The sequence below is a fragment of the Patella vulgata genome, chromosome 5, assembly GCF_932274485.2.
Source record: "Patella vulgata chromosome 5, xgPatVulg1.2, whole genome shotgun sequence".
Taxonomy (NCBI): Eukaryota; Metazoa; Mollusca; class Gastropoda; family Patellidae; genus Patella; species Patella vulgata.
The window spans coordinates 68,226,420-68,347,582 of NC_065883.2; the positions used below are offsets into that span (position 1 = coordinate 68,226,420).

The following is a 121,163-nucleotide window of genomic DNA, read 5'->3' on the forward strand; positions in this document are numbered from 1 at the left end:
TGTAAAATTATTCTGGAATGGACTGACACAGTATGGGATACAAGTTAAAAAGAGACGATTGGGAAACACAGAACGGGATACAAGTTAAAAAGAGACGATTGGTAAACACAGAACGGGCTATAAGTTAAAGGAGACCATTCGTAAAACCAGTACGGGATATAAATTAGATAGATACCATTCATAAAACCAGTACGGGATATAAGTTAGAAAGAGACAATTCGTAAAACCAGTACGGGATATAAGTTAGAAAGAGACAATTCGTAAAACCAGTACAGGATGCAAGTTAAAAAAGGAGACAATTCGTAAAACCAGTACGGGATATAAGTTAGAAAGAGACAATTCGTAAAACCAGTACGGGATATAAGTTAGAAAGCAACCATTTATAAAACCAGTACGGGATATAAGTTTAAAAGAGACAATTCGTAAAGCCAGTACGGGATATAAGTTAGAAAGATACCATTCGTAAAACCAGTACGGGATATAAGTTAGAAAGAGACCATTCGTAAAACCAGTACGGGATAGAAATTAGAAAGAAACAACCATTTATAAAACCAGTATGGGATATACGTTTAAAAGAGACGATTCGTAAAGCCAGTACGGGATATAAGTTAGAAAGATACCATTCGTAAAACCAGTACGGGATATAAGTTAGAAAGAGACCATTCGTAAAACCAGTACGGGATATAAGTTAGAAAGCAACCATTTATAAAACCAGTACGGGATATAAGTTTAAAAGAGACAATTCGTAAAGCTAGTACGGGATATAAGTTAGAAAGATACCATTCGTAAAACCAGTACGGGATATAAGTTAGAAAGAGACCATTCGTAAAACCAGTACGGGATAGAAATTAGAAAGAAACAACCATTTATAAAACAAGTATGGGATATAAGTTTAAAAGAGACAATTCGTAAAGCCAGTACGGGATATAAGTTAGAAAGATACCATTCGTAAAACCAGTACGGGATATAAGTTAGAAAGAGACCATTCGTAAAACCAGTACGGGATAGAAATTAGAAAGAAACAACCCGTAAAACCCGTACGGGATGCAAGTTAAAAAGAGACGGTTGGTAAACACAGAACGGGATATAAGTTAAAAAGAGACAATTCGTAAAACCAGTACGGGATATAAGTTATATAGAAAGGGACCATTGGTAAGTTAGAAAGAGACTATTCGTAAAACCAGTACGAGATATAAGTTACAAAGAGACAGTTCGTAAAACCAGTACGGGATATAATTACAAACAGACCATTCGTAAAACCAGTACGGAATATAAATTGAAAAAAAAGACCATTCGTAAAACCAGTAGGTAAAACCAGTACGGGATATAAGTTAGAAAGATACTATTCATAAAACGAGCAGACTTGGGGTTAGGGTAGGGTTTGGTTAAGAGGGTAGTCCTTATAAAACATTATACGCTTTATATGGACTGATTTATATGTTAGAAAGAATAACGATAGGGTTGGGTTAGTGTAATACCAATAAGGATTAGCTTAGGGTCCCGACACTTTGGATAGGGGGTAATCTTTTTTCGTAAACACTGGTTACGAGGTCATCGTTATTTGCAAATACTATAATTACGTATGACGCCGTCCTGTAATAACAAGTGACTGGGGGGGGGGGGCACACATAAACAATTACACAAGACAAACCTACGGATAGGACAAAATATGTACACCCCGTGACCTATGATGAAATCTGTAATGGCTCTTGACTTTTATCTTTTACCATGATACAGGCTTCGCTTAAAATGAAAAACAACGATCGATAAGGGAAGTAACCCAAGGAAAAAAGGGGGCATATTTTTCACTTCGCAACACAAAAAACAAACTGAAAGCTAATTGACGACACAGGCTTTGCTTAAAATGAAGAACAACGATCGATAAGGGAAGTAACCCAAAGAAAAAAAGCGGGGGGGGGGGATATTTCCCACTTCGCGCAACACAAATAACAAACTGAAAACAAATTGACGATGCAGCTGCGAGTTAGTTTTTCACTTGATAACGAGGTAATCTTGTTTCGTAACCCAAGGAAAAAAGGGGGAATATTTCCCACTTCGCAACACCAATAACAGACTGAAAGCAAATTGACGACACAGCTACGAGTTTGTTTTTCCCTTGATAACGAGGTAATCTTGTTTCGTAACCCAAGGAAAAAAGGGGGAATATTTCCCACTTCGCAACACCAATAACAGACTGAAAGCAAATTGACGACACAGCTACGAGTTAGTTTTTCCCTTGATAACCCATTAGACTTTACATGTTATAAAACAATAGCAAACATACAAAGCCTTTCCGTACACATTGTGTATCTTACTGACTAATTTATACTTTATTTATTTTACTGTTCAAAACTGATTATGCTGTTTTTGGTTCGATATCTGTGTTTAAATGATCACGTTGTTTCTAAGGGCGCCGATATGCGCTTTGTTATTATATAAATGTAATATTGTGTTGCTCTATAATATGCCTTTGTAAAGCGCATATAAGCACATTTATGTGGCGGTTGTGCACTACTAAAAAGGAAGAGAGAGAGAAATGGTGTTTAACGTCCATTCGACACAAACTAGGTCATTTCGGGAGTAACATGTGGTTTAATTTTATTTCAATAATTCGTTTGCGCGTATTGGTCTTTAGCAGTGGGAGGAAACAGGAGGACCCGGAGAAAACCCACGAGATTGGACAGGTGACCCTACTCTTTGCCACGTACAACCTCGGATTCGAAACCACGCCAGTTGACTCAATGACAGGCCTTATGATAAAGCGCGCACGTGCTAACCATTCGGCCATCCAACACCCCCCCCCACCGCCGCACTATTAAAATGTGTAATAATAATAATAATGTTGTGTTCTCTTCAACTTCTGACATACAAGTATTTTGTTCGATGTGTTTAGCTATATATAGTGTATGTATTAATATTGATTATATTGGTTAATTAAATTCTGACGTCATGAGGTCAAAAGCCGCTGGTATGATTCCTGACAAGACCTTCCACTACATCGGGAATACAATATTAAGCGGTACTCGTAATTCGTTAATGCCCCCGTCAGACCGGGTGGCGTCCTTACTGCGCTGCTGCGACCGTACAGCGACTAGAAAATGCACAAGGTCGCCGGCAAACGTAAACACAACGCGAGAAATTGTCCCAAAAAATTTACAAACTTGAACAAAGTCTCGTTCATTACCCTGTCAGACCGGGGTAGACCCTTTAATGTGCTGCTACGGCGACGGAAAATGACCCCAGAGCGCATCAAGATCGCCATAAGCGTGGTGGAAACGCCGGATATCGCGCTGGGGTCTTGATGGTCGCAAATGATCGCCGAGTCACGGCGTTTGTTTTGAGCACGTTCAAAACAAACGCCAAGGTTCTGCGATCTCTCCTGGAAAGATGTGAAAACGCATTTTTTTTTTTCAAGTTTGTAATATTTTGGGACATTATCGTACGCTGTGTTCACGTTTGCCGGCGACCTTGTGCATTTTCTGGTCGCCATACGGTCGCTGCAGCGCAGTAAGGACGTCACCCCGGTCTGACTGGGGCATTACAACTTTCCAGGTTAGATCGCAAAGCCTTGGCGTTTGTTTTGAACATGCTTAAAACAAACGCGGTGACTAGGCGATCATTCACGACCATGGAGACCACAGCACGATATCTGGCGTTTCCACCACGCGTTTACCGCGCTTATGGTGATCTTGCCGCGCTCTGCGACCATTTTCCGTCGACGTAGCGTCACAGTAAGGACGCCACCCCAGTCTGACGGGGGTATAACTAACCAACCTATTCATAAAACGATAACTAACCAAGAAGCAGTTTAGTTCGTTTGTTAAGCTTCAAAACGATCATACACAGGCGTTGGTACACCTAATATTATTACTAACTAGCAGTTGACCCGGCGTAGCACGTGTATAGCCATAAACCAAAAGTAGCATAACTCCGAAACCGGAAGGGGTAGTCCTTCTCCACCAGGCCTGTGTTACTCCCCGGCCCGAGCTACGCCTATACACCAAATGTCGTCAGCTTCGGGACAGCCCTAGCGTAGCCGCCAACCCTGAACAGGCACACAGACAAACTATAACTATTTAAGTGTATCGCATTGAACGACGTTGTTTCATCCAATATACTATTATAGATACATTATGTAAGAGCTAAATCTGCCTATAGCAGATCTTTTTTTAATGTTATATAAATTATTTATTTACATGACAAAGCTATAATCAAATCACTAGATCATCGGATGTCCGTAATTTAAATGGATTTGAACATTCGCAAGATTTAAAAATTTAGCGATAAAGTGGATAATCGAGACTTAAATATGCCGTATTGACTGATGCTGTTTCATCCAATAAAAGTAATAATAACTATGTTTAAATATGTGTTATTGACTGATATTGTAATAATGACTATGTTTACGTGTGTTATTAACATATTGGTTTACATAAAGGTCATGACTGTAGCAGCCTTTATAAAAACAGTTTAATCTATACTAATATTTGTGACTGTCGTTTGCCTGTCTGTTTGTCTGTCTGTTCGGAGTTGGCGGCTACACTAGGTCTGCCCCGAGTCTGAAATTTGGGATATAGGGGTAGCTCGGACCGGGGAGTAACATAGGCCAGGTGGGGTTAGTCTACCACTTCCGGTTTCTGGGTTATGACCCCCGAGCGAAGCCGGGCATTCTTCTAGTTATATATAACTATAATACACTGACTACCTACCACGTCAGCACCACCCATCGATTAACTGTCTGGCCATAGGAATTCTGCAAATGTTCACCCAAAGTCATAGAAATGACATTTAAAAAAATTTCTACCAGTGAACATGCTCCCTGACACCCTAGAAAGCTGGCACCCGCCTTGCTTGGTTCGTGGCTGCGTCCGCATCACTCGTTTTAGGGGTCTGTGCATCAGTCGGTCTTATTTTTACTAACCCCCCCACACACACTCACCCACCAACAAAACAAAATCGAAACGTACACCAGTTAAGACAGCATTTTTTCCCAATTGTCAAAAGATTCCCCCCAATTACCAGTCAGATCCCCCTTACCCGTTTGTCAATACAATAACTCACACATCAATCGGAACCACCCCTCCCCCAATTATTGTCAATACAATACCTCACACACCAGTCAGATCCCCCCTTACCCGATTGTCAATGCATTAACTCACACACCAATGAGAACCGCACCTCTCCCAATTATTGTCAATACAATACCTCACACACCAGTCAGACCCCCCCCCCCCACCGAATTGTCAATACAACACCTCACACACTAGTCAGAACCGCAAAAGGCCGGGGGCCACCTCCTTGCATTTGGTGAAATAAAACGAAATGGCGTTTAACTTTTCTACACCGACCGGGCTAATGGAGACGGCAGTACGCAATGAGTGAAATTTTACCTGGGTAGCTGGGCTACGGCCTATTCTTATTTAATGTCTTCTTTCCACCCGAACGACCAGGCCCATATTTTTGCCAGCCAATCCGACCTGTACCACCGTCACGGGGAATCCACGTTGAAAAACCCCGGGAACTTTCTCAGCCATATCAGGATGGAACCCGGGTTCCCCTGATAAGTGAGCCAGTTCCTTCCTCGCTGAACACACCTTTCTTCGAATCTTGTACAAGAGCTACCCTGGCTGAGTTAGACGCTGGTTTGGTTGTGGGTTCGATCCCGGTGTTGGCCGAGAAAGTTTATCGGGATTTTCCGGCGTGACAAGGAAAGCTGTCTAGTCGTGAGGATGGCATGAAAAACCGAGGTCCCGTGTACACATTGACGTGCACGTTAAAGACACCTTGGCAGTTGGAATTCGATATAAGAGTAGGCCATAGCGCCGCTGTCCGGATAAAATTTATCTCATGGCACTCTCACTGTATGGCGTAAGGTGTCTTCATTAGCACAGTCGGGCCAAAACACTAGGACGTTAACCCCTATTTCATTTCATTTCGAATCTAGTAAATCAAAAAATATAGCTGTTTGTTCCGGTTCTACTAATCGCTTCTAATAGCATGTCTTTGCCAATAGCGCCAAAAGTGTTCACAAGGTGACCGTCAAGGATAGAGATGTTATAGATATGCGTATTTTACGATTATTTTATTCGTAAGACAGAGAGTGTTGGATAGCCGAATGGTTAGCGCGTGCGCGTTGTATCATCGGGTCTGTCATTGAGTCAACTGGCGTGGTTTCGATCCCTCGGTTGTGCGTGACAAGGAGTAAGGTCGCCTGTCCAACCTTGTGGGTTTTTTCCGGGCCCATCGGTTTCCTCCCATTGCTAAAGACCCTTACGCGCAAGCGAATTATTGAAATAAAATTGAACCGTGTGTTAGTCCCGAAATGACCTAGTCGATTGGACGTTAAACTCTCTCTCTCTGTCTCTGTCTCTCTCTCTTCGTTAGAATTACTCAATTTAGTAATTCATCCTACCTATCTACTGATGACTCATTATTATGTAAGAAGGAAACTGACACTACTTTCACTAGTCATACCTGAATGAAATTGGTCGAAAGCAAAGTGAACAAAATTATGGCAAGAGCCGACAAGCAGTGTTACTTACCCGTTTAGAAAGATCGGCTACCACATGTAGAATGAGATTTCGTTGTATTTGGAAAGTCTACGTGTAGCTCATGAACCCGTATACAGTTCATTTAGAGGGCTGTGTTTCTTGAATATCCATTACGACCGACAGCGCTAGATTGATTTTGTCCATTCTTATATTTACGAATCGAACAGTGGAAATGCTTAACATGCCACGCCCAGTTCAATACAGATTCTTGGGCTCCCTGATCGGAACGACGAGCTGTCTTTCATCGCGCTCGAAAGCAATTAGAATACGACACTCCCATTTTTAAATTCATAATGATTCTGCTAAATTCCATATATTGTTTCAGGGTATACGTTGTTGTTCACTATTTATATTGGAACAGATAATTAATCCACGGGTTATCGTTTATTAGACCACGCCCGATTCCGTAACAAAAAAGTCTCGACCTGTACCCTGTGCCAGGGTTCATTAGCTTTATATACCAGAACCGAAAATTACTCTCTGGTTCTGATTGTACTGACAACTGCTCTCGATGCACGATTAGAGTTCAAAAGTTAACACTCAGAAATTTATGTTTTTATGTTCGATATACTAGTTCGTGTTTCTAAGTTAACCACACATAATGAAATTAACGAAAATTATACCCCAGGGCACGCCCAGTATCTAGAGTTACCTTCCTCAGGACATGTTCAATATTATTACGTCTGATACCACACCCAGTTCCTGAACAAATATGATTCTGTTGATACACAATTAAAGTTCAGAGGTCACCGTTCAGGAAAAATACATTTCTATGCCCTGTACCAGTTCGTGTTTAATATATATTAACTGACAGTTATACCCCAGGTGGCTTCTTGTATCTATTGGTAATTTCCCGGAACCTGTTGTGTGCTGTCGGACAAATATTAAACAATAGCCGTGGTTCTAATATTGCAGTTTTCCCAATCTAGATGACCACAAACATTAAACCATCGATAGTTGTATCTATGGGTACTTTCCACGTAACGTAAACTGCTATCGGACAAACATTAATCAATAGCCGTGGTTTTAATACTACAATTATTCCAACCTAGATGACCACACGTATTAAAATCACCGCAAGTTGTATCTTTCGGTACTTTACTCGAACCTGCCGTCGGAAAAACATTAAACAATAAGCGTGATTGTAATATAATATTTTTCTCACCCTGGTCGTAAACACGTTGGTTTTTTGCAATCAGTGCATCGTGTAATGTATGAAGGTATTGTGGCTGGCAATGTATTGGCGAACTGTCACATCGTGATTCAATCACACCTTTACACCTGTTGTATATGTTCAATAACTAATATATATTATATATATTATATATATTGTAACCTACAACAACAGTATATTGACGGTCTATATGGTTTATAACATACATCTACATGTATATGTTTCGCTCGACACCATGCTATTTGATACCATAACAAAAACCGAATGCAAGATGTTTAGGCTGCAGAGTTTGCGACGTTTTGTTAGTGCTAAATGTTAAGGCCAGCTCAATTTTTCGTCATAGATCACGAGATGTAAATAGAGCTAGCACTAACTCTAACCCTGGACCTAGCCCCAATGCTTACTCTAACCCTAGCCTACAACCTCGCCAACACTCGCGTGTTCTAACCTTATTTACATCTCAACGACTTTGACGAAAATTGAGCTGACCTTAACAAATAGATTTAGCCTTGCGACTACCGAGATCTTTAATCCTGAACCTGTACCCTAATCCGTTACCCTCGTAGTGCCAATTGGTACCTATTTAACCTCTGTGTCTGAAACATACCTTGCCGATACGTCCGCCCGGCCACAAGAGCACTAAATAAAATGTCATGATGTTTGAAAAATCTAACAGTGTCTAAATAGGGGCGAAATTGACCGAGGTCCCGTGAAATTTGAAATACGACTAAATCGTAGCTGTCCCAGATAGCAACCGACAGGCATGATTAATGCTCGTCTATATTAGCCACGTTGGTGCAGAATAGTAAGACATTAAGCCCCATTTTATTCTCATTTCCATTCCCAGTGAATCTTTAAAGAATTTGGTGCCCCCATATAAGCCATTATAAACAACAAAATCAATTTGTATATGTCAAAACGAAGTTTATATACGCCATTATTAATTGAGACAAAGCAGGCACCAGTAAAAAAACACAAAACAATGAAAAACTCATCAAACGTTCTTAATTGCATTTTAAACTAAATATTAAAATTTGTCTTCTGGCAACGACAAAGCAGAAGTTCTGTTGAGCCACCCCACCCCACCCCAACTAGGCATGTGCTTAGTTTGCTTAATGGTTAAACATACATTATGCAAGAGTTAAATCTGCCTATTGCAGGTCTTTCTTAAGGACTATTAATTAGACTTTTAATAACGTGACAAGACCATAATCAACCCTCGATGCCATCGGATATCTCCGATATTAAGTAGATTAGAAAGGTTCAGACATTATTTCGATTTAATCTAAAAATGGTGAAGTAAGGCTAAGTTTCGAACAACTAGTGCGGTGGTTGCAATTAATGCATTATCTTGCATTATCTATTTTCGAACAATTATAGTAACAGTGCCCAGATCTTAATCTAAATCTTACATTATGTATCTTTAATAGTTATTGAGTTGATTATGGTCTGGATAAGTTAATTAATGTCTGATTTATAATTTAGATAACATTTCAGACCTAAAGAAAGACCTGCAATAGGCAGATTTAGCTCTTGCATAATGTATGTTTAATGGTTAATCCACCTGTGGTTGCCATTAATTAGATCGTAATGAACTCATTATACTATTTTGATCTGAATGTGTAAATTGTCATTGTCTAAAGTATTCGGTAATAGTTAATGATAATTAAATATATTGACTTTACTTTTCCACTTTTAATTGATTATTAATAAGGTTCTTTGTTTGTGTGTATTTAATGTGTGTTGCAATACTGAAGACTGTCTTTAATTGGTATCGCGTTTAAATAATAAATAACGAATGGGGTTTCATGTCAAATGACCTGTATACTTCGGTAAGCTGGAAGATATCATTGTGCACATTGAACCAATGAATACGACCGAAGGTCTGGTGCCCGGCCACCCCCCCCCCCCCCCGCCATTAAACACTACCTACGTACGTCCTATAATCGCAGAGTTATGGTCCTTGTTGTCCTTATTCTTGCCGTACCGCAGACGTTTCCAAGACACGAAAATAAACCATTCACAATTTGAATACGAAATAAGAGAGGGAGGGATTTGGCGCAACGGTTAGAGAGTAGGATTTGTGACCTAACGGTTGCAGGTTCGAGATCCGAATTGTGCGTCGAATTCATATGTCCTTGAATAAGACACTTCATCCCTGTATTCCAGTCTACCCAGCTGTAAATGGGTACCGGTAGGATGGTGTATGTATTACACAAAAAATTGTTGCGCTCCTTGAAACAGCATATGTTGGGGCTCTTTCTAACATTTAAAAAGAGTTCAGGGGTAACGGGAGGTAATCAGGCTTTACCTGTATCCTAGTGACCGGGATAGTAATTGTGTCGCGCTTTGAGCATAAACTTAGTTTATGGCTATAGCGCATTATAAATATGCACATTATTAATGACTGCAGGTCCGATGCCCGGTTAAACTTGCCCCCCCCCCCCCCGCCCGCATAGAACACTACATGGCGTATGTACGTCCTATAATCGCAGAGCTATGGTCCTTATTGTCCTTATTCTTGCTATACCGCAGACGTTTGCAAGACATTTTACGAGTTACAACCATGTGAGACAGGGCCGTCGAAACGAAATTCATATTGCTGCGTCGTTGGGCGTGGCTGCAAGAGTAACAAGCCGAAATGGGGGTCCGAGAAACTTACCCCGGGAATATTTTAAACCAGGGAACAAATTATTTGGGAGAGGAGTGGTGCTCAAAGGGGTGTTATTGCCCCGATCCGAGCTTGACGACCCAATCAAACCATAGAGCCTTCAATAACGTTGATATTAATTAGATGGTAATGAACCAATTTCATTTGGTGGTAATTAATGATCATAAATTAATTAACCGCCGTTAATTGATTAGCAGGGATTTTGTTCTGTTATTCTTTGTGTGTTTATGTTTGTTGCAATATCGAAAGCTGTCTTTAATTGGAATCGCGCTTTAATAATAAATTTGAAACTAATGTTTAAAAACCTTCTCTAATTTGGAATTTAGCACTCTACACATTGGCCTGTTCGAAGATGAACCATTGACCGCTGCTTTCCGGTCGAAATATCCCCCATATTACTTTGCATGACGTATGCACTTCTCCTATTCGCAGATATTTCACAATTTTACAAGTTGCAGCCAATTTAGACATGGCTGTCGAAACGGAATTCATATAAGGGTGGGGGCGGGGGTATGTGTTCGGCGGGGCCACAGCGTAGCAAAACAAGTGTGGGTCTACGAAGCTTGCCCCGGGAAAAGTTTAAACTAAGGAAAAAGCATTTTCAAAATATTGGGGAAAAATGTGATGCTGATTGGTTTGTGCGATACTAACAATTGGGTTTATTTTGTACCCCCCCCCCCCCATACACCCGCGCTGAACAGACCAGTAGATATCTATGGTCATTATTATCGTTCTATTTTTGTTCTATACAATCAAACTGTTATTATAAAGGTTGTTACAGTCACGGCCTTATAAAGAGCAATATATTAATAACACATACTTAAACATATTTATTATTAAAAATATTGGGTGAAACACCATCAGTGAATACGACATATTTAAACACGGTTATTATTAAAATATCAGTCAGTACGACATATTTAAACATACTTATTATTATAAAAAAAAAACCTGATAAAACGATAAACTCCCCCCACCACACCCCCGCCACTGGACTGAACAGTTAATAACCACTGACTGTGGTCCATATTATCATTCTATATAATTATAAAGATAATATACATGTGTAACAACAGCCTGTTACAGCCTTGACCTTTACGTACACATATATATATATAAATAAAAAATACGTCCCGGTAAAAAAATCTCCACTTTACTTCATTCTGACATTAAATCATATAAGCTAGCTGTCTGCCTTCAGATATTAATAAATATATACACCTATAATTAATTTTAATGTGTCAATAGCAGTACGAGTATATAAGCTACAATCTGATTCAAGTTATATACAACTGGTGAAGTACAAGAATATAGAACTACTGTAGTTACAAACTAATTAAAATTATGTCTCAGGAAAGAGAAAGAGAGGGAAACAGAGAATCTACGAGATTTTAGTTATCACCCAAACTTTTCTTACGCGCACAAATAAAAAAATATAATTCTTTTGTATAAATTTAATTTTACTGAACCTGATTACATTGCGGCGTAGTGATACATCATTTTTTGTTATCACACAAGCGATATCTACTGTAGAATGTGTTATTGGGTGATAAATTGGGTTTAACGCCCACTCAACACAAACTAGGTCATTTCGGGACTAAGTTTCAGAAACAGTAAGGAAACGTGTCTAACCATTCGGATTTCATTTCATTCCATTTCACTTAAATATACATTATGCAAGGTCTTTCTTTAGGCCTGTAACGTTATCTAAATTATTAATTAGACATTAATTAACTTATCCAGACCATAATCAACTCTCGATGTCATCGCTAGACTGCGATATTTACTGAATTATGATCCCATTTGTTGATAATTGAGACTATGTTTTTTTACCGTACCGACTTTAGTAATGATGACCGAGGCTAGGCCGAAATTTCAATCGCTTAATTCTCGGTTCAGAGTGAATCAATTTGACTGAAATTGTCAGCAAATTGCATTTATATTATCTAGTTTTTAACTATTATGGTGAGAACTGCCAGCTCTTTACAGGGGTGGATTGGGGCCGGAGCGGCCCCTTTTACTGCCCACGGAGCCAAGAGGGGGGATTCCCCCGGGAAAATTTAGAAAAATGAAACCCAAATATGCGATTTAGTGGTATATCTGATTATAATGGGAGGTCATTTCCCTCAATTTGAGACCATTCCCGACATCCCAATTCTGTAATTTCATCTTTGAAAATAACGAGTTAATAAAATTGTCAAGGAATGTTTAACACCAGCCTCAGGAAATCGTCTCGCACTCTTATTCAGCCAGCAGACCAGCTATCATCAAATTTTGCTGAGGCCTTAAAGTTGAATTTACGAACCACCGACAGACGTTTCTGGCTTATCCCCACAAACAGGGTGCAGATGACTTAATAATTAGTAAATTTGCGGGCGACAGTGTCGGGTGAATCCTACCCGGTCCAGAAAGTCTATTATACCAGCCCATTCTAGACTACAGTGATGGCGTGGTGGCCCGTTAAAGCCACCGGCTACATACAACATGACCATCATCGCTCCATGGCCGGTCTAATACCCTCCTCCCCCCATATAATGTTCAGCAGAAAAAGGTTTTTTTAGACGAATTGGACAAAATTATTTTTTTCACTTTTTGTCCGACCGGCCCTTCGGGCGATGGCCCAATCATCCAATCCGCCCCTGGCTCTATCTTATCTGCCATCATGTATCTTTAACTTTTCAATTGTATTACCTTTACTACGTGTTTTGTTAACTATACTACGCGTTTTGATTAAATTGTATGGTGACATAAAATAATTTACTAATTGGCGCGAGATCAAGTTCCATTTTATTATTGATGTTCACATGTCTGAGTGTTTAATGGCCGTAACATCCGGTCGGTTTCATGCAACATTCACCTAGAAAACATTTGTCATATCTTCTATTCACATCGCTTTGTGTCAAAACACATTTGTTCATGCCACGTTTGTGAAAGATTGGACATACCCTGCTCCTTTCACAACACACCCACAGATAAAATCGAAGCGATTGTGTGGACTTTGATTTCAAAAGCCGTCGCTACTGTAACCTCGGTGCCCGGGACCAAGAACAGTTTTTTAGCGTGCTAATAGTAAGTGAAATGAAATGAAATGGGGTTTAACGTCCTATTGTTCTGCTCCCATGCTGGGCTAATGAAGACAGGCATACACCATACAGTGTGCTATGAGGGAAATTTTGCCCGGGCAGCGGCACTATGGCCTACTCTTATATCGAATTCCAACTGCCAAGGGATCTTTTACGTGCATTCCAATGTATACACGTGACCTCGGTTTTTCGTCTCATCCGAAGGACTAGACAGCTGTCCTTGTCAGGCCCTCCGTCCTGCATCACTGGATGAACTTTCTCTGCCAATGCAGGGGTCGAACACCGGACCTCCTAGCTAGCGAGCCAGCGTCTTACCCACTTAGCCACGTGATTCCCCCTTCCCAATATGATTAAAACACAGATCCTATTTCGTTTCGTTTTTTATAGTTCGAAATTTCGATTTACTTGTCTTCACAACACTAGGATCTGGAAGAGTTGTTATATTACGGGCGTTTTGGTTGAAATGAGGAATTAGCCAATGAAACGGTCTGTTACGGCGAGTTCTTGGCGTGATCTGCACGGAACTGTGGGTAAACCCCTAAAAACGTCAACGCTGATGGTTAATCAATGTCTCACGTCATAGGGTCAAAAACCGCCGTATGACCCCTGATGCGACCTCTCAGTACAACTGGTCAGATCTTCATGTAGTGTAGGCCATCGAAAGTATAAAACACGAAACGAAATAAAGATCTGTATTTTAATCAGATTGTCTAATTCCCTGAGAACAAACATATTGTGTTGGTGACCGAATCTGGTTGAACTCGCAGTGGCGTGATTTAATTCTTATCACTGAATACTAGACACACAGTTGTTCTAACCTTCCACAAGACTCTAGACCTGAGACGGGATAGGCAAGGTAACGCAAGTTTATTTAACCCTTCACAATACGCGATAGACGAAGTTAAATCAGTTTCTCTGTAATTAAGACGTGATAGACAAGGAAAGATTCTAGGCTCGCAATGAATAAACAAGGTACAAGTAGTCAGTACAAGTAGTCAGGTTTTCTAATCCTCCGCAAGACTCGGGACGGGATAGACAATGTGAAGCCAGTTTCTCTTATCCTCCACAAGTGTTGAGACGGGATAGACAAGGTAAAGTCATTTACTCTAAGCCTCCGCAAGACTCAAACGGATAGACAAGTTAAAGTCATTTTCTCTAATCGTCCACAAGTTTTGAGACGGGATAGTCAAGGTAAAGCCAGTTTCTCAAATCCTCCACAAGACTCGAGACGGGACAGAGAAGGTAAAGCCAGTTTCTTTAATCCTTGAGACGGGATAGACAAGCTAAGGCCATTTTCTCTAATCATCTACAAGACTCAAACGGATAGACAAGGTAAAGTCATTTTCTCTAATATATCCTGTGCAAAACTCTAACGGATAGACTATTTAAAATCTCTAGCCCAACATGATACCCTGGACTCGAGACAGGATATTTACGGTAAAGTCGGTTTTCTTTATACTATTAATGTATAATGATTGTTCTCCAGTGATCGATCCGGGTGTTGGCCGAGACGCTTATTAAGTGTGTCGAAATCAACATCGTCTAGTCTTTCGGGTGTGACAAGAACCCCAGACCGATCCGGGTACCTGTTGGTCTGAATGTCAACGAACCCCTGATATTTGTAATTCGATTCAGGGTAGGCCCGATAACACACTGCATTGCGCATGCCCATGCATAGAAATAAACTAGAAATGAATCTACGTCAATGCGTAATCTGTGATACGTGACCTCGAACGTCTTCCTTCCATTGTTCGAACCACACGAAAGATAACCTTGCTACATCTAGGTTTGGTATTTTATTTGATTTATCATAGATGCATGTTGGGATGGTTTGGTGGTTTTATTTGATTTTACTGGTCCAAATCAGGGCACAGAATCTGGTGAAGAACGCAGAGCTTGAGTCTACAAGTTCTTGGGACTGTTGGGGGATACATTGTGAGGTGACTAACGATCATGCCTCGGGTCAACATGCTGTCAAGGTAACAGGAAGGTAAGTTCTATATATCAGTGCGTGGACCTACCTGAACCCTTTGAACCCTTTGTTACTTCCGGTGCGACGAAGTTGCTAATCGCCAAGTAATATAATTACATCGGAAGCTGTATAATGATCAAATAGTCTTGTTGGCAATAAATGCGACGGGACGTGTTAGAACTAGTGAGTATTGTGAGATGATAGCAGACAAAATGGCGGGTGATACATTTTGTTAATACTGTAATATATAGCCAAGCATTAGTAAGAAGTTTTATTGTAATCCCTCCAAGTGCCTGTGTTCCAAGTGGGCGATGCCCCCCCCCCTCTCTCTGTGCCTAAACTCTGATCTCTACGTAATTTATATCTAGGCAACAAGAATATGAAGGACCGTCACAGTTTATCAACGTCCAGCCCAGCAGTCACTATAGTGTAACTGGTATTGTTAAGATTTTAAATGACTATCCTGGAGAACTCGGCCAGAAAATTGGAATCGGTGTGGAATTTACATACACAGGTAGTTAATCAGCACCCAAGTTAGATACCGCCTTGACCCAAATGTACATGGAAACACGTGTGTTAAAAAAAGCAGTGCTCGCGAAGGTCGATAAGAATTATGTTTTGTAAACTCAACATAGATAAGGCCTTTAGATGGTTATGTAGACAGGTTCAGTGGAAACCTAGTTGAAATATCGTTTTGACTTCGATGTTCATGACTATATTATAATCATTCAGTCATTGAAAGACAATAACGATTGCAGAGTAAAATCAGTAGACCATGCTGTATATAGTCTCAAAATCTTGTATAGTTTCAATCAGGGGAATTATTAACGAAATCTTATACTAAAATATTCTCAGAAATATATACTTTCCATTTTGACGCGATTTGACTGTTTACCGAGACAAATCTGCCACGTCATCGCCGGGATATTTCACATTTCAGCGGTAAATTTACGAATCCTACGAATTAAGCATTTTAACATATGAGTGACAAATACCCTTTATTGATATTGTGTTGGGGAGATTTTCAGCCATAAATTTACGAATTAAGTATTTTTACATAAAGTGACAAATACCCTTTATTGATATTGTGTTGGGGATTTTTTTCAGACGGAAGAAAAGACTATCTTGGTGCGGCATCACTTCCACTCATCAACTCTCACAGCGGCTTCGTCCATTTAAAAGGAGATTTTGTTTCGCCTTCTAAACGTAAGCAATAATATTGTATGTATAGTCGGTATGTGTGATGGTAGCTTTTGACATAATCTGTATAACTGTATGTATGAATGAATGTATGTATGTATGTTCGCCCATCACACGTTGTCGCCGCGATCCACTCCACATAATTATGTGGTATCAAATTAACCAGCATGACTCCGTCAATGGTTTAGGTAATGATTCGGTTCAGTTTGGACCCCGGACGAATTTGGGCCCTGGGAGAAGGCACACGCTTCGTCGCCGTGAACCACATACATGTATGTGGTATCAAATTAACCATCATGACCCCATGAATGTTTTAGGCCATGGTTCGGTTCAATTTGAGCCCCGGGCGAAGCCGGCTATCCCGCTTGTAGTTAATATAAGTGCTGATTATAATATATATAACAAAGTAATCGGTACTAAAGTACCTGCGTGTGGTGGGGTCGTAAGGACCGCCGATTTTGCATGAGGAACAAGATCCCACGGGGGCACAAAAACAATACTTAATATGGGTGGGGGGTGAAATGAAATGGGGTTTAATGCCCTACTGTTCTGCTTCGACTGGACTAATGAAGACGGGCTTACGCCATACAGTGTGATATGAGGGACATTTTGCCCAGACAGCGGCGCTACAAACTACTCACATGTGTGTGTTATTGCCGAATCCCGAATCCGTTATTGGATATTCTGTATTCGAGAGAAAAACAGACCGGCCTACCTTGCATTCGACCGTTTTCACGCTACCTCGACCGTAGGGGTAAATGAACGTTGGGTGGCCGACTATCAAGGAAAGACGACCATTTTTCAAGCGAATAGCAGTCATCTCGCCGAATCCCGAATAAAGTCAACAATCTAGTCAACATCCTACTCATTGCTAGTCGGCCACCCAACGTTCATTTACCCCTACGGTCGAGGTAGCGAGGAAATGGTCGGATGGAAGGTATCAGTTTGTTTTACTGCAGAATCTAGAATCACTTGCTGGTGGCTCGTTATTAGTTATTTGAATCCCGAATCCCAAATAACGTACTCACTTGACAAACGGCTGTCTCCTTGCTAGTCGGCCACCCAACGGTCGGGGGTAACGAGGAAATGGTCGGATCCAAGGTAGGGCGGTCTGTTTTAGTGCCAATAATTAATCCCGAATAACGGGCTAGCATGTTTTTCGTTATTCGCCATTTGCGAATCCCTAATAACGAACTGGCACGTTATTCATTATTTAAATCCTGAATAAGTGCCATGAAACCCATGGAAACAAAGAGGTTTCGGAGTATGTGCGTCGGTTTCGGCCGAGTGTCCAACTACCTCGTTGACGTATATGATGAATCCCCTCGTTATTTCTATTCTAGCTCTAAAAGCTACTAGGATTTATTACAATGGACCGAAGCCATCGGTTAACTTTATAGTAGATGCCACGACAGTCAATCTTATACCAACCAATAATAACTGGAGAACTCAATCAGACCACACCATTAACACACTCAGAAAATCAAATATTAACTTTCAGTAAGTTAAAAAAAATGAAATTTTAAAGTCTAATGGATATTTGATGGAATCTAAAAGAATGTTAAAATATTATTTATTTAATTAATTGTGTTGCAAAGACCCGATTATAATTATTACTAATGTAAATCTGTTTATAAAACGAAATGGGGTTTAACGTCCCACTGCTCGGTTCCAACTCTACTAATGAAGACGGGCATACGCCATACAGTGTGCTATGAGGGAAATTTTGCCCGGACAGCGGCACTACGGCCTACTGTTGTATCGAATTCAAACTGTCAAGGGACTTTTACGTGCACGCCAATGTGTACACGGGACTTCGGTTTTTTGTCCCAGCTGTCCTTGTCAGGCCCTCTATCCTGCATTACTGACGAGGGGGGAACCACGCCGGAAAATCTGAATGAACTTTCTCGGCCAATGCATGGATCGAACACCCGACCTCCAGGCTAGCGAGCCAGCAGCTTACCCACTTAGCCACCGTGACCCCCAAAATCTGTTTATAGGCCTGCCGCCAAAATTTCTAGCGTTAAATTCCGCTACAACATCCTCCCAGCTAAACAAACTATACATTTTTGGAAAGCTTTTAACACCAGGAAAACAAATCCACAGAGTTCCAAGCAAACTGTATGCACGAACTCGATTTAGGGCCAGATGAAAATTGTGATAATTGTCAAGTAAATGCTATATTTATATTAACAATTGTGAAGTTGACATAAAATTAAATATTGGCAGAAACACCCGATGCCTTCATCCTTGGCAAAAAATAATGGATAAAGGAACATACGGTATTTTGGAAATCTTTTACGGTACAAGGAGTTATATCTCCATTTACGAAAGTTGAACAATTATACATTGTATGGAATATTTACAGGACGATTCTCACAATGTACTACCTTTACATTCCTCACACCGCTTTGAAACGACTTAGGTGCTTTGTAGAGTCCTTATGGCAGTATAAGCGCAGAGCTTTGAAATATGTTTAATCAAAGACTTTGTCCCACCATTGTCGATCCCCAAAGCCTTTATATACGTGTATGTAGATTATTAGCCCACTTATATGGTATTTTGATATATTTTTACACTTTACAGAATTCATGTAGATGGCGGAATAGATCCCAGTCAAGTTCAAATACAGGTACACAATATTAAAACCTACAATTAGGTGCATCAATTCTATTTTTAAAACACATCTAAAGACTCCATTCCTTGCATCATTATTAGAATATAAATTGTAATAAACTATAATGCTATAATGTTAGGTAATTTTTAGGTAATCTAATTACTTCAGTGGAATGTGGATTAGGTTTAGAGTTGTTTACTACTTGTTCATACTTATTTTACTCGCTTCATATTGTAATACGGAAATATACTCAGCCAGATTAAAAACTTGACACTGATGAATTTCAACAATTTTTTTTTTCTGGTAAGTCAAATAAATTTTAAAGTGTTTCTAACGATAGTAAGTAGTAAGAAGCCTTTAATTTCATAAAATTGTAAGCATATAATTTGAGCATATAAAGATGAAAAACCTGAAAAACTGGAACTATTGCCGACCGCCCAAGGGCGGGAGCGCCACGTGTGACGTCACTCCAGGAAGATCAAGCAATACGATTACGTCATCTTAGAAACAGATTTGTCACTGCAACCTCCACAAGTAGAGAGATGTTTGGTGGAAGGGTAACTGCACAAACTGTTCGAAATCGCTTGCAGGCTGCTGGTCTTCGAGCTCGGAGGCCCTATAATGGACCAATATTGACACCTCTTCATCGCCGTAACCGACTTGTATGGGCCACAAGACACATAAGATTTACTCAAAGACAGTGGAATTCGGTTGTCTTTAGTGACGAATCTCGATTCACTTTGAGATTTGCCGATGGCAGGGCCCAAGTGTACCGCAGACGAGGTGAACGTTACCCCCAAGTATGCGTCAGAGAAGTTGACCGATTTGGTGGCGGCAGCGTCATGGTTTGGGGTTCTTTTTGTGCACATGGACGTTCTCCTCTTGTTGTTGTCCAAGGGAACTTAAATGCTGTCCAGTACAGGGATCAGATTTTGCAACCTGTTCTTCTTCCGTTTATGCAGAGACATGGGCCTGGACTAACGTTTCAACAAGACAATGCTCGACCCCATACAGCAATTGCTAACCAGAATTTTTTAAGAAATGTCGGTGTCCAAGTCCTGGATTGGCCGTCGCTTAGCCCCGACCTTAATCCTATTGAACACATCTGGGACGAACTGGGTCGACGTGATCGTCAGCAAGTGAATCCACCACTGACGTTGCAGGACCTTCAACATGCTCTTGCTGAGCAGTGGCGACGTCCTCCTCGGGTAGTGTTTACTAATGTTCTGAGATCCATGAGAAGACGTTGTGTGGCAGTACGAGACGCTAGAGGAGGCCACAACCGTTACTAACACTTTATTCCGATTGTTCTCCAAGTCTGTGAATTTCATTTTGGAGGGTACTGTGACATCACGAACGTTATCAATGTCAAGGACTTTCGGCGAGACGTATTCTTGCTTTCTGTTGATGTCAAGGTCGTCTGTGCACAACATAACACCAAAATAGTTGCCTTAAACCAAATATTAAAAATCTAGTCCCAAAAATCCCGAGTGTCAAATTTTTAATTTGGCTGAGTATATTATATTACTATTTAGTACTTGTAGTAGTAGTAGTGTAGTATAGTAGGTTAGTAGATTTGCGTTATAGGCGTCGTTGTCATCTGGATCTCTGTTTCGAGATGGCAATATTAATGCCACGAGACAGTGAGGTATCTCTTTAGATCTTAACAAAAGGTTTTACCCATGTTTCGAAAATAAACCAGTTCCGTAATCTGTCAGTAATTTCCAACAGATCACACAGACCAAAAAGAGTTTTGCCTTTGGAACCGCTGTTGCCTGTGACGAGTATATGTATGGTCATCAACAGTATAAAGATTTCCTTAATAAACATTTTAATTGGGTGACCACCGAAGGTGCTTTAAAATGGCCAAGCATGGAAAGCACAAAGGTAATTTTAATGTTATTCTCCTTTACCAATTGTGAGACACACTGGGCTCAGTGCGTATGGCGCGGGCTAAAACAAAACGGGGGAGGAGTCCTAATTTCGTTTGATGAAGGACGTGATTTTTCGATCGCAAGGATCCGAAGACAATTTAGCTGAATGTAGCGATGTCATATGTTGCATCGATCATACGTTTGTTCTGTCTCGCGGGATCAACTCGATCCAGTTATTCCATTCGACGTGTGCCCATGGGAAGCTAGTTTCACGTTTGGGCATTGTCTTCACATTCTATAACAATCTGTATAGGAAAGTTTTATTCGTATGAAGAGGCTGTTGCCTGGCGTTACATTCATGATGCATATCATCGGTCCATTAAACACATTAAATAATAAAATACCAATATTAAAATCTGTATAGTAAAAGTTATATTCGAGTAACGAGAGAGAGAGAAGGGGGGGGGGGGTATTCGTATGAAGAGGCTGTTGCTTGGCGTTACAATCAGGATGAATATCATCGGTACATTAAACACACTAAATAATGCAATACCAATATTAAAATCTGTATAGGAAATAATAATACTAAATTATACTGACATTATGAATGTCATTAATACTGACTCCTCCTATAATTTCATCAAAATATCAATGTAATTGGACAAAGAATGCTATCGAAGCTTTTGTCATACATACATGCAAATTAAAAATGTCTTGCGTTAAAGATGAATATACAGTGACAAATACATGTAATTGTTCGATGCCTTTAATGGGTGATAAGTATGCAGTATGTCTAACTCGACCCTGCCCGCGACGTCACCAATGCAATGTATGCAGGCAAATGAAACATCTTGGGGATTTGTGGGAACATATCAGCATTGAAAAATCTAGACAAATTAAACATCATTATAAAGATAAATCATTACACCACTAATTCGTGTTGAATCTGGGCTAAAGGGGATAAATTAATTTTCTTGTGGCCGGGGAGGGTAGGTTGGCGAATAGTTAACGCGTGTGCGTTGGATCAGAACGTCTCATTGAGTCAAGTGGCATGGTTTCGATTCTCCGCTTGTACGTGACAAGGAGTAGGGCCACATGTCCAATCTCCGGTTTCCTCTCACAGCTAAACACCGCTACAGGCAAGCGAATTTTGAAATAAAATTGAACCATATGTGCGTCCCGTAATGGTCTAGTTTTGTCGAGTGGACGTTAAACTCCTCTCTCTCTATTAATTTTCTTCCTATGTTTGTTTCTAGGGTAACATTAAATACGATTTACCGGTCAATACAATCAAAGAGCTCAGAAAACACGGGTATGATTTTGTAATTTCTGAATACTTTTTTGTTCTTCTCATCTGGCAAATATACTTTTAGGTGAATAATTTGTTAATTCGCTTCATTTTGTTTCATTACTAATTAGTTTCTAAACATTTTTGTTATAATGTTCTGGGGATATTCCCCCTACCCCCCACCACCAGATCAATACATTTATGAAGACGTTTATCATTTTCTTTTTTATTATGTTACTGGATTCATCTCTCTGACATCACATCACCCCAGAGCAATATATTTGTGAATAAGTCTATCATTTAAATTACTGTTCATTTATGACATAATGTTACTGGAATTATTTCCCTTACACGTTGGATCAATAACTTTGTGAATAGCATAACTTTATCATTTTATTTTTCACAACCGATCATCTATGTCATAATGCTACTGGAGTTATTTCCCTTTCATCGCACCATCCCAGACTACTGACTGTGAAAAGGTTTATTATCTTCTACAGAATCAAAGTTCGTGCACATAATATAATATGGTCGGTGCCTACATTTATCCAGTCTTGGGTGAAAGCTCTGTCAGGCTCCGCACTCAGACAAGCTGTCAGTCAGAGAATAACTGGTGTCATGAGTAAAGTCAAGGGGCTGTAAGTAGACGTTGGTTTGTAATCTAATTTTAAGTTGTGCTTTTAGATTTAAGAATTGGTATTTTAGAAACGGTTCCATATTCAAGATGATTCGGATTCGATATCATTATTCTTTTATTATCACAGAATAGCCACACACAATTGTTCATGTCGGCTTTACAAAGACAAATTATAGAACAAGAAAGTATTTCATTTACATAATGAAACGGGATATCAAAGAGAGCATACTTGATAGAAGATATACATAAAGGTTTGTTATTCCGAGAAAATTACATATATCGATAATTAAACATGGATTAAGCAAGAGCTAAATCTGCCTATTACAAGTCTTTCTTTAGACTTTAAATGGTATATAAACTATTAATTAGGCATCTATTAACATGCCAAGACCATAATCGATCCCAGATGGCGTATGCCCGTCTTCATTACACTATAAACCCCAGAATGCCTCGTTCGGCATTTGTGTCCAAACGAGGCAAAAACATGTCAAAATTTTTGCCACGTTGTAACGAGGTAAAAAAAATGCCTCGTTTGTCTTGAGTTCCAAAACGTGGTTTTTTTTTGTTAAAATTGCCCTGTTTTTGGAACGAGGTATTTTGTTCAGAACGAGGCTGGGTAAAATTGCCTCGTATTGGAACTCCAGACAAACAAGGCATTTTGTTTACCTCGTTACAACGTAGTAAAATCTGGGCAAAAATTTTGACACGTTTTTGCCTCGTTTGGACAGAAATACGAAGCATTCCGAGGTTTATAGTGATTCTAATACGATCCGCGGTCAATACGAAAAATTGAACAAACAATGGTATGTCCCGGGCCCCCCACAAGGTTAATCCGGCACTGGTAAGAGGATACCGATGAAACACCCTTCATAAAAGGCTTCTAGTTATAAAAAAAATTAAAATGATCCAAATGTATCAATAATGAATTACACCAACCATATTCAAATATGTATCTATTTTATATTTACACATGTGTCCGCGTTAAGGGACATAAAAGGTCTGACTAATCATTTTAATAGTGCAAAGCAGTGAAGTGATACGATAGAAACCTTAAACTTAGACCCTCTTTCCTGTTATTCTCATACTGTTTTATAAACAATTAATTTGCGTTGTAATAAACTCATACCATAGCTAATATACTGACAATAGGGAATAATTTGTAAAGATACAAATATTGTTTAAACCATCTTATATCTCTATTTCTTGTCTATAAATTTAAAAAACTATGTCGCAACGACAATATTGCTACACGTCGTAACCCTAGGTTCCCACTCACTCGGCAAACCTCAGCCGATTCCAGTACCCTATGTCTCGCCTCGGCTGTATGACGAAGTCCGCCATTGGAACTACTTTCGAGTTCCCGGATTACCAACGGCGTTGCCCATGACGACACCTTTGTAAAATGCTTTAACCTACAAATGTTTCAATGTCGGAACCTTTTTTTCTATCATGTTTTTCCGATTTTCTTCAACCAAGTACATCCGATTTTCTTCAAACAAGTACAACTTTGCGCCGAAAATTCTACACACGCTTCGAATTTTGATAATTCCATTTTAAAAGCGGCAAGTTTTCCTAATAAGTAAACCGGTGCCGCATCGCAAATGTATAGGCGTAGGTACATATCACTTACCGTCATACAGCCGAGGCTAGATGTAGAGTAACGGAATCACCCGAGGTTTGCCGAATGGTTTGGATTGTTCGTACTTGGTTTTATTTTATTCATACTATCACGATTCGCGCCAGGAAAACGCGTTTCCGGCAGTCAAGTTTTCTTTGAGTCGGGGCTTACTCCTTCGTCTCTCGCAAACGACCGGCACCGTTATCAGTAACTCGAAATTTTTTCGGGCATTTCAGATTCTAACCCCTAACATTCATCGAGACCGTACGCCTATGAGCCTTTCAAAATGAAAACAAAATGTAATTATATAATTTTGGGTTTTTATCAGGATTTCACTTTACACGTTGAAGTATTATATCAAATTATATTCTTGCGGGAGAGGGGGGGGGGTGTTTAAAGTCCACTCGACACAAATTAGGTCATTTCGGGAATTACACATGGTTCAATTTTATTTCAATAATTCGCTTGCGCGTAGGGGTCTTTAGCAGTTGAAGAAAACGTAGAAAACCAACGAGGTGGGATAGGCGACACTACTCCTTGTCACGTCACGTACAACCGGGGAATCGAAACCACGTCAGTTGACTCAATGTCAGACCTCATGATACAGCGCGCACGTACTAACCATAACCCCCGGTGTTATAATTGAATAAAAAAATACTTACCACAAAGTTCGTATTGTTAGCAATAAATTTATAGACTGAACTAATAAATTAAGCTGTTCTCTGTTCATCTATATCCTGGTCGAATGCGAGGACGCAGTCGTTTAATGGGATGTGAGTAATCACCGGAATCATTTACATTCTCTAGAATTCACTTACAAAACCCGGAATTAACTTACAATCCCCGGAATTAACTTCGAAAATCTCCAATCCCTCCCATAAAACTATTTATTTTAAATGTATAATACATTATAATATAACGAATAACTATTTTGATATCCCCACAGGTCAGTAACAATTTAGTTGCATTTAAGAAGCCTCACTGCTTTGTACCCAAATCGGAGGTTCACGACAGATAACTAATGTGATTTTTGTAAACAAGAAACTAATTATGTATACTTTCGTTGTAATGTATTGTAATTAGTGATTGATTAATTGTTTATTAAAACAGTAATTATATGCATGAAACATATTATGGTATATATAGTGCAATAAACAATTCAATATTATAGCTATATTTATAATTGCAAATTGTATAATTGCAAAACTGCCCCCACTAACTTTCGGGCAATCTGATTTTTCGGGCAGACAGGTAAAGTGGAAGAAAGATTTTAATTTATCTAGTTGGCAAAATAAAGTGTCCGAAACACTAATTTTACTTTTCTTTTAATTGACTACCACGAATTTGTACTGCATTGAATATGGGGTAAAACGTTTTGAGAGACATGTTTCGGGTTTGCGGCTGTCAAATTTTCCAAATTTTTCTCGGGGAGTCCCTACAAGGTAAGCTCCACTCCTCCGCTCTCACAGAAGACCGGCGTCGTCGTCTGTAACCCGAAAATTTTTCGGGCACTTCGGGTTCTGCCCCCCTAACTGTCAACTAGCCTGTACGAGGAGAATTTATTTGCCGTTTGGTATTTTATGTTCAATACATATTGGACACAAGGAACTGCCAATAATATCCTTTATATAATGGGGGGTTGGATGGCTGAATGGTTAGCTTGCGCGCGCTGTATCATAAAGTCTGTCATTAGTCAACTGGCATGGTTTCGAATCCCCGGTTGTACGTGACAAGGAGTAGGGTCGCCTGTCCAAACTCGTGGGTTTTCCGGTTTCCATCCCACTGCTAAAGACCCCTACGCGCAAGCGAATTATTGAAATAAAATTAAAACCATATGTTTGTCCCGAAATGACCTAGTTTGTGTCGAGTGAACGTTAAACCCCATTTCTCTCTCCCCCCCCCCCCTTTATATAACAATACATTCCTATAATATCCAGATACTATGTTATATTATTATATTAAATCTCTGTTCTAAACTTAAAATCGTAAAATCTGGTGTGAATCTGTAGATACAATCATACACTATTATAGTTTAACACACCATGACAGGATACTGATAATGTTGTAGGTTTCCGTTATTTACATCAGTTGTTGTATAGGTTCTCAAGTGTTGTATTGCTTATAATATGAACATTCCTTCAATTGAGCTAAGACCCTGAACAAAGAAGTTACAGTATGCAATGGTGGTGGTGGGGGGGGGGCGTCACTGAAACATTTGCTCTGTACCATAGTGCGTTTCAGCGTCATTTGTAACAAGTGACCAGAAAGAACGAGACTAGAAATTGGCATTCGGTTGAGACTCATGCCGTATTTCGCTGGGCATAACTGAATTGAAATTAGAGTCAAAGCGGAATCAATTGAATGTAAATCAGTTTATATACAATCAGATTACATTATTATTATATGCGTTGAGGTCCATTTGGGTCAAATTCTAGGTCCCAAATATACTATTCCAAAAAAGTAGGGGATATTTGATTTTTAAGTGTTATTAAAGTCACCTAATGAAACTGAGGGAGAGGTCGGGACTCAGTGCTGGCCAAGGTAATGTGGTGATGTTCTGTTGTTGGAGGTAACCTGTAACGATCCTGGCCCTGTGACATCTTGCGTTGTCATCCTGGAAGATGAAACGGCGGCCATGACGTCGTGCGAACGGCACAACATGGACTGCCAAGATGTTGTCCCGGTAGTACTGGCCTGTAACACGCCCTGCAACAACATGTAAAGTCGTTCTTCCAGCAACAGTGATGCCTCCCCACACCATAACAGAACCACCCCCAAATCGATCATGTCTGATGACGTTAACGTCTTGGAAGCGCTCGTTTCGACGAGGCCACACCCTCCTACGTCTGTCCAAAAAATCAACAGTGAACCTTGACTCATCTGAAAACATCACATTGCTCCAGCGTCGATTATCCCAGTGTTGACGATCCCTACACCAACGACGTCTTGCCTGAATGTGATGATCTCTCAAACAAGGGATCACGCGAGGACGTCGGGCGCGAAGGTGACCCCTATGCAGTCGATTCCGAATCGTCTGGCCACTCACTCTCACACCAGTGTCTGTTTGAAGACGAGCGCTGATCTGATTTGCTGTGATGACACGATTTCTCAAGGCCAAGGTACGGATAAATCGATCCTGGGCTTGAGTTGTCGCCCTTGGTCGACCTGAGCGTGGTCTGTCCTGTACAGATCGTGTATCACGGTATCTGGACCATAGCCTGCTTATGACAGACTGAGAAACATTCATCGTCCGCGCCACAACCGCCTGTGTTGTGCCGATCTGTAGCATGCCAAGGGCACGTAATCTTTTCCCCCCTGGGGTGTAGGGGGTGATAAGAATATACCCTTCGTATTTCCTGCGTGTCGTAAGAGGCGACTAAAAGGATCCCTGTAATGGGGCAACGTGTTTGCCGTGCGTTGCGACCCGTGTCGGTGGAGAGTGGAATCCTGGTAATTGAGTGGGGATTTGGCTTGCGAGCCCTTTCTCTGCAACACATTACTTTGGCCCATGGTTCACCTAGACGGGAGGTCAGAGTGGCCCACTCTGATCAATCGGCTCTGGTCGTTTTTAGCTTTGTAGAATGTACCCTTTCCAGTTTAATGCTCTGTTGTTTATTCACTCAGCATACTACTTACCTTTGTGTCCTTAGTACATTCTACAGAGCGGCGGCTTGGGTCAATCAGGTTGGAAAGTATTTTTTTTTTACTTCTGGCTTGAGTATACCCCTCTTCGAGCCCTGAGGCCATGCACTGGTGACCCGTGCTAGTCCTCCCCCTGGTAGGCAGGGCAGTAACCTGGGGGACGACGAGGGGTGAAACATAAAAAATAATACTCCATGGATTCCCCAATCCCAATAAATAAAAATCAAAACAAGAAACGTCCTAATTCAGAGGACGTTTCTAATATATTTAATATTTCAAGTAAGGTATTGAAATCTTGGCCGAGGTTTCTCTTGATTGAGAGTCCCTCTAAGGATTTATCGAAAGTTTCACCATTCTTGATAGCAAAGGGCATAGCTGGCTTAGCTGGTGAGCCTAAAGCTATTAAGAAATTAAAGAACGGAGCACTCTTGATAGAATGCGCTAAAGAGCAACATGCTACCATGTTGCTTAAATCATCAACATTAGCAGACATTCCTATCAAGGTGTCTCCCCATAGATCTTTAAATTCATGTAGAGGTGTAATTCGCTGTCGGGATCTTGAAGGCAGCAGTGAGGATGAGATGGTAGAATACCTTTCTCCTCAAGGTGTACAACACGTTAAACGAATAAGTATACGTCGAGGAGACAAGGTGATTCCAACAAGCACCTACATCCTCACTTTTAATCGTCCCGACATTCCGAAGACTCTCAAGGCAGGTTATCTCAATATACCTGTTGATTCTTACATAGCCAATCCTCTTCGCTGCTATAAGTGCCAGATATTTGGACACAGCAAAACCGTCTGTAGAGGCAAAGACACCTGCGCTCGCTGTGGCCTTGATGGTCATGAGAGCAATGCCTGTCAGGCTGAGTTTTGCTGTATAAATTGCAAGGGTAAGCATTTTGCTTATTCTCGCGAATGTCCAGTATGGCAGAAAGAGAAACGAATTCAACAGGTAATATCTGAACGGAAAATTCCATACTATGATGCTAAGAAGCAAGTAGAGCTTTCTTCACTCTTTCCCACTGCACCACAAGGGAAAACTTTTTCGAGTGTTGTTAAAGCATCTACTAGATCCATATCTGTTCAGACAGATATAACCTGGCAGCGTAAAGAGAAAAAACCTAAAAATATTACATCGGAGCATATTAAAGGGGCCTCGAGTTCCTCTAATATATCTGAGAGCTCAACTCAAAGCACTGCTTTGATACCCGATGAGGATGAATCCTCCTTGCCTCCTTCTGGAGTTATTGGGACTATTCCCAATACTCCTATTAAAAATGGCAAGGGGGCGCCGCCATTGTGTACTTCTCAAATTGATACTGTTGGTCCCAGGTCCACTGGGTCAGGGGTGCAGTTTAAGGGTACTTCATCCTCAGAGGAGAGAACAGTGCTTTCAAAGAAGCAACAAAAAAATTTAAAGTTGCGGGAGAGGGATAAAAAGGGTTCACAAAACCCTATCCTTCTCTTTAATAAATATGGGGATGCTTCGATGGGCGACATTGCCATAGCGGATGTCCATATGGACCCCGTTGGTAAGCCGCCAAAAATTAAATTTCCCTGACAATGGTAAATTCCATTATTCAATGGAATTGTCGTGGTTTAAAACCAAATTTTAATGAAGTTCAATTATTAATTCAAAAATACAATCCTTTAGCTATTTGTTTACAGGAAACTTTCTTAAAGAATTCTGACACTTTGTCTTTTAGACATTTTGTTGGTTACCATCATCACGCAGTTGGTGACGGTAGAGCTCATGGGGGTATTTCTATTTTTCTTAATGGAGAAATCCCTCAGAGTCAAGTCACCCTCAACTCGCCTTTACAGTCAGTTGCAGTTAGGGTGACTTTGCATATTCCTATAACACTCTGCTCTGTATATCTTCCACCAAGTTTACATCTTAATCCCAGAGATCTTGATGACCTTGTTGCAAAACTTCCTCTCCCGTTTATAATTACGGGAGATTTCAATGGTCATCATTCCCTCTGGGGTAGTCCAGATGATAACAACAGAGGTAAACAAATAGCGGACTTCATTAACATTAATAATTTGTGTTTATTAAATGATGACTCGCCTACTTATCTACATCCTGCCACAGCTTCTTTTTCTTCCCTGGATCTCACCATGTGCTCTCCGGTCCTGTTTCAGGATTTTACATGGAGGGTAAATGAAGATCTATGTGGTAGTGACCACTTTCCTATCTTGATTGATAATAATGGGCCTTCTCCGGTCGAAAGACCGCAGAGGTGGAAGTTGCATAAGGCTGATTGGGCTCTGTTTGAATCTTTGTGTCTCTTCTCGTTTGATGCAAAGGAGTTAGAAGATGCAGATGAGCCCATGACCTTATTCACTTCAATACTACAAGATGTAGCTGAGCAGGCGATTCCAAAAACCACGACTGAACCAAAGCGTTTCAATAAACCATGGTATAATGACGAGTGCAAATCCGCTCTCAAAGAGCGTGATCGTGTCTTGAGACGATTAAAGAACCATCCTTCCATGGAGAATATTGCGGCTTACCAAATGGTCCGGGCGAAGGCCCGTAGAACCATACGTCAAGCAAAGAAGTCTTCATGGCAAGGTTATGTCTCAAGGATCAATTCCCGTACCACATCCAAGTCGGTATGGGATCGGATTCGTAGGATTAAAGGTAAAAGTAGTGCATTATCAGTTAACCATCTGAATGTTGATAATACCACCTTAACAACATTTCCTGATATTGCCAATTCTCTGGCCAGTACATTTTCATTCAATTCATCATCCAATTTCTCCTCTGAAGCTTTTCGGGGCATTAAGAATCAAGAGGAGAAAAGGCGACTTAATTTCAAGTCCCGCAATGATGAATGCTATAATGATCGTTTTTCCATTGCAGAGCTCCGTGATTCATTAAAACGAGCTCGGGACACTGCAACTGGTCCAGATGAAATACACTATCAAATTTTAAAACATCTACCTTATCCAATACTTCTAATTTTACTGGATCTTTTTAACCGGATTTGGGTTGATGGGAATTTCCCTCCTTCGTGGCATGAAGCCACAATAATTCCTATCCCTAAACCGGGTAAAGATCATACGAATCCTACCAACTATCGTCCGATCGCTTTAACTAGCTGTATTTGCAAAACCATGGAGAGATTGATCAATCGAAGGCTTGTTTGGTACCTTGAGTCCAACAACCTGATTGCAGACCTCCAATGTGGATTTCGGTCCCAAAAGAGCACTCTTGATCATCTCGTTCGATTTGAAACGTTCGTCAGGGACGCTTTCATCCAGAAGCAACATTTAGTTGCAATATTTTTCGATCTGGAGAAAGCTTATGATACTACATGGAAACATGGTATCATGCGCGACCTCCATAACCTCGGCCTACGAGGTCGCTTACCTATCTTCATTAAAAATTTCCTGGAAGATAGGTCATTTAAGGTACGACTGGGATCAATCTTCTCTGACCCTTTTCCTCAGGAAATGGGGGTTCCCCAGGGAAGTATTTTATCTCCGACATTATTTGCAATAAAAATTAATACCATCCCAGCGTGCCTTAAACCAGGTACAAACGGGGCTCTCTATGTTGATGACTTTCAGATGTGCTATGGTTCTACAGACATGCGGATAATCGAACGTAAGTTGCAGCTTTGTTTGAATTCACTTCAACAATGGGCAACCGAAAATGGATTTCGTTTTTCGAAATCCAAGACTGTCTGCATGCATTTCTGTCAGAAAAGAGGTTTACATCCAGATCCAGAACTTTTCTTGGATGGCAAACGCCTTCCAGTTGTGGATGAAACCAAATTTCTGGGGCTGATATTTGATAAGAAATTGTCATTTATCCCCCATATTAAAAACCTTAAAAAGAAATGTCTGAAAGCCCTCAATATATTGAGAGTCCTATCAAATACTGACTGGGGAGCAGACCGCAAGGTCTTGCTCCGATTATATCGAGCACTTATAAGATCAAAACTCGATTATGGGTGTATTGTGTATGGGTCTGCCCGCGAGTCTTATCTCAAAGAGCTCGACACCATACACAACCAGGGACTTAGAATCAGTTTAGGAGCATTTCGTACATCTCCAGTGGACAGTTTATACGTCGAGGCGCATGAGCCCTCACTGCACAACAGACGGGATAAGCTGGCCCTGCAGTATGCTACGAAAATTGCATCACTTCCAAACCATATTTCATTTAACACCATATTTAGACCTCTTCATGAGCATTTGTATCTTGTTAAGACTAACGCCATTCCATCTTTCGGTATTCGTATTCAACCCCTTTTGTCTGAGGCTGGTATCAGTCTTGACAGTATCGCGAATACCCCTCTCTTGGAGACTCAACCATGGGCTGTATCTCCCCCAAAGATCGATTTCGATCTTTCGCAACATAAAAAGAGAGATACTAGCTCGACGGTGTTTCAGTCTCTCTTTCGAGAGCTAAGGTCTAAATATGGTGATTATGCTCCAATATATACAGATGGTTCGAAAGATGATGATCGGGTAGCTTCAGCTACTGTGACACCATCTGAGACAATTTCTGTCCGCCTTCCACCTGCTTCTTCCATCTTTACAGCTGAACTTCAGGCCATTCTACAGGCTTTGGAGTTCATTCAATCATCATCTATATTAAAATATATAATCTTTACTGATTCTTTGTCCTCACTACAAGCAATAAACAACAAACAGCTTGATCACCCATTAGTGGCAGACATTTATCGTCTGCTACTATCATACGAGTTAATCAGCAAAGACATTGTCCTTTGCTGGCTCCCCAGTCACATGGATATTAAAGGGAACGATCAAGCAGATTTGGCTGCCAAGTCTGCTCTAGATCTTCCCTTATCCTATTTTTTAATACCATTCACAGATTTTAAATCTGTTATTAACAAATTTATTTATGACCGCTGGCAACGGTCTTGGGATCTGGCAGGCACAAACAAACTTCATCACATCAAGCCTCTCTTAGGAGATTGGCCCAACTCCTACAGAACCAACAGGAGGGATGAAGTTGTTTTGTGTCGCTCTCGCATAGGTCATACTTTTTTAACACATTTTTTCATCTTAAAGCGAGAGCCTCAACCAGAATGTGAACATTGTCATGTTCCTTTGACAGTGAAGCACATTTTGATTGAGTGCAAGCATCTCAAAGATACAAGATTACGGCATTACCGTTGCCAGTCACTTCATCAGTTGTTTGCCCAACCGGGTATATACAGTAAAGCGCTAGATTTTTTTAAAAGAGACAAATTTTTATCGAAAATTTTAATTGTATATATTTGATTTTCACCTTCATGTTTTAAATATATATACATAAAGTTTATATTTAGTTTTATTTAATATTTACTGTGATATTTGTTTTTATTTATGTATATATAGATAATGTGATTATTTGTTTCTAGTTTGCCTCGTAACATCATCATATGTTTGGCGCAATATAGCCCGGTTGGAGCTGACGTGCCATTAAACAACATTTCATTCATTCATTCATTCACGTAATCTTTCATTTTGGGCAAGCCGACGCATATCAAAATTTGTTTTTTGGTCACTAAAACAATTAAACTGATGTTTCCACCCTGGAATTCAATGCCACAATGACTGTAACATTCAAAGTCAGAGTCGTGCAAATCTTGGGTTGGACCCCCATGATGATCCCAAGCATCACCTGCATTCCATGCGGTAGCTATTGGTGCGTTTGGGCGTCACATGTAACTGGAAATGTTACTCTGTTAGGTTCTATAGTGACTTTTTTCGTAGTCATTTGCATATTTTAATATTATGCCCCCAAAATCAAATATCCCCTACTTTTTTTGAATAGTATATTAGTGATTTAGCTCCTTTAATCTGATTTCTTTGAGGTAGCTAATATATTCGTCGTAGGATATCCACAATAAAAATATTCTCGTATTAATTCTATCTTGAGAACCTATACAAGAACTTATGTAAATAACGGAAACCTAACCCACATCGTTATCAGTACCCTTTCATCGTTTGTTTAACTATAGTGTATTACTGTACCTGCAGAGAGAACTAGGTCACTCTTTCACAGTAGAGTTTAAAACTTTAAGTTTAGAACAGTAATTTAAAATATAACATCTGGATATTATAGAAATGTCTTGTTATAAAGGATATTATTGGCAATTCCTTGTTATAAAGGATATTATTGGCAATTCCTTGTGTCCAGCATAAATGAATGTATTGAAGATAAAATACCAAACGGCAAATAAACTGAAAATGAATTCTCCTGGTACATGCGCATTTCATCACCCAAACTGTAAACAATATCCGTGTAGAAAATTCGACGCGCGACTCCTTTTAAAGGGCCACGTCTTGTTAAAAAGCCGCGTCGCATTTTTTCTCTATATCTTAACATTGAAAAGGGCGACGCGGTAAGTGGCCGAAATAGAACACCATAGTATTACCGTTGCACAGTAATATTTATTGAGTTTGAATTTCGTGAAAATCGGGCCAAAACTGCCGGACAAAATGGCTGCCCCTCATACTCAAATAGTGTAAACATTTGGTAAATTAAGGTTTATGTGATATCACAATTACTGCCTTGCATCAGTGAAATTGAATCCCAATTTCATCGTATTAATTCATAACAAAAATTGATGCAAAACATATTGTGATATCACATAATATACATCTATATCATTATCTCGAGCTTTGAGTGCCCATCCCATCCCACCATACCGAGCGGAATCTCTCACCCGTATTGCAGCACCCGGATTCGAGATCAAGTTCACACACATATTCTCTCACCCGTATTCCAGCACTCGGATTCGAGATCAAGTTAGCCCACATATTCCTAGCGCCAAGAAAAACCTAGATATAATTAACACAAGGTACAATTTTATGGATACACAATTACTGAGTTTAATACTAAGCCACGTTTCGACGAGGATACTCTCGACTTTATTAAGCAAATGATACAAATATGTGAATTGTGGGCAAATATATATCTACAGAATTTGCAACAAAGATAATAATCAAATGCAATTAAAGCTTAACACCTTTGATTAGGGGGCCATTAGGAACTAAACCTACACAACAGAAATCTCTTACAGAGATTAAAAGGAGGTGGATGTTATATTTATAACGATCAGTGTATTAACACTGTTAATGGAAAACCAATTAACCTGAGCTATAGATAAACGGGGTCTTCCCATATCGCCGACTCACCAGAATTTGGAAAGTCGACTGCGGCACTCTTTGATGGGTTAAAAACGGATTAAAAGCGTTAATGAGACAGGGACAAGTCATTATTAATATAGTTCACTTAAATTGATTTTTATCAGAATTCAACTCACTCACTAATTTGAGTTGAGTTGGCGGCAAAGAATGCTAGTGAGGCAGTTTTTCCTGATGAAGATTGGAGAGGGTGTAATTTTCAATATGGTCAATATATTTGGAGGAATGTTCAACAACTGGGTCAAATAATGGCCGAAGTACCAGATAATATGAAATACAGACAACTGACCGACTACATGGTTACGCAATGGTTAGACGGCCAATTTACAGATACAATGGAACCACAACCAAACCACGCGAAGAACCAACAACTCTTTAGAGGGATGACACGGACGCCTACAAAAATTAATTGGAAAAAGCTCATCCTAATATTTTTGAAGTAATGGCATTTTTGCAAGAAGTGCAAAAGACCATTGAAATTCAGTTATGCAGTATTCAAGTGGCCAGCGACAACCACCTAAAGAGAAAAAATACACTTATATCAACAGGAAGACTGAAGATTCGAAACATAGATATGAACAAGGAAGAATGAATTTGGTAGAACTTTTGGACCATGTTGGACAACTTATGCATGCAAAAAGTTAAAATTACGTGTTATATTGTGTGTTAAAGGTTGTTATAAATTTAAAAAAAAAAATAAATGCTCTCAAAATTATCAGCTTAATTAGTTTTATCCTTCAGCTTGGGTCTATTGTTCTTGGTCACTAAATCCCTTAATGCCGACCAAAATTTTTTCCCTAAAACTCGGCGAGTCGGCGATATGGGAATGAACCAGATAAACAATAATATAAACAGAAGTGTGCATGTATAAGTGAACAAGAGTGATCGCTGATACAGGTGTAAAGAAAAATAATAATAAATTAAAAAATTAAAAATAAAATTATAAGAATATAAAATATATTAATTCAATGAGCAGAAAATCATGGAAGATATATAAAGCTTGTTATTAGACTGTAAAAAATGGACGGCGGAAGCCGTACTTATATTGATTCAATATACTGAAAATAAAGGATAGTGAAACATATCTCCAGGCTATAAAAAAACTGGTTAAGTACAGAAAACGGGGATATGTAGAATGTATAATTAAACTGTGAAAAACTGAATAAGCACTGGAAAAGAGACAAAAGTATGTGAACCAATAAACTGGAAGTCCTGAAGGATAAAACCTATTATTAGAGTATAAACCTGGAAGAAAGAAACCGTAAATATATTATTTCTAGATCATTATGTGTACAACAATAAAACTAGTTCAGTTGCAAGTTGTTAAAACCACGTTGATGTGGTGTATGCATCTAAATGTTTCGACGACCCACCATGGAATGTGAAAATGCTTTGGAACTTTCAACTGTAACATGTTGCACTAATTACTCAATATAAGCCAAAAGGATCCGCCTTGTTCATTTATAGTCCGGCCCTGTCTTCAGTATTAAAATATAAAAATTAACACAAAGTATATTTAGTAATCCATATTTTAGTAATGACAAATCACGGCATGTGTTTTTTTGTTGTTTTTTTTTGGGGGGGGGGGGTTGGAAAATCCAAAATAATTACGATGTTGTTTAACACTCACTTTGGTTACCAGCCATTCGTGTCAAGTATACAGTCATATATACAAACGCCTAACTATAGAAGCCTATAACTACCATTCTAATTTCTACTTTTCGCCCTCCAAAACACGAAAGTCGAAAAGTCTTAAAGTAGCAGTCACGACAAAATGCGAGGCGACAGCACGCTATACAAGCCAAAATCTACTCGAAAATAGGAAATTAAGAAATAATACACTGCGATAATAGTGTGACAGTATTGGTTCTTTAATCAGGTTCAGATGACAAGACTAGTTTAACATCTTATAATACTTTTATTCTCTGCTTCTTCTAACATGTTATATACAAAACTTAAGACTTCGTAATTAACTTGTATTGAGGGAGCCATGGCCCTAGCCCGGCTAGGCACGAGTGTGCCACCTCCTAACTAACTTACATTACATGGCCGTTGTCCGGTCTTAACTCCAGACCTGCGTGGCCTGTCCTGGCCGGACCTGTCTGTCGATTTGTTTCTTAATCTGGGTTTATAAACCCTTCCAAACAAAGGATCTTATTAGGCATTTGGCTAATGTATCATATCAAGTTTAACATTCGATACATGCTAATCAGACAAAGAAAGTTTAAATAAAACATGCCAGCAAGTTAACGTTTACATAATCGTTACATAATCACATAGACCAAGAACTCCAGGCCTGTCGATAACGAACAGGTGTCAAGTTGGCAGGAAGCGTCTTTAACATCAGATAATCTGTGATTATGTAACAATAGCGCCCCTCGTTTTTTCTAATTTCTTATTTTCGACTTGCATTTTGGCTTGTATACCGTATTGTCGACTTAGTCATATTTTTGTATTTAATGTTGTCAGTAAGATGTTACTATGGAGAACGTAAATGTCAGATTATACATTCCAGACTTCGTAATTGTAAAAATGCTCTAAACTTCCATAGATTTTTAATGCGGGGATCACGTGGCTAAGTGGGTAAGACGCTAGCTCGCTAGTCTGGAGGTCGGGTGTTCGATCCCTGCATTGGCCGAGAAAGTTCATCCAGATTTTCCGGCGTGGTTCTCCCTTGTCAGTGATGCAGGGCGGAGGTGCTGACAAGGAAAGCTGTCTAGTCGTTCGGATGGGACAAAAAACCGAGGTCCCGTGTACACATTGGCGTGCACGTAAAAGATCCCTTGGCAGTTGCAGTTGGAATTCGATATAAGAGTAGGTCGTAGTGCCGCTGTCCGGGCAAAATTGCCCTCATAGCACACTGTATGGCGTATGCCAGTCTTCATTAGCCCAAGTTTAGGGCAGAACAGTAGGACGTTAAACCCCATTTCATTTTATTTCATTTCAGATTTTAAATGCATATTTCACATAAACCGACATGCAGATGTGGCCATACTCAAGAAGACAGCGACCATTATTTTCTGCACTGCCCAAATTATTCGTCTCAGCGTATCTGAACATTAAATACTCTCCCATTTAAATCCATAAATACAAAAGCGTTCCTAAGTTTTAGTAAAGTTCACAAGTATTTAAAACTAACCAAGCGCTTTGAATAGATAAGGTAATTGGCAGGCGACGATGATGATGACCATGAAGATGATTTATTTATATATTTATTTAGTTGTATAAATGTAAGATATAATACCGTTGAAATTTGTACATTTTAGCAATGTTATTGAAATTTACAAAATACATGGAGATGAATTTATATAAGCTATGGCTTGTTTTCAGATCCACAATATCAGTATTGTAAATAATCATGATATAATAGAAATAAAATACTCTTTAAACCAAGTATACCAAAAGTTAAAGAAATATAACCAGTTTTTGAGTCATTCAGATATGACTGCCAAAATTGTCACCAGCACGCATGTTTTTTAGGCTAAAATCTAACCAGAAAACTTATGCTCAATACATAATAAAATTTATATCCCATTAATCAATTCCATTCCGCCATTGGTTTGTCTTAAACTCGTCATTTGTGTTCATGGGCATCAGGGTCGAGATGGCAACGTTATATGTTTTATTCGTCTAATTTACTATAAAACACAATTCGGTTAGCGTCACGGGTTAACGGCATATTAATACTTTATTCACTGAGATGGTTCCTTTACTTATGGTTTATTTTTCGAATTGCTTTTTGTATTTCTTTACAGAGGTTAAAAGTTTAAATGGAAATATTTAGCACCTTCTTGTTAAACCATTGAAAGATTTAAAGTTTGGATTAAGGTTAAGTTTATGTAGGTCAAACATGCCGCTGGCAGAGTGTGTATAAGGGTGTTAAAGATTAAAACTTATTCCCTACAAGGTGGTCCTGCGGTTCTTACCATACAATTCAGCTGTGAAATAACACAGCTTCTTTCATTATGTGTACAACAATAAAACTATTTCAATTTCAAGTTGTCTAAACCAGGGTTGTGATGTAATTGTAATTGTTTATTCCAAATGTGTATTTTTTTGTCTTGACACGTGAAAAATAATTTTGTTGAATTGTTTATAAAAACTGAATATAATGATAAAATATTTCTGTGAACAGTATAATTGACTTGACTATAACATAATACAAGAGCAGCAGTGGAAAAAAAATAATCTTTATTGATATACGTCGTTTTGTACAGAAAAAAATGCTTGGAAGGTGATGAAAAAATTGTTATATACTCGATTTTTTCTCTTTCCATACAGAAAAACGGTCATGCAATTAATTCCGCTTTGGCTTGCCATTACTAAAGTCGGTACGATAAAAAAATAGTCTGGATTATCCATTTCATGATTAAATCATGAATTGAAGTCGAACAGCTAATCTGAACATCGAGAGTTGATTATGGTCTGGATAAGTTATTTAATGTCTAATTGGTAATTTAGATAACATTTCAGGCCTTAAGAAAGACCTCCAATGGGCAGATTTAGCTCTTGCATAATGTATGTTTAACCTTTTTTTATTTAAAATTTGGCGCAATATCGCCCGGTTTCTATCATTGGACATGTCTTTTTAAGAGTTGAACACTGGGATGTAAACAATGAAGATCTACATGCGCAATGGTACCAGAACAGATTATCAGATATGAATTATAACGTAGAAGTCTTCAAACAAGCCCATAAAACAGATCCTACTGTTAAACTATTCCTGAATGATTACAATGTTGTAGCCCAAGGTGAATTTACACAGGTACGTTAATGGGTATAGCCAATCTATTTCACAGAGGTAATGCGATAGCCTTCTATAGAAGATGGCAGAGCTTGTAGTTCACGTGCATAATAGGTCACCTCATACGACCTCGATAGCGCGTGCGTTGTTACAATCTGATGCGGGCAAAATTGGCGCCAAACCGGCTAATGAAGACGGCCACATGCAATGCAGTATTCTATGAGAGGAAACTTTCCCGGACAGCTTACTTTTGTTTCGAATTCCTACTATCTAAGTCCCACTCGAACAACCAGATGCGGTTTCTTGCCTGAACTATTGTCCCACGACACTTACAAAGGAAAACTAGGCAGTAAAATTCCGAGTAACTTCATCGGTCGACACTCAGGTCGAACGTCCTAGTTAATGAGGCATTGCCAAAATCAAATTTCAGCAGCACAATGTCTCGCAAAGTAGTGCGTTTTCATTACGTATCGGTATAGATTCAGAAGTACGAAAATAGACGACCCCACCCCTTGTGACTTTCAAGCTTTTGATCGAAACCGGGCAACTTGACACAATGACAGACGTGTGCACTCGTTAGACCTTTCGACCCCCCCCCCCTTGAACAAATCCAAAGGTAAGTTATGAATATGAATAACTTTCATTAATTAATATAACCGGACCAAGGTCAAATATTGTTCATAATTATTTTCATAATAGTAATCATTCCAAAAGTGATTATTTGTTTTCAGGCGTATCTGAAGCAAGCGCTTCACGTGAAGGGAAGTAACGCTGGTCTGTATGGTATTGGAGTTCAAGGTCATTTTTCCGATGAAATGCGGCCAGACCCAACAGCTATTAAAGTAGGTTTATTTATTTATTTTTATTGTCTGCGATAACACCCAAGGTGGAAGCGGGCGCAAAACCCTACGCGACAGGGGCTCAGGGTAAAACTATTTTGTCGTATATGCATGCCTTTTTCCTCGCGTAACCACAATAAATAAAATAACTTTATGTCTCAAAATGGCTGAAGCACTGTAACATGATATGTAACCCCGGTCCATTTAATCGTCACTGCACCGACTTCCGGCAATATATCGGTGTGGGTAGAAATGCATCTGTTTAGTTTGATGTTGCTGTCCTGGATCAGTCCCCTGCGTTTAAATGGTTTATATATTGTTATGTTCAAAATCGGTAAATGAGAGTCTGGATGTTCGAGTGTGTCTGAGTGGAAGCGCGTGTTGCTAGATGATTGACTATTATAGGATGTGAAAGCAGACGCATGGTGACCGGTGAGCCAAGCCCTCGTGTGTGCGTGTAATGGGGGTTTTGATATCGTTTTTCACGATGAATTTGATGTTGACACTCAATATGATATATATTATGTTGGCTGACACCAATATTGTAATGTATGTTTCGTTCTCATTTGTTTAAGGCTCGCCTTGATGTGTTAGCACAGGCCAAGTTGCCAATCTGGATCACAGAACTGGACGTCATGGCAGCAGATGAAAACACACGGGCGGATTATTATGAAACCGCATTGAGGAGTTTTTATGGACATCCGGCTGTGGAAGGAATTGTATTCTGGGGGTTTTGGGCCCCGCGCCACTGGAGGGGCGTAAAAGGCGCCATCTTGAATGCTGATTTTACGGTTTGTGCTAAAACTCTTGTCAGGAATACTCCGCCACTACAAATGTCTGACAATTACATAGCGTGAAATAGCTTTATTTAACGTCCACTGCCACCGAAGTGATATCGCCGACAAGATGATAAAGCGTCTGCGTGTCTCTGTGAACAGAACGTCTAGCCACCCACAAACTCTGTGTTATCACTTTGTTCAGTGGTAAATTAGGGAAAATTAAAGACATATATTAGATCATTATTATCATGAGGTGCAGTGTGCTTACAGGAATGGTCAAATGTGCCAACTGTACATCACGTGTCCCGTAGGTTGGTCACCATTGGTCCCGTAGGTTGGATATCATTGGTCTCGTAGATTTACAACCTTTGGTCCCGTAGGTTGGTCACCATTGGTCCCGTAGGTTGGATATCATTGGTCCCGTAGATTTGCAGCCCTTGGTCCCATAGGTTGGTCACCATTGGTCCCGTAGGTTGGATATCATTGGTCCCGTAGATTTACAACCCTTACAACAGGTTCACTACCATTGATCCCGTTGGTCGACCTCCATCTATGCCATAGGGTGGGCACCTTAGGTCCTGTAGGTGGGCCACCATTAGCCTCCTAACCTTGACCACCATTGTTCCCATAGGCTCGCCGCTACTTGTACCACAGGTTAATTGACAACCAATTGTCTCGTAGGTTGGCCATTGCTGGCCCCTTAGGTTGGCTGCAATTGGTTGGCCATCACTTGTGACGTAACTTGACCACTACTTGTACCGTAGTTTGGCCAACGGATATTATACTTTTATCGCTTAAGTGGATTGATAATTATCAACCAAAGCCCCCGAAAAAAATGACATCAATTTATTATTCATCAGGTGAATGCTGCCGGGCGTCGAGTTCTAGATCTGTTAGAGAACCAATGGACTACGCACGAGACAAGAAAAACAACTAAAACTGGCACCAATTACTTCACAGTAAACGGTTTCCATGGTGATTATCAGGTCAAGGTCATGTACCAAGGTCGTGAACTTGCAGATCAGAGGAAGTCATTCAGTTTGGGAAAATCAGCTCAAAATATCAATATTCATGTTCATAAATAAAGATTTAATATATAACTTTAGTTTCGTTTACTACTTTCGTTTACTTATTTCCTTTACAACTTTCGTTTAATTGTTTCCTTTACAACTTTCGTTTACTTATTTCGTTTACTACTTCGGTTAATTATTTCGTTTACTGCTTGCATTTGCTACTTTCGTTTACTACTTTCGTGTACTATCTTTATGACCAAGGCCCATCAATCAGAAGGCTGGTTTAGCGCAACTAAATTCAAACCAACAGTACAATACTCCAAACGGATATTGGCTTTCCCGTCAATGAAATAAGACTATAATTGAAATATATGCATCTTATACAGCACGAGGGAAATCTTGTTGTTTGTTAATAACGAGAGGGTATCGGGTAGGGTTGTTATTTATATATAATTATTTATCAATAGTTGTCGAGAATTTTGTTTCATCGTTCGGCATCAGGGCATTAGTTGTGTGGAGAGAGAGAGAGAGAGAGAGAGAGATGGGGATTAACGCCCACTCAACACAAACTAGGTCATATTAGGACTAACATATGGTTCAATTTTATTTCAACAATTCGCTTGCGCGTAGGGGTCTTTAGCATTGGGAGGAAACCGGAGGACCCGGAGAAAACCCACGTGGTTGGACAGGCGACCTTACTCCTTGTCACGTACAACCGGGAGATCGAAACCACGCTAGATGCCTCAATGACAGACCTTATGATACAACGAGCACGCTCTAACCATTAGGCCATCTCCACCCACCCCCCACCCCACATTAGTTATGGAATCTGATATACCTTAGAAATGATCTGGTGTACACAAGTGTGACGTCTACCTAAATATGCTACTTTCGCTTTCTCGAATCGTACCAAAGGTGCGTAATGTTCATTTGGCAACATCACATCGGTATTGCCTCGCCGCTTCTGTATTACTTGGGAGCCACGGTGGCTCAGTAAGTAAGACTATGGCTCGCTGAACTCGAGGTTTGGTGTTTGATCCCGGTATTGGACGAGAGAGTTCATCTGAATGTTCCGAGTTGTTTCCTCCTTGTCAGTGGTGCTGGACAAATTTTTTCAAGGGACAATGTATATACGTGCTGATAAGACGGGAATCCGAGGTCCCGTGTGGACATTGGAGTGCACGTCAAAAAAACGCTTGGCATTTGGAAATTGATATAAGAGTAGGCCATGTAGTGCAATGTAGTGCATGCGTATGCCCGTCTTCATTAACTCAGTTGGAACAGAACTTTTACGACGTTATTCCCCATTTCATTTCAATTTCATTTCTTTATTACGTTACAAAGCGGGAGCCACGGTGGCTAGGTGGTTAAGACGCTGGCTCGCTAGCCTGGAGGTCGGGTGTTCGATCCCTGCATTGGCCGAGAAAGTACATCCAGATTTTCCGACGTAGTTTCTCCTTGTCAGTGGTGTAGAACGGACAAGGACAGCTGTCTAGTCTTTCGGATGAGACGGAAAACCGAGGTTCCGTGTATATATTGGAATGCACGTAAAAGATCCCCTGGCAGTTGGAATTCGATATAAGAGTAGGCGATAGTGTCGCTACTCGGGCAAAATTTTCCTCATAGCACACTGTATGGCGTATGCCCGTCTTCATTAGCCCAGTATAGGAGCAGAACAGTAGGATGTTAAACCCCATTTCATTTCTTTATTAAGTTACAAAGCAGTGGGGCAGTTGTTTTCAGCAGTGGGTGTTATACGGCATTTATACAAAACAACAAATAATAGTCGTGTAGATATAGATAACAATTTAATAAACAAAGAAACAAAAGATTATATTTTTATATATATATTAATATGTAAAACAAGGATATATCACTTTATGTATTGCAATATAACAAGATACAATGTAAATTGGGACCCATCCAGGGCTGTCGGTAATTTTTCACAGTTGATTATCAAAAAGTCCAATTTTGCCAAATTTGATTAGCAAATTTAAAAATTGATTAGCAGTTTTTCAGTTTTAACGTAAAACACCTAAATAACAAGATATTACTTTAATTCATAACGAATTGAAATATGATTAGATTCCATTCTGACTATTCTTAGAATGGGGTGAACTTATAGGGCGTGCTTGACCTTGGCGTATATTGGCGTATTTTGCGGTGAACTTATAGGGCGTGCTTGAACTTATTGACGTAGTTATTGAGGTGCTTGAAATAATTGGTGTATTTTGTTGAGAGGTGCTTGAACTTATTCACGGATTTTGAGAAAATAAATTAAAAAATAGGTATTAGACAAAAAAAACCTTGTTTTGAGATTTCCTCTTTGGTTCAACCCAAACAAAACCCAAACAATCCTGTATTTAGTACCGACTTAGCGACCCGATACCCCCTTATCCTTTACTCTATAGAGAAATAAAACTCCAGTTTTCCCCACGAAATGATTTTCATAGATACTTCTGTCGATCTTTTCCCAGACTCCTTCTTTCTCCAATTCTTCCATCATTGGTTCCAACTTATTCTGATATTCTTCCACATAGTTTAAATATTCCTCTCTCATTGCTATGACAACGATACCTCCTGAAATATGACAAATGGGGTTTAACATCCATTTAACACAATTATTGCATTTCTACGCTATGCATATGCAATCCACGACTTGCATATATGACATACCTGTTATCCGCAATGCTTTCGACTATTTGCTCACCCAATCGTCAAAAACACTATAATGGATCGACATTGACACGCATTAATTATCAACCGATCATAATTTATAAGAAAATGTCCTCTAGCACGAGTGGGGTGTTTGTCCTTTTGGGATCTGACATTCGATAAGGGAAAGGGAGAAATGGGGTTTAACGTCCACTCGACACAAACTAGGTCATTTCGGGACTAACATATGGTTCAAATTTATTTCAATAATTCGCTTCCGCGTAGGGGTTTTATCAGTGGGAAGAAACCGGAGGACCCGGAGAAAACCCACGAGGTTGGACAGGCGGCCCAACTCCTTGTCACGTACAACCGGGGAATCGAAACCACGCCAGTTGACTCAATGTCAGACCTTATGATACAGCGTGCACACCCTAACCTTTAGGCCATCCTACCACCCGACATTCGATAAGCGTTATGTTACTGACTTATTCTGTACATAAAGTAAAACTACAAATTGGTGACTTTAAAAGTATCTGGGTTACATGCCCACCCATAAAACTGCAGATTCAATCTCCAGGGTCTTTTGTTTGATTGGCGCAAGCACAATCACTTTGGGGTAGAACTTGATCACTGTCGACTTCTTAATGCTTTTATCTTTAAAGGACAATGATCTACAGGGATTTGGTATAACCTGTCCATACTGGCTCGGCGAGTAAGACGCTGGCTCGATATATAGGTCTCTGGTTCGCAGAACGGAAGGTATGGCAAGGATAGTGTCTATTCGTTCGGATGGGATGAAAAACCATGATCCGTGAACACATTGGCGTGCACGTAAAACATTAGATTAGACCGCAGTCCTACTGTCCACTGTATAGCGTACGCCCGTCTTAATTAGCCCTGTCGAAGCTAAACGTACCTGGTTTAACTATACGTATCATCTCTAGAATACCTGTACAAGGTATATGACCTTCACCCATTCCACCAGATACAACACAACAGTCATAGAAATCTAAACAAAACAAAACAACACTATAATCATAATCATCTGAACAAAACAAAACAATATTACAGACATAATGATGAACAAAACAAAACAACATTACAGTCATAATGACCTAAACAAAACAAAACAACAATAGAGCCATAATAATCTAAAGAGTAAAAAAAAACCCAATACAGTCATCACAATCTGAAAAAAACAAAACAATACTGCCGCCTTATTAACTGAACAGTGCAGTCATAAAAGTCTGAACAAAACAAAACAGAAAACCGATTAGTAGCGATTAGAAATGAAACTAATTTCATCCCGATTTATTTTTTTATTTGAATAAGTGATTTGGACCATTGTTTACTGTTAAAAAGTACCCCCCCCCCCTTTCCATTCTGATCAAAATGGAAGTTTACGGGTATGGTTTGTCGTTGGTGTGTTATTTACCCTGACTTAAACACAATTTTTACCCTGGGATTTTTCTAGCGGTTATCTCCCTTTAACACATTTCTGTCAGTTCCTGCTCTTTCTCTTTGGTGGTTTAGGGACTCCTTCATTGTCGAGGACACTTCTAACAAAATGTTGAGCCAGGTGAAATGTGTGATTCAAAACACGAATCGGCGGGTGTGCTAGATTTCTGGTCAATCTTGACATTTAGCCCAAGTGTCGTCAAAGGTGAACGAAAATAATAATAAAATAACAAACTTAAATTACACCATGTTTCCCAGGGCTAACTGGGAAGACGCTGGCTCGCTAGCCTAGAGGTCGGGTGTTCGATCCCTGCATTGGCCGAGAAATTCATCGGGATTTTCCGACGTGGTTTCCCCTTGTCAGTGGTGCGAGACAGAGGACGTGACAAGTACAGCTGTCTAGTCGTTCGGATGGGACGAAAAACCGAGGTCCCGTGTATACATGCACGTAAAATATCCCTTGGCTGTTGGAATTCGATATAAGAGTAGGTCATTTCCCTCATAGCACACTCTATGGCATATGCCCGTCTTCATTAGCCCAGTCGGAACAGAACAGTAGGACGTTAAACCCCATTTCATTTCACCATGGTTCCCAGGTGAGATATACGTAAGGAATATAACATCGTAAATCATATCATACCAGTGCCTATAGAATATTTCTTTCCACCAAGGATATCTAATATATAGTTTTTATATACACCCTTCTCTTTGGCGATGGCCAGCATCCCTTCAGACGGTTCCAGTGCATCAACGTGAAGAAACCCCATCTGGTGTAACTAAAACAGATGAACGTTTATATATTTATTTCATTTATTTATTTATGTATTTATTTATTTAAAATGCATTTGTCGATCTGTCATGCTATAAATCTACTGGAGTATGATCAGGTAGAAAGTACGGGGCTATTAAATGGGCCTCTGCTTCCAAGTCAAAATCCTCATAACCTAATTGGACGAATACGATTCTGGTGGATGCATGTTTCCATGCATATACGTATTTTCCAATAACGGCTTAATGTTATAAATTACACCTAGCTACTAATTCTACGATTTAATTACTGCCATTTAGTGTTAAATAAATATAATTTATTGTGTTCTAAAATATTCGGGGGTGCATTACATAAACGATAGGCTAAAAGAAAAGTAAAAAGCAATACAACCACAATCAGTGCAATATAACCGAGTTCATGCGAACAAGCTAATGGTGCGGCTGATGTCACCCGCCTCAATCCAAAAATATTAGAAAACACTAAGTTTAAATGACAATATTGGTGTCAGCCATTATCACATATGTGAAAGAACTGGGTAGACACGTTCCAAATATAAATTTAATGCCGAGATCATTGTTAAGATAGATGCATAACGTCGGTTTTAAGAGACGGGAAGTGAAGCAAAAAAGTGGAAAACAAGAGTTATCATTATAAATATATATAACAGACTGAAGTAACAAGCGATAACAGATACACGGTCGAGTTTCTGCTCACTGATAATTCCGTTGAAGATTTGGCCGGTACCATGAGAAAAATAATTTTTGTTTAAAAATTGGTTTGGTCAAATTTGTTATATTCGGATCATTTCCTATCTGTTACCACATTTTATTGTAAGATTTTAATGAAAATCTATTGATTGTCGGCCGAATATGAGTATGATGTTGATATAAGCATGATTAAGCCAAATTGCATTGGTTTATTTTGCAATTTGTTTGGGATGACTCCACTTTTGAGATTAAATTGCCCCGCCTATACTGCCCCGTTTTTTTGACATTCAATGTAATGGTAAATCTAGGATACGATTAGAATTTTTAAGATTTTTTTTGCTAGTTCTCAAAAAGAATCGCCAGTACCGTAAAATGTTATCGCCAAAATTTTAATCGTCACTTTCATATTTTTATTGCAACTTGCGACTTTGACGAGCAATGTGAGCCCCGTTTTTCACTATATAAATGAAAGATTTACCTCTTCTCCGACATAGCCTGTGCCAGCAGCGATATCCAATATCTTTACGTTGTCCCTATCAGTAGGGATAAATTTACCCACTGCCTTGGCGGCTTCTATTGGTCCATTATACGTTCCTCCTTTAATAAGATCCTATTTAAAAAAAAATATGAATAACTCAACAGAAATAATTATAAATGTGGACGCTTTAAATTGTGTTATAATTCAAAAGTGGTAAACAGTGACGTGACATGTGTTGCCAGCTCCCGAGTTGAGGTTTCAAGTACTGCTTCTCGTAACCATAAAACTGTTGATTTACAGTTGAAAAATAAACTGTATAGAAAGTTCTAATATGAGGGTGGAGTTGGATGATCTAGTGGTTTAACCAGTGCGTGTGAAATAGGAAGGTCTGTCACTAAGGCAAGTAGCGCGGTTTCGCCTCCCCCCCACCCCCAACATTACCCCCGCCTAGGGTTGCACAGCCAACCTCGTGGGTTTTCTCCGGGGGGCCCGGTTTCCTTCCACTGCTACATGTACCTACGCGCAAGCGAATTATTGAAATAAAATTGAACCATATGTTAGTTCGGATATGACCTAGATTGTGTCGAGTGGACGTTTACTACCAAATCATGTTCAGAGTAATTTTAGCCAAATTATGTGTGTGGTCTCCTTAAGTTATTCATTTGGCATAAACAAATACGCCAAGTGGTCCTCCCTGTACAGCTGCGGTGGCCGCAAACTCAACAAAAGTCTTAAGTGAACTGCCAAATTTAAATTGTTGAACGTCGGCGAGGCAGGGCACCAACTTAATGAACGTTTAGCTAATGTGTCACAATCGAAACGATATTTGGGGACGGGTTGTTTCTGTGTCCAAATTTGTCTCTGAAGACAATTTTTGAGATTATGTCACTTCTTTGACGTCATTTTCGGTTGGGGTTCTGTCCGATTTCCAAAATGATCGCCAAAAGTTAAGGAAAAACGAAATTCTAGTTAGGATGGGTGAGTATCACGCAAGGTAGGGCTTGTGGTATATCATATTCAGGGTTTTCGTAGCCACTGAATTTAAAATTGATCTCTAAAAATGAATTATTTATTGGAATTTGCGATGAAACGGAAAGGTTTGTTTCGCAGAGGAATTAGCTTAGAAGGGACAAATACAATTTGTAGAACCAGATATGTGTTGTTAGTGAACCCATTTTTTTCCAGGACACCTGTCTCACACAAAATCTTATTTTCTATCCAGACGGCCCTTTAGTATAATTATCTATTTGCATACAAAGTTTATGAAAATACACATTTAAACAGCTTTTAATATGGTCTACCACCTGTAGGTCTCTCTCTTCAACTTAAAAATAAATTGTTTATTGGAATGTTCGATTAAGCGTAAACTTTTTTGTAGCTGTAAAATACTCGACTAATATACCAGTTGTTAATTTGTAACATGTTTAACATCATATCTTTCTACGCGAATTAACAATAAATTTTTCATTTGATAAAACGGAAACATTGTTTGTACATGTAAAATAAATACCAATTGTTTATATGATAAGTTAGCATGTAATATGGAAATTTGCAACACGTTTAAGCACCATATCTTTCTACACGACTTAACAATAAATTGTTCATTGTATAAAAAGGAAACATTTTTTTTATATATAACTGTAAAATAATATACGAATTATCATTTTATATGGCGTAGTTTTACTGACAATTAAAGTATTCAAGTAATGCGGGAATTTGAAACACGTTTTAACATCATACCTTTCGCCTCCTTTTTCAGGGGTGGACACTCTAAAGGAGTATGGTAGTTTCGGGGGTCCCTAAACTAGTTAATGTTCTTGCGTAGTCATGAATTTACGTCGTTTTTGATGAATTGTTAAGACGTATGCATAAGCTAAAAAGACCCTAGAAAACACCATTTACAGTCATTTTTTTCAAAAGAAATTTCGAGCCTGGTTGAAGAGAACCCCGTCGTTCACCTCACGGAACAAAGATAAGCCTGTCCTATCCTAGGTATCATATGTGTAATTTTATGCCAACTTCACAATTGTCAGTATAAATATAGCATTTACTTGACAATTATCACAATTTTCATCTGGCCTTAAAACATTTTGCTTGGATTTATGTTCCTGGTGTTATACGCTTTCCAAGAATATATAGTTTGTTTAGTAGGGGAGGACCTTGTAGGTGAACTGTGTTTCTAAGTAAGCTAAAAGTTTTGGCTGCTGGTCTACTAGACTATACGATAAGAGTAGCCGGGCATATAGTCTTTAATGTAAAAACGGACCACATTACCATTTCTGGACGAATAAGAAAACTTTACTTCTGGATATATTATCTTAAATAATTCTCAATACGGCTAAAAATGGTGCAAAGGCATAGGAGATGAAATTAAAGTAGCTAAGTCTCTAACTCAATATCATCCAGTTTTACATGTTGAAAATTCAAATCAACATTGTTGTTATCTTACCAGGAAAAGGTAGGCTTCTGATATCCAATATTTAAGACAATAAACATTTTACCATTGGTAACAAGTGACCAGAAAGAGCGAGGCTAGATATATTCCACAACTCATGTCATACGGCGACGCCATAACTTATCTGGAGAGCATGCGCAATAGACTGGAATAACAAGACGCTAGAAATTTCTATTCAGTTGAGACTCGTGCCGTATTTCGCTGGACCTAACTGATTTGAAATTAGAGTCAAAACGGAAACAATTGAATGTTAGTTCATATACAATCAGATTACATTATTATATGCGTTGCGACCCATTTGGGTCAATTTCTAGGTCCCAAATATTAGCAATTTGACTCCTTTAAACTGAACTTGAATAAAAACTCAAAAATACTGAAAACCTTTAGAAGAGATATTATAAGCTATATAAAACAGAAAATTGATGATTTTCTAAATAATCATTCATTTTACGGAAATTCTGGCCGCCATTTTGAATTTTCGCCATCTTGAATTTTTCAAACTCTTTGTTTAGATTAAACATACATTATGTAACAGCAAAATATTGCAGGTCTTTCTTTGGGTCTGAGATGTTTTCTAAATTATTAAATAGACATCAATTAACTGATCCAGGCCATAATCAACTCTCGGTGGCATCGGATTTTTCCGATATTAAATAGATTAGAACGGTTTAGTCATATTTTGATTTAATCTAAAAATGGAGGAGCGAGACTTAGCGTCGAACAACCAGTACGGTGGTTGAAATTATTGCACACGTCTTGTCAAACCTTTAAAGCCTAATATCTTCGCTCGCAATAGAGTAATTTGAATAAAATTGTCAAATTATTCATTTTTCATTATCTATTTTCGAACTATTGTAGCAAGAATGGCTAGCCCCTATCTTAATCTTACATAATATATCTTTCGCAACACTGATCGTATCAAACAAAGAAATAACTATTATCTGACAAATTGACCAGTTTAGGAAATTTAGTCGCCATTTTGAATTTCCGCCATCTTGGATCTGGGACACTCATATTAGAGATTATTTTTTTATGATCAATTTGGCTTATGTGTGTTTCGACACGATTTGTAAGAAAACTTATATACAGACATGAAAACAATCGAAAATGTTGCTTTTTTCAGATTAATTTTTTTAAAACTGATAGTATTGATGCTGATGCTGAATTATATTATGAACATTTTGAGCTATATTACATATCCATAGATGAAACTGTTCAGGAGTTATGAAGGCTTCTCCGACTCGCACTATTTCAAATGAAAAAGAAACGGCGGCCATTCTTAAAGATGGCCGACAAACTGACATTTGGCAAAGTGACCCAGAAGTCCATCAACCAATTTTGGACACTTTAGACCTAAGGCTAACTTAAAACCATAGTTAAACCAATTCATCAAATTGGTAGTGCCGCTGTCCGGGCAAAATTTCCCTTATAACTCACTGTATGGCGTATGCCGGTCTTTATTAGGCCAGTTCGGAGCAGAACCGTGGGACGTTAAACCCCATTTCATTTCATTTCGTATTTACACAGTTATGTTAAACTGAAATTTCATCGATCTATGCTGCTCGGGCGTAACACTACGCCATCATCCGTCATCGGTAGCGGAGTAACATTCGATTGAATCCAAGAAAGGAGATTCTCTAGCGTTTTTATTTTGATCTTGATTTTGTTTTCTTAATTAAATATTAAATTATCAACCTGGTTGCATATTTAGCGTGTATTAAACTGTGAGAAATTTGATACTTGAAAATACAAAATTAATGGAGGATCGGGACATGATTTCATTTATCCAGATTAAATCGGCCAAATCACAATCGGTTTAATACAATTGTATCGATGTACAAAGAAGAAATATTTTCAAGAAGAAATAAACACTTCATTAACAATTTAGTACTATACAATTGATCCTTTAATTTTAACCTCACGGCGTGTGTGAGAGAGGGGGGCGAGAGAGAGGGTGGGGGGGGTAACGTCAACTCGAGACAAACTTGGTAAGTTGGCGACTAACATATGGTTCAATTTTATTTAAATAGAGGTCTTTAGCAGTGAGATCAAACCGGGGGACCGGAGAAAACCCACAAGGTTGTTCTCTTCCTCCCCTGCTCCATATCAAAACCCATAACACTTCTAGTGGTATGCAGCGTCGAACCGCCTTTAATTATATATCAGCTATATACATTATATACAAGCAATATTATAATCTACAAACATTACTATCTTACACCATAACATAAATCTATATCTTACACCTTTCCAAATATACAAACATCATTATATACAAACAACATTATATCTACAATCATTACCCTATATCTTACACCATTACTCAGACATAACTCAATGTCTTACAACCTTTCTCCATCACCGACAGCCCCGCCAACCAGAAAAAACCTAAAAAATACCCTTTGGGGAAAAATAGGAAATCTGTGTCCGCCTTCACGCAGTAACTGTCTCCGGAGCTATACGCGGACGAGTATAGTTAAATATTTAACAATAAGAAATTACAATTCCATTACAAAACGATTATATATTCTATCTCACAACCTACACTAATCCGATTACTCAGTTGTAAAAACATCTGTTGCATCTGGCGACTTCGACCTGAATGACTTCGTAAGACTATTTACTTGCAAATAGTACTTCATACCCCTTATATTACTACGCATATGGAGAGAAATTATTTTCCTCCTAATTCGGTTCCCTCAACCGCAGGAAAATATATTTCTCTTCCTCCCCTGCTCCATATCAAAACCCATAACACTTCTAGTGGTATGCAGCGTCGAACCGCCTGAATATCAAAGAAAGAACTAGTATCATAAATCACCATTTAAATTAGATTCGCCTTATAGACCCAAACTCAAAGACACGCTAAGACGTTGTTTCAAATCGTCCTTGACATAACCATCTTTGGCATTTTCTGATTTCCATCTCCCATGGCGCTTAAACAAACGATCAGGGATACCCCTATTTGCACACGCTGTCGCACCTCCCGCACGCAAACTATGTAACCCATATTTTGAACAATCTATTATACCTTGAAACGCTTCTTTAAACAATTCTACTAATCTAGTATAACTAAGTGCTTTGTTAATACCCTTAATACAATATCCCGTTGAACACTTACTCAAAGCCTGAAATAAAAACATATCTTCATCTTTATTTAGCCCAGCCCAATCCAAATAATGCTCTAAATTCTTAACAGGACACAATTTGTTGCCCGTTCGTGCTATTACAACCCATGCACCGTCTCTATAGATATCAGTCTTACTTTTCTCAAGAAAAATAGACAAATGGGTGTCGTCAAAACTTAAATCCGAAGTAGATATATTTAATAATTCGGCACTTCTAAGAAAGCCACTGTACGCCAACAAACAAGCACAAATTATTCTTTGTTTATAAGCACATCTGTTAACAAACGTTTTATCATACATACATTCTAAATGTTCTGCGGTAACAGGAAGCTTTTTATTTACAGGTTTCGCTAAACGTCGTTTTCCAGCCTGTAACACATTAATCACCAATTGAGAATTTGTAGGACAAGCCAAATTAGCTAACGAATGAACCCACTTCAAACTGTAGAAAGCATGAATCACCGGACTTATACTGTTCTTTTCTTGTATCAGAGATGTTAAATATAACGCAACATGTAAAGGATTAGCAGGTAACACATTCCCTTGCACATTATTACATCGAAACCATTTCTTCCAGGCTAAATAACCCCGATAATATTTCACAGTTGTAGATTTCGCCTTAACATCGGTTAATAACTCGGGTAATACATTCACAGATGATGATAAACTTACTGGTAACTCGTCTAACTCTGTCCCATAAGCAGTTCTAAAAATATTTAGAAGACAACATTAAAAAATAGTTATAACATGATAATAACGAAACACAAATTACCATATTATTATATATGATTGACATTAAAATTACATTATAGACCACACCGATAAACAAAAATCTCTCAGTTATACTACAAACATCACATCATTTAATCAATCATTAGTTATCTCAACTAATCCGAAGTCACCTCGACTTATCACCAGCCTTCTCAAGCTCAAATTGTCGTATCTAACTACGGCAATCAATTCTTAATGCCAACATCCTAAACGTTAAATCTTTCGTGCCAAATATACTCTCATAATGCAACGAGGACTTATAAAACTCCTTTCCACGTGGTAAATCAACCCAATCTTTAATAACAGATATAAACTTGTAACCATTCGGACAAATCAACGGCCAAAAACTTGCTGACTTCCATAACGAAATAATTACTGTGCCATAAGCTTTACATTCAACCACATATTTCATGACACGTGATATCAGACACACAGGTGGTACAATAAAACAGTTTCTACCCTGCCATGGTAAAGAAAAGGCATCTATTCCTGAAGAATTTGGACTCCAATATCTGGAATAAAATACATCACACTTATGATTATGTTCTGATGCAAATATATCAATTTCGTATGGTCCCCATATATTACTAATATATTTAAAAATTCCATCTCCAACTGCCCAATCATCATAATCAACAATTCTGCTTAAACAATCTGCTCTAACATTCCCAGCTCTAGGTATCCATTCTATCTCTAGAATAATTCCATTTTCTAAGCAAATGCTAAATATCTCAAATGCAATACATTGCAATTCTGCCTTCATACTACCTTTCTGAACAATAGAAATCACACTCTGATTATCTGAAAACCATTTCAACCTTTTATTTTTTAAAATATGTACTATAGATTTAAGAATACAACGAACAGCTTCAAGTTCTCTCCAAGTAGAACTCTTGATCGCTTCCTCAGAACTCCAAAAACCATGAACAACATCACGATAGGCTTGTACACAATACCCCCCATACCCTTCATTACTAGCATCTGAATACACTATTCGTTCACAGCCAGGCTGAAAATTTAAAACTTTAGAATTAATTTTACTTATATTTTCCTTCCAAAAAAATAACTGTTGAATACTCTGTTCAGAAATACGTACTTTAGAATCCCAACTAAACCCATTTAAAATATCAATAGACAATGATCGTGTCATGATTTGGGAAATACTTCCGACAACAATAGACATAGATATAATCTGGCCGACAACACTCGCTACCTTTTTCACAGCTACTGCCTTATTCGATATACAATCACGCTGAATTTGAACTATAGATCGAAAGACTTTATCTAATCGTCTCTGTGGAATTCTCAAATTTGCATTTTCAGAATTTATCACCACTCCTAACCATATTAACTCTTGTACAGGCTCCCAAGTTGACTTCTCATTTTTAGGAACAAACCCACTAGCTAAAAGATCTTTCTTAACATCTTGACTAAGCTTATGTGCCATATTATAATCATCATGAACACCAAAACCATCATCGATGTACATAACAATATATTTACCTTCACTTCTCCATTTTTTGACCAAAACTCTGCATAATTTAGTAAATAAAAAAGGTGCTGTACTTAGACCAAATGGTAGCACCAAGAACTTATAATAGATTGCGACTCCATTCGTGACCCATGAAAAACCTAGAAACTGTGTGTGTGCATCACAAATCTCGACATGATGATAAGCAGCATGTATATCATACTTGAACATCCAGGACTTTTCCTTTACATATAACAATGCTGTACGAATATCCTCATATTTAACCGTCTGCTTACCGACAAATTTATTAACTTCTCTCAAATCTAAAATTAACCTTTTCTTACCACTACTCTGAATAGATACTGAGAGCGGATTAACAACTCTTGGAGGAACTTGACATCTACTCACCAAGCCCCTTACCTCTAAATCTTTAATAGCCCCTTCTACAAATTCTGAATTATCTAAAGCAGATCTATTATTTCTTAAAAACTTAGAATCTGGAACATCATTAAAAGGAATCTTGTAACCATTTTCAATAACATCTAATATATACGAATTACAGTTAATTTCTTTCCAGAATTTTACATTTTTGCGTAATCGACCTTTAACTAAAATGTTAGCTTGACCTTCCTCATATTCGAAATAATCATGCGTGAACCTCTCTACGGCCGACTGATCTACATTACAATCATTAAAATCATGAAAATACTCATCTTTTATACAGGTTGAAATCTCGTCACTATGTTGATTTAACGGTTGTTGTGTTGTTGTAAGAGTTGGTGTGGGGACAATCTCTTCTGTAATGACTGAACTCTCCACAGTTGTAGCAGGAACCTCTGTTTTGTTGGGGACGAAATGAATAGTTCCTGCCCCCGCCACTGCTTGCAGGAACACAGGAAACCAAATTAGACGAACTTGCTGTCACCGAACTGCCATTACTATCATATAATCTTCTTCTCTTAGAAACGGAAGATCTACCTTTAGACTCCTTCCTTTTCTTCAATGCTCTCTGTTCAGCTCTGATAATTCTCTTTTCATCTTCAGAATCACTGGCCAAGGGATTAGATACATACTGGTTGACAGTCTCCCAGCCACCTGCCGATGAATCTGCTATTTTAATCAATTTATTTCTTTCAGTTAGTTTGGTCATAACATCATCTATTAAGCCATCTAAACCCTCTCTGTCATCATTATGAACTGCATGTCTTATATGTTGGATCTTATCTCCCAGTTCTACGTTGAAACCAAACTGAATCTTATTGCCTTTAAATTTCCAATCATGATCTTGATCTGTCTTGATCTTCTTCACGTCAGATGAAAACTTCTGCACAGTCCCATGTAATTCTGCTCGTAACAAATCGAACTTCTTTTCTGTTTCAATTCTCTGATGTTTTACTTCATTCAAAATGTCAGCTAAAGATACAGCAGACTGAATGTTTTCGTGTTGATCCATTATGTTGTCGTAGATAAACACCTATCTGTCGGACGTACACGTAGTGAAAACAAATCAGTGTTAAGTTGTAAAAACATCTGTTGCATCTGGCGACTTCGACCTGAATGACTTCGTAAGACTATTTACTTGCAAATAGTACTTCATACCCCTTATATTACTACGCATATGGAGAGAAATTATTTTCCTCCTAATTCGGTTCCCTCAACCGCAGGAAAATATATGACAGGCGACCCTACTCCTTGTCACTTTGAACCAGGGAATCGCAAATCGCAACCACGCCAGTTGACTCAATGACAGACCTTATGAGGCAGTGAGCACACTCTAACCACTCCCCCCGCCCCTAACTCAAGATTTAATTTAAAAAACACGAATAAGAATTCAGTATTGGTCCATTTCAATCAATATTGATATTGTTATCTTGCCATGAACCTGGGATTCTAATATCCAATATTTAAGACACATTGCCATTTTATAAGCAGTACACGAGTTCAAGTGCCATTTGTAATGAATAAAAGAATATATATATTTTACAAGGCATGGCAAATTTAACTAATAATGGCTGATTCACAATCGATAATATAATAATTATATAAACAACGTGTATAATGGAGGGAGCAGGAGGGGTAAACGACTGTCGTTCAATTTTATCTGTTCGCGTATTTCACGGAGGGAGCCACAGTGGCTAGGTGGTTAAGACGCTGGCTCGTTAGCCTGGAGGTCGGGTGTTCGATCCCTGCATTGGCCGAGAAAGTTCATCTGGATTTTCCGACGTGGTTTCCCCTTGTCAGTGGTGCAGAACGGAGGGCCTGACAAGGACAGCTGTCTAGTCCTTCGGATGAGACGAAAAACCGAGGTCCCGTGTATACATTGGAATGGACGTAAAATATCCCTTGGCAGTTGGAATTCGATATAAGAGTAGGCGAGAGTGCCACTGCCCGGGCAAAATTTCCCTCATAGCACACTGTATGGCGTATGCCCGTCTTCATTAGCCCAGTATAGGGGCAGAACAGTAGGACGTTAAACCAAATTTCATTTATTTCATTTCCGTTAAATTTCTGTTGCTGGAAAGACATTTTAATTATCCGTTAGCTAATGGACTGAATAAAGTTAATCCAAGAACAGACTGTTCATTGGCTGAATTTTAAATTTTTAAATTCAATGTACAAGCATAACAACTTCATAAAAGTTAGTATTAACAAAAAACTGAAGACAGTGGGACAACTCTGCAGTCTGTTCACAAAACTTGAATAAAGACATAAACATAACTGTAGAATTTATACAGAAAACACTATAAAAACAATAGAATACTTTATATTTCCTTTAGAAATTTTAGCATAAATCTGTAGGAAAAATAATGTAATTTGCACTACAGAAACTGTAGTATATTTGGGGCCATTATTTCCTATACAGGCCCACAAAATTCTGTAAAATACTATAGAATTTCATTCAATAGAAAATGGTATAGCCCCCCACCTCCAATCCTTTAGAATGTTCTATAACCTTTTGCTAAGGGTATACCTCGAATGACAGCCTCCGTTAAATATAACGGCATGTTAAAGTTAGCCGGCGCTTTACGGATGGAAATTACCTATTTCTCTAATAAAGCAACCTATATTAAAGATACATTATGGGAGATTCGATAACGAGTTGGCAGTTCTCACTGTAAAAGTTAAAAACTAAATAAAGTGAAGGCAATTTACTGAAAATTTCATTCAAATTGATCCACTATGAACCGAGAACTAAGCGTTTGAAATTCCTGCTTTGCCTCTATCTTCAGTAATAAAGTCAGTACGATAAACAGCATAGTCTCGATTATCCATTTAATCGTTAAATCGTGAAGGAAAGTTATGCAGTAAATCGGCTCATAATCCACTTAAGATAGCAGGCTAGAGTTGATTATAGTCTGGATTGGTTAATTAATGTCTAATTAATAATTTAGATACTGCAGTTAAGTGGCGTCAACTTTCAACTGTCAAGTGTTCTATTATGCGCATGCCAGTGGATACACGTGTGGGCCGCGGATTTTTTTTTACCCCGGACATCTGCGTTTCCGCTTACACTTCATGAATTTCCAACTGCCAAGAGATGTAACTGCCAATTTATTAGTCGACAAATGTTTAGTGGTTTTCAATGCGTTTAATGAATCTGTACTGCACTGGCTATTTTCTTGGGTTTTACCCGAGGTTTCGTATCTCTTGGGTTTTACCCCCAGGTTTCGCATCTCTTGAGTTTTACCGACAGATTTCGCATCTCTTCGGTTTTACCCGAGGTTTCGCATGTACTGGATTTTACGCCCATGTTTCGCATCTCTTGGGTTTTACCCCAGGTTTTGCATCTCTTCGGTTTTACCGCCAGGTTTCGCATCTGCTGAGTTTTACCCAGGTTTCGCCTCCCAGTAAAACCCCTACGTGCACAATTTGTTTACTTTCCATAGACTATAACTTCTTTCCATAAACCGTGATGGTAAGGACGGAGGATGTCTATCCATATTTGTCTGCGTATTTTGTATTTCGTGATGGAATTTTCCGATATTCTGAGCTAATTATGTACCCAAGTGTGATGACACATTTACTACTAACATGCCCTTAACACTGAATGGAAAATCCTTGGTCGAGAATTTAAAGTTTAAAAGTACAAAGTTGTAATTCGAGAAGAGGTGAGACGTAAAATCTTTAATTCATGCAAGTGGTAGTTTCGACCCGATTCTGCCTAGTATTACTGTGTTTAAACCAATGAAAAAAAAACACCAGTGCTCAAGCGAATTGGTCACACTGATCAGGAGTGAATGTTCGCTAGGTCGCTAAAATCACTGATAAGGATGACATCCATGCGACTTAATGAGCCAGAAATATTAACTTTTTTCCTGCGACAAATTAAATTCTAAAACATTTTTTTTATGTATTGGAAACATAAATAAAGGCGTTTGACGTATTTGTAGATAAAAATCATTTCCTATTTAGTATAAATGGTTATTGAAATGACTGAAAGGCAGCATGTTATGGCAGTCATCTTTGACAGATATATTACTAGACTCGTAATTGAATTCAGAATAAAGCCTTATTCCGGACTTTGGCGTCACACTCAATTCGACAAAAACCGAACTGAATCTGAATTAACGAATCCGTATATTTTTCCGAATTTAACCCGGAACAATTATTCCGAATCGGGTTATTCGCAGTCAAGATTTGAGTGTGGCACGCTTGATTCAGATCTACAGTCTTACAGGAAACGATAACTTTGCGGGCATGTTGCGGTGTAGTCTACATAGCTGCAGCCCTTCGTCACTGAAACAAATGCTGCGGTAACATAACCAGCTAACAATAGATTGTCAGGCAACGAAGCATACGCCCTCAGCAGCTAAGTCCTCCGAGCAGTCAACAAGGGTTGTGACATACTTTTCCTTTTGTCAGTAATGCAAACATTTACAACACACTAAATTCTGATTACGAGTTCTACCCTATACTAACATTTAATATCATGGGCCACAACTCTGGCAGTAATTATCGTAAATCGTTCAAAATCAATTGGCTTTTTCATCCATGACCTTAATCACTGTGGATAAATATGATGGGCTATAACTCTGGCAGTAATTATCGTAAATCGTTCAAATTCAATTTGCTTCTTCATTCATGACCTTAAACACTGTGCATAAATTTAAATTCAATCAGATATTAACATTAGACTCTAGCGCGTCGGGCGGGGGCGACGATAATATACGTCCACATTTCAAATACAAAGATAGGTGTGTTCAGATCACAGCTGACCATTCTCGGTCTAGACCTTGGGGGCAGGGCAGGTAAGCTTTAGTCGTCTCTAGTCTAGTCTCTAGCATATGTTGCATATAGCTGGATAAAAATGACAACAAAATGTATTGCTTTACATTATGTATGTTTAGTTATGAACTAGGAGCCACGATGGTTCAGTGAGTAAGAAACTGGCTTCCTAGTCTGGGGGTCGGTGTTGACCGAAAAGGTTCAACGTGATTTTCCTGCCTGGTTTTCGCATGTCAGTGTTGCAGGGCGGAGGGTCTGACAAGGACAGCTTTCTTGTCGTCTGGATGGGGCGAAAGACAGAGTTCGCGCGTACACATTGACGTGGACGACGTAAAAAAATTCCTTGATAGTTGGACTTCGATAAAAGCGTGGGCCGTAGGGTCGCTGTCCTGGGAAAATGCCCGTGTTTATAAGCCGATTTGGACCAGAACAGTAGGAAGTTTAGCCCCATTTCATAATATTATTTCAATTATGAAATGTATCTTCGCTAGTCAAGAGTTGATGCACACTGTATAGCAAACGCTACCAAAAGAGTGATCATCCTCAATCGCATTTGATTTTGGTGCCAACGAAATCGTGCCCGGCGCTTTATGGCAAGGTGTTGAAGATGTAAGACCCGGCGTTGCTGATGTAGCCTTGCTTGACTCAGGAAATTAAATATAAGATCACCAATACGAATATCTGGCGCATCCATCTTGGATATGAATGACCTTCACTGCGCATTCAGTGTGGCGCTTTTCATTCTGGATTCAATCCGAATAAACTGTAATGTGACGCACCGCTTTTAAACCGGGAAAAACCAATCCGAATTCCGGAGACCGATTGCGAATTGGTATGCTAGTCTCTCTCTTTCTCTCACTCTACAATTTGGGGGAGAATGTTAGATCGGAGACGGTCTAGCAAATTCTAGCACATACAACGTCATATGTGGATTATCGGTTAGGGTTAGGACCTACAGATTTCTTTAAGGTCTCGAGATGTAAACAGGGCTAGCGCTAACCCTTGACCTACCCTAACCCTAGACCTACCCTAACTCCTACCCTAAACTACAATCCACATATGACGTCATATGTCCAAGACCGTCTCGGATCTAGCGCTTTCGGAATTTGGGCCACAAACTGTCTGTGACAGATGCCTTTATAATCAGCCATTGCCGGTCAGCACAAGTTAAAATAGGTGCTTTCCTTCTATTGTCTCTAGCGAGAGTTCACTTTGTACGTCTTCAATGACTCGTAGCATAATAATTTAAAATTTTATTATTAAATGTGTATTTCTGTTGGAATAAATATTTAACGTGTGCCTGGGGCTGCAAACGTCTTTCATAATGGCGGATAATGAATAACGAATTGATATCCAATTGTCTATTTTGTATTAAGGACATGGGGGTGGGGGGTGCTCGGCGAAAAGGTAACTGAGCTGGCTCACTAAGCAGGAAGTCTCACTGGCTCACCAGAAAGGGAATCCCGGGTTTGAGGCTGGCGGAGCAAGTTCATAGGGTTTTTCCCTTCCTGCACCCCCCCCCCCCCCCACACACACACCATGCAATAAAAGAATGATATAGTGTAAATGTTACCTTTTCATATCCACCTGTTCGACTCCATGTTGTATAGTAGTCGATGCTTTCTGATAATGATATTCCCTTTTTAAAAGCTCGGTGATTATTTTCATATACCTTGGCAATCTCATTTTGGTCCATTCCCAGAGGCGTCCCGTCAAAATTGAGCTGTGTCCCCTGCATTTGTAGACTATTTTTTTCTGCCTCCATAATTGATATTTTTTTTATATGCCTGTGTTTCCTGCCAATGAACGAAACATAAAATACATTTAGTTTTATGGCGATGATGGGTGGGGCGAGGGGAAGGCGGCGAGGGGGTAGGTGTCCTGCGTAACTTACGTTTCGTTTTTTTTTATTATTATTATCCATCTTCAATCATTTACAAGCATAATAACAATTAACAGTACAGCCAGAGTACAAAGTACATACATAGACATGGGTCCATCAATAACAGTCCATCAATAGCAATATTCTAACAATATCTTTAAAGGGTAACCTAGAATTATAGTTATGAGTATGATACATGTTCCATTTCTGTAAGAATGTGTCAAATTTATTGTTTTCTATAGAAATATGTTTTTCTACCTAATATTGGAAGGCTATATTGCCAAGTAAACCCTTTAGGCTAGGAATACTCTTTGATAAACTACATCTAAATATGTAGTATTTACAGCAGATAATAATATGATTTATTAGTGGTGGGGCCCCAACTTTACCGAGCATTACCTCTTCCATCGTTAAGTTGGTGTCTTTATATTCAATATTAGTCAAATACTTGGAAACATCATTCCATAATTTTTAAATAATACTACAATGGTAGTAGAGGTGTTCTGCTGTTTCAATTTCCGTTTTACAAAAGGAGCAGTTATCGTCTACTCTTTTTATTTTATACAGAAATTTTTTGGTGGGAATAATTCTATGAAGGAATTTAAATTGGAATACTTGGAGCTTTGTATCCAATATACAAGTTTTAGGGATAGTATAGTATTTACCCCAGATATCTTTATTAATAGCTTTGCATAGTTTTGTTTCCCACCATATTTCATTTTTGCTCGATTCTCCACTATCATTTTCTGTTAATAGAGTATAAACGTGTTTGCAACCCTTTTGTTTACCGAAAAGAAATTCTAGTGGCATAGGTCTGATTGGTTGGCGGGGAGGAGAAAGGTATTGCGATAATAGGCTTAATTTCCACTCTTTTGGAATTGCTAGTTTGAGTGCTTCATCTTGGAAGGATGTGCCTTTCAATTTGTATATCAATTTGAGTTTCTCAAATGTTTTAAACTTTCCGTTTTCCACCAAAATATTATATATATTTCTAATTCCTTTATTATACCAATCTTTTATATAATAGAACTTAATATCAATATTAAACCATAAGGGTTGCAAAGCAATTTGTGTACATTTTCCATTATGGGTTTTGCAAACTTTGAAAGCATAGTCTGCCCAGGCTTTCAGGACGTCCTTCCAAAACGGGTTTATAGTCCCTAATTTTATTGACCGGAGCCATTCTGATCCAACTGCAAATATATTGTATGGTAATTTCTGCAAGCTGCAGTCAAGGAATCTAAACCAGGGAGCTGACTTTCCTTTATGGATTAGCCTTTTAAGCCATGTTAGTTTTAGCGCTTTGGTAAAATTAGTTATTTCTGTTAGGGTTAATCCACCTTGTTTATAAGTTTTTTGTACTTTAGTTCTTTTAATTTTATCTATACCATTACTCCATAGAAAGTTATAAATTATTTTTTCAATTTTCTTAAACATTGCATTTTCTGGGTTTGGCAGCGCAATTAGAAGGTGGTTGATTTTTGGTATAATAAGACTTTTAATTACAGTTACCTTGCCAATTAGCGTTAATTTTCGAGCATTCCATATTTGACATAAATTTTCGATAACTTTTAATTTCGGATTGAAATTAATTTCAGTAATTTCCTCCAGATTTGTACTGAAATTAATTCCCAAGGATGTAAAATGATTTCTACTCCACATAAATCCAAAGTTATTGCATAATTTCTCTTTGGACTGTGTATTTTTACCTATCCAGATTGCAACTGTTTTTTCTACGTTTACTCTTAGTCCTGACATTTTAAAGAGTAATTTAAGTGTATTCATGGTTTGTATTAGAGATTCTTCACTGCCATCTAAAAACAAAGTAGTATCATCTGCGTATTGAGATAATTTATATTCTTGATTAAAGATTGTTATTCCCTTAATTTGTTTGTTTTGTCTGATCATAGCCCCGAGGATTTCTGCACATAGTAGAAAAATGTACGGAGGGAGAGGATCACCCTGACGGCAATCTCTGCCCAGTTTAAAACTTTGTGATATAAAACCGTTTTGGGTCACAAATGATTCTGAATTTTTATATAATGTTTTTATCCACTTTTGAATTGAAGGCCCAAAGTTAAAATATTTAACTGTATCGTCAATAAATTTCCATGAGACTATATCAAATGCTTTCTAACAATCGATTAAGAGGACCATTCCGCTCAAATTTTGTTTCTTTGTTTCAAATAGTATATCATATAGTATACGAGTACATTCCCCAATGTACCTCCCGGAAATAAAAACATTTTGATCTTTATGGATTATACTTCCAAGGACGTTTTTTATCCTGTCTGCAATACAGGCTGATATTAGTTTATAACAAGTATTTAAGAGTGTGATTGGTCTCCATTTTTTTAGTAAATTTCTACATTTCCCAGGTTTTGGTAGGCATGTAATCATGCCTTGTTTTTGTGTCAGAGACAATTCACCAACTTGATACGAGTAGTTTATTGATCTATGTAGTAATTGTCCAATATCTTTCCAAAAGAATTTGAAGAATTCAGAAGTGAAGCCATCTAGGCCCGGGCCTTTGTTATTTTTCATAGATTTCATTGTATTACATAGTTCAATGTAAGATATTGGACCTTCTATTGCTTCACTGTCTATGTTTGTTAATCTATTAATATTTATATTATCTAAGTAGTTTTGAAATTTAAGGGTTTCGTATTCTAAGTCTTTATTTGTATACAGATTTGAGTAGAATTTTTTTATTTCTAATAGAATATTTTCTTGGTCACATGTCTTTTTACCATCTGTGATAATTAACTCTTGAATATTTTTGTTTGTATAGTTTCTTTTTTTCAAGTTTACAGAAATAGGCAGTATTTGTTTCACCATGTTCAACCCACCTTGCCCTTGAACGGATTATTATACCATCGATTTTATTTTTTCTATGGTCTTCAAGTTATTTTCTGACATTGTCTAATTCAACAATTACATTATTATCTTCAGGGTTTTCATAATTTGCTTCTTTTAATTTCAAAATATGTTTCTCAAGAATTTTTTCTTTTTCAGTTAGCTTTTTCTTTTTATATGAAGAAAGGGATATTATTTTCCTCCTTAGATGTAGAAGAAGCTTTCTAATAAAGTTTGGTCATCAATAGTGAACTCTAGATTATGGAATGCAGATTTTTTTACAAAATTTAGATCATATGGACTTACTGCATACATTTCTTTTATATGATTTATATTTTCTTTTATCATTTCGCTAAAGTTTTTATCATATAGGAGGGATTTATTAAACTTCCAATATCCTTTTGCCGTTTTGTGATGACTTATTTTAACCGTTATGTTTACAGCCGAGTGGTCAGTTCTGTACCCTGATTGGATAACGGAATTTGAGATAAATGGCATCAAATTTTCACTCACCAAAAAGAAATTTAAGCGACCCTTCTTTACAGGTTTATTCTTTCCCCAAGTATATTTCCTTTTTGTTTCATTAAAGGATCGCCAGATATCGACAAGTTCAAGTTTGTTGCACATATTCAAAACCTCTGATTTTGCTTTTGGATTGTTTTCATGTTTGTAATTATATGTATCCAAAGTTTGATTTAGCGTCGAATTACAGTCTCCGCAGATTATTAAAGAATCCACTTTAAAATGTTTCAAACTGTTTTGAAGATCGGTATAGAAAGCAGGGTCATCGTGGTTTGGACCGTATATATTGATCAGAAGGAAAGTTCTGTTATTTGTTTCCATCTCAATGAAGATATGATTTCCATTTTTCCAATCTTTTTGGATTTTTAGTATGTTATATTCAAAGTTATTGTTAAATAGAACTGCCACTCCCCGTTGTTCAGAGGAAGTACGGCTTAATTCTACTCTATTTCCCCATTGCGCTTGGACGTATTTTTCTAATTTATTTTCTAAATGTGTATCCTGCAGACATATTATACCTGCGTTACTTTGTTTTAGGGTCCTAAAAACATCTCTCCTTTTCTTAGCCTCCCCTAGTCCCTGACAGTTAATAGATCAAATCTCAAAATTAGCCATTGACTTTAAAGCATTGTAGATCAGAGTGGGACCCAGAATCCACCCAAAGGTAATTTCTGTCAGTCTTTATTAGGCTGGTCAGTCTTTTACTTTTTTTCTTTTTTCCTCTCTCTCTCTCTCTCTCTGTCTCTCTCTCTAATGTCTGTGTAGTTTGTCCTGACCTCTGGCTTGTCTTATCAGTTATGTTTTCCGTGTAGTGTGATTCTTTTTCACTTACTATTAGACGAGGCGCTGACGAGTGATTTATTTGACACAATTTGACTATGTTAGCAGTTTTATCTGCCCATTATCTTATCCAATACGAAAAGAAAACAACAATATAATAAGTTCAAAATACTTCATCATGCATATCAAATTACAATGCAGACAAAGGCAAACAAAATACAATACAGTCAATGACAACCTATCATGCATATCAAATTACAATGCAGACATAGGCAAACAAAATACAATACAGCCAATGACAACCTAAAGTCTAGTACACACAAGCGGTTTTAATTGCCCGCGCCCACAAATTGCTATAAACAAATCGCTTACGTGCGCGGTAATGGATATCGTTTTTTGTCGACGACGATTTGAGTTACTTTGCTTTACTACTTTACTTTGCTTTAGTAGGGGGGTCACGTGGCTAAGTGGGTAAGACGCTGGCTCGTTAGCCTGGAGGTCGGGCGTTCGATCCCTGCATTGACCGAGAAAGTTCATCCAGATTTTCCGGCGTGGTTCCCCCTTGTCAGTGATGCAGGACGGAGGGCCTGACAAGGACAGCTGTCTAGCCCTTCGGATGATACGAAAAACCGAGGTCCCGTGTATACATTGGAATGCACGTAAAAGATGCCCTGACAGTTGGAATTCGATATAAGAGTAGGCGATAGAGCCGCTGCCCGGGCAAAATTTCCCTCTTAGCACCTTGTATGGCGTATGCCCGTCTGCTGAATGGTTAAGGGCGCGTACTTTAAAATTACAATTTCATATTTTTATGTTATATTTTTAAAATGTATTAAAATAAAGCCCTAAAATAGATGGTATCTACAAACAGTCCTACCTTGTTAAAGAATAATCCTATTAATCCTATAATTCACTATTGTCAGTTGAGAAATTGGCAAAAATATCATTTTCAACGTTTGAAGATAGCTATTCCATGGTGGGGAAAAGGAAAACAAGGGAGGTAATTGTGTTATTATTTCCGGTGTAAATGAGTTTCAAGTGTGAGAATGACACCTATGATCGTATAATAGTGACTTGACAACCTATTGAGCAAAAGACATATAAATAATTATGTTTTGACTTTCTTAGAAAATATGAAATTCTCGCTTTAAGTCATAAGATCTGTTATTGATTCAATGGGTACGGTTTCTCCGAGTCCACAGCCAAAACCTGGTAAATGAAAGATGATGAAACCGGGTTTAATTCTATGTGCTGGGGCCAGACAAATTATCCCCCTCCCCTCCACCCCCGCCCACCACCAAACCCACTACCTGTCTTAAGACACTGAGATCATAAAATAAACTATGATATACATTTATCGGATTAGAGCATCTAGGATTGGAAGAATAATCTACATTTATACAAAAGAGAGTTCATAGGGTCCGGGGCGATGTATTGGCTGCACCCAGAAGACTACACTTGCAATGTGTAGTAAAATCCGTAAAATGCACAGAAATAGGACATTTGTAACATAAGTCATTTACAAAAACATCATAAAAATTAAACGTCATTTTCGCATCAAAAGCAAAACAGATCTAACAGCCGCTGCCCGGGCAAAATTTCCCTCATAGCACACTTTATGGCGTATGCCCGTCCTCATTAGCCTAGATCGGAACAGAAAAGTAGGACGTTAAACCCAATTTCATTTCATTTACAAATCTAACAGAGATCTTTTCATTTTAAAAGAAAATAAGATAATAGTCGACACCCACCTTAATTTGAGATCACAGAGCAAAATGAAACAACCGTCTTTTACAGCAGACTAAAACAGCTGTCTCTTATACAACAGAATAAAACTGTCTCTTATACAGCAGAATAATTACTATTAGTCATATATACATACATGTACACTTAAAGGTGACGGGCCTTTTTTTCTGCCTGAATACAGTCAATAAATAATTGAAATGAAATGGGGTTTAACGTCCTACTTTTCCGCGCCTCCCGGGAAACGTCATTTTCGACGAATTACATATTCCAATGGTTCTTTTAAAGTGCTGGCCATCGTTTACACGGGATCTCGGTTTCCCGTTACATCCGAAACACGAGATTCCATGACAGTAGGCCAGTTCTGTTCCAACAGGAAACAGTAGACTCGAACATATTCACTGAGAGAGAGAGAGAAATGCGGTTTAACGTCCACTCGACACAAACTAGGCCATTTCGGGACTGACATATTGTTTATTTTTTATTTCAATAATTCGCTTGCGCGTAGGGCCCTTTAGCAGTGGGAGGAAACCGGAGAACCCAGACAAAAACCCACGTACAACCGGGGATCACTGAGCCACTGTATTCGTGTTCAGTGTGTTTAACTGACCTGATGATGTTATAGTGGGGCATTGATATTGCCATAGCGGACATTGATATTGTTGTTGTGCGACATTGATGTTGATATAATGTTACATTATTGGTATTGTTATAATGCGAAGTTGATGTTGCTAGTGCAATATGTAAATAATTTAATTAAACCAACCTGTTCATAATATCAGACATATTGTTATTAAAACAACCATAAGCTATAGTGCAACATTCATATTGTTATAGAGCGACATTGATGTTGTTATAGCGCGACATTGATGATGTTGAATAGTGCGATATTGGTGGTGATATAGCGCGACATTGATGTTATTATATCGCGACATTGATGATGTTATAGCGCGAAATTGGTGTTGTCATAGAGCGACATTGACGATGTTACAGCGCAACATCGGTGTTGATATAGGTGGAGGTTGGCGTTGTTATGGCGCGACATTGATGTTTTTATGGCGAAACATTGATTGAAAACCGACTGAAAAAAGGACGGCTTCCTTTAAGAAAATATTGTAACTAATTAGACCATAACCATATCTTTACGGTGAATGACTAGGGAACAAATGTAAATAAGTAATGTACTATGTTAGGATTTAATTGGTTGATTTAGAAATTAATTTTCAAGCATTTTTTTGATTTTTACAAAAAGTGTCTATTTTATGTGTGACCAATCAATTTGGTTCATGTGGGGGGAAATATGGCAGTGTTCTGTTACATAGGGTACATCAGACATAGGTGGATGGAATTTTCAATTAGTCCTAATTTATGTTGAATCTGGAGAAAAGGAGATAAATTAATTTTCTTTGGTTGGCGCGAAGCCAATGTATCAGAAAGTCTGTCTTTCAGTCAAGTGACAAGGAGTGGGTCGCATATCCAACCTCGTGGGCTTTCTCCTTGTCCCCCGGTTTCCTCTCACAGTTAAAGACCCATACAACCAAGTCAATTACTGAAATAAAATTGAACCATATGTTAGTCCCGAACTGACCTAGTTTGTGTCGAGTGGACGTTAAACCTCATTTCGCTCTCTATTAATTTTCTTCCTATGTGTGTTTCCAGGGTAACATTAAATACGATTTACCGGTCAATACAATCAAAGAGCTCAGAAAACACGGGTATGATTTTGTTATTTCTGAATACTTTTTTGTTCTTCTCATCTGACAAATATGCTTTTAGGGGAATAATTTGTTAATTCGCTTCATTTTGTTTCATTATTAATTAGTTTCTAAACATTTTTGTTATAATGTTCTGGGGTTATTCCCCGTAGACCCCCCTCCCCTCGACCCCAGATCAATAAATTTATGAAGACGTTTATCATTTTCTTTTTTATTATGTTACTGGATTTATCTCTCTGACATCACATCACCCCAGAGCAATATATTTGTGAATAAGTCTATCATTTAAATTACTGTTCATTTATGACATAATGTTACTGGAATTATTTCCCTCTTACATCCTGGATCAATAACTTTGTGAACAGCATAGCTTTATCATTTTATTTTCCACAACTGATCATTTATGTCTTAATGCTACTGGAGTTATTTCCCTTTGATCACGCCATCCCAATTACTTACTGTGAAAAGGTTTATTATTTTCTACAGAATCAAAGTTCGTGCACATAATATAATATGGTCGGTGCCTACATTTATCCAGTCCTGGGTGAAAGTTCTGTCAGGCTCCTCAGACAAGCTGTCAGTCAGAGAATAACTGGTGGCATGAGTAAAGTCAAGGGGTTGTAAGTAGACGTTGGTTTGTAATCTAACTTTAAGTTGTGCTTTTAGATTTAAGAATTGGTATTTTAGAAACGGTGCCATATTCAAGATGATTGCCAGATTCAATTGTTCATCTCGGCTTTACAAAGACAAATCATAGAACAAGAAATTTTGCATTTACATAATGAAACGGGATATCAAAGAGGGCATACTTGTTAAAAGATATGAAAAAAGATTTGTTGTTCAGATAAAATTGCATATATCAATAATTTAACATGGATTATGCAAGAGCTAAATCTGCATATTGTCGGTCTTTCTTTGGGTTTTAAATAGTATATAAATTATTAAGACCATAATCGACCCCGGATGGATCCGATTTTAAGTAGATTGGAGCGGTTCGGTCATTTAATGATTTAATTTAAATCGGTGAGAGCTGTTGGGCATATAACTCCAACTTCATTGCATTCGTTTCTTTCATTGAACGTGTTTCTTTTAAGAGTTGAACACTGGGATGTAAACAATGAAAACCTACATGCGCAATGGTACCAGAACAGATTATCAGATATGAATTATAACGTAGAAGTCTTTAAACAAGCCCATAAAACAGATCCTACTGTTAAACTATTCCTCAATGATTACAATGTTGTAGCTTAAGGTGAATTTACACAGGTACGTCAATGGGTATAGGCAATCTATTTCACAGCGGCAATTTTTCACTGGATTTATGTACAAGAAATTTTTATAGATCAGGTAAGAAATGAATATATGCAGTACATGTACTTGATTGCCGTTTTAGAGCACATGCCAAATTGCGATTTGTAATCCACGTGGCGGATGCAGAAGTAAGTGTCAAAAGGATAATATTATATCCTGTCATGGTCTCATATAACAACTTTTCGATTTTAACGGTACTATCAGTGACCTGAAATTCGACTGTGTATCTGTTCTCGCTCTCTACTTGGTTTTCATTCTTTTTTTTGCGTCACTTCCTGATTCTTGAAATCATTGTTGCGGATCAACCGTAGCAAAGTTTTCTGTGTTAAAATTATATTTGGAATGTGTTTAACCAGGTCTATGACATATATGATATTGGCTGACACCAATATTGACCTTTTATATATAGTATGTATGTTTCGCTCTCATTTGTTTACGGAGGCCCTGACAAGGACAGCTGTCTAGTCCTTCGGATGAGACGAAAAACCGAGGTCCCGTGTATACATTGGAATGCACGTAAAAGATCCCTTGGCAGTTGGAATTCGATATAAGAGTAGGCGATAGTGCCGCTGCCCGGGGGCAAAATTTCCCTCATAGCACACTGTATGGCGTATGCCCGTCTTCATTAGCCCAGTATAGGCGCAGAACAGTAGGACGTTAAACCCCATTTCATTTCATTTCATTTCTCATTCGTTTAAGGCTCGCCTTGATGTGCTAGCACAGGCCAAGTTGCCAATCTGGATCACAGAACTGGACGTCATGGCAGCAGATGAAAACACACGGGCGGATTATTATGAAACCGCATTGAGGAGTATGTATGGACATCCGGCTGTGGAAGGAATTATATTTTGGGGGTTTTGGGCTCCGCGCCACTGGAGGGGCGTAAAAGGCGCCATCTTGAATGCTGATTTTACGGTTTGTGCTTAACTATTTAAAAACATTACGAAACCAGGGGAGACAACTCAATTAGAATTAATGCTTTCCAAATTAATAATTCTCTTCGTTTGCATATCAGTCACATATGAATCAAATCTGGTTTCGTAAACCTGTTTGTTCGTTTGTGGTGCGTATCTTGAAAAAGGTAAAGTTTATCTATAGACTTAGATTTCTGGTAATCGGGCCCTAATGATATCTATGACCATATGTTTATTTGTGCTGGCAAGGGATTGATTAGCCAGATCAGGAGTGGGTCCCCTCTCCTCCAAACCTTTAATTGAAAGTTGGCTAATGTAACATGGTCACGAGTAGCAAGATAGAAAGGGGATTTGCCTTTTACATTATGAGGCGGTTCTGTAACAAAAGATGATAAAGCTTTATTTAACGTCCACTTCCACCCGTGTAATATCGCCGACAAGATGAAAAAGCATCTGCGTGTCTCTGTGAACAGAACGTCTAGCCACCCACAAACTCTTTGTTATCACTTTGTTCAGTGGTAAATTAGGGAGAATTAAAGACATAATATTAGATCATTATTATCATGAGGTGCAGTGTGCTTCCAGGAATGGTCAAATGTGCCACCTGTACATCACGGGTCCCGTAGGTTAGCCACCCTTGGTCCCGTATGGCCACCATTGGTCCGGTAGGTTGGATATCATTGGTCCCGTAGATTTACAACCCTTGGTCCCGTAGGTTGGTCACCATTTGCCTCGTAGGTTGGTCACCATTTGTCCTGCAGGTTGACCTCCATTGGTCCGTAGATTTACCAGCATTGTTCCCAATATAAAACAGGTTACCTACCATTGGTCCCGTCTGTCGACCTCCAGCTGTGCCATAGGGTAGGCACCTTAGGTTCTGTAGGTGGGTCACCATTGGTCTGTAGATTGACCACCAGTGGTCTCGTAGATAAACCACCACCAGTGGTCTCTTGGATAAACCACCATTGGCATCCTAATCTTGACCACCATTGTTACCATAGGTTGGCCCCTACTTGTACCATAGGTTAATTGACCACCAATTGTCTCGTAGGTTGGCCATTGCTGATCCCTTAGGTTGGATACTACTTGCACCGTAGTTTGGCCACCACCGGTCCAACGGATATTAACTTTTATCGCTTAAGTGGATTGATAATTATCAACCAAAGCCCCCGAAAAAAATGGCATCAATTTATTAGTCATCAGGTGAATGTTGCCGGGCGTCGAGTTCTAGATCTGTTAGAGAACCAATGGACTACGCACGAGACAAGAAAAACAACTAAAACTGGCACCAATTATTTCACAGTTAACGGTTTCCATGGTGATTATCAGGTCAAGGTCATGTACCACGGTCGTGAACTTGCAGATCAGAGGATATCATTCAGTTTGGCAAAATCAGCTCAAAATATCAATATTCATGTTCATAAATAAAGTTATAATATATAACTTTAGTTTCGTTTACTACTTTCGTTTACTTATTTCCTTTACAACTTTCGTTTACTTGTGTCCTTTACAACTTTCGTTTACTTATTTCCTTTACTACTTGCGTTTAGATATTTCCTTTACAATTTTCGTTTACTTATTTCGTTTACTACTTCCGGTTAATTATTTCGTTTACTGCTCGCATTTGCTACTTTCGTTTACTACTTTCGTGTACTATCTTTATGACCAAGACCCATCAATCAGAAGGCTGGTTTAGCGCAACTAAATTCCAACCAACAGTACAATACTCCAAACGAACATTGACTTTCCCGCCAATGAAATAAGGCTATAATTGAAATATATGCATCTTATACAGCACGAGGGAAATCTTGTTGTTGGTTATGAACGAGAGGGTATCGGGTAGGGTTGTTATTTATATTTAATTATGTATCAATAGTTGTCGAGAATTTTGTTTCGTCGTTCGGCATCAGGGCATTAGTTGTGCGGAGAGAGAGAAAGAGAGAGAGGGAGAGAGAGATGGGGTTTAACGCCCACTCAACACAAACTAGGTCATATTAGGACTAACATATGGTTCAATTTTATTTCAATAATTCGCTTGCGCTTAGGGGTCTTTAGCAGTGGGAGAAAACCGGGGGAACCGGAGAGAACCCACGAACTTTGACAGACGACCCCCACTCCTTGTCACGTACAACCGGGGATTCGAAACTACGCTAGATGACTCAGTGACAGACCTAATGATACAACCCGCACGCTCTAACCATTCGGCCATCTCCACCATCACCATCTCCCCGCCCCCATTAGTTATGGAATCTGATATACCTTAGAGTTGATCTGGTGTACACAGGTGTGATGTCTACCTAAATATGCTACTTACTTTCGCTTTCTCTAATAGTACCAAACGTACGCAATGTTCACTTGACAACATCACATCGGTATTGCCTCGCCGATTCTGTATTACTTGGGAGCCACGGTGGCTCAGTAAGTAAGACTATGGCTCGCTGAACTCGAGGTTCGGTGTTCTATCACGGTATTGAACGAGAGAGTTCTTCTGAATGTTTCCTCCTTGTCAGTGGTGCAGGAAAAGGGTTTATATGTGCGGATAAGACGGAATGCCGAGGTCGCGTGTGGACATTGGAGTGCACGTAAAAAAAAAACCGCTTGGCATTTGGAATTTGATATAAGAGTAGGCCACAGCCCCGCTGCCCGGGCATAATGTCCAATGTAGTGCATGCGTATGCCCGTCTTCATTAACTCAGTTAGATCAGAACTTTTACGACGGTATTCCCCATTTCATTTCAATTTCATTTCTTTATTACGTTACAAAGCGGGAGCCACGGTGGCTAGGTGGTTAAGACGCTGGCTCGCTAGCCTGGAGGTCGGGTGTTCGATCCCTGCATTGGCCGAGAAAGTACATCCAGATTTTCCGACGTAGTTTCCCCTTGTCAGTGGTGCAGGACGGAGGGCCTGACAAGGACAGCTGTCTAGTCGTTCGGATGGGACGAAAAACCGAGGTCCCGTGTACACATTGGCGTGCACGTAAAAAATCCCTTGGCAGTTGGAATTCTAGCACACTGTATTGCGTATGCCCGTCTTCATTCGCCCAGGTTAGGAGCAGAACAGTAGGACGTTAAATCCTATTTCATTTTATTTCATTTCATTTCATTTCATTTCATTTCATTTCTTTATTACGTTACAAAGCAGTGGGACAGTTGTTTTCAGCATTGGGTGTTATACGGCATTTATACAAAACAACAACGTGTAGATATAGATAACAATTTAATAAACAGAGAAACAAAAAAATTATATTTTTATATATATTAATATGTAAAACAAGGATATATCACTTTATATATTGCAATATAACAAGATACAATGTAAATTGGGACCCATCCAAAAATTTCAACACTTGCGTCCAAACACAAATTGGGTTATTTCGTGACTAACATATGGTACAATTTTGATATCAATTTTTCGCTTAAGCATAAGAGTTTTTAGCAGTGGACAGACGAGGTCCCCAAGAAAACCTACGGGGTTGGACAGGCGACCATCTTGACATGTATAAATGTGGGATCGAAACCAATGATAGACGTATTGGCGTTTTTTGGGCTAAACTTATTCGGCGTGCTATAACTTATTGACGTATTTTGGGTTGAACTTATAGGGCGTGCTTGAACATATTGACGTAGTTATTGAGGTGCTTGAAATAAAAGGTGTATTTTGTTGAGAGGTGTTTGAACTTATTCTCGGAATTTGAGAAAATAAATTAGAAAATAGATATTAGACAAAAAAAACTTGTTTTGAGATTTCCTCTTTGGTTCAACCCAAACAAAACCCAAACAATCCTGTATTTAGTACGGACTTATCGACCTGATACCCCCTTATCCTTTACTCTATAGAGAAATAAAACTCCAGTTTTCCCCACGAAATGATTTTCATAGATACGTCTGTCGATCTTTTCCCAGACTCCTTCTTTCTCCAATTCTTCCATCATTGGTTCCAACTTATTCTGATATTCTTCCACATAGTTTAAATATTCCTCTCTCATTGCTATGACAACGATACCTCCTGAAATATGACAAATGGGGTTTAACATCCATTTAACACAATTATTGCATTTCTACGCTATGCATATGCAATCCACGACTTGCATATATGACATACCTGTTATCCGCAATGCTTTCGATTATTTGCTCACCCAATCGTCAAAAACACTATAATGGATCGACATTGACACGCATTAATTATCAACCGATCATAATTTATAAGAAAATGTCCTCTAGCACGAGTGGGGTGTTTGTCCTTTTTAGATCTGACATTCGATAAGGGAAAGGGAGAAATGGGGTTTAACGTCCACTCGACACAAACTAGGTCATTTCGGGACTAACATATGGTTCATATTTATTTTAATAATTCGCTTCCGCGTAGGGGTTTTATCAGTGGGAAGAAACCGGATGACCTGGAGAAAACCCACGAGGTTGGACAGGCGGCCCAACTCCTTGTCACGTACAACCGGGGAATCGAAACCACGCCAGTTGACTCAATGCCAGACCTTATGATACAGCGTGCACACCCTAACCTTTCGGCCATCCTACCACCCGACATTCGATAAGCGTTATGTTACTGACTTATTCTGTACATAAAGTAAAACTACAAATTGGTGACTTTTAAAAGTATCTGGGTTACATGCCCACCCATAAAACTGCAGATTCAATCTCCAGGGTCTTTTGTTTGATTGGCGCAAGCACAATCACATTGGGGTAGAACTTGCTTACTGTCGACTTCTTAATGCTTTTATCTTTAAAGGACAATGATCTACAGGGATTTGGTATAACCTGTCCATACTGGCTCGGCGAGTAAGACGCCGGCTCGATATATAGGTCTCTGGTTCGCAGAACGGAAGGTATGGCAAGGATAGTGTCTATTCGTTCGGATGGGATGAAAAACCATGATCCGTGAACACATCGGCGTGCACGTAAAACATTAGATTAGACCGCAGTCCTACTGTCCACTGTATAGCGTACGCCCGTCTTAATTAGCCCTGTCGAAGCTAAACGTACCTGGTTTAACTATACGTATCATCTCTAGAATACCTGTACAAGGTATATGACCTTCACCCATTCCACCAGATACAACAGAACAGTCATAATAATCTAAACAAAACAAAACAACACTATAATCATAATCATCTGAACAAAACAAAACAAAACAATATTACAGACATAATGATGAACAAAACAAAACAACATCAGTCATAATGAACTAAACAAAACAAAACAACAATAGAGCCATAATAATCTAAAGAGTAAAAAAAACAACAATACAGTCATCACAATCTGAACAAAACAAAACAATACTGCCGCCTTATTAATCTGAACAGTGCAGTCATAAAAGTCTGAACAAAACAAAACAGAAAACAGATTAGTAGCGATTAGAAATGAAACTAATTTTATCCCGATTTATTTTTTTATTTGAATAAGTGATTTGGACCATTGTTTACTGTTTAAAAGTACCCCCCCCCCCCTCCACCCCCTTCCATTCTGATCAAAATGGAAGTTTAAGGGTATGGTTTGTCGTTGGTGTGTCATTTACCCTGACTTAAACACAATTTTTACCCTGGGATTTTTCTTGCGGTTATCTCCCTTTAACAAATTTCTGTCAGTTCCTGCTCTTTCTCTTTGGTTGTTTAGGGACTGCTTCAATGTCGAGGACACTTCTAACAAAATGTTGAGCCAGGTGAAATGTGTGATTCAATAACACGAATCGGCGGGTGTGCTAGATTTCTGGTCAAGCTTGACATTTAGCCCAAGTGTCGTCAAAGGTAAACGAAAATAATAATAAAATAACAAACTTAAATTACACCATGTTTCCCAGGGCTAAGTGGGAAGGCGCTGGCTCGCTAGCCTCGAGGTCGGGTGTTCGATCCCTGCATTAGCCGGGAAATTCATCGGGATTTCCCCTTGTCAGTGGTGAAAGACGGAGGACTGGACAAGTACAGCTGTCTAGTCGTTCGGATGGAACGAAAAACCGAGGTCCCGTGTATACATGCACGTAAAATATCCCTTGGCAGTTGGAATTCGATATAAGAGTAGGTCATTTCTCTCATAGCACACTCTATGCCCGTCCCCATTAGCCCAGTCGGAACAGAACAGTAGGACGTTAAATCCCATTTCATTTCACCATGGTTCCCGGGTGAGATATACGTAAGGAATATAACATCGTAAATCATATCATACCAGTGCCTATAGAATATTTCTTTCCACCAAGGATATCTAATATGTAGTTTTTATATACACCCTTCTCTTTGGCGATGTCCAACATCCCTTCAGACGGTTCCAGTGCATCAACGTGAAGAAACCCCATCTGGTGTAACTAAAACAGATGAACGTTTATATATTTATTTCATTTATTTATTTATGTATTTATTTATTTAAAATGCATTTGTCGATCTGTCATGCTATAAATCTACTGGAGTATGATCAGGTAGAAAGTACGGGGCTATTAAATGGGCCTCTGCTTCCAAGTCAAAATCCTCATAACCTAATTGGACGAATACGATTCTGGTGGATGCATGTTTCCATGCATATACGTATTTTCCAATAACGGCTTAAAGTTATAAATTACACCTATTACGAGTTAATTACTGCAATTTAGTGTTAAATAAATATAATTTATTGTGTTCTAAAATATTCGGGGGTGCATTACATAAACGATAGGCTTAAAGAAAAGTAAAAAGCAATACAACCACAATCAGTGCAATAAATCCAAGTTCATGCGAACAAGCTAATGGTGCGGCTGATGTCACCCTCCTCAATCCAAAAATATTACAAAACACTAAGTTTAAATGACAATATTGGTGTCCGCCATTATCACATATGTGAATGCCGAGATCATTGTTAAGATAGATGCATAACGTAGGTTTTAAGAGACGGGAAGTGAAGCAAAAAATGGAAAACAAGAGTTATCATTATAGATGTATATAACAGGCTGAAGTAACGAGCGATAACAGATACACGGTCGAGTTTCTGCTCACTGATAATTCCGTTAAAGATTTGGCCGGTACCATGAGAAAAATATATTTTTTTAAAAATTGGTTTGGTCAAATTTGTTATATTCGGATCATTTCCTCTCTGTTATCACTTTTTATTGTAAGATTTTAATGAAAATCTATTGATTGTCGGCCGAATATGAGTATGGTGTTGTCTAATATAAGCATGATTTAACCAAACTGCATTGGTTTATTTTGCAATTTGTTTGGGATGACTCCACTTTTGAGATTAAATTGCCCCGCCTATACTGCTACGTGTTTGACACTCAATGTAATGGTTAATCTAGGATACGATTAGAATTTTTAAGATTTTTTTTGCTAGTTCTCAAAAAGAATCGCCAGTACCGTAAAATGTTATCGCCAAAATTAAATTTTAATCGTCACTTTCATATTTTTATTGCAACTTGCGACTTTGACGAGCAATGTGAGCCCCGTTTTTCACTATATAAATGAAAGATTTACCTCTTCTCCGACATAGCCTGTGCCAGCAGCGATATCCAATATCTTTACGTTGTCTCTATCAGTAGGGATAAATTTACCCACTGCCTTGGCGGCTTCTATTGGTCCATTATAAGTTCCTCCTTTAATTAGATCCTATTTAAAAAAAATATGAATAACTCAACAGAAATAATTATAAATGTGGACGCTTTAAATTGTGTTATAATTGAAAAGTGGTAAACAGTGACGTGACATGTGTTGCCAGCTCCCGAGTTGACGTTTCAAGTACTGCTTCTCGAAACCATAAAACTGTTGATCTACCGTTGAAAAATAAACTGTATAGAAAGTTCTAATATGAGGGTGGGGTTGGATGGTCTAGTGGTTTAACCAGTGCGTGTGAAATAGGAAGGTCTGTCACTAAGGCAAGTAGCGCGGTTTCGCCCCCCCCCCCCACAACACCACCCCGCCTAGGGTTGCACGGCCAACCTCGTGGGTTTTCTCCGGGTCCCTCGGTTTCCTTCCACTGCTACATGCACCTACGCGCAAGCGAATTATTGAAATAAAATTGAACCATATTTTAGTTCGAAAATGACCTAGATTGTGTCGAATGGACGTTTACTACCAAATCATGTTCAGTATAATTATAGCCAAATTATGTGTGTGGTCTCCTTAAGTTATTCATTTGGCATAAATAAATACGCCAAGTGGTCCTCCCTGTACAGCTGCGGTGGCCGCAAACTCAACAAACGTCTTAAGTGAACTGCCAAATTTAAAATGTTGAACGTCGGCGAGGCAGGGCACCAACTTAGTGAACGTTTAGCTAATGTGTCACAGTCGAAACGATATTTGGGGACGGGTTGTCTCTGTGTCAAAATTTGTCACTGGAGACAATTTTTGAGATTATGTCACTTCTTTGACGTCATTTTCGGTTGGGGTTCTGTCCGATTTCCAAAATGGTCGCCAAAATTAAACGAAAAACAAATTCTAGTTAGGATGGGTGAGTATCACGCAAGGTAAGGCTTGTGGTATATCATATTCAGAGTTTTCGTAGCCACTGAATTTAAAATTAATCCCTAAAAATGAATTATTTATTGGAATTTGCGATGAAACGGAAAGGTTTGTTTAGCACAGGAATTAGCTTAGAAGGGACAAATACAATTTGTAGAACCAGATATGTGTTGTTAGTGAACCCATTTTTTTCCAGGACACCTGTCTCACACAAAATCTTATTTTCTATCCAGACGGCCCTTTAGTATAATTATCTATTTGCATACAAAGTTTATGAAAATACACTGCCAAGGGATCTTTTACGTGCATTCCAGTGTATACACGGGACCTCGGTTTTTCGTCTCATCCGAAAGACTAGACAGCTGTCCTTGTCAGGCCCTCCGTTCTGCACTACTGACAAGAGGAAACCACGTCGGAAAATCCAGATGAAATTTTTCGGCCAATGCAGGGATCGAACACCCGACCTCCAGGCTAGCGAGCCAGCGTCTTAACCACCTAGCCACCGTGGCTCCCTATAAGATAAGAGTTGCCGGGCATATAGTCTTTAATGTAAAACCGGACCACATTACCATTTCTGAACGAATAAGAGAACTTAAATTCTTAACAAACATACTAAAACTATGGGGGGGTAGGGTAGGCTCATCGCGCACGCAATAACTTATAAAATAGCTTTGGTGGCTCCAAGATCTTTATTTCACCAAATCAACAGATGGATAAGATATGAACAGGCCAATTTTCATTTACTTTCTATGTTGGCGTATCGAGTTAAAACCACCGCAAAGTTCCCAGCACCTGGATTCGAGGCGGGGTTCGCGGGTGCAATAAACAAGGGGTACGTCCACACTGCACCAAAAAGCACTCCCAACTGGCTTTGGTGGCAAAATGTTTTGTATTTCACAGAGTCAAGGGATGAATAACTACTGGAATACAAAAATCCAGAAGCCCCCTATGCTGGCTTTTTAGAGATATATTACCGTAAACGTACTAAATATGTGAGGGAATCTGGATAGGGTAGGCTCGCTGCGCACACAATAACTTCTAAATTAGCTTTGGTGTCTCCAAGATCTTTATTTCACCAAATCGACAGATCCATAAGGTGTGAACATGCCAAATTTCATTAACTTTCTATGTTGGCGTATCGAGTTATACCACCGAAACGTTCCTAGCATCAGGATTCTAGGCGAGGTTCGTGGGTACAATAAACAAGGGGTATGCCCACGCTGCATCAAAAAGCCCCCAAACCAGCTTTAGTGGCAAAATGTTTTTTGTTTCACAGAATCAAGGGATGAAAAAACTACTAGACTGCACAATTTCAGAAGCCTCCTATGTTGGCTTTTCGAGATATATTACCGTAAACGTACTAAATATGTGGGGGAATCGGGTTAGGGTAGGCTCACTGCGCACTCAATGACTTCTACACTAGCTTTGGTGCCTCCAAGATCTTTATTTCACCAAATCGACAGATGCATAAGGTGTGAACATGCCAAATTTCATTAACTTTCTATGTTGGGGTATCGAGTTATACCACCGAAAAGTTCCCAGCACCTGATTCGAGGCGGAGTTCGTGGGTACAATAAACAAGGGGTACGCCCACGTTTCCTCCAAAATCACCCGAACCAGCTTGCGTGGCAACATGTTTTGTATTTCACAGAGTCAAGGGATGAATAAACTACGAGAATACAAAAATCCAGAAGCCTCCTATGCTGGCTTTTGGAGATATATTACCGTAAACGTACTAACTACGTGGGGAATCGAGTTAGGGTAGGCTCACTGCACACACAATAACTTCTAACACTATAAACCTCAGAATGCCTCGTTTGGCATTTCTGTCCAAACGAGGCAAAAACGTTTCAAAATTTTTGCCCCGATTTTGCCACGTTGTAACGAGGTAAAAAAAATACCTCGTTTGTCTGGAGTTCCAAAATGTGTTTTTTTTAAATTGCCCTGTTTTTGGAACGAGGTATTTTTTTCAGAACGATGCTGGGTAAAATTGCCTCGTTTACTAAACGAGGTATTTTATCCAAGATAATTATTAGCTGTATTTGCTGTCAACAAATAGAGTTAATTCACATGACGTCACACACATTGGCCGCCGCCATCTCGGTGGAGAACCAGACTACACGTGATCCGATAGTTACAATGTGATTGCAGTTGGAATTATGATTGTTGCGCTTTTGTCATGTGATTTTTATGTTGAATAAAGATTTTGTCTATGTATTTTAAATTTTATATTTAATTTCTATTAAAATCCGAATTCGACCGTGACATAACGCGTTTATAGCGACAAAACGATGTTTGTTTATAGGCTATAACCGGTATAAAATAATTTGTTTATTTAAAATCCGAATTCGATCGTGGCATATAACGCGTTTATAGCGACAGAGCGGTGTTGTGTTTGTTAATATGAAATAATATAAAATTCTGTTTCTACGGCGTTAAGTATTTTTTAAAAAATTACCATTATATTTATTTATATAGGCGAACTAGCTGCATCGTGTTTGTGTACCTACATGGATAATGTCTGACGTGGAAAATTATAAGTTAATAGGTTAGTTGCTGACGCGACATTTCGAGACCTATGTAAATTCAGTTTTTATTTTTATTTAATTTTTTTTCAAAACAAACCCATTAATTAAACACACACACACTTATTATAGAAAATCGTGTGAAAAGCTCGATACCGTACGTAGGGTGATGATGAATCGAACGTTTGAAAAACTGTTCTGACTCACTGGATATATTTCTTTCTTTTTTTGTAAATTTTAATTTGAGGTATAATAATTATTCACTGATTCGATATAATCATTTTATTATTTCTGTTATTCATCTTTAATCAAGAGGAAATATCGTAAAAATGCAGACTTTCCGCTGTGTCGCCAACTATTTTATCATTGGTTAGAGCCGTCTAAACGCCGGAAAATTTCCAGAAACTATTAGTTAACAGCGTGCAAGCACAAAGGCGAATAATCTTATTTGCATATTGCATACTTTGTAGTATTATTGGCTGGAATTAATTTTAGATCGATAACCTCAATGACCAATATGTAGTACCGTAGGAATATATAGTGTGCAGTTGCTATATAATTTGCCATAAGGCCTATACAAAAAAAAGGAACTAATAGAATAATTTCACGTTAACAAAAATATTTCAAGCACATATTTACTTTAGGCATCGTGATTCCAGAACCGAGTATCGAATTCAGCGATAGGCTACTTATTTTTGGTGCCAAAAATAAAATTTTCATTGGACGATATTCGTGGATTCGTTTACTTGGGCTTTATTTGCAGTCTGGGGTTTCGGGGTTTTCTTCTCTTTTTTTTGAGGGGGGGGGGGCAATTTTGTAAGAAATGACGAGAGCGATTTTATCTACGGAAGAGCGATGAAAAACCTGACAGCGATCGATCGCCTCAAACGTGAAGCGCTGTTACATTGCTCGATTTGATATAGATTGAATACGAAATTACATAATATATCATGTTACCTATCACTGAAAAGCATGGTTATTGCCCCTTTCAAGTATATAAATAATGTTCCAGGACAGTCATATTTACATGCCTTGAAAAGCGATGAAAGTCCAGTGTGGTACGAAACTCGTATTATTTGACGGGAATAGGGTATTTAAATTAAAAATATGGGTCTTAATACAAAATTCCAGATATTATATTACTTATCACTGAAAAGCACGTTCATAGCTCTTTTCAAAGATGTAAATTATTTTCTGGCGTATTTATATTTATTTACTCTGAAAAACAATCAATGTTGGATGGTACTAAAATCTATTACCATGATCACGAAGAGGCTTCGTGTTGTTGTCCACCAACATGGCGGCGGCCTGTATATAGGTCATGTATCGGGTACGCTCTATAGAGCCATACAAATAATTTTCGGACCATCATGTGACCAATTGCAGATTTACAAATTAGATTATTTATTTGGGACATGATATTGTTCATAGTTATGGCTTACTACACTGGAGTTCTATTGTGTATAATAAACGCTTCCCAGGCGAAACAAAACATAACAATGTCACGTGACAATATTACATATGGCGGATACAAGCGTTCTTTGATTACATGCTGTTTGGTTTGATTTTTAAATAATACAGCAATCTGTATTTATGGGAAAAGGAGAATAAATTTCCCCAAATCGAAAACTAGATGACTGGAATATTTATTGAATGGAAAGTGAATATTTTATAAACAAAAATATTCAGATTTGCAGTTTTCGAGCTTGGGTGGATTTGTGATTTGAATCTCGAACTCAGTGTTTTATACATTTTATTATAAATTTGTAATAAATGTTTTACATGAATGAATACAATCTACAATTTAAAACTGTACAATAACATTGTGATTTGACGCTCTACAAATCACTAAAAGTATAACAATTGCTTGTTGAAAAAGTGTTACCAATATGTTTTTTTCCAATGCTGCAAAACCTACTGGACTGTTGTATCTACCTTATTATTTTTTAAACATATATTCAAAAAGAATGTGTCTTTTACAAATTTCAATATAACCACAAATGGTTGACCTGACCTGTAGATGTAGCCTAGCTTATGTACTTCCTCCTTTCGTTAGTCGTTGGTCAGTTAATTTTTACATCTTCGGCTTCGTCTGAACCGTTTGATGGATTTTAAACTACTTTGATGAATAGTTTAAAGGTATTATATCTTACATTTATACAAATAAATAAATATATAAATAAATCATCTTCATTATCATCATCATCATCACTATTTAACATCAATCATCGTCGCCTGCCAATTACCTTATCTATTCAAAGCTCGGTTAGTTTTAAACACTTGTGAACTTTACTAAAACTCACTTCGTTGTACGAGTTACTTTCGTTGGTATCGCCATATAGGAACGCTTTTGTATTTATGGATTTAAATGGGAGGGTATTTAATGTTGAGATAAGCTGAGACGAATAATTTGGGCAGTGCAGAAAATAATGCTCGCTGTCTTCTTGAGTATGGCCACATCTCCATGTCGGATTATGTGAAATATGCATTACAAATCTATGGAAGTTTAGAGCACTTTTACAATTACGAAGTCTGGAATTAATAATCTGAAATTTACGTTCTCCATAGTAACATTTTACTAACATCAATAAATACAAAAATATGACTAAGTCGAAAGTCGACAAGACGGTATACAAGCCAAACTGCAAGTCGAAAATAAGAAATTAGGAAAAAACGTGGGGCGCTATTATCGCAGTGTATTATTTCTTAATTTCCTATTTTCGAGAAGATTTTGGCTTGTATAGCGTGCTGTCGCCTCACATTTTGTCGTGACTGCTACTTTAAGTCTTTTCGTGTTTTGGAGGGCGAAAAGTAGAAATTAAGAATTGTAGTTATAGGCTTCTATAGTTATGCGTTTGTATATATGACTGTATACTTGACACATGTACGACCCGAATGGCTGAATGGCCGATAACCAAAGTAAAGTGAGTGTTAAACAGCATCGTAATTATTTTGGATTTTGCAAAAAAAAAAAAACAACAAAAAAAACACAATCCGTGATTGACATTACTACTATACGGATTACTAAATATACTTTGTGTTCATTATAATATTTTAATACTGAAGACAGGGCCGTACTATAAATGAACAAGGTGGATCCTTTGGGCTTATATTGAGTAATTAGTGCAAGGTGTTATAGTTGAAAGTTCCAAAGCATTTTCACATTCCATGTCCGATAAATTTAATCATCATGCCACTACTGATTGGTGGGTCGTCGAAACATTTAGATGCATACATCACAACACCGTGGTTTAGACAAATTGCAATTGAACTAGTTTCATTGTTGTACACATAATGAAAGAAACTGTGTTATTTCACAGCTGAATTGTATGGTAAGAACCGTAGGGGACCACCTTGTAGGGAATAACTTGTAATCTTTAACACTCTAATACACACTTAAATATTTCAACGATTTAACAAGAAGGTGCTTAAATATTTCAATTTAAACTTTTAACCTCTGTAAATAAATACAAAAAGCAATTCGAAAAATAAACCACAAGTAAAGGAACCATCTCAGTGAATAAAGTATTAATATGCCGTTAATCCGAGACGCGAACCGAATGGTGTTTTATAGTAAATTAGACGAATAAAACATATAACGTTGCCATCTCGACCCTGATGCCCATGAACACAAATGACGAGTTTAAGACAAACCAATGGCGGAATGGAATTGATTAATGGAATATAAATTTTATTATGTATTGACACTAAGTTTTCTGGTTAGACTTTAGCCTAAAAACATGCGTGCTGATGACAATTTTGGCAGTCATATCTGAATGACTCAAAAACTGGTCATATTTCTTCTTTAACTTTTGGTATACTTAAATTCGAGCATTATTTATGGTAGAAAGATATAATAAAATGAGCTAAAGCTTTAAAACATATTTTTAAATATGTTGATGCACCCTAAATTGAATTTGAAGCACCAGGGATAAATAAATAAAAATAGCTATAATGCATGATTTTATTGTAACTAGTGAACTGATAAATATTGTAAGGGCGTTGTTTTAAGATATAAATAATGTATCTTAATATTTTTCGCTTATATAATTTGATTTTCAAATACAAAGCATTAATACTTATCTAAGCATTAAAACAATCAACCATTTGTGGTTATATTGAAATTTGTAAAAGACGCATTCTTTTTGAATATATGTTTAAAAACTAATAAGTTAAGTAAAACAGTCCAGTAGGTTTTGCTGCATTGAAAAAATCATTTTAGTAACACTTTTTCAACAAGCAATTGTTATACTTTTAGTGATTTGTAGAGCGTCGAATCATAATGTTATTGTACTGTTTTAAATTGTAGATTTTATTCATTCATTAAAAACATTTATTACAATTTTATAATAAAATGTATAAAACACTGAGTTCGAGATTCAAATCACAAATCCACCTAAGCTAGAAAACTGCAAATCCGAATATTTTAGTTTATAAAATATTCACTTTCCATTCAATAAATAATCCAGTCATCTAGTTTTCGATTTGGGGAAATTTATTCTCCTTTTCCCATAAATACAGATTGCCGTATTATTTAAAAATCAAACCAAACAGCATGTAATCAAAGAACGCTTGTATCCGCCATATGTAATATTGTCACGTGACATTGTTATGTTTTGTTTCGCTTGGGAAGCGTTTATTATACACAATAGAACCCCAGTGTAGTAAGCCATAACTATGAACAATATCATGTCCCAAATAAATAATCTAATTTGTAAATCTGCAATTGGTCACATGATGGTCCGAACATTATTTGTATGGCTATATTTGTTGACAGCAAAAACAGCTAATAATTATCTTGGATAAAATACCTCGTTTAGTAAACGAGGCAATTTTACCCAGCCTCGTTCTGAACAAAATACCTCGTTCCAAAAACAGGGCAATTTTAAAAAAAACACGTTTTGGAACTCCAGACAAACGAGGTATTTTTTTGGAACTCCAGACAAACGAGTTATTTTTTTTACCTCGTTACAACGTGGCAAAATCGGGGCAAAAACTTTGACACGTTTTTGCCTCGTTTGGACAGAAATGCCGAACGAGGCATTCTGAGGTTTATAGTGTAAACTAGCTTTGGTGGCTCCAAGATCTTTATTTCAGCAAATTTCTTTGGGGAGGGGGGTCTATTACATATTATATACTTTGCATTAATATGTCTTAAAATGTTATTTTCTAATATAAAGGTAACAATTATTTTCGTGATAATTATAGCTAGGTTTTTATTGGCGCTAGGAATATGTGTGCTAACTTCATTTCGAATACGGGTGAGCGATTCCGCTCGGTTACTATAAGTTAGCCTAGTGTGCGATATTTTAGTATGCTTACGGTAATAGTATATTTTTTTATGAGTGGGTGTGGGGGGGGGGGGGGTCTTTTACATATATACTTTGCATTAATATGTCGTTTTCTAATATAAAGGTAACAATTATTTTCGTGATAATTATATCTAGGTTTTTATTAGCGCTAGGAATATGTGTGCTAACTTCATTTCGTATCCAGGTGACCTTATGGCTTTATCGCGTAAATCATTAATTTCCGTCATAGTCCGGACTTTTTTCCGTATGCATATGACGTTCGTCGTAGATCCCATATAAGGTATATGTTCTACTATGCAAGGTTCTATTATGCATTTGTCTATTATGCAAAATGCAGAATGCAGAAGTGTAATGTGCAAAATAACTATTCTACTGTAGTTTGTATTATTGAAAAGTGTATTCTGTATGTTAACACCGTGGAATTGGTTTTGTTGAGCAATGGGAATTGTAAATTGTAAAACTAAAATACGTATTTTGAACTACTGACATTTGCAGTTTGCACCGTGAACAATGAAATAATATTGGCAACTTTTTACTTCCATAAACAAAAAGTACGGTGGTTGAAATTATTGCACATGTCTTGTCAAACCTTTAAAGGCTAATATCTTCGCTCGCAATAGAGTAATTTGAATAAAATTTTCAAATTATTCATTTTTTATTATCTATTTTCGAACTATTGTAGCAAGAATGGCTAGCCCCTATCTAAATCTTACATAATGTATCTTTAACAACACTGATCGTATCAAACAAAGAAATAACTATTATCTGACAAATTGACCAGTTTAGGAAATTTAGTCGCCATTTTGAATTTCCGCCATCTTGGATCTGGGACACTCATATTAGAGATTATTTTTTTATGATCAATTTTTCTAATATCTATTAAATCACTTTATAATTGACCAAATAGATAATTTGGCTTATGTGTGTTTCAACACGATTTGTTAGTTAACTTATATACAGACATGAAAACGATCGAAAATGCTGGGTTTTTTTTTAGATTAATCTTTTATTTTAAAACTGATAGTTTTGATTAAACAATCATATACCAGCAGATGCTGAATTATATTATGAACATTTTGAGCTATATCACATATCCATAGATGAAACTGTTGAGGAGTTATGAAGGCTTCTCCGACTCGCACTATTTCAAATGAAATAAAAAACGGCGGCCTTTCTTAAAGATGGCCGACAAACTGACATTTGGCAAAGTGACCCAGAAGTCCACCAACCAATTTTGGACACTTAAGACCTAAGGCTAACTTAAAACCATTCTTAAACCAATTCATCAAGTTGGTAATGCCGCTGTCCTGGCAAAATTTCCATAATAATACACTGTATGGCGTATGCCGGTCTTCATTAGGCCAGTTCGGAGCAGAACCGCAGGACGTTAAACCCCATTTCATTTCATTTCGTATTTACACAGTTATGTTAAACTGAAATTTCATCGATCTATGCTGCTCGGGCGTACCACGACGCCATCATCCGTCATCGGTAGCGGAGTAACATTCGATTGAATCCGAGCAAGGAGATTCTCTAGCGTTTTTATTTTGATCTTGATTTTGTTTTCTTAATTAAATATTAAATTATCAACCTGGTTGCATATTTAGCGTGTATTAGGCTGTGAGAAATTTGACACTTTAGCGAAATTACAAATGGATGATCGGGACATGATTTCATTTATCCAGATTAAATCGGCCAAATCACAATCGGTTTAATACAATTGTATCGATGTACAAAGAAGAAATATTTTCAAGAACAAATAAACACTTCGGTAAAAATTTAGTACTAATAGTTTGTACTATACAATTGATGGGAGAGAGAGAAAGAGAGAGAGAGGGGGGGGGGGGTAACGTTAACTCGACACAATCTTGGTAAGTTGGCGACTAACATATGGTTCAATTTTATTTCAATAGGGGTCTTTAGCAGTGAGAGGAAACCGGAGGACCGGAGAAAACCCACGAGGTTGGACAGGCGACCCTATTTCTTGTCACTTTGAACCAGGGAACCGAAACCACGCCAGTTGACTCAATGAAAGATCTTATGAGGCAGCGCGCACACTCTAACCAATCGACCTCGCCCCTAATACTCCAAATTTAAAAAACACAAATTAGAATTCAGTATTGGTCCATTTCAATCAATATTGATATTGTTATCTTGCCATGAACCTGGGATTCTAATATCCAATATTTAAGACACATTGCCATTTTATAAGCAGTACACGAGTTCGAGTGCCATTTATAATGAATAAAAGAATATATATATTTTACAAGGCATGGCAAATTTAACTAATAATGGCTGATTCACAATCGATAATATAATAATTATATAAACAAGGTGTATAATGGAGGGAGCAGGAGGGGTAAACGGGTGTCGTTCAATTTGAACTGTTCGCGTATTTCACGGAGGGAGCCACGGTGGCTAGGTGGTTAAGACGCTGGCTCGCTAGCCTGGAGGTCGGGTGTTCGATCCCTGCATTGGCCGAGATTTTCCGACGTGGTTTCCCCTTGTCAGTGGTGCAGAACGGAGGGCCTGACAAGGACAGCTGTCTAGTCCTTCGAATGAGACGGAAAACCGAGGTCCCGTGTATACATTGGAATGCACGTAAAAGATCCCTTGACAGTTGGAATTCGATATAAGAGTAGGCGATAGTGCCGCTGCCCGGGCAAAATGTCCCTCATAGCACACTGTATGGCGTATGCCTGCCTTCATTAGCCCGGTTAGGAGCATTTCACGGAACATAATTGATTACAGTATTTTTTTGAATATAAATTACTTTATATACATTCAAATTAAATATGAGTTTTTAGACCAGTGTTCGTCTATTTTAAGGTTAAAGTGATCTTTAGGTGCAATATCAGACACAATAAAGCTATAGACTGTCTCTAAAATATGACAAAAACCTAAGCACATTAAATTTCTTTGTGAATGAAACAAGGCCTCCTTAAACTCGATCTTTACTTGGCTGGCTTTCGGTTAATGGTCTCAAATTGAATATAAGATAACAATCTTCGCGGCTTCAGCCCTGCATGAACAACAATAGAATATAAAAACCTCAATTCAAGCTGATATCACCATTGCTATAGAGAGTTGTTTAACTTGGCGAATTGAACACAATAACACAGACAATTACAAAAAAAGAACAGGTAAAGTAGTTATCTATCTTTTTATGTATCTGGGCCGTTGCTTAAAACTAAGTTATTTTAACGATCTGTTTAACAGGTCGTTATCTTTTGTTAACGGTCCGTTAAATTTCTGTTGCTGGAAAGTCAATTTCATTACCCGTTAGCTAACGGACTGATTAAAGTTAATCCAAGAACAGACTGTTTATTGGCTGAATTTTAAATTTTTAAATTCAATGTATATGTATAACAACTTCATAGAAGTTACATGTAGTATTAACAAAAAACTCAAGACAGTGGGACAACTCTGCAATCTGTTCACAAAACTTGAATAAAGACATAAACATAACTGTAGAATTTATACAGAAAACACTATAAAAACAATAGAATACTTTATATTTCCTTTAGAAATTTTAGCATAAATCTGTAGGAAAAATAATGTAATTTACACTACAGAAACTGTAGAATATTGGGGGCCATTATTTCCTACAGGCCCACAAAATTATGTAAAATACTATAGAATTTCATTCAATAGAAAATGGAATAGCCCCCCACCTCCAATCCTTTAGAATGTTTTATAACCTTTTGCCAAGGGTATACCTCGAATGACAGCCTCCGTTAAATATAACGGCATGTTAAAGTTAACGGGGCTTTAAGCAACCGACCCCGTATGATTAGTTGTTGTTAGTATTTATAGCTTGGTTTGTTAGCCGACGCTATACGGATGGAAATTAGCTATTTCTCTAAAAGAACAACCTATATTAAAGATACATTATGGGAGATTCGATAACGAGTTGGCAGTTCTCAGTGTAATAGTTAAAAACTAAATACAGTGAAGGCAATTTGCTGAAAATTTCATTCAAATTGATCCACTATGAACCGAGAACTAAGCGTTTGAAATTCCTGCCTTGCCTCTATCTTCAGTAATAAAGTCAGTACGATAAACAGCATAGTCTCGATTATCCATTTAATCGTTAAATCGTGAAGGAAAGTTATGCAGTATATCGACTCATAATCCACTTAAGATCGCAGGCTAGCGATGCCATCTAGAGTTGATTATGGTCTGGATAGGTTAATTAGTGTCTAATTAATAATTTAGACAACATTTCAGGCCTAAAGAAAGACCTGCAATAGACAGATTTAGCTCTTGCATAATGTATGTTTAATTATCAATTCCGTGTAAATACTGCAGGTAAGCGGCGTCAACTTCCAACTGTCTGCGTTCTATTATGCGCATGCCAGTCGATACACGTGTGGGCCGAGGATTTTTTACCCCGGACATCTGCGTTTCCGCCTACACTTCATGAATTTCCAACTGCCAAGGGTTCTTTTGCGTTTATTTCAAATACGACACCACAGAGATGTGACTGCCAGTTTATTAGTCGACAAATATTTAACGTGTGTCTGGGGCTGCAAACGTCTTCCATAATGGCGGATAATGAATAATGAATTGATATCCAATTGTTTATTTTGTATTAAGGACATGGGGGGTGCTCGGCGAAAAGGTAACTGACCTGGCCAACTAAGCATGAGGTCTCACTGGCCCACCTGAAAGGGAATCCAAGGTTTGATGTTGGCGGAGCAAGTTCAAAGGGTTTTTTCCTCCTGCCCACACACCCACACACCCGTCAGTGTCAGTGGTTCGGACGAAAATGCGCTCTAACAGGGCTCAAGACTAAGCCCTGTGCATGCATTGCCGTACAAGTCAAAGAACCATTGACAGATGTAATTCGAAAAGAGCAAGTTGAAACGCCGCTGTTCGGGCAAAATTCTCCTCAGAACATCGGTTAGTGTAGATAGCCAAGTCGATTGGTGGTATTTGGTATGATTCTTTAAACTGATACCGCTATTTGAAAAACTACCTGGAAACCAAGACACTGCAAAAAAAAAACCCTTAAAACACGCACACAATGCAATAAAAGAATAATATAGTGTAAATGTTACCTTTTCATATCCACCTGTTCGACTCCATGTTGTATAGTAGTCGATGCTTTCTGATAATGATGTTCCCTTTTTAAAAGCTCGGAGATTATTTTCATATACCTTGGCAATCTCATTTTGGTCCATTCCCAGAGGCGTCCCGTCAAAATTGAGCTGTGTCTCCTGCATTTGTACACTATTTTTTTCTGCCTCCATAATTGATATATATATATATATATATATATATATGCCTGTGTTTCCTGCCAATGAACGAAACATAAAATACGTTTAGTTTTATGGCGATGATGGGTGGGGCGAGGGGAAGGCGGCGAGGGGGTGGGGCGTCCTGCGTAACTCACGTTTCGTTTTACTTTTTTTCTTTTTAAAGATTTTACATATACCCACTCTCCATTGTCGTTTATTTCTTGTAATGTCGGGGGGGAGGGGGTGGATGCACGTGCGTGCTGTATCATAAGGTCTGTCAATGAGTCAACTGGCGTGGTTTCGAATTCCTGGCTGTACGTGACAAGGAGTAGGGTCGCCTGTTCAACCTCGTGGGTTTTCACCGGGTTCTCCGGTTTCCTCCCACTGCTAAAGACCTCCCCCCTCTCTCTCTCTCTCTCTCCTCTCTCTCTCTCTCTCTCTCTCTCTCTGCAATGTCTGTGTAGTTTGTCCTGACCGCTGGCTTGTCTTATCAGTTTTGTTTTCCGTGTAGAGTGATTTATTTTACACAATTTGACTATGTTAGCAGTTTTAACTGCCCATTATCTTATCCAATACGAAAGGAAAACAACAATATAATAAGTTCAAAGTACTTTATCATGCATATCAAATTACAATGCAGACAAAGGAAAACAAAATACAATACAGTCAATGACCACCTAAAGTCTAGTACACACAAGCGGTTTTAATTGCCCCCGCCCACAAATTGCTAGAAACAAATCGCTTACGTCCGCTGTAATGGCTATCGTTTTTTGTCGACGACGATGCGTTGTTTTGTTAGACTTATCAACATCCGCTAACTAGATTTTAATTACTTTGCTTTACTAGTTTACTTTGCTTTAGTAGGGGGATCACGTGGCTAAGTGGGTAAGAAAAATGAAATGAACTTTCTCGGCCAATGCAGGGATCGAACACCCGACCTCCAGGCTAACGAGCCAGCGTCTTACCCACTTGGGAGCCACGGTGGCTAGGTGGGTAAGGCGCTGGCTCGCCTGACAAGGACAGCTGTCTAGTCCTTCGGATGATACGAAAAACCGAGGTCCCGTGTATACATTGGAATGCACGTACAGGATGCCTTGGCAGTTGGAATTCGATATAAGAGTAGGCGATAGTGCCGCTGCCCGGGCAAAATGTCCCTCATAGCACACTGTATGGCGTATGCCCGTCTTCATTATCCCAGTATAGGAGCAGAACAGTAGGACGTTAAACCCCATTTCATTTCATTTCATTGCTTTAGTACTTTACTTTACACTTTGCTTTGCGCTGTTTTACTTTAATTTTCTTATTATATAATATAATAAAATACAATAAATAAATATAATATACAAATCATACGACTTATCAGATACAAAATAAACATATATAATAAATAACATATATAACAAAATATAATAAATAAATATAATATACAAATCGTACGACTTATGAGATACAAAATAAACATATATCATAATAAATTATAATAAATAAATCAAATATACAAATCGTACGACTTATCAGATACAAAATAAATATATATTATAACAAAATATAATAAATAAATATAATATACAAATCGTACGACTTATCAGATACAAAATAAATATATATTATAACAAAATATAATAAATAAATCAAATATACAAATCGTACGACTTATCAGATACAAAATAAATATATATTATAATAAATTATAATTTAAAAAAATATAATAAAATATAATAAAAAAAATATATAATAAAATATAATACATAAATCGTACGTCTTATCAGATTCAAAATAAATATATAGTATAATAAAATATAATAAATAAATATAATATACAAATGTAAAGAGTATTTTTGTAATATTGTTATTGAGAAAGGCCTAAAATGCATATTTCGTTTGAAAAATTTAATATTATATTAATGACTGTACATAAGCTTATTCAAAAATGCAGTTCTATCATATAAAAAGTAAATAAACATATACAAATTATATATTATAATTTTATTTTGAAAGAGAGACGGTTTTTTGGCGGTAAGTGAGAGTTATAAGCCAAAATTATTCAGTTCTTTGATACTTTTTATAGATAATAATTGACAAAATAAACTAATGCAATTTTGACTAGTCACAATTTGCTGCACTACTGATGTCGAGTGGATGTTACTCTCACCCCTCTCTCTCTCTCTCTCTCTCTCTCTCTCTCTTTGTAATAATATTACCTATTTATATGCAAACTATAAAGATATGTGTTGAGAATTATGCGTTCGAAGTTAGTTGCACTTGCACAAACGACGCCGCTACAATATTTCAGCATTTATCGGATTAGAGCTTCTAGGATTGGAAGAATAATCGACTTTAATACAAATAGGCTGGTTGGAGAAGGTGACAAATCCAGCTTTGTGGGAAGAAATTCCTACCCAAATGATTTCTTCACTTTCTGAAACAACTCTGTCCCTAGTGTTCCAGAAAAATTTTCCCCGCGGATCGGAGTTGAGCAAAAATTTTTACAGCACTTTGAACTTTTCACCCCCTGGGTCAACATAATGAAAATGAAAACCATTTATAACTTCAAAAATATCAATTTTACAGCCTAGAAATATATTATCAACATATAGGAAAGTGATACCAAGGAATCCAGAAATGACGTCAAAAGTAACGTACGACCAAAGCCGTATATAGATAAAGTTGCGACAACTGTGAAGCCAGAAATTTCATATGACGTCAAGAAAATATGACCTCAAGTGTAGTAAGACGCCATCTTGGGTCCCAAGTATTTGTACCTACTCACTATCTATTTTATGTCCTATCATATTGTTGTGTCGAAGTTGGCTGCCCCCGACAAGGATGTATTTAGATATGTCATAGAATACATTTTTTAAACGAAAAGTATAGCTGAACAAACTATTATTATTATTATTATTATGCAGAAAGCGCACGTTATTGTTATAAGAATAGTCTAATTCGTAAGAAAGTGAAATAAAAGATACACCAAATAAAAGCGCTATTAAATTGCATACGCTTTTAAAAATCAGATTTTTTGTGCAGACGGGTAAAGTGAAAAATGAAAATGTAAATAGTAATTTGGGAGATACAACCTTTTTGCCTTTTAGCCGGCAAAATAAATGCCTGAAATTCCATGATTTTTGGTCTGGAGTCATTCCGGATTGTGTGTCAGTTTTCTGTCATCGATCATTAATTGTATCATCAATTTTTCGAAAATAGAAATTTCTTTAAATTGACTAATGGATAAATAATTTAAAATCGGTGTAAAATCGGTAAAATTTAAATAAAGCGTGACATGTGTCTCGGGCATATATTTCATCAGTGACATTACTGATATACGAGATATCGCTCTCTGAAACTTTCTGGTTTCTTTTGCAATTTGTTTGGGGTAAGACGTTATCACTCCCCGCCCATGGGTAAATAATAATATTAATCTAATATATAAACCGCACAAATTTAACAGATACAAATAATGTACATGTTATTCCACAGGTAGACAGACATTGAAGGGGCCCAGTGAAGGAGACGCAGTTGGTTTAGAGTTTATCCGACTCTTTTGGCTATTTGCGCCCCATTTCCAATGAAAAAATCATGTTGTTCTGATGCTCAACTAGTATCAAATATATATCGTGTCTGAGATTTGTTACAAATCGCCCCGAACATGTTCCACACATCTCAATATTTATCAGCTTTTTGTTCAATCTATAAAAGCCTCTATACATTCCTACAAAATTTTTTGTTTAGTTGTTTAGTCAAGTGAAACAAGAAAATGCATAGGCTAAATGGTACACCTTTATAATGTCGACAAATACGTAAAACTATGAAATAAGATACTTCTATGATATGATCTTTAAGAGGCATTTAGTAACTGGGTAGAGCAATACACAAAAACACATACTTATGGAAAAACAGCTACTTATTTATTTGGGCGACGTTTCGAAGAGTATTCTCTCAACGTTATCAAGCTAATACAGTAATACAAGAATAATGAGATCAACATATTTTCCCTCTAACCTGTTGACTGTATTGATAGAGGTTACTGCCACATCTCCATATTGATGGCGATAATAATCTTGATAACGTTGAGAGAATACTCTTCGAAACGTCGCCCAAATAAATAAGTAGCTGTTTTTCCATAAGTATGTGTTTTTGCGTATTCTATGATATGATTCAACGGAAAGGTCCTATATATGCAACATAGATATAATATCTACATTAAAGTTAAACGAACTGCATGTAATCATTTTAAATATTGCGTCGAGCTGAATAAAGTATATGATTTATTATCATTAAAGGATCTATGGGCGGTTGGTTAACAATGTGTAACTAAAAACTATGATATTATCTTTACTGCCAACATTTCAATGTACCTAAAATTTATTTATTTAAGAGCAACTATGTCATTTCGGGATTAATATACCACATAAAGTCATACCCAGCGGAAAGAAATGACGATTAATTAAAATTCCACCAATTTGGATTTCATTTTGCCAGCCATTGTGAATTTCTACCATCAAGATTTCTTTACTGCCAACATTTCAATGTACCTAAAATATATCTATTTAAGAGCAACTATGTCATTTCGGGATTAATATACCACATAAAGTCATACCCAGCGGAAAGAAATGACGATTAATTAAAATTCCACCAATTCGGATTTCATTTTGCCAGCCATTGTGAATTTCTACCATCAAGATTTCTCGAAATTAAATTTTTGAGATTATATCTGCCCTTTTATTACCAAATTAATGTTGTTTTTTTTTCATTTTTATTTTTATTTTTTAAAGTGATATTCTTTTACCAAATTTGGCAGTCATATTGAAAGAAATGCCCGCCACCAAATGACAAATACATTTTTTTATTGATGTTTGTCAAATTCGATTTTTCCACACATTTCGCTTGCATAACCACTCTGTGTTTGAAGAATTTAAAAAGAAATTATTTACACCCCCCCCCCACCACTAAAATACATGTAACCAAGTCCGATCTCGCTGAGCATTTGCTCAAGAACTTTTCACCCGTTTCGAACACTTCGCTCACCAGTGAAATAACTGTCATTGATGGAGGTCTGCTAATTTTTGTAAGGTGGAATAAGGGTACGAATATCTCCAACATCTTAGAAAACTATCGGTCATTTGTAAAAAGATTTCCCTCGCCAATCATCGTGTTCGACGGCTATGAACCAAATACGACAATTTGGCGAGGGAAATCTGGTTGTTTCGGATTCAGTAAATTGGGACTTCTTAAACATACGAACAGTGACATCTTTCAGGAAGCTAGCAAGACAATAGCTTCACCTGGAAGTTCCCAGTCCGAAGTATCTGAAGCTGGGGAAAGGTTATTCTGTGCAATGTCAATGTATGGTCACAAAAATGAGATTTCTCTGACTAAAGTCCGGTACCTAAGGTACAAAGCTATGATTGCTGAAAAAATTTCCATTCAAATCAATAGACTTCCTCCAACAGCTGCCGCGGCCGAGCAGCATGCTCACCGCATTCATGTTCAGGTTAGAATTTGGGATGAACTAGACGATGGCGTCGATCCTGTGAATTGGGGTTGGCAAGTGATAGATAATAGATACGTTCCCATCGCGACTGTTCTTCCATCAGCACCAGACAACGTTCTGAATTTCATCTGGTGTAAATGTAAACCGTTGAAACACCAATGCTCGTCATGTTCTTGTACACAGAATGGTTTGAAATGTGTTGAAGCGTGTGGAGGATGCCACGGGGAGGGTTGTCTCAATAGCGAACAAATCAGCATTGACTTAGAAGATGAAGTTGGTACGGGGTAGAACAAATGATCCGAATGAATATTTTATGGTGTCCAGAATATTCCTCTTGTCTATTTGCTTGCTGTTATTGCTTTATTCACAACACGTCTCCGCCATTTTGAATTTTGACATCACAGTGACGTCATAGTTCCGCCATTTTGTATTCTGACGTCACGGTGACATCGTACGTTACTTTTGACGTCATTTCTGGATTCCTTGGTATCACTTTCCTATGTTGATAATATATTTCTAGGCTGTAAAATTGATATTTTTGAAGTTATAAATGGTTTTCAGTTTCATTATGTTGACCAAGGGGGTCAAAATTTCAAAATGCTGTACAAAAATTTGCTCAACTCCGATTGGCGGGGAAATTTTTTCTGGAACACTAGGGACATAGTTGTTTCAGAAAATGAAGAAATCATTTGGGTAGGAATTTCTTCCCACAAATTTTCTACCCCGACCAGACTAAAAAGGGAGTTCATGGGCTCCGGACGATGTATTGGCTGCACCCAGAAGACTACACTTGCAATGTGTAGTAAAATCCGTAAAATGCACAGAAATAGGACATTTCTAACATAAATCATTTACAAAAACATCATAAAAATTAAACGTCATTTTCGCATCAAAAACAAAACAAATCTAACAGCCGCTGCCCGGGCAAAATTTCTCTCATAGCACACTTTATGGCGTATGCCCGTCCACATTAGCCTAGATCGGAACAGAAAAGTAGGACGTTAAACCCCATTTCATTTCATTTACAAATATAACAGAGATCTTTTCATTTTAAAAGAAAATAAGATAATAGTCGACACCCACCTTAATTTGAGATCACAGAGCAAAATAAAACAACCTTGTTTTACAGCAGACTAAAACAGCTGTCTCTTATACAACAGAATAAATCTCTTGTAACAGGTTTCTAAACTTTTTCCTATTACTATTAGCCATATATACATACATGTACACTTAAAGGTGACGGGCCTTTTTTTCTGCCTGAATACAGTCAATAAATAATTGAACTGAAATGGGGTTTAACGTCCTACTCTTCCGCACCTCCCGGGAAACGTCATTTCTCCTGCTTTTCGACGAATTACATATTTCAATGGTTCTTTTAAAGTGCTGGCCATCGTTTACACGGGATCTCGGTTTCCCGTTACATCCGAAACACGAGATTCCATGACAGTAGGCCAGTTCTGTTCCAACAGGAAACAGTAGACTCGAACATATTCACTGAGCCACTGAGAGAGAGAGAGGGAGGGAGAGAGAGAGAGAGAGAGATGGGGTTTAACGTCCACTCGACACAAACTATGGTTTATTTTTTATTTCAATAATTCGCTTGCGCGTAGGGGTCTTTAGCAGTGGGAGGAAATCGGAGGACCCAGAGAAAAACCACGAGGTTGGACAGGCGACCCTACTCCTTGTCACGTACAACCGGGGAATCGAAACCACACCAGTTGACTCAATGACAGACTTTATGTTACAGCGCGCAAGTGCTAACCATTCAGCCCCCCGTCAAACATGATACAATTCGATGAAATACAATTATTATATTTTATTATATTAGTTGTTTATATTTATCGAATAAGTCATACGATTGTATATATTTGTATTACATATTTATTTATTATATTTTATTATATTAGTTGTTTATATTTATCGGATAAGTCCTACGATTGTATATAGTTGTATATTCATTTATTATATTTTATTATATTTTATTAAATTAGTTGCTTATATTTATCTAATAAGCTCTACGGTTTTATATATTTGTATTTCATATTTATTATATTTTAATATATCAGTTATTTACATTTATAGAATATATACGGTTGCATATACTTGTCATTCGTGTTTATTTATTTATTATATTTTATTATATTAGTTGTTTATATTTATCGGATAAGTTCTACGAATTAAATAAATATAGTATAGTAAAGACGAGACGTCAAACCCCATTCTATAAAATATAATTTGTGTGTTTAAGTTGGAGTCGTAAGTGTCAACTATATTTTATTGAACTAAAAGAATTAAATATATTTTATGTTGTCGTGTCTCATAGATCAAGCTGGAAATCATTCTTAGTTTATTTGTCATTTTAACGTAATATTATGCTTTTTTAGATCTGAAAATTACTTTAATTGGTTAATAAACAATGAGATTGACTAGCGGTGGAAAAACGTCAGCAGTTTTTTTTATCGATTTATATAACCTGACGTTGATATCTATATGGATCATTTAACACGGAATAATGATATTGAGTTTCAACATCCTACTTAAGTTTCTGCTTCAACTCCGGAGACACGGTGGCTCAATGAGTAAGAAGCTAGCTCGCTTACATGGAGGATCAATGTTCGACCCCGGTATTGCCCGTGAAAGTTCGTCTAAATTTTTCGGCGTGGGTATAATGCGTAGCGCCGCTGACGGGGCAAAATAACACTCATAGGACAGTGTATACCGTATGCCGTCTTCATTAGCCCCGTCGGAGCAGAACAGTAGGACGTTAAAAACCATATCATTTTATTTCATTCCATTTATGCTTCAACCTGAATAAAGATATAGCATGCTCCGACTGGGCTAATGAAGGCGGGCATACGCCATACAGTGTGCCATGAGGGAAATTTTGCCCGGACCGCGGCCCTATCGAATTCCAACTGCCAAGGGATCTTTTACGTGCAAACCAATGTAGACGGAACCTCGGTTTTTGGTCCCATCCGAACGACTAGTGTTTGCGCCTAAGCATTGTTAAATTTAATGTTTCAAGGAATCTGTTATGGGTTATTCTGAGTTAAACATACATTATGCGAGAGCTAAATCTGTCTATTGCAGGTCTTTCTTTCGGCCTGAAATGTTATCTAAATTATTATATAAAAATACACGCGACAGAGTACGAGTGTCTGCTTAACCCCGTGTCAGTCCCAGAGTCGCTATGGAATGGGGTTTGATTTTAACGCCCTACTTTTGTGCATCGACTGGGCTAATGAAGACATGCATGCGCCATATAGTGTGCTAGGAGGGGCAATTTTACCCCGTCAGTGGCGCTACGGCCTACTCTTACATAGAATTCCAACTCTCAAGGGATCTCAAGTTACGTGCACGCCAATGTGTGCACGGGACCTCAGTTTTCCATCCCATCCGAACGACTAGACAGCCTTCCTTGTCAGGCCATCCGTCCTGCATCACTGACGCTACGACCTACACGTGACCTCGGTTCTTCGTTCCACGTGAACGGCTAAGCAATGTCCTTAACTCCTTACTAGCCCCCCTCCCCCCGTCCTGCACATACTGTTTAAACGATATACCACATTATCTGTCATATAATGTTTAATAATATAGTACTTACGTTCTCGATCAAACAACCACTCTACACAAAACACCTGTCTAAATTGCATCAGCATTCGCCTAGTGGTTTAACGAATGCGCGTGAAATCACAAGATGTCATCGAGTCAAGTGGCGTAATTACAATTCCCTGAACAGGAGTAGGGTCGCCTATCCTACCTCGTAGGCTTTCTCAGGATTATCGATTGCCCCCCCCCCCCCCTTGCTAAAGCCCCCTACGCGGAAGCGAAATATTGAAATAAAATTGAACCATAATTAGTCCCGAAATGACCTAGTTTATGTCGTGTGGATGTTACTCTCTCCCTCTCTCTCTCTCTGTGTATTACAAGATTACTAAACAATGAGCGGTGCACACTAAAACGAATTCCCCATAGCTAATTGTATGGCGGGTGCCTGTCTTCATTTGTCCAGTCAGTGTAGAACAGTACCTTGGACGTTAAACCCCATTTCATTTCTTTGACGTCATTATACCTGGTCTTACAACACAACAGGTAAATTATCAGATGCAAAGAAAGAATGTTAATGACTTAATCAATTCAGGTAATTAATTGCATGGACATGCTTTCAACTGCACTTATCAAGTACAGGGATATGGTATAAACAATATGTTAGTTATTCATTCAAGGGACATGATATCAGTTAAAGTTATTACTTCACGGGTCATGATATTAATTAAAGATATTCATTTAAGTACATGATATCAATTACAGATATTCATGTAAGAACATGATATCAATTACAGATATTCATTTCAGTACATGATATCAATTACAGATATTCATTTCAGTACGTGATATCAATTACATATATTCATATAAGTACGTGATATCAATTACAGATATTCATTTCAATACATGATATCAATTACTGATATTCATATAAGTACATGATATCAATTAAAGTCATTAGTTCAACGGATATGCTATTATTGTAGCACAAATTAGAAATTTCCTTTATTATGATTGGTCGAAAAGTGTGGTTGAATGGACAATAAACTCCCCCTAAATTATCAAAGCGAATTAAAGCATATGAATAATTATTAAGTGTAGGCTACATTGTTTTTCATCTTTGTGCTCGATGATCTGCCTCAACTCAAATCTTTATTGGCACAAATATCTTCAAGAAATTCTGCACACATGACTATCACATCATTTTCAAACATCATCTTTTTGTAAAAACACATTTCTGAAATACATAAAACAGTAGAAAACAGTCATAAATTAATTAAAACCGTTTTCAGATATCCAAATATATTCGTAACTAGGCAGTGACAGTATAGACAATTGTCTTTTCTTTTTTGGCAGGCTAGCTTCACCAATTTTTACTTAATCAGGTGGAATTTGTTTTTACATCACGCTTTGATAAAATTTTGACTAGCATGATTTTGCATAATAATAAGTCATTAGTCACAAGAAATCACGTGAAAATATAATGAGGGAGTCGAAATTAGCAGCTGAAATATAGGCCCTAATCATTATGCCAAAATTGACATTTGTTGACAACATAGCAACCGCTAGAATCTTAGGCTAGTGTATCACTGTTATGGTTTTACAGGTTATTTTTGAGGATGAAGTACGAACTGCAATTGTGTGAACAAGAACTAGCGTAGGGTTACGCCTCTTTTAGTCTCGAATAGCAGGCCGGAATTATTTTCAATCTGTCGTCTCAAAATACCCAATAAGACTAATTTCCTTGGGGGGGGGGGGGGGGTAAATCTTCAAACGTTAATTTTTTAAATTTTTTTTTTTGGTTAGCACCTGCGCGCTGTATCATAAGGTCTGTCATTGAGTCAACTTGTACGTGACAAGGAGTAGGGTCGCCTGTCCAACTTCGTGTTTTTTCTCCGAGTCCTCCGGTTTCCTCCCACTGCTAAAGACCCTTACGCGCAAGCGAATTATTTAAATAATATTGAACCATGTGTTAATCCCGAAATGACCTAGTTTCTGCCGAGTGGACGTTTAACCAATCTCTCTCTCTCTCTGTCTCTGTAATGTCCATTTAATAACTGTCTTGATCACGTCCTGAGATATTCAATACGTGAAAGTAATCTGTCAGTCGAAAAGATCACCGAGAAAAGGCCAAAACGGCGTTAATTAGGGGATGATTTAAACTTTATATCAGCCTTCAATTAAAAACCCGTCTTCATTAGCCTAGATCATCTTGCAGAGTAAGACCCTTTTATTTTATATCCGCTTTGAATTAAAATGAAATGAAATGGATCGTTCTACTGTTTTGCTCCTGCTGAAGACGGGCATACGCCATACATCCCCGGTGAGTTGATGGCAGGTATAAAAAAGTAAACGGGTATTGAACATTATCTTGGAAAAGTACACCCATATAGGCATCAAAATTATCAAAAAATGATATAGAGAGCTTTTTTCGTGGTGAGCCAATAACTATTTTCTTAAATTTTTACAAGGCTAGTACATGAAACAATTTTTGTCGCATTTGAAAGACGTGAGGTTTTCAGAGCAAAACATGTTAAATGATCATTTTTTTTCAACTGTAATTATATTAAGTCATTTATACGACCATTTCTTTCAACAATTCTGACGTCATTCGCAAAAAGTCACTCATTTGATTTCGTAAACGGTCACGTAGTAAGGACGCCACCCCGGTCTGACAGGGGCATTAGTTTACGCTAGGTTCACACTATCACGATTCGCTCTACGATTGAACTCGTAGTTTTAACCCTGGAGTAACCGTGGTGATCCTATCAGTTCTTATCAGTTCTACAAATCGTGTTGATCGTATCGAAACATATCCGAATGTATCTGCACGTAGCAGATTGTGGACTCAATCGGAACAGGCGCGGATCCAGAGGCGGGGGTTTGGGGTTCCCCCCCCCCCCCCTGCTCAACTACATATATGTTTTTGTAAAAAAAACTTTTTATGAGAAAAGTGTCGTAATTGTGCTTTATCCTTTGTCGTCAGATGTGGGACAGGATGGGCACTCAAAGCGCGAGATAATGATATAGACATATGTGATATCACAATTAATGCTTTGCATCAATAAAATTGAATCACAATGTCATCGTATTAATTCATAATAAAAATTGACGTCAAACAAGATGTTGGATTTCTCTGTTTAAAAAGATCAATGTGTATGTATATATGCCAAAATGACGATAGAGACCATGTATTTCTCAAAAAAATTCAAGCCGAGGTGGGGGGGGGGATACATTTTCTCAGGAACCTGGCAAACCCCCTCCTGCAAAAATTCCTGGATCCGCCCCTGAACAACTATGTCATAACGCATCGCACGACAGTGAGAACCTAGCATTATATCGTAAATTCAGTCACGTAAAGTTATTTATCATTTGATTAGCTATTATAAAACCATTGGAATTGATGTAGTCTTCGCGCCGAGGACAGCAAAGTAAAGCATGAGTAACCATCCTTAGCGGTTAACGCCCTATTTGTGACTTTCTGAATATGCGATTGTTATGCGATTCTAAAACGTGTCATACACGCAAAAACTAACTAAACATTTACAACTTCATTATATACGTATAACAATAGAAGCAGAAGAAATGCTTATCAAAAACTCCAAGTATACTTCGTGTGTTTTATTGTGTCTGTTAGTGAAACTAATTGTAGACATACAGCGTATGGTATGTCATTGTTTGTTTTTAGTTTGATATACATTAATTCAAAGACTCACATTTTTATATTTTAAATAGCAATTTAGATTTAAGCGATAACGACGCTTTTTTTTCGGATTGAGAAAACAGCTAGTTTGAAAGCCGATTCGGGTATTTAACTGGCACACAGTAGATATAAAGTTAACGTGACATATCAACTATAAATATAAGACACACACCGTTACCCCGCACCCCCCCCCCCCCTCCGACGCATCTACAATATATCAGTGACTTATCGTTCCTGGAGTTAAATTAAATCATATGTTAGTCCCGAAATGACCTAGTTTGTGTCGAGTGGACGTTAAACCCCATTTCTCTCTCTCTCTCTCATTTCAGAGACACGGGGATCGTCAGCTAAGGACTAAACATCTTGGTCTGGCTTGGTAGCTATGCATCTGTATAGCAATATATATCATTCTGTATATATAAATTGTTTTCTAGATAATATAGCTATTGTACTCAATGTGTATCCATTTCCTGTGTATAGAAATGAAATGAAATGAAAGGGGGGTTTAACTTCCTACTGTTCTGCTCCGAACTGGGCTAATGAAGACGGGCATACTCCATACAGTGTGCTATGAAGGAAATTTTTTACCCGGAAAGCAACACTACGGCCTACTCTTATATCGAATTCCAACAGTCAAGGGATCTTTTACGTGCATGCCAATGTGTACACGGGACCTCGGTTTTTCGTCCCATCCGAATGACTAGACAGCTGTCCTTACCAGGTCCTTCGTCCTGCATCACTGATAAGGGAGAACTACGCCGGAAAATCTGGATGCAGGGATCGAACATTCTACTCGACAAGCCAGAGTGTAACCCACTTAGCCACCGTCATCCCACCTGTGTATGGAAGTTAAAGATTCACCCTAGCGCTACTAGTATAATTAAGTAACGCGTCTACATTAACTGAATACATTACTTTTCAACCTTTCTTTTCTCATTGATTTTATACGCCTTGTATTCTTGCAGGGGGTGGTTGGCTGGATGGTTAACGCGTGCGTGTTGGATCAGAAGGTCTGTCATTGGGTCAAGTGGTATGGTTTTGATTCCCTGCTTGTACGTGACAAAGAGTAGGGTTATCTATCTAGTTTAACAGGGCTGTGATAATTGTTTATAGCCTATGCATTGAATATCCCCGGGTGATATTGAAACAGTTTGTAATTAAAGGGGAGGAAACTGCTATAAAGTGTCATTAAAGGGCCAGTATACCGGAATTCAATTATACGTCGTTCACTCGTGGTGCATGACATCCGCATCCACTGCGGGCGACGACATCGCAGACAAGTACGATTATGTGTGAGTTAGTTGTATTTTACGTCCGCTTCCAACGAGAAAATATTGCAGACAAGTGCGATTAAAATATGCATTCACATTTTATAGGTAAGTGGATGCGTGCTTGAGCGGCCTAGTGTAATGAGATTGATTGTGAGTTTGGACAAGGAGTTGGGTTAGCTGCCCAACCTCGTGTTTTTTCCATTAATACTCTGATTATCGGCCAATTGTAAAAACTATGGAAATAGAAATACAGTTTATGAAGTTCTTAAAATGACATGGTTGGTGTCGAGTTAGCATTAAACTAGCGTAAATAAGTAGAACTAGTATATATACATATATACATATTTTATTAACAAACGTATGTAAATACCGGGATATCAGGTAAACAATAAATAATACATTAATATACATAGGACAAATATTAAAATATTGTTTATATTAATCTCAAATGCTTATTATTAAACAATCTTAAAATTCATAATTACATAAATATTCATTATATAAGTCATAATTACTCAAATACTCATTATATAAGTCATAATTACTCAAATACTCATTATATAAGTCATAATTACTCAAATACCCATTATATAATCATAATTACTCAAATACTCATTATATAAGTCATAATTACTAAAATACCCATTATATAAGTCATACTTACTCACATTCTCTTTTTGTAAGCCATAATTACTCAAATACTTATTATATAAGTCATAATTACTCAAATATGCATTATATAAGTCATAATTACTAAAATATGTATTATATAAGTCGTACTTACTGAAATACCCATTATATAAGTCATAATTACTGAGCGCAACACACACATACACCCACACACACGCGTCACACACATTCATTAAACAAAGGTGGATTTTAAAAATAACAGACACACACCAGACGAAACATTGATCTCACACACTGATTATTAATATATCACACGCATTCATTTTCATATACACACATATTATTCTTTTATTCCCGTCTCATTCATGATTATTTTGATAGGTAGAAGGGAAATTATAAATTTGTGTTTAGCATGGACTACACGGTAATCCCGCAGTTGACAATCATTACGTCAGAGGCATTAATGTGTCATCTCCATGGTTACTATGTAGCTACCAAACCCAATCAACAGCATAGATGACCAAAAGGAGTGAATGAAAATAACTTACAAAAACATAATATGGAACACAATTACGTATGTCAATTGCTAAATGCCGCTCAAAGAAGATACATGTACTTCGTGGATTATTCTGTTTGGCGCCCAGGGTACTGAGGTATCCGACCAAAATTACTTGGAAAACTCAACAGTCTTTTCTTGATTAATACATAATACTTCCTAAACATGAAAATGACTAACAGATTTATTGATGCTTGTCCAGAAATAATTAAAATTAAAAACGGGTTTCATAATTTGTCCAGAACTATTCCCAATTTCTCTATCTAATCCTAAACCAAACCAATTGTCAAAGCAGGTACACCCCTGATTTCTGGAGCAAATGATTCGATTGTGTGGTAACTAAGTTGTGATGGCGAGTGTTTATACTTCCGGTTCCAGTGGGTTACTAGTACCCGGTCATTAAACTGTAGAGTCGTATAGCCTTATTATATTGTTAACATATACTGGTCTCTCACTTTACGCGATACAGAAATAAAACGCCCGTCTTCCCCACGAAATGATTTTCATAAACAGTTCTGTCGATCTTCTCCCAGATTCCTGCTTCCTCAAGTTTTTCCATCATTGGTTCCAATTTATTCTGATACTCTTCCACGTAGTTTAAATATTCCTCTCTCATTGCTATGGCAACGACGCCCCCTGAAATCATCAAAAACCAGTTACATATAATGTCAATCCAATTTTAAAATAAATGTCATTTTTATAAATGTAGCTTTAGCTTCCAAATCATCCGTTTAAAACCGAGTGCATGCGAGGGTGACAAGGAAGCTGTTGTCTAATTGTTGGGCTATAACTAAAAACCCAAGGTCCACACGTGTTCACACTGAAGTGAACTAAAAAGATCCCCTTGATAGCCGGAAGAATATGGAGGGTCTGGGCAGGCGTGAGCATATGTGCAGGCGCGACCACAGAAACAATTAAACGTATGTTCGTCTCAAACTGACAGAAGTATTCCTTTGTCAAACTATCACTTTATGCAACTATAAATAGCCAAACGTGTCGTTCTTATTAAATAATATTGACGCTGTTTGTTTTGGGTTTATTTTTCATTCTAAACACCACTGTATTTGATACGGCACACAGTCATCGAAATCCTGTTTAAGTAGATCACTTTATATTTGCTGTACGTAACTTACCTGGTTTAACTATACGTATCATCTCTAGAATACCTGTACAAGGTATATGACCTTCACCCATTCCACCAGATACAACAGAACAGTCATAGTAATCTAAACAAAACAAAACAACACTATAATCATAACCATCTGAACAAAACAAAACAATATTACAGACAATGATGAACACAACAAAACAACATTACAGTCATAATGACCTAAACAAAAACAAAACAACACTAGTTACAGTCCTAATAGTATGTCTGAACAAAACATACAGTCATAATTATCTCTATTTTGAAAATGTAATATGACTTAGCGTCCTACCGTTCTGCGCCGACTGGGCTAATGAAGATTGATATACGCCATGTTCTATGAGGGAAATTTCACCCTGACTGCGGCACTATGACCTACTCGTATATCGAACTCCAGCTGTCAGAAGCTAACATTACTAGATAACCTGACTTCCGTTTGATATATCAATAAGATAGAGGAATGGGGTCTAACTTCCACTCGACACAAACTAGGTCATTTCGGGACTAACATATGGTTCAATTTTATTTCAATAATTCGCTTGCGCGTTGGGTTCTTTAGCAGTGGAAGGAACGTGGAGGACCCGGAGAAAATCAAAGAGGTTGGACAGGCGACTCTACCTCTTGTCACGTACAACCGAGGAATCAAAACCACGTCAGTTGACTCAATGACAGACCTTATGATACAACGCGCACACGCTAACCATTCGCCACCCCCCCCCCCCCCCCCCGTTTTATATATCGAATTAAAAATTAATCTCAGTATCTACTCCATTCACTAATAGAGATGACACATCAGATCAATCCAATAAAAAATTGATTTCGACCAAAACCGATGAGAAGCTCTTGATATTTTATTAGCATATCTTACCATTTTCAATGATGTAATTTGTTCCACCAAGAATATCCAAAATGTGGTTCTGATAAATTCCTTTCGACCTGGCAATCTCAAGCATTCCTTCAGACGGTTCCAAGGCATCAATTTTCCTAAAGCCGATATCACGTAGCTAGAAAGAACAAATTAAACGGGTGTTCATTATACATGACGAAAATCTCCAACATCTAATTTTCCATCCAGGACCACTTTGTAGTCTTCGGCAATCCTCGGCACCATAAGTATTCTATCCAGGACCACTCGGTAGTCTTCGGAAGTCTTCCGTACCTTTCTTTTAACCTTTCGGTTATTCGTTATTAATAAGGTATGGATGGGTTGAATGAACCCGTGGATAGAAATTTATAACCAAATGAGGATTGTTATTGAATCACGAACGAAAATATGTTAACATTTTCCCGTCAGCGTTGATGAGAAGGTGTGTGGGTAGGTTTAGATCTATACGTCGGCGTGGATTGGAATGTCGGTGGGTAGGTTTGGTCTATCCGTCAGCGTGGATAGGGAGGTTGGTAGGTAGGTTTAGATCTATCCGGGAGTTATTCGTTTGGACACAACTGTATAAATTTTACGACGGGTCCCTCTGCCTAAGTTAAATGGAAAACACTAGATCGGAAACGGTCTAGCACATATGACGTCATATGTGGAAAAGTCTCCAGATGTAAACAGGGCCAGCGCTAAACCTTACCCTAACCCTAACCCACAATCCACATATGACGTCATTTGTACTAGACCGTTCTTCGCTTTAAATGCGGCCCAACGGTTTTACATTAAAACTGACTCTGACTTATCGAGGTCACCCAGAGTTTACCGACAGATAAACTCCAAGTTATACGTCATCAAAATCAATGAGTTATACGTCATCAAAATCAATGAGTTATACGTCATCAAAATCATTGAGTTTACTTGAGAAGGATCAGTCATACTGTGCATATTTAAAAATAGATTTACCTCTTCCCCGACGTAGCCTGTGCCAGCTGCGATATCCAATATCTTTACGTTTTCTCTATCAGTTGGGAATAATTTACCCACTGCCGTGGCAGCTTCTATCGGTCCATTATATGTTTCTCCTTTACTTAGATCCTGTGAAAAAAAATAATAAATGTCATAATCTGTGTGTCATGTCAATTTTGAAATGTTTCTAGCTTGCCACGGCTGGCATTTGTAGTTACTCTTCTAGTCCAGTCAATCTAGCTGAAGAAAGGGCCCAACCCAAAACAAATTGCAACAGAATTTCTTTTGGTGGTATGCATTTCAGCAAGCTCCCAAGTACATCATATTAAAAATGTTCCAATTTTTTTTGGGTGGAAAGAGGTCAAATTGCGTAACATGCTAATTAGCATAATTTCATGTTTCAAAAATTGACTTAATGCTTTAATTGGGCTATCGAATGTTAAAATTGGAGGATGGAACTCAAGCTAAATATGTGTTCCCCCTTGTCAGTGATGCAGGACGGAGGGCCTGACAAGGACAGCTGTCTAGTCCTTCGGATGAGGGGAAAAACCGAGGTCCCGTGTATACATTGGAATGCACGTAAAAGATCCCTTGGCGTATGCCCGTCTTCATTAGCCCAGGTTAGGAGCAGAACAGTAGGACGTCATTTTTGTATTCCAGCAAACGGGAGCACCCGGAGAAAAAGATTTAAAATCAACAACTCAAGGGACTATCATATTTATTCCAACAAACGAGAAAACCCATAGAATAGCCACGGGATTTATGATTAAAATAATAAATGTAAATATTTACCTTTTCGTATCCAAGACACCATGTTGAGTAATATTGTATACTCTCTGTTGAGCTGATTCCCTTTTTAAAAGCTCTGTAATTATTGTCGTAAGCTACTTGATATTCTGCTGCTAGTTCCATTTTATATTTCTGCTAAGTTTCTAACGTGTTTTCTATGGAAAAGAAACAAACGAAATAATCAACACTGTTGTCGTTAATACGAAGTAAATAATGTTGCAGAATAATGATTTCTCCCTGTTTTGTTTTGTGTTTACTCATTTGTTAAAAGATGGCCTCACTCAACATTTCAAAAATGTGTCGGCTGTGTTAGGGATTCGCTTATGACTGCGATATCACCCTGCATAGAAGTGGACGTTAATCTGTATAAAGTAGTTTTAACTTGTATTTAATACGCAAGGAATTTACTAACAGTTCACGTCACTCAATGAACGACCTTGCTACCCCTGACCTATATTGGTGACGTCACTCATTGAAAGCATTTGTTATCTCTGACCTATACTATCCTTGCGTCACTTAAACAATTTGCCTAATTTTAATAAGAATTACGCGGTAGACTGTGTTACCGTGGTCTATTCCACCGTATATTCGTGTCTTAAACACACGACAAATAATCCACAATAATTTATCGATTTTGTTTGTAATCCCCTAACCCGACATAAGACCTTTTCATAAGGCAAAATTTAGACATGCATACGTCATGTTAATCGCTCATTTGTGAACTTAAATATACGTAACATTGCTACGCGTTGCGAAACGGCCTCCTTGACGGTTAATCCGAAATTTAGTGAAGATTACCAGTTAAATCAAGCTCTAAATTCCAGTTTATGCTATGATCATATCTAACAGATTATTATATTTTGTTGACGTAATTCTACATATCAATAAACAAGCAATGGAATTCAAAGCAACATTTATCATGTTTATTCATTATTAAAAAAAATGGATATTTATACAGATATGTCATTACTTTAAACATCGGGAATTAAAACAAATGTGTTTGTGATATTTATTTTTGTTATTTTTTAAAGTAACGATCAGGAATTACATTTAATATTTTTTGTAAAGAAATGTCATTACCTCAAAAATCAGAACCTTGAGTATACCCCTAAACATGCATTATACAAGAGCTAAATCTGCCTATCGCATGTATGTCTTTCTTTGGGCCCGCAATGTAAGCTAGATTATTAATGTCTGACAAGACCATAATCAACTCTCGATGACATCGTTAGCCTGTGATATTTACTGGATTTGAACACTTTTTGTGATAGATATTTTAACGCAAAAATGGATAATCGAGACTTTGATTAGGGCGGGCATGAAACAGATCCAGACCATTAAAACGATCAAATTCCTTTGAACCAAATTTATCAGCAAATAAGGACGCGTCTAAACCCGATAAGTTTTGGCTTGTGACTGGGTCGATGGGGGGTCTTTACATAAATTCTAATAAATTTGTAATGTCAAACTAATGGGACTTATCATCATATCCAAATAAATCGTCGACAGATTTTTGATTTTGAGATGATGTGAAGTATATTGACGCCTGCTACATTTTGGGTTTTGGGTTGGTTTTTTTTTTTTTTGTTTTTTTTTGGTTTTTTGTTTTGGTTTTTTTTTGGTGGATATCCATTTACTTAAATTGCTTAAAAAGGAAAGTTTAAACATAATATTGTAGCGATAAATGAACCCTTTTCTGTCAAAATACCCTATTCCCTATTAATATTATTACGTCTAGAATTTTGGGATTAATCGATATTACAATTATTGATTTTATCGTATTATTAATGGTTTTTTTTATTTCTTTTTTTTTACATTAACTTAAACTTATAAGATCTGTTAATTATATTAATAGCTTAAATAATATCACAAAAGAATTGACTTGCTGAAATTCTAACATAAATATTTTAACTAATTATCTTATTTTAATGTAAACCCAATTCTTACATAAATATTTTAACTAATTATCTTTTTTAAATGTAAACCCAATTCAAACATAAATATTTTAACGTAAACACAATTCTAACATAAATATTATAACTGATTATTTTTTTTAATGCGGAACACGCTGTTAGCAAAGTAAACCCAGAGATGTCTTAGGGTAGCATTATTTACAGGTATGACCATCACATAAAAAAAAAACATATTAAAAATGTTACTTACCTTAAAATGAGGTAACAAAATTTTCTGAGAATAACGGTGAAATCTTGTTATATTTATATCAGTTTCAATATGATTGACAGGTCGTATGTAAAACCCACCTTTAACCCAGAGAGGCTCTCCGAGGTTTGCGTAATGTTTATTACAAGGTGAGCGTGGCAATCTGGGCTACTAAGTACAATTAGCTCTGACTATCAGATTATTGAGTACAATTGTTTGATCTGGGTAAATTCGGAAAGGTGTCTTTCGTATCCGTTGATTAATTTAAAAATAAAAACAAAGGAATGGGTTTCAACTTCTAGACCAATGGTTCTCAACCTTTTGTTTTGCCAGTGGCACACCTTGGAACACATGAAAAGATGACGGCACACTTGGTTAAATATATATGAAAAACATTTGAATTTTGCAAAGTAAAAACATGGCAAGTAGACAGAGAGCAGTCGTAGAAACATAGAATGTCTTAAACTAAATAAAGAAAAACATTATCAGCGAATACTCAATTGGGATTATTTGGGGTGCCTTTCAAAATTACCCGGTACACTTAGGAAGATTTCGGGGCACACCCTACTCAATATATAATTCCAACCGGCAATGATTCTACTGTATGTACTCGCCATTCATTATACGAGTGCACCTCGATTTATTTGTCCGATCTTCTCAGACACACAGGCAGCATCCCTGACAGGGGGGAGGGGGGCGTGGTTTGAAAATTCCTAACTTTACATTCTTGTCGATAGTCCACTGGTCGACTACATCCCACGTCCCTCCCAAAAGAGAACAAGTATAACATAACTAGTGGATCATTAATACATACATACACTTTAACATACTCGTTTTATCGTCTATCTTGATCTTCGATATTTGCCGATACCATCTTTTTTATATATGGTTAGTGCTGCCAAGCTTTGTTGTGCATTGTGCTATTTGGTATAATAATGTCTATGTGTGGTGTCTGTGTGTCTGAAATAAGTGCGCCTGTATAGAATATGTCTTTGTGGTTTTTTCCTAGAATGTTTATTATGTTGTGTCTTTGTCTTTCCCGAAACTATTTGCGCCTGATAATATGTTATGTATGTTTCTCTACTATATTTCGCCTGGACAGAATATGTTTATATGTTGTGCCTTTGTGTTTCCCTGCCAAATACGTTTTCGACGTTATAATACGGTTATGTAGTGAGAAAAAACACTTATGCCCGAGAACTAAGACGTCGGTCGTCTGTGAGAGTCATTGTATAGAACAATTTTGAGAAACGTATCGGAGGTAAAGGGAGACAACTCCTTCCAAAATGGATGCCATTGAACTGTCATTATTTTAACATGTTTGACACCGTGAGTGGTAATGCGTGTAACCAGTTCTTAATGAACGTTTGTTATAACACGGGAGTCACAGTGGCTAAGTGGGTAAGGCGTTGGCTCGCTATCCTGGAGGTCGGGTGTTCGATCCCTGCATTGACCGAGAAAGTTCATCGGAATTTTCCGACGTGGTTTCCGCTTGGTGCAGGATGGAGCGCCTGACAAGGACAGCTGTCTAGTCGTTCGGGTGGGACAAAAAACCGAGGCCCCGTTTATACATTGGCAGTCACGTAAAAGATCCCTTGGCAGTTGGAATTCGATATAAGAGTAGGCCATAGTGCCACTGCACACTGTATGGCGCATGTCCATCTTCATTAGCCAAGTTGGAGCAGAACATTAGGACGTTAAACCCCATTTCATTTCATTTGTGTTATAAACACTCGTAACTTCATAAAACCAATTGTATACTTATAGAAATCGTGTTTCAATTTAATTGTTCGAAATATCTATATAACCTAATATTGATTATGCTGCTTCATAAAATTATAATGCTATACCGTGTTATTGTTATGGGTATGTATATAACGATAAGAATGACAGTTATGTCCAGGATGTGACCATTTACGGCTTTACCAATGGGATCCTGGGTTGTTTTTAGCCAGCTTTTAGGCAACAATTTTATTGCCAATTCAAATGACAACCAATACGAGAGCCAAGGCGACAATAGCGCAATAAAGTTAAAGAATCACTGTTATATTATGCAGCTGTAGAATATATTTTAAATGGTGTATGGTATTTGGAATATTATTCTATCATTTATCGGGGGGGGGGCGAATGGTTAGCACGTGCGTGCTGTATCATAAGGTCTGTCATTGAGTCAACTGGCGTGGTTTCGATTCCCCGATTGTACGTGAGAAGGCATAGGGTCGCCTGTCCAACCTCGTGGGTTTTCTCCGGGTCCTTTACTTTCCTCCCCACTGCTAAAACCCCTACGCGCAAGCGACTTATTGAAATAATGTTAGTCTCTCTCTCTCTCTCTCTCTCTCTCTCTCTCTCATATGTTATATTATATTTTGTAGAGCTACAAACAAATTGCAGAGCTGGTTAAGCTATAAGCTATTTTATTGTTCAAATTTTGTTGAGATGGATCATGTTGTGCCGAGCTGTATCAAAATTTATCGAGCAAGGTCATATTTTGTCGAGTTGGATCATATTTTGTCGAGTTGGATCATATTTTGACGAGCTAGATCTATTTTTGTCGAGTTGGATCATATTTTGTCGATTTGGATTATTTTCGTCGGGTTGGAACATATTTTGTCGAGTTGGGTCTTATTTTGTGGTGCTATATCATATTTTGACAAGTGTGAATATATTGTGTCGATTTGTATTATATTTTGTTGGGTTGGATCATATTTTGTCGAGTTGGTTATATTTTGTTCGGTTGGATCATTGTTTTGTCGAGTTGGATCATATTTTGTGGCGCTATATTATATTTTGTACTAGTGGGATTATATTTGGTCGAGTTGGATCATATTTTGTCGAGTTGGATCATATTTTGTCGAGCTAGATCATTTTTTGTCGAGTTGGATTATATTTTGTCGAGTTGGATCATATTTTATTGATTTGGGCCATTTGGATTATATTTTGTCCAGTTGGATCATATTTTGTCCCGCTATATCGTATTTTATCGTGTGGGATTATATTTTGTTGGGTTGGGTTGTATTTTGTGACAATATATCATATTTTGTCGGGTTGGGTTGTATTTTGTGACAATATATCATATTTTGTCGAGTTGAGTTATATTTTGTGACAATATATCATATTTTGTCGAGTTTGATCATATTTTTGTAGAACAAAATAATATTTTGTACAGCTGGTTCAAAAATGTGTAGAGCTGGTTCAAAATGTTGTCGAGCTGGAACTAGATCATGGTGCTTACAAATGCTCTTTTTTTTATTGAAAACACAAGGGTAAATATTGCTTGTGTACACAACCTGGAATTTTCTTGTCTTTTGCTTTAGAATACCACGGACCATCATAATTTGGACGCAGTGACGGACTTTGTCTGTGGCATTAGCTCTGATGGTGCTAAAATCAAAATTTATATACATCAACTATAGATTAACATAAGTTAACAGAATTCTTTAAAATGTGATTTTAAGCTACAATCGTTTTTTTAAGAGATTGTGATTCTAAAAATAAATAATATTCTATAACTGCAGTCAACCCTGTTGGAGCCCCTTATGAATTTTTAATACGATAATGAAAGGTAGATTGATCCTAGATAAAACAACAATGCCGTAAACTCTAAAACCATAAACACACATTTTATTTTAAAGAAGACTGGCATAGGCCATACAGTGTGCTATGAGGGAAATTTTGCCCAGACAGCGGCACCAAGGTCTACTCTTATATCGAATTCCAACTGTCAAGGGATCTTTTACGTGCACGCCAATATGTACACGGGACCTCGGTTTTTCGTCCCATCCGAACGACTAGACAGCTGTCTGTAATAAATGACAATAATTATTTTTAAGAATTACAAAATTTATCTAATAAAACACAAAATAGTACGAACGGATTTCTAAAACGAGTAGAGATACATATTTATATCATTTTGAACAAAATACAAACGAAAAATAATCTAATTGTTAGCTATATGAACTCCTGGTATCAGACGTGGTATCGGATGTTCTAGAAAGGGTACACATGCCCTGTCACGTGCACAATTTCCTCATTAATTAAGGAAATAACTTGGACCCGGATTTCAGATGCCGGAACTAATTAAAACTATATGCTGTTCAGATTGAAATTTGGGTTGTGCATTTTGTTAGAATCCTGGTGGAAGTCATCCTGATTGATGAAAACAGAGTGTCCTGCCTGAACATGACTTGTGGTGTATAAGTTACACCTAAAAATTAAGAAACGAAAGATTCAAAAGTTGTATCAGTGTAACGTTAAATAAGGCCTTAATATACCGACGTTATATCAGTATAACATTAAATAAGGCCTTAATATACACACGTTATATAAGGCCTTTATGTGTCGACGTTATATCGACGTAACGTTAGATAAAACCTTAATGTTAACACGTTATATCAATGTAACGTTATATAAGGCCTTAATGTACAAACGCCATATCAACGTAGCGTTAAATAAGGCCTTAAAGTACCGACGTGTAGCATTAAAAAAAAGGTTATAATGTTCAAACGTTATATCAGTGTATGGTTATATGAAGTCCATAATGTACAACTGTAAAATATAACAGTATAAAATAATAATAGTAACCAACTTTATAAATTCTGTAATTCATCAGTAACATGATCGAAATACACTGCATTGTACCATTACCCTGGTTACCATAATGCAAACATCATAACGTCAAAACTACAAACATTGATAGCTTGGCTCAGAATGAAGTAATTTAAATGAAATTTTCATTTTACATTACCTATTTTTGAGCTATTATAGCAAGAATGGCCGGCCCTTTACCTAAATCT

The 121,163-nt window shown here is 37.9% G+C and overlaps 5 protein-coding genes across 5 annotated transcripts; 2 read left to right on the top strand and 3 right to left on the bottom strand.

Annotated features, from left to right (window-relative positions):
• The first annotated feature begins 15,292 nt into the window (after positions 1-15,292).
• Positions 15,293-42,954, top strand: LOC126821354 (anti-sigma-I factor RsgI6-like). The gene is made up of 12 exons (XM_056101046.1): positions 15,293-15,469; positions 15,820-15,965; positions 16,559-16,657; positions 17,995-18,151; positions 19,238-19,283; positions 21,000-21,155; positions 22,399-22,454; positions 22,931-23,068; positions 40,101-40,272; positions 40,983-41,093; positions 41,666-41,881; positions 42,730-42,954. Exons 1-12 carry the CDS (start codon positions 15,294-15,296, stop codon positions 42,952-42,954), a joined length of 1,698 nt encoding a protein of 565 aa, XP_055957021.1. The 5' UTR covers position 15,293.
• Positions 42,955-45,051: 2,097 nt separating this feature from the next.
• On the bottom strand, positions 45,052-47,762 carry LOC130012914 (uncharacterized). Its single transcript, XM_056101047.1, has 3 exons — positions 47,636-47,762; positions 46,454-46,546; positions 45,052-45,462 (listed from the first exon to the last, which is right to left on the bottom strand). The coding sequence occupies exons 1-3, from the start codon at positions 47,760-47,762 to the stop codon at positions 45,257-45,259; spliced, it is 426 nt and encodes a 141-aa protein (XP_055957022.1). The 3' UTR covers positions 45,052-45,256.
• Positions 47,763-57,576: 9,814 nt separating this feature from the next.
• LOC130010505 (anti-sigma-I factor RsgI6-like) lies at positions 57,577-77,335 on the top strand. The gene is given in 7 exon segments (XM_056101049.1): positions 57,577-57,617; positions 71,985-72,058; positions 72,061-72,118; positions 72,593-72,740; positions 73,509-73,691; positions 74,927-75,074; positions 77,325-77,335. Coding segments are annotated over 7 exon segments (663 nt in total).
• On the bottom strand, positions 77,030-95,205 carry LOC126821067 (uncharacterized). The gene is made up of 5 exons (XM_050549372.2): positions 95,055-95,205; positions 81,171-81,302; positions 79,897-80,032; positions 78,721-78,813; positions 77,030-77,728 (listed from the first exon to the last, which is right to left on the bottom strand). Exons 1-5 carry the CDS (start codon positions 95,175-95,177, stop codon positions 77,523-77,525), a joined length of 690 nt encoding a protein of 229 aa, XP_050405329.2. The 5' UTR covers positions 95,178-95,205; the 3' UTR covers positions 77,030-77,522.
• A 14,632-nt stretch (positions 95,206-109,837) lies between these two features.
• Positions 109,838-114,459, bottom strand: LOC126821068 (methyltransferase-like protein 27). The gene is made up of 5 exons (XM_050549373.2): positions 114,214-114,459; positions 113,419-113,550; positions 112,450-112,585; positions 111,568-111,660; positions 109,838-111,070 (listed from the first exon to the last, which is right to left on the bottom strand). Exons 1-5 carry the CDS (start codon positions 114,331-114,333, stop codon positions 110,886-110,888), a joined length of 666 nt encoding a protein of 221 aa, XP_050405330.1. The 5' UTR covers positions 114,334-114,459; the 3' UTR covers positions 109,838-110,885.
• Between the last annotated feature and the right edge of the window lie 6,704 nt (positions 114,460-121,163).

What these genes read in the sequence shown, in the direction of transcription:
- LOC126821354 (XM_056101046.1), top strand. Translation starts at nt 15,294, where the DNA reads ATGCATGTTGGGATGGTTTGGTGGTTTTATTTGATTTTACTGGTCCAA. An exon ending in CAAGCATGGAAAGCACAAAG is followed by an intron (nt 21,156 to 22,398) that starts GTAATTTTAATG and finishes GTTTGTTTCTAG; the next exon opens with GGTAACATTAAATACGATTT. An exon ending in CAGACCCAACAGCTATTAAA is followed by an intron (nt 41,094 to 41,665) that starts GTAGGTTTATTT and finishes CATTTGTTTAAG; the next exon opens with GCTCGCCTTGATGTGTTAGC.
- LOC130012914 (XM_056101047.1), bottom strand. Translation starts at nt 47,762, where the DNA reads ATGGGGTTTCTTCACGTTGATGCACTGGAACCGTCTGAAGGGATGCTG. An exon ending in GAAATATTCTATAGGCACTG is followed by an intron (nt 46,547 to 47,635) that starts GTATGATATGAT and finishes TGTTTTGTTTAG; the next exon opens with ATTTCTATGACTGTTGTGTT. An exon ending in GATACGTATAGTTAAACCAG is followed by an intron (nt 45,463 to 46,453) that starts GTACGTTTAGCT and finishes GTCATATTTCAG; the next exon opens with GAGGTATCGTTGTCATAGCA.
- LOC126821067 (XM_050549372.2), bottom strand. Translation starts at nt 95,177, where the DNA reads ATGGACCAAAATGAGATTGCCAAGGTATATGAAAATAATCTCCGAGCT. An exon ending in GAACAGGTGGATATGAAAAG is followed by an intron (nt 81,303 to 95,054) that starts GTAACATTTACA and finishes TTTTTTAAATAG; the next exon opens with GATCTAATTAAAGGAGGAAC. An exon ending in CAGGCTATGTCGGAGAAGAG is followed by an intron (nt 80,033 to 81,170) that starts GTAAATCTTTCA and finishes CATCTGTTTTAG; the next exon opens with TTACACCAGATGGGGTTTCT.
- LOC126821068 (XM_050549373.2), bottom strand. Translation starts at nt 114,333, where the DNA reads ATGGAACTAGCAGCAGAATATCAAGTAGCTTACGACAATAATTACAGA. An exon ending in GGTGTCTTGGATACGAAAAG is followed by an intron (nt 113,551 to 114,213) that starts GTAAATATTTAC and finishes TTTTTTTCACAG; the next exon opens with GATCTAAGTAAAGGAGAAAC. An exon ending in GATACGTATAGTTAAACCAG is followed by an intron (nt 111,071 to 111,567) that starts GTAAGTTACGTA and finishes TGATGATTTCAG; the next exon opens with GGGGCGTCGTTGCCATAGCA.